Here is a 134,905-nt window from a genome sequence, read left to right as displayed (position 1 = left end):
AAAATGTAAACAATGATTATCTGCTGCTGTGGAATGCAACAGGTGCATCTGTGATTGGTCTCATGTGGTTGTTTCTACTTAGTGGCCAATCACAGTCAGCTGGCTCGGACTCTCTGTTGGAGACACAAGCTTTTGTTATCTTTCTTTCTTTTTCTATTCCTTGCTAGCCTTCTGATGAAATCCTTTCTTCTATTCTTTTAGTATAGTTTTAATGTAATATAGTTCATAAAATAATAAATCAAGCCTTCTGAAACATGGGGTCAGATCCTCATCTCTTCCTTCGTCCTGGGACCCCTGTGAACATGGTCACAGCCATGGGGGTGCCAGGGTTGAATTCTGCTTGCACCAAGGCAGGATTTACCCTCACTTTCCCCCAGGACAAAGGGGAACACACCATCAGTAAAGCCACAGTGCCAGGGCAGATGTGGGAGGTGAGGGGGACCCTCCTGGCACCGCCAGCAGGAAAGGCTGAGCCTGGAGAAGCAGGATTGCATCCCTGGAAAAGCTGAGCCTGCTGATAGGGCTGGAGAAGCAGGATTGCATCCCTGGAAAAGCTGAGCCTGCTGATAAGGCCAGAGCCCTCCTGCTGGCCATCAGGTGGGGCAGCAGCACGGCCTGGGGGTGATGCCGAGGTCGGGCTGACAGGAAATCCTTCTCCTCCCTCCTTTTGATGCTCCTCTGGCCTGAATTATCCCCCACAACATCCAGTTTCCACACAGAGCCAGCACCTGCTGGCATGGCTGGATGTGCTGTCCCATGGATGTTTCCTATCCCGTGCTTATGTCAGCCCAGGGCCTCCCAGTTTCCACCAGCAGCTGGAAGATTTTGGGAGGAGGGAGGAGGTTGTCCTCAGCTTTACCCTCTGCTGCCCCTGTGCTGCTGCCCCAGGGCCATGTCAAGCCCCTCTGAGCACAGGGATGCTCTGGGACAGGTTCCCAGGGGTGTTGCTGGGATGAACGAGGCTGTCAGGGCCAAACTTGGCCAGGGCAGCCCAGGCTGGGGGCAGCCAGGGGACAGGGAGGGCAGGAATGTCCCCAGCAGACATTCATCCCTGTAAATCAGCCCTGGTTTCACAGCAAACACTTGGGACAGAACTGGGGCAGAGTTCAGAGAGAGACAGAGCAGGGGAGTGGAGAGGGAGCACCAAAAACCTCTCAGAGGATGAGCAGCTGATGAAATCCCTGAAAACTCAGCAAGATTGAGGGAGAATGGAAAAAAATAAGCCTGGGATGGCTGGTCCATTCTCTGCCAAAGGCAGGAGTGGGATGGCTGGGAGACAGGGAGTCCTTGGGAGTGGTACAGCACTGAGGGCAGGGGGAACTGGGGCTGAGGGTGGGAGAAATCCTGACTGTGTGTACTGGAAGCACTGGGAAAGCAGAGCCTCCCCCAGCACTGCCATGTCAGGGCACAATCAGACCAAGTCCAGCCTGGAAGTTTGTACTAAACGTTTAAAAGGGTTCAAAAAAAAGGGGTACAGAAAGGTCAAAGCCACATTTCTCCTCCTGGGGAGGCTGGTAAAGCACTGCCCCCCCAGAATCCCCCCTTTATCTCAGCTGCCTGAAATGCTTGACACAGTTGAGGCCCAGTCCTCAGGAATCCACACTGACACTGCTCAGCTCTGTGAGCTGGAGGAGCCCATCCAAAAGGAAAAAACCTCCCTGGAGGCAACAGCAGCTGGAGGCCAACAATACAAAATGGATCAGGGCTCTGGCTCTGGGCTGCTCACAATCGGTCCATGGAATCTCCTACAGCCATGAGGAGCAGCTCCCTGCCTGCCCTGAGCCTCCAGGAGCCAGGGCTGGGCAAGCAGGGATGGGGAGGGACCAGCAGGTGCCAGCCAGGGCTCGGGTCAGCCCCCATGCCAGGGCAGCAGGGTTACATGGGGTAGTTGAGAACGACGTCCTGCTTGGCCAGTTCCAGCAACATGGGGTCATCAAAGAACTTGCTGATGCTCACGTCCTCACTGAGGCCCTGCAGGTAACACAAAGCCAGGGTTATTCCCCACACAGCCCATTGAAGACATCTTGTGTCCCACAGTAAGATAAATTTTCAGGCTCCAAAAAAGGCATGAGGTGCTTCTATGCAGCTTGAAGGCATCTAACACTCCTCAGGAACCTGCAAACGTGGTTTCTGCTGCTGAGCACATCTGCCAGCTCACTGCTCCTCACAGGAGAGCCTGGATTCCCTCTGCAGCTCCTCAGTCCAGCTAAACCAGCACAGAAACCAGTCCTGCTGTTTCTGCTGGACAAGGGGGCTACACCAGGCCACTGAGGGCTCCTCAGTGAGGCCCTGCAGGTAACACAAAGCCAGGGTTATTCCCCACACAGAGAGCCCACAGAAGAGACCTTGTAAAATAAATTTTCAGGCTCCAAAAAGGCATGAGGTCTTTCTATGCAGCTTGAAGGCATCTAACACTCCCAGGAGCCTGCAAACGTGGTTTGTGCTGCTGAGCACATCTGCCAGCTCACTGCTTCCCACATGAGAGCCCGATTCCCTCTGCAGCCCCTCAGTCCAGCTAAACCAGCACAGAAACCAGTTCTGCTGCTTCTGCTGGACAAGGAGGCTACAGCAGGGAAGGCTCAGAGGGGCTGGGGAGGGAGCAGGGCTCAGCAGAGGCCACAGGATCCTGTTTTGGACTGGAGTCACTGGTGGGACTGGCAGGCTCTGATGGGCAGCACAGGGGAGGTTCTGGGACACCAAGGGAACACAGAGGGGATGTGGCACAGCCAAGGGACCACACAGCAACAGCACAGCACAGGGGTTTGTCCCAGACACACCTTCCTACGCCTGGTCTTGATCATGAACTCCCTGGCCAGGTGTGGGGCTGGCTGCGGCTCCAGCGGCCGGATGACGATGCTCTTGTCCAAGGGGTCCCCAGGCACGATCTGAAACACAGGGCCAGGGTGTGAGACTGATGCTGGGGCTGCTTCAACTCCTGGACACACACCCCTGGGTCCCACAGACACCCCAACACCCCAGCTGGCACACAAACCCATGTCACTGCTGGTGATCATGACTGTGAGAAGTCAATAATACAGTGCTGAGAACTCAAGCCAAGGACATGTCCCTTCCCCAGGGAGTACTGCAAGACCCCATAACATCTAACAGAACAATCCATGCAAGTCCTGGTCAGCACAACCCCCTCCACAAAGCAGGCATGCTTATTGTTTCAGAGCTGAGCCTTGGGCTTTGACACACCAACCTTTAGGCCAGGGCTCAGCCTGCAGCTGCTGCTCTCATGGAGCTGCACCCCAAAGCAATGTGTACCTCACAGGACCTGATCTGCCCCAGACACAGAAGTGGCCAGAGAACAGTATTTTGTCCCAACTTTGTTTCCTACAGGTTTAAAACACCATCTCTGAGAGGCACAAAGTGTGGCACAAATCAAACTTCCTATGGCAGATCAGTGAGTCTGAGCCTCAGTCCAAGACTTCTGCTGCATGAAGTGGACCCAAACAGGTTCCCTCCTCCCAAGGGGGATGTCCTCTCCCCAGGCACTGCAGGACCCTGACACTCAGCCAGCAGCAGCTTCCAGGGCTCCCTCACGAGGACTGGGAGTGATGGCACTTGGAACAAAGCCCTGGCAGACATGGAACAGCTGGTGCACAAAGCCTCCCCAAGATCCTCCCAGGATGCTCTCCAGAGCTTTCCTGCTCTGTTGGTGCCTGATCCTACCTGTCCCTCTTCCCCACCTCCCCAGGGCATGGACTCACCTGCCAGTGGTGGAAGACAGAGAGAGAGAAGGCTTGTCCCTGCGTGTGGGTCCTCAAGTCTGTCTCAAAGCCAAAGGAATCAATGGCTGGGATGAAGGCTTTGATGGTGTAGAGGGGAGAACCTGGGATCGGAGCATCCTGGGTCACGTGGCCTCTGCAAATGTGTCAAAGGATCAGCATTCCTATGTGTCACAGTCATGGAAGGGACCTCAAACCCCACACAGTTCCACCCCCTCTATCACAGGCAGGGACTCCTTCCACTATCCCAGGTGGAATCCAACCCGGCCTTGGACAGTTCCAGGGATCCAGGGGCAGCCACAGCTGCTCTGAGCAACCTGTGCCAGGGCCTGCCCACCCTCACAGCCAAGAACTTCTTCCCAGTATCCCATCTAATTCTGTTCTTTGGCACTGGGAAGCCATTCCTCCTTGTCCTGGTGTGGCAGCAGAGAAAAACAGACAAGTTCCCCAGGCATCATTCTGGGAAAAGCTTGAGAAGATCAGAGAAAAGAATCAGAAACAATTCTTAACTTGCTGCACCTGGTATTGTGAACATGTGGAATGTGTTATGGAGATTTGTTAACCAAAGGGGGGGTTTCTTAATTAGCCAATGGTGATGGTGTTTTAAGTAAAGGACCAATTAATATTTCTAAACCTGGCTATAAGAAACCCATTGCATTTTTATACCCAGGTTCATCTGTAGTGAACTAGGGTATAAAAAAGCAATTAGTTTCTTAATAAAAAAAATTATCACCCTTCTGTAATACACAGAGTCTGTGTCAATCATTACCCAGCTGGGGACTCACTGTGCTGACACCCTGGCACTCCAGGCCCTTTTCCAGCTCTCTTGGAGCCCCTTTGGGCATTAAAAGGGGCTCTAAGGTTTCCCTGCAGCCTTTTCTTCTCCAGGTTGAACCACCCCAGATCTCCCAACCTGTTTTTAGTTGCTCCAGCCCCCTGAGCATCTTGTTTGGAGCCACTGAAGGAGGTCCAATGCTTCCTGAACTGGGGCCCCAGGGCTGAGCACAGTGCTGTGCACATTCTGCTCTCTGACACTCAGCAAGAACCAGGCACAACCCAAAGGCTGCGTGTGATCCTCAACATCCCTCCCCACACTGCTCAGGGCCAGGATCAGTCAGGAAGCTTCCAACTGTCACTTCACAGAGATTTCACCCTCTGCACCAGTGGCAGGAATTCTCCAACAGCCCAGATCCCAACAGCTTCACGCTCTGCAGACTTCACCCTCTGCACCAGTGGCAGGAATTCTCCAACAGCCCAGATCCCAGCTCTGCTGCTCTGCAAGCCCACAGTGCTGGCAGCAGGAGCAGCTCACCTGCGCCGGGCCAGCACCGTGTACACAGCAGACACACAGTCAGCAGGGGCCTGCACCTCCACAAAGTAGTAGGGCTCCATCAGACGAGGGGTGGCCTGTGAGGGGACAAGCACACGAGCCACTGAGTCTCTCACAGCTCAACAGCACAGTCAAACCCAGTGCCTGAAGAGGTTACAGGGTTCCTGCTGCCCCATGGCTGCCCAAACCAAGAGCACAAACACTGCAAGGACCTTTTCTCCCTCTGGGCATGAGTCACATGCCTCCCTCTCCCCCATGCCCACCCATTCCCAGCAAGCCCAGCAGGAGCAGGAAGGGGAGAGCGAGCAGATGCACACCAGGCCTGCAGGACTCGTGTGCCAGCCCACAAGGGCTCTGCAGACATTGATGGGTGAATGAGTCAGAGTGCACCCAGAGCCCCAGGCAGGGCTGTGGGGATCAGCCCAGCTCAGGCAGGCCCTCACCATGAGGAAGGCAGAGTACACCACCCTGCGGGCCGTGGGGATGATCTGCCCTCCACCCCTGTGCAAGGGCTCCTGAGCAATCACTGCGTCCAGGATCTTGAACTTCACGTTGCGGATCACTGCAGAGGGAGAAATGACAGCCAGTGACCTCAGGGGACATCCTCTGCCAGCACCAACCACATCCCCAGATGCCCAAACACCCAGCAATTCTCCTAAATTTAATTCCAGCATCACCACATCATAACCCTGCATATCACAGAGTCATGCAGAGATTCGGGTTGGAAGGAGCCTTAAAGCTGATCCAGCCCAACTCCTTGCCATGGGCAGGGACACCTTCCACCAAAGCCTGCTCAGCCTGGAACACCTGAATGCTTAGAGATGGAAGAATTTAACCAATCTCTCATTGTCTCAATTTCCACACAGGTCCCACTTACATTCATCACAGAGGGGCCCTTCCCTGGTCCCCCACTGGAAGCCCTGCACGATGCTGTCCTTCACTGAACCCAGCAGAGACTTGTCCACCTAGAGACAGACAGACAGACAGACAGACAGACAGCTTCAGAGACCACACCTCATCCCAGCCAGTAACACAGCCAGTTTCCAAACCAGCAGCAGTGTTCCCCTGTGCCCCCATGTCCACCCCTCCCTCTCACCGCCCAAGAGCATCAGCACTATGTAATTTCTGGAGCACTAGGAATTAAGAGCCCAAATTTTGGGGATTCTGAAAGGCAAGGCAAAAAAAAAAAAAAAAGGTTTTTTTTTGCCTTTTAGCTCAAACAGCAACACCTGAAAAATAACAAGTGACCTGGTAGGATCACTGTGGGGAAAGTGCAGCAGATCTGAGCTGTGGCAAGCAATGAGCAGCCCAAAAGCACCAGGGCCTTGCTGAGAGTTCTGGGAGCAGTGAGCACCTCCTGGCACCACATGACAAAGGTCTCACTGAAGAATGGCCCCCACTCCTCACCTCTGAGGGCAGTGTGTCATCCACCAGGATGTTTGGGCCAGTGGCATCAGGCCCAAAGGCCCAGATGGAACGGGCAGCCAGCAAATCCCAGTCGTATTTGGTCTGGAAGAATTCACCCAGCTTCTTTCTGATAGAGAGAAAGGGAAGAAGCTCTAGGAAAACAAGAATCTGACCTGAACTCATCATGTATTTACAACCCTGTTCCCTTCAGGCACAAAACAGTCTCAGCCAGAGATGCTCACAGACTGGCTGGCAGGAAAACCAAAGCAGGATCCCTGCCTAGAGGCTGCTGCCTGATCCTGTGCACCCTGCAGGTTCCAGCATTCCCCTTTTCCCCAGTTATTTACTTCCAGCTGCATTCCTGCCCTCCCACATCGCTCATACCTGTTCCATGTTATCTGCACCACTTCATTCTCAATGTCCTCTGCCAGTCCCTTCTCCAGGGGCTCAGCAATCATTGTGATCTTGTTCCTGAGGAGAGACAGTCACCATCAGCCACAGTGATGGAAATGGGGATAACTGGGAAGACTGCAGGGACTGGCAGCCCTGGAGGGGCCGGGATGTGTCCAGAGAAGGGAACAGAGCACCAGGAGCAGCTGAGGAGCTGGGGGAATCAGCCTGGATGGAGAAAAGGAGGCTCAGGGGGCACCTTCTGGCTCCCCACAACTCCCTGTGACAGGAGGGGGCAGCCAGGGGTGGGGGTCAGACTCTGCTCCCAGGGAACAAAGGACAGGGTGAGAGGAAGAAGCCTCAAGCTGAGCCAGAGGAGGTTTAGGGGAGATAGTAGGGAAAATTTCTACACAGAAAAGGTTGTAAAGGCCTGGCACAGCTGCTCACGGCAGTGATGGGGTCATCATCCCTGGAACTGCAAAAAACACATGGATGTGGCACTTGTAGATATGGTTTAGTGGTGAACATGATGGTGATGCTGGGTTGACAGCTGGACCTCATTTAGGGTCTTTTCCAACCTCAATAACTCCACAATTCTGTGATTCTCTGACTGCACCCAGCTTGGATGCAGCTGGGTTGATGAAGCCACCTGCACCCTCTGTGTCCCTGTGAACACAGCCCAAGTGCTCCCCAAAGGCTGCCCAGCCCCAGCAGGGGACAGCTGAGGGACAGAGTGGCTCCAGCCCTCCTGTCCCACATCCAGGGCTGCAGGAGGGAGCCCATGGGCTGGGGAAGTGCCTCTGGGAGCTGCATCTGACACACCAAATGCTACCTCAGAGAACCTCCCAATGCCTGAAACCTGCCCCCAGCACAGCTGCCCAGAAGGTCAAAGCCTGACCTAAGATTGGGAACAACCTGGTCTGGTGGAAGCTGTCCCTGTCCACAGGAGGGCTTGGAACTGGATGGTTTCTAAGGTTGCTTCCAAGCCAAACCATCCTGTGATTCTGTGAAGATTGGAACCTCCCTGTTCCCCGAAATAAGGCTGCCAAACATGGTGAAATTGTCTCAGAATAAAGGAAGGCAAGAAGAACCAGAAACCACAGGGGAACACAGAAGACTCCACTTCAGCAGATCATGATTTCTCTGAAAATTCAGGTATGAACATCCTGTGCACTCAGATCTCCCCCAGGTTCCCTCCCAGGGCTCCCTCTTCCAATCTCATGCACTGTGAGGGACTGGAGGAGGGAGATGAGAGCAGCTGCAAGGCTCCAGGGCATCACCAGGAGAACAAATCCAAGATTACACATGGATAAGAGAACACACAGCTCTTGCTCATGAAACTCTTGGGGGAATTACTGAAAGCAGCACTTTGGCACCTGCTCCAGGATCTCAGAACTGCTGAGAAGGTGTGACACTTAGGGAGAAAGGAGGATGTGGATTTGGCTTCGTTCCCTCCATTCTCAGAGCTCCTACACAGCACAGAACATCCCTGGGACTCTGGTGTGTCCCTGAGGAGCTCAGTGGGACACTGCTCACTCAGGAATGTGTCACTTGGGGGACAACAGCCAGTGGGAACAGCCCCCTGGAGGGATGGACCCTCCCTCTGCCCCCTCCCATCCCAGCTCACCCACAGCCCTTACTTCTTGTTGGGTGTCTCAGCAAAGCACTTCAGGGAGGATGTTTCCACCACTGTCTCACAGAATGTCACCACTGGATCAGCCACCTAAAAGAATCAAAAGGTTTGTAAGGTTTCCAGCACTTTTTTTGTTTGTAAAAAGACTGCTTGAAACCTCTGAACACCTATAAGGAAAAACCAGTTCAACTGACAGTGTTTTAATCAGGGTCGTGTATGAAGCACTGAGGCTTTCAAATGAGACAGGAAAATTTAAATCCAATTCCAGGTATGAAAAATCCTGCTCAATTTATTTATTTGATGCTAGCCAGGCAATGGCTAGCATCAAATAAACAGATTGAGCTGGCAATGCTCTAAGCACAGGGAAGTCTGGAATAAATAAATTGCTAACCAGGCAATGCTCTAAGCACAGGGAAGTCTGGAATATGGAAAACTTTTCTCCAAGCCAGTGTGCCAGTCTCAGTCCCACTGAGTGTGTGTGACAGTCAGGCTGGAAGAGGCCCTTTTACCCCCTTTTTATTACTTTTACAGGAACAAAATCCATGCTGTATGTTCAGGCAGGTTCTTTTTCTCATACTTCTGAGAGAGGGACCAAAACCCTGTCCTGAGTTTCCAGTGGGAAAATCCCTCTCTGATTCCCTCACCTTGATGTCAATCTCAGAGTACATCTTCCTCAGGTCGTGCATCACACAGTCCAGGTACAGCTCTCCTGTTCCCAGGATCACATGTTCCCCAGATTCCTCCACCTGGAAGAGAAAAGAGGGATTCAGCTGGCAGCCCCCCTGCTCACAGTTCCTTCCCACTCAAGCCTGAGGAAGAATCAGCCTTAAATAGACTTTGTTAGAGTCAGAACACCCCAAGGAAAGCTCCCAGAGCCTTGTCCAGGAGGAAGCGCTGCTGGGCTCTTCCCTGGCACAGCAGGGTGTGAGTTTTTCTGCTGGATTTACACTTTTCTGCTATTTCTACATAATTTATGAGATCAATTGCAACAGCATGAAAAGAGCCACAACAAACATAACAACCTGTGGTAAAAAACTTGATTATTTTGAAGATCAGCCCAGAGGCTGCCCCCAGCACTGGCTGGAAACAGCCACACACACAGAGAAATCACAGAACAGTTAAGGCTGGAAGGGATCTCTGGAAATCATCTGATCCAGGTGCCCCCAGCAGTACCTTGGTTGTAAGTGAGGGGTAGCTCTTGTTGACTTTGCGGAGACCATCCAACATTTTGGGCAGCTCTGAGGGGTTCACTGGCTCCACAGCTATTTTGATAACAGATGTGGTGTTGAACTTCAAGGGACGAAAGATCTGAGCCTGGAACCAGAAAGGACAAAGAGCTGTAACTGCATCCCTGCATGTCCTCAGGGTAATGCACAGCACGTGAAGCTCTTCTCTTTCCCTCAGTGTGTCACAGACATATTTTATGAAAAATCCTTTTGCTAGGATTTTTTCTCCTGAGAAGCTGAGAGGCTTCAAGAACAAAATGTAAACAATGGTTATCTGCTGCTGTGGAATGCAACAAGTAGATCTTTGATTAGTCTATGTTAGTTGTTTCTAATTAATAACCAATCACAGCCCAGCTGATTCAGACAGAGAGTCTGAGACGAAGCTTTTGTTATCATTCTTTCTTTCTTATTCTATTCTTAGCTAGCTTTCTGAAGAAATCTTTTCTTCTATTCTTTTAGTATAGTTTTAATATAATATATATCATAAAATAATAAATCAAGCCTTCTGAAACATGGAGTCAGATCCTCATCTCTTCCCTCATCCAAAAACCCCTGTGAACACGGTCACAGACCAGAGTTTGCAACTTTATCAGATGATTAAGTAAAATTCTCTATTTTATTTAGCAAATTTCTGTAAAATGGCGTTGACTGGCATCAGTTTTGTTCATATAATTTCCCAGTGAATTTATCCTTTGGAAGTTCAGTGGTTATTTTGCCTGAGATTAGTAATGGCATAGAGCTCTATAATTACTGAGATCATACTGCTCACCATCCTTAACCATTAGCAGAAAATGCTAGCATTCTTACTGAATTTCTCTGGTGCTCCAAAATGTATTGAAAATTAGCATCATTGAAATGATCCTCTCACAAACACTCTGAAGAAGGCTTCAGAAACAAAATGTAAGCAATAATTATCTGCTGCTGTGGAATGCAACAGGTGCATCTGTGATTGGTCTCATGTGGTTGTTTCTAATTAATGGCCAATCACAGTCCAGCTGTCTCAGACTCTGTGGTCAGTCACAAGATTTTATTATCATTCCTTTCAAGCCTTCTGATGAAATCCTTTCTTCTATTCTTTTAGTATAGTTTTAATATAATATATATCATAAAATAATAAATCAGCCTTCTGAAACATGGAGTCAAGATTCTCATCTCTTCCCTCGTCCTGGGACCCCTGTGAACACCAGCACACTCAGTGGCTCTTGTGCCCTGGCACCACACCAGACAGGGATTCTTTAACCCCACTAGAGGAGCTTTTGGGCTGTACCCCCATCACCCTGCCTCCCTGGAAGGCTGAGCAGTGCCAGCCATGCCTGGTACCTCCTCATTGCCCCGAGGCTCTGTCACAGTTGCTGTCTTCACTATGGGCTGGTCCACGCCCTCAATCAGCACCCAGTTGCCAGCAGGAACTCTGTTCACCTCAATGTGATACCTGAAAGGCAGGAGAACACCACTGCAGCCTCAGATCTTCCAGCACCTTCCTCCTCCCTCTCTCTGGCAGCTCTCCCTCCCTCCAGTCCCTCACCAGGTGACTCCTCTCCCAGTAAACACATTTCTGTACCTTGCAACTGAGATCCAGAGGCGTCCAACGGTGCAGATCTGGGAATCCTCCTCATCTTCCAGGGTGTAGTTCTCCCCAAGGACCTTCACGGGCTGCCCAGCGTGGATGGTGCCACTGAGCACCCTGCCAAAGGCGTGGAACTGGACACCATCATCAGTGCTGTACATTTTGGTTGTGTGACACATCAAGGGACCCTTCCCATGACAAAGAGAGACAGAAATGAACTTCTTTCAAAACAGAGTAAAGAAACAAACACAGACCTGTCAGGACTGGACTTTGATGTTCCTTGTGGATCTCTTCCAACTCAGAATATTCTATGATTTGTGGATAAAAGGGATGAATGGGCTGGAATTTAGATTGCTAAGTCCTTCAGTTCCTGCCACTGGAAGCCCTACATCTCCTTGCCCTGTATGGAAAGCCCTGGAATGACCATGGTGGACTGTTCTGGAGCTCCTGTAGAGCAGCAAATGGCAGCTGGGACAAAGCCATGAGGAAAAATAACACCTGCTGGCCTGCAAACCTGCTCAGGGCAGAGCACCTGAGCTCCCCAGGATCACAGCTCCCAGTGCCACAAGGTCACTCCACACTGGTGATGTGGTGACAGTCACCACTGTGGAGTTTTATGTGGATAATCACAACTCATTAAAATAAATTCCTCTGCAGACATCAGAGCAAAAGTCACAGGCAAATTTCTCACTCAGCTGCCAGCGTTGGTGGCTCCAGACAACTCCAAATGACAGCTCAGTGCAAGCTGTTGGAGGAGGAAGGGTGTGCAGGGCTGGGAGAGGAAAGGTGCTGACTAACTAACACAGGGTTATTTTTATCAGCACCATGCAGTTTTTTAGAGTTTGGAGAGAGAATTAAACTTCAAAATAAAGGGACAAAAAGACTGCAAAAGGACACAAAACTACCCTGCAGCTCCCACATGCTCTGGAGTCCTGACCTAGTCCTGTTCTTCTCTGAACACAGTGAAACAATTCCCTCTCTCCAGGGCTGCCCTGGCAGGCAGCTGAAGCTCCTTGGAGTGAAGAGATTTGTTCCAGTGTTGGATGAGAGGCTTCAGAGTGCTGCAAGTCAAATCTGTGCAGGGAGGCAGCTGCCCTGGCAGGGCAGGGGGAGCAGAGCCTGCTGGAATTGGTTCTGCACCCTCAGAGCAAGCACAAGAGTTTCCTTACGTCAGGGTCACACTCGCTCATGGCCTCGCCCAGGTCGGAGTCGACGCCGCCGGTGTAGGTGTGCTCAATTTTTGTCTTGGCCCCCACTTTTGGGGAGGGAATGTGCTGCACACACATGTCCACAAAGCCTGAAACAGGAACAGGGTTAAGCAGTGTGGAGGAAAGAAATGGACTCCACAAACACAAGGCAAAGCCACGCTGACTGCAGCACCCACAGCAGCAGGGAGAGGTGAGCAGTGTCTCAGGCTGTCCTGTGAGCAACTGGTGCCACAGATTTGGGAAACTGAGCAGGATCTGTGCAAGTTAGCACTCCTGGGCCAAAATATAACCCTCAGCTCCTGGTGTGAGGTACTGGGGATCTAAGGAGGATTGTGGAGGGGAAGACAAAGAGCTTGTACCTGTGAACTCCCCAAAGAACTTCTTGCAGACGAGCCGCAGGAGGGGCCGGATGTTCAGCTTCAACTCCTCTTTGGTCAGGTGGATGCCAAGTTCATCCAGAGTCCTGGGCAGGGTTGTGTCCACATCCCCCACCACCTGCAAGACCACAAGTCCCACTCTCAGGTTCACTGTGGGGGTCCCAGTCAGCATCACACACCAGCCACCACCTGCAGGGCTCTGGACCTGCACTGGGTTATGGCTCACACAAGAGCCAGATGGGCCAAATGATAGACTTGTGGAATCATTAAGGCTGGAAAAGCTCTCTAAGACCATTTCCCCAGCACTGTCAAGGCCACCACTAAATCATGTCAGTCCCCAAGTGCCACATTTACATGGCTTTTAAATCCATCCAGGCATGGTGACTCCACCACTGCCCTGGGCAGCTGTGCCAGGACTGGACAACCCCTTTGGGGAAGAAATTTTTCCTAATCTCCAATCTAAACCTCTCCCTGCACAACCTGAAGCCATTTTCTCTCCTCCTGTCCCTGCTCCCTCAGAGCAGAGCCCAACCTCCCCCAGCTACCCCATTCTGTCAGGGAGTTGTAGAAAGCAAGAAGGTTCCCCCTGAGCCTCCTTTTCTCCAGGCTGAGCCCCCTCAACTCCTCATCCAAGTCGTGCTCCAAGTCTTTGCTCCAAGTCCAAGCACTGCCACTTGGCTGCTATCAGAGCACACAAGGAAGAGCAAGGACTGTTCTATACACTGCAAATACAGCACTGCACTTGCAAGAAATAATGATTACTGTGCACTCCTCTGTGCAGATCCCACTGCAGAACAGGACAGGACCAGACCCAGTGCCCAGCCCCAGCTGCTCCTGCCTGGAGCTGTGGGAGGGAGAATGACCCACGACAGACCTGAGCCAAGATCTTGTACAGGGGCTCCAGAATGAACTCCACAAAGCTGCGCTGGGAGCTGCTCGTCGGGGCCTTCTTGGTGAACTTGCGCCTGTTGGGAGACCAGAGAGGTGAGGAGCAAGAACTGCAGCCTGCCAGCACCCCTGCACAGCCTCTGCTCCTCCCTGCCATCCCCTGGGAAGCTGTCAGGGACACATGGGCCAGGTTTACTCCAAATGAAGGCCAGAGGAGCCTCTCTGCTCCTGCTTGTGGGATTCAGATGTGAATCCACATGGATTCACATAAGCCAGGAGGGCTGACTCAACCCTTCCCAGATACTACTCCACTGTCATAGACACATTTTATGAAAAATCCTTTCCTTGGGAATTTTTTCTCCTGAGAAGCTGAGAAGCTTCAAGAACAAAATGTAAACAATGGTTATCTGCTGCTGTGGAATGCAACAGGTGCATCTGTGATTGGTCTCCTGTGGTTGTTTCTAATTAATGGCCAATCACAATCAGCTGGCTTGGACTCTCTGTCCGAGACACAACCCTTTGTTATCATTCTTTCCTTTTCTATTCTTAGCTAGCCTTCTGATGAAATCCTTTCTTCTATTCTTTTAGTATAGTTTTAATATAATATATATCATAAAATAATAAATCAAGCCTTCTGAACCATGGAGTCAGATCCTCATCTCTTCCCTCATCCTTGGACCCCTGTGAACATTGTCACACTCCACCACAGGATCATAGGATCAGGAGTGACCTTGGGTCCACATTTTACAGGGAAAGGAGGGAAAAACCCAGGAATAAAGCAACATTAAAACATTTAAACAGGGTTCTTACGTCTTTGGGTTGAAGTAGATGTCGCCCCAAAGCCGCTTTGCAAACTCCTGGTAATTGATGTCTCCTAAAGGAAAAAGCAAATGAAAAAGCCTCTCAGATGTCACTGCTTTTTTCTTAGCTTAGAAATCTTTATATTTTGGCTTTTAAAACAAGCCCGAGGATTCAATTTAATGAACTGATGCTGATGAGTGAATGCCTCGTCCCAATTCTGAGTGAAAGATTAAGAACTGTCCTGGGGAGGGCAGGCAGAGATGAACAGAGAGAGTCCAGTGGGGGTGTCCCCAGCAGCCCAGGGAGACTGCAGCTCACAGACTGACTGCCCAGCTCTCTGCTACCCACAGGGTCAGAGATGAGAGTGCTGCAGGAGCCCAGCCTCATCTGCTGCACTTCCAAACAGGAATGCTGTGACTGCTGCTGCAGTGCCAAGGTGCTGGGATGGCCTCCACCCCTCACCCTGCAGGCTCAGCACCAGCATTTTCTGCCCTGCTGAACATCTCCAGGTTTCTTCCTCTTTCTCAGGGAGCACACAGCCAAACACCCAGCACTGAAGGTCCTGTCATGGAGAATTTACAAATCCCAGGATAGAATGAGAACCTGCAGCAGGTTCCAAACAAGCTTTTGCTGTGGGCAGATGTGTGAACACAAGGAATTGCCTGGTGGCTGCAGTCTGGACACTGATGCTGCTCTAACTCCTGTCAGTGACATGTGATGGCTGCACACACAATTCCTGGGGACCAGAAGTCACTATTCCCAATTCCAAGCTCCTGCCTTCCCCACCTGGTTGGCATCTCCTGCCAGCTGTGCTGTCCTCAGCTCCCCAAGGATGGGTCTCACCCCAGCAGGCTCTGAGTTAATGCTGTGACACTCAGGGAGCTCATTTATGCTCCAGACTCTCAGGGCACGTGACAGTCCTGGCACCATCACTCCCTGACCTCAACAACTTCATCCTCCCTCAGGCCAAGTTCCCTGCAAGAGCTGCCCCAGCTGCTTTACAAGCTCCTTCTTCCCCTGCTCTCAGCTCCTCCAGATCCCCAAATTCCCCAGTGAGGGACTTCAAAAACCTGGGCTGTGCAGCTGCTAATGCCAGCACAGAGCCCACTGCTACATGCAGCAGATTGCCTTGAGTGGGCACCTGGGGAGCAGAAAATTAAATCCAGGCCAGAAAAAGACAATTTCTTAAAAAAGAAAGAGGGCAAGAGTGCAAAACCTTGTGGGCAAAGCTTGTGCCCAGCTGCAGCTGAGCCTTGGACTTTTGGGAAAAGGCAGGAAGAGCTTAACTGCTTCACTCCTGAGCTGCTGACAGGGAGGCAAAGCACAAAACACACACACCTGCCTTCAACTGCTTGTTATTTCTGCTCAGGGTATGAAAAGAATCTTGGCTTCTGACTCAAGAAACATTTATCAGGAGAAAATATCTTTGCTAAAACTGTGTTTCTGCTTTTTAACCCCCGAGGTTCAGCTCTGCAGCACCACTCAACTCTCAGCAATTCCAGAACACAAACACTGGCCATGTGCAGGGGAAGCTGAATGGCTCAGAAAACCCCCACAAGAAAGGTTGGGAAATGTGATGTTGAAGTGCACCAGGTTTCTGGCTAATCCTCACCATATGTGTCTGCATAAATCTTTGCAAAAGACCCCAGTGTGAAGCAGATGCTGTACTGAGAGCTGGAGAAGCACACGTTCCCCAGAAGGGGAGACAGCACGAGGTTCTCATCGGTGGAATACATGCTGAGAGGAGAAAAATAAAATCAAATCAATGTTATGAACCAAAGAAGACACTTCAGCCCACTTCCCACACCCTACAGCAGTGACAGGCAAGGAGCCTGCATTGCCAAAAAGCATCTTTAAACAGGCTGCAGCTTGCTTGCCATCAGAATCTCAGGGTCAGGAACATTTTCTGCCTATAAATTTCAAGCATTAATGCAAAGATTTAAAGATCCTAGAACTAAAAAGTCACCAACACAAATGCTTCAGATTTTTTTATCTGGGATAACTTTTCTTCCTCTAAAAAAGCAGCTAAGTTGGTCAACCAAGTAAGGGAAAAGAAAATACAGGGATATAATTCAATCCCAACAGGTTTAATGAGCTCACAGCCATGCTAGGCAGGGTGAATTACTCTGCTCCCAGCACACACTGAGCAGAGACATACCAGGGAGCTTGTGTGCAAACACACACACACTTGAAGGGTAGAATGCTGTTAAAAAAATCCCTGGGTGCAGAAGAACCCACAGAAATGTCTAATATGTCCCTCCCTCTCCTGGGCAGGGCTGGCAAGGAATTGGACTGTGTCAGTATCATCATCCTTGTCCAGGAGTTGAGACAGCAAATCCTCTTTTAGTTTTTAGCAAGTATTTACGAGCTTTGAGACATCTCAACCTCAAGTTTGGGATACAACCTGGATCATTTCAGTGTATTTGAGACATTTGGGAGCATAAATTCTTTGCTCTGGTCATATGTTCACTTCCTCTACTTTTTAATGGAAGAAAAATGAAATGGGGCAGGGAAAATGAAATCCCTGGAGTTTGCCAGGAACAGCCAATCCTGCTTAATTAATGTATCAGCTGAGATGAACTCCCAGTGGTTCTTCCTGGCCCATTTTCTATGACTCAACACACCAAGAGACAAACTGATGAGTTTTCAGGCACGTGCAGGGCTCACAGAGACCCACAGGACAGGGACAGCAGCACTAACAATGCAGCCTCACCTGATCAGACCATTAACTTCATCCACAATGTGTCTGAGCTTGTAGTAAGCATCTGTGGGGGGCAGTTTCAGCTCCAGGATGAGTCTGTCGATCTTGTTGATGCACACAGTCACTGCCAGCCTCTCCTGCACCGCGTGCTTGATCAGCCTCTCCGTGTTCAGCATCACCTGCAGGGAGCAGAGAGCTCAGAGCCCCAGGAAAGCCCCCCCAAAATGTTATCTGGGGCGTGAGGGACAACCAGTGACCCTTACTCTGCTGCCAGGCTGCAGAAAAGCCCAAGCTCAGCAAGCAGCTAATCCTGAAATTCAGAAATAGGTGCTAACCCAACCAAATTCCTTGAATCCAAGCCTGTGGACATCTCTGATATAAATAACCTGCTCAGTTTTAGGTATCATGGGGATGGAGATGCACACAAGTCACACAATCAGCCTGCAGGCCACAGCATCACATCAATCTGGACACAGCAGCCACAGGCCTGGCTGCCTGTTCAGCTGGAAAACACCCTCCAACTGCCCTCCAAAAACCCTTCACCCCAGAAAGCTGAACCCAGCCCAGGCCTTCATGCTGAGGCAGGAGCACAGAGTGCAGAGGGAGGGATGGAAGGCCCAGGAGGAGGAGGTGGCACTCACCCCCTCGGCCGCGTCGATGAAGAGCACGACGCCGTCCGAGATGCGAAGGCCGGCGGTCACCTCGTCAGAGAAATTCACATGACCTTCAAAACCACACAAAGGGGAGCAGTGAGAGGCACAGAGAGCCCTGGTGCAGCAGCAGCAGCACACAGGGTGGGAAGCCATGGGGCTCTGCAGATTCCTCTGGTTGCTGGTACCCAGAGAGGCAGAACGGAGATGGTTCCCCCTCAGACGGGGACCTGCGAGCAGCTGCCAGAGCTCTCCATGGAGATTTAGCCTCAGCTATTTTTTGAGAATGCACACAAGTTGTTTAACAGGCACTTTTCCTCACATTTGTGACTGTTTTTCTCACAGCTCTGTGCAAGGACTTTGGGGAAAGGAGGAAGATTTCTTCTCAAAGACAACAGATGTCCCTCCCCCCAGCCTCCTCCTGCGCTCTAACCTCCCTCATCCTGAGCTGTGGCTCAGCAGATGTGTCCCAAGACCCTCTTCCCTAAAGTTTCTTACAAATTCATCTGTGATCATGTTCCCTCCACAGAAACCTGAGGAACTTGCTGAGTCTCACTGTGGGGCAACAGCATTTGAGCAAAGCAGGGTCCCCCTGCACATGGCAATACCTAGGAAAGAAAATTCTCCCTGTGCTGTTTGAGAAACACCTCTGCAGCCTCAGCAGCTCTCAATCAGGCCAGCTAATCACAGACATGAGCCTGATTTGTCCCTGCAGGGGGTTGGAATTAGATGGACTTTAAGGTCCCTTCACCCCAAACCACCCTGGGTGATTATGGGTCAGTACTGCTGGAAGTGACTTCACAGGAATGAACTCAGCTGAAGGCTCAGGACTAGGCTGGAGTCAGCCATAAAAAGTACAAAACACAGCTAGGCGCTTCCCAGAGCAGGATTTTCAGGATTGCACAATCACCTGGAGTATCAATGATGTTGAAGAGGAAAGATTTTCCTTTGGTGTCTGGCAGAACAATTGTCACTGGGGTGCTCTTGATCCCCACCCCCCTCTGAAACACAGGAAATCAGGATTACAGGTAAAAAAATAAACAGAAGGATCACCCTGTACAGAAACACAAGGATCACCATCTAAAAGAAGATCAAGGAAAGATGAGAAAGATGGAAAGAAGTAAACATTCATCCTGGAAGAGAGTAATAACCTCAGATCACCAAAGTAATAACCTCAGATCACCCAGCCCAGCTCTCCCATCTGTACTGGTCAGACTGGTGAGCCACCACTGCACCCTCCACACCTGATTTCAGCTGAGGAGATACTACAGGCAACACCTGAGGCAGAATGTGGGTGTTTGTTTGTGCTTTCACCCTCTGCTGCCACCAAGTTACACCTCAAAGCACAAGATTTGATCACATAGAGTATAAAATATAAACATTGAGAGGAGGAAAAAAAAATGCTTCAAAGGGCTGTTCTGGTCATGACACAAAACAACATTCCCACTCATGCCCAACCACATGGAGAAAGTAAGAATTAGCCCCAGACTGGAGTGACTCTGCTGCAGATTTAACATTACATAGATTATAAAATCATACATGGAGATGAGGGAAAGAAGTTGGATCAGGAATCTTCCTGAAGCAAACAAGAGGAGCAGATTTTTTTATTGATAAAGAAAATAACCAAAATGTGGAAAGCACAGAAAGGCATTAAAATGGACAAGGAAACTGCCTACAACGACTGTGAGTAAAGCATGAGACAACTGGATAAAATCACTACAAGACCACTCACCTCCTGCTCTGTGAACAATATATCAGTGTAGCAGAGCTGCAAAGGCAAAACAAAAATCAGAAACTCTCACATTTTGGTACCAGATACTCAGTTTGAAGCAGGACAGAATAACTCTGACACATCACTAAGCGGACAAATAAGGGACAGAAGCAGGAACATTTTCATGTAATTCATATATTCATTTTCATATAATTCATATATTCACTCATATAATGCATAATGTGTATATTATATACATTTCACATATTTATATACATTTTCATATAATTTATATATTCATTTTCATATAATTCATATATTCATTTTCATATAATGCATTATGTGTATATGATATACTCCCTTAGGGTGTATATATTATATAATGCAGAGCTAGGACTGAGCTCTGGCTACCCAATCCTACATTCCAGTCACAGAACCACCCTGTCCCCATGCAGTGTCCCCTCCCTGAGGGTGTAGAAGCCACCCCAGGGTGTCCCCAGGGTGGGAATTCCCCAGGAGCTCACTCACATCCTGATCATCGCGCTTCCGGATTTCGGGGTGCGTCTGCTCTATCAGGCAGTCAACAAAACACGTCTGGAAAAGAGCACAGAAAGGAGCTGCCTCTCTCCAGACAAACACAAACACAGCCCCATCCCTCCAGCAGCAGCACAGAGCACGCTGAAAACATACTAAATCAACCTACAAAAATATCTGTACATTTCACAGGGAAACCTAGTGCCAGGACAAGGGGGAATGGCCTTAAGCTGGAGGAGGGCAGGGTTAGGTGGGATATTGGAAGAAATTTCTCCCTGGGAGGGTGGGCAGGCCCTGGCACAGGGTGCCCAGAGCAGCTGTGGGTGTCCCTAGACCCCTGGAAGTGTCCAAGGCCAGGCTGGATGGGCCTTGGAGCACCCTGGGACAGTGGAAGGTGTCCCCTGCCCAGCACTGGATGAGCTTTAAGGTCCCTTCCAACCCAATCCATCCCTGGATTCTGTAAAAAGGTGCATGAGCAGAGGAGCAGAAGGTGCTGCTGCAGAGAACCAGGGGCCAGAAGGGCTTGCAAAGCAGCAGGTCACCCTCACTACCCCTGATTTTGGATTATTTTGGCCACTGACAGCACCTTGCCATGGTGCAGGTGCCCACACAGAGTCACATTCCGGATCAGCTCCGAGTTGTCCATCAGATCTGCCAGGAAACTGCAGGAACAAAAACACAAAAGGCTGTTGGAGGGCTTCTGCTGTGTCTAAGAAAAGTAGGTGCTGCTTTTCAGCTCCACTTTCTATCCAAGGTGCCCCCTGAATCTTTGCCAAACTTTTATCCTGGCAGTGCCCTGCGGAGGATGAATCCCACTTTCCAGATGGGGAGGACAAGAGAGTTGGAGTCCCAGACAGATGGCAGTGGGTGGGAGGATACAGAGCTGGTAAAGCTGCCAGCAACTGAATATTATTGAATATTTTTCTTCTCTTCTAGTCAGTACTGGAGGAAAAATCACATCCACGTACTCAGATGATGAAGCACTTCCACTCAAACCAAGGCAGGCAGGCAGGTAAATGGTGGTGCTGGATAACAAGCACCCCATGGAGCTCTGAAAGCAGCCAGGGGCTTCCCCAGACCATTAATTCTGATTTTCAAGCCTTAAAACAGTGACATTCCAGGGACTTAAGGAATTAAGTCTTTTTCAAATCAGCAGCTGAGCTGGGTAATGATGAGCTGGTCACTTCTGGATGGATGCTGGCCAAAAGATAATTGAGATCCTAAATTACCACCCCTAAAAAATAATGGGAAGCTATAAAACATGCCATCACTGCCAGAGGCCTGCAGAGAATAAGTGCTGTCAAATAATTTCCTTTTTAAACAGATGAAATTTTCACTGATGCAATAGACTTCTTAATGTAAAACATTTTGATTAAGAGCTAAAAAATACAGCAATCAATACTAACCCCGATTAGAACCTTCCTAATTGGTCTGAAAATAAGCCTAAATGGGAAATCAATACCCAGCTTGCAGGTTTCTGGCTACATCCCACAAGGAATTTCTCGTGGCCCATCCTAACCATTTCTATCAACAAATAGGAGAGAAATGAATTAATTACAAATGGAATGAGCAGAGCACACAGGGATCAGGGAAGTGGTGGGTAATGCAGAGCCCAGGTCAGGGCTGAGAAAAACCAGCCCCAGCAGCTCCTGGGCTCTGCTCCAGCTCTGCTGAACCCCCCAGGCACTGAGCACATCCCCAGGGACCCCTGAGGGAACACCAGCTCCAGGAACACCTCCAAATTTTAATGTAATTTTTTAAATGCATTTGGAATTTTTTCCAGGTTTTCTCCCAGCCCTGGTGCCCAAGAAGCTGCTTTGGGACACAAGGAATGGACCCACCCAGCACAGCTGCAGTGTCCTGCTGACTGCACAGCACCCTGCACTCACCCAGCAGCACAAAAATTCCCAGTGAAAACTGGAATGGATGGGATCTAATCTGGGATCAACCCAAAATGTGCCAATGTGATGTGTGCTACACACTGACCATGTGGATATTTAACAGGGTGCCCAGAGCAGCTGTGGCTGCTCCACCCCTGGAGGTGTCCAAGGCCAGGTTGGACAGGGCTTGGAGCAGCCTGGGATAGTGGAAGGTGTCCCTGCCACGGCAGGGGTGGCACTGGATGGGTTTTAAGGTCCCTTGCAACCCAAACAATTCCAAAAACATTTCCTGAGCCACAAGCTGTTGCTACAGAGCTCGATCTCAGCCCCTGAGGTGAGATTCCTTTTGTGTCCATCCCTACCCTGTGCCCATTTTCCATGGGGAGGAAAAGTGAAATAGTTTTTCCTGCACCTCCTCTTGTTTTGGGTTCAGAACCTGGGAATTGGCTGCTCTCAGGTCAGTGAGACCCCCAGATCTGTCCCCCCCAGCCCCACACTCACTCCATCTCATAGACAGTGACTGGCAGTGTCTGCTCCATCAGGGAGAACTTCTTGGTTTTCACAGGTTTGATAATGGGCTCTGAAATGAGAGACAGAACAACGAACTGTTCCCAGAGCCCCTGAACCAGCAGGGTCAGGAATGGCCCCCAGGAATGGGGAATTCAGCTGACAACCCCTCAGTTTTCTGGCTGAAGGATTCTCTCAGCTGTTTGTCAAAGCTGCAGGAGAAGGGCACAGCAGGGCCCTTCCAGCATGCAGGAATCAAAGGAGATCATTTAAATGTATTTACTTCTCCTTTAAATCACTTTCCCATCTCTGCTGATTCCTGTTTTTCCAAAGACACCTTTGCTTGGATTTGCAAAAACCACAAGTGCCCAAATCTGCACACGCCAGGCAGAGCTCCTGAGGCTATGAGCGGGCTCCAAAGGGGCAGGACAGAAAGAAATTATATTATATGACATTATATTACATTATATTATATTATATGACATTATATTACATTATATTATATTATATTATATGACATTATATTACATTAATATATTATAATATATCACAATAATATGTTTTATTATTATATATAAATATAATATATAAAATTATGTATTATACTATAATTTATTATATTATACTATTATATATTATACTATATTTTAATATTTTTATATATTATATATATTTTTATAATTATATATTACTATTAGATAATATTCTATATTATTTCCCCTTTCCAAGGATCCCTTGAGAGCCTTCCCCTCCCTCCCCACTCACCAGTGAGTGGCTGTGTGTCCTCCTCCTGCACGATGGTCTCCACCTCAGGCCCATAGACCTCCTCTGCTGTGGGGTAGTACTTCTTGTCCTCATGCAGCACCACCTCCATCCCAGGGTGCTCCTCGTCGTGCTCCCCCATGTCATCATCATCATCATCATCCTCCAGCTGCAACCAAGGCTCGCCCTGAGCTGCTGTGGAGCCCCCCAGGGGGACAGGCCTGGGCTCACCCCCGAGCCAGGGACCCCCAGAGCAGCCCCAACACCCACAGGGGTGCCCTGGGAGCAGCTCCTGGGTCAGGAACAGCCCCTGGGCTTGCAGGGACCCCACACAGCACAAGAACCACACCTGGTAACACAACACAAACCCCACCCACAGAGCAGCAGGACACCAATCCCAAAAATCAGCCCCAAATCCAAGGCACCAATCCCAAAAATCAGCCCCAGTCTAGGGCACCAATCCCAAAAATCAGCGCCAATCCAGGGCACAAATCCCAAAAATCAGCCCCAAATGGGAAGGGGCTCCCTCAATCCCCCCATGGGGCAGCCCCTCTGCTCCCCCCGTGTCTGTGGGGTCTTGCTCTGCCTCCCCCATGAAAATCAGGCTCCCTGCAGCAGCCTCAGCTCCTTCCCAAGGAGTTCCCAACAGGACATGAACCCACCAGGGGCCTGACACCAGACCCAGCCCAGCCAGACCCAGCCCAGCCAGACCCAGCCCAGCCCCAGCAGCTCCCGTTCACCATTCCAGCAAGATCTGAGTGTTTCTCTTGCCCACAGGGACAGATTTTGTGAATTCTGTAAACACCAGCCCCACTCGGACCCAGCTTCGAGCAGCCCCCTCAGACCCGCACGGGGCGGGAGCAGCCGCGGGCCCGGCCCCGGGGCTCGCTGTCCCCCTCCGGGGGTCGCTGTCCCTCCTCACCTCGTCCAGGTCTTTGGCCTCCCGGCCCAGCTCGTCGTCGTCATCGTCCGAGTCCAGCTCGGGCCCGATGTAATTCCCAAACTCGTCGTACAGGTCGGTGTCCATGCTGGGGGGCGGGAAAAGAGTCTGTGGGGGTGTAGAGACCGGGCCCGTGACAGAACCGCCTCAGGGCCCGTGGCACCGGGGGCCCGGCCCTGCCCCAGCCCCAATTCCCGGCCCTGCCCGAAGCCCCGGTCCCGCTCTCCCTCTCCAGCCCCGGTCCCGCTCTCCCTCCCCGGCCCCAAGCTCCGGTCCCGCTCCCGCCCTCCCTCCCCGTTCACGGTCCCGCTCTCTCTCACCCTCCCCGGTTCCGCTCTCCCTCATCTGTCCCTGTCCCGGTCCCGGTCCCGCTCTCTCTCCCCGGTCCCAGCCCCGGTCCCGATCTCCCTCCCCAGCCCCCGTCCCGCTCTCTCTCTCTCTCACCCTCCCCGGCCCCGCTCTCCCTCCCCGGCCCCGCTCTCTCTCACCCTCCCCGTCCCTGCTCTCCCCGGCCCCGGTCCCGGCCCCGCTCTCCCTCCCCGGCCCCGCTCTCTCTCACCCTCCCCGTCCCTGCTCTCCCCGGCCCCGGTCCCGGCCCCGCTCTCCCTCCCCGGCCCCGCTCTCCCTCCCCGGCCCCGGTCCCGGCCCCGCTCTCCCTCCCCCGGCCCCGCTCTCTCTCACCCTCCCCGGCCCCGCTCTCTCTCACCCTCCCCGGCCCTGCTCTCCCCGGTCCCGGTCCCAGTCCCGCTCTCCCTCACCTGCCCCGGCTCCGCTCCCGCCGCTGCTCTCGCCGGCGCCGCCGCTGCCGAAGGCCCCCGGGCTGCCCTCGCCGCCTGCCGCGACAGAGCGTCCCGCGCCCGCCGCCAGCGCCGCGCCCGCGGAGAAGCGCCGGGTGCGTCCGGGGCCCGGTCGGGAACGGCTCCAGAGCGTCCCGGGGGCCGCGGGGCGAGCGGGGCAGCGCGGGGCGGCGGGGCCGGTTCTGCCGGCGCGGCCGGGGCAGCCCCGGGGGCCTTGCGTGGTGCCGGCGCTCCGGCGGCGGGAGCGGCGCTGTCGCGATAGAGCGCGGCCCCGGGGCCCAGGTGTTCAACACCGGGCGGGGCTATCGCGATAGAGAGAGCGGCCGCGGGGCCAGCAGTGTGTCAGGGGGGTTCGGACAGGGGAGAGGTTCCCAGCTGCCACCCACGTGCGCGGCCTTGCGCTGTCACAGTGCGGGTCGCAAGGCGGGACTGTCACGATAAGATCGGGCCCGTCCTGGCAGCGCTGTTGCGACAGAAGTCTGTCCTCGAAGCTATCGCAGGCAGGGCTGTCCCTGTGCCCCCAGGCCGGCCCCTGTGCCCCCGCGGCCCGGGCACGGGACCGGGCATGGATCCGGCCGGGGCGTTCCCGGTGCTGGAGCGGGAGCTGCGGGCGGCGCTGGCGGAGGACGAGCGGCGGCAGCGGGAGGGCGAGGCCAAGCTGCGGGCGCTGCGCCAGGGCGTCCCCGACTACGGCCAGTTCAGGTCCGGGGCTCGGGGAGCGGCCCGAGGGGGCCCCGGCACCCCTGATGGGCCCAGCACTGCTCGGGGGACCCGAGGGGCCCGGAACAGCCCCGAGGGCAGAGCCCGCTGAGATTTGTCCCAGAACTCCTCAGGTGGCCCCGTGTGCGCTGAGATCTGTCCCTGCTCCTGTGGCAGCCTGGCTGAAGCCAGCAGTGGAGTGGCGCTGTCCCCTCCCCAGGACACTGTCACCTCCCCAGGACACTGTCACCTCCCCAGGGCCCTGTCCCTCCCCAGGGCGCTGTCACCTCCTCCCATTCCCACCCCCGCCCCCGTTTCTCCCCCAGGCCATGCTGGGAGTGCAGAGCCGAGGGTGGCTGTCCCCTGTGTCCCCTGTGCCCTTCCCAGCCTGTCCCTGCTGTGCCCAGGGGGTGTGAGCAGGCTGGGGTGGCACGGCTGCCCCACAATTGGGCACTGCCAGTGCCCTCCGAACTCCAGGGATCCCTCTGGGGGCTCCCTGTCCGTGGACATCCAGGTAGATCCAGGACTTTGCCCACACTTGGGACATGGTCCCACATTCTGGGACCAGCTCAAATTCCATTCATGGGGTCACATCTGTCTTGTTCCTTCTTGTCACTGATCCCTGAGGGGCAGGAAAACACCTTCAAGGGGCTTCTCCCCCCAAAATCTTGATGGGATTCCTGAGGGATTTCAGGTCAGGCTCTGCTCCTCCAGCCTGTCCAGCCCCTCTGGGTGCTCCACACAGCCCAAAATCAGAAATTGGCTCAGAGCAGCAGCCTGGAGCCTCAAAGTGTCCCTCCTGTCCCTGTTCCCATCAGGGAGATTGTGCTGGCTTCTCACCTGAAGCCTCTGGAGAAGAAGGACAGGCTGGGACAGAGGAGGAATGTGCTGTGGAATCCCTGTGCAGCCCCAGCTGGGACAGCACCTGCCTGTGCTGTGGACATCCCACAGGTGAGGGAGAGGCTGCTGGGGCCTCACCCACAGCTGGAAATTCCTCAGGGATCACCTGGGTGTTAATTGGGATGAGGGAGTTACTCAGGATTCACTCTGGGTGTGAGCCAGCCCTGCTGGCCCCTGGAATGTCAGGGTTTGGATCAGGCTGGATTCTCTGGCTGCAGAGGTTCCCTGAGCACAGGGAATTAATTTAATGGTTTAATGAGCTGGGTTGGGTTAATCCTGCCCGAGCCTGATGAGCTCATGGGTCCCTCAGCAGCAGGAGACAGGGACAGGACATTTTCTGTCCCTCCATTTGTGGCTGGGGTCACCTCAGTCCTGCCCCTGCCATGCTGGGATGTCCTGGTCACTGGGTGATTCCCATGATGAGGAAATGTCATGGATTGCCTTATAAACAATCTCAGGGGTTGTTTATGATGCTGGGGTTCACTGAATTCTGTTTATTGTAGCATCTTTTGCAACTCTCCTGGTTGGGGCTGGGGTCACTCCACAGCCATCTGTGTTCACACTGGGTGTCACAGCTCATCCACACTTCCCTTTTCCCCTGGAATTCCCTGGTTTGCCAGGCTTAAAGGCACCTGGAATTCCCCTTTCACCCTGAATTTCCCCCCTCCTTTCTCAGTGTTAAAGGCACCTGGCATTTCCTTGTCTTCCCCTTTCCCCCTGGAGTTCCCAGGTTTCTCAGGGTTAAAGTGACCTGGCATTTCCTTTCCCCCCTGGATTTTCATGGTTAAAGGCACCTGGCATTCCCTTGTGTTCCCCTTTCCCCTCTTGATTTCCCAGGGGTAAAGGCACATGGCATTTCCTTGTCTCCCCTTTTCCCCCTGGAATTCCCTGGTTTCTCAAGGTCAAAGGCACTGGCCTTTCCTTGTGTTCCCCTTTTCCCCCTGAATTTTTCCCCCTGGTGTCTCAGGGTTAAAGGCACCTGGCATTCCCTTTTCCCCTTGGATTTTCCTGGTTTCTCAGGGTTAAAGGCACCTGGCATTTCCTTGTCTTCTCCTTTTCCCCCTGGATTTTCCCCCTGGTTTCTCAGGATTAAATGCACCTGGCTTTTCCTTGTCTTCCCTTTCCCCCTGGTTTCTCAGGGTTAAAGGCACCTGGCATTCCCTTTTCCCCCTGGATTTTCCTGGTTTCTCAGGGTTAAAGGCACCTGGCATTTCCTTTCCCCCTGGATTTTCATGGTTAAAGGCACCTGGCATTTTCTTGTCTTCCCCTTTTCTCCCTGGATTTTGCCAAAGCCCCTGGTCAAAACATCTCAGCCATCCATGGGCTGATTGGGGTGAGGGGATCAAAGTCTTCAAACAAAACAAAAGGAGCTGAGTGTCCCTTTCTCCTCCAGGAGCTGGACCAGCTGCCCGGCACCGCTGCGGAATTTCACCGAGATTGGCGCCGATGCCTGAAAAGTGGGACAGAGAAATACCAGTTTTTACTGGAGCTTGGAGGGGAGGCTTTGGGCAGGATTTTCCAGGCTGATGTGGGCTTTGGCCTCCTGGGGGAATTCCTGACAGTGCTGGCAGAGAACATCCATCCTGGGGACAGAGCTGCCATCCTTCAGATCCTGCAGAGCCTGGCGGGCACCGAGCGCTTCGGGCTGAATGTGGCTCTGCTGAGCCAGGCAGAGAAGGAGAGCAGCCAGGATTTGTTCAGGAAGCTGCAGAGCAGGGGTGGGCAGGCTGCTGGCCAGGGGGAAGCCCATCCCATGGAAAACCACCTGGAGAAGGAAACTGAGGAGGAGGGGACAGTGGTGGAGCTGATGAAGTGTTACCAGGTCAGCTGAGGGAGCAGGAGCACCAGGATTGAGCAGAAACCTCAAAGTTGAATTTGGCATCACCTGGGGAAGTTGTGCACAATAAAAGTTTAGCTCCCAGGCTGTGGTGCTGTGGTCTCTGAGCAGGGTGTCCTCACAGGTGGGTATGGAGAAAACCAAGGGAAAGAAAACAGGGTGGTAGTTTTGAAGGAGAAACCCAAACCCAGATAGTCCCTTTCCTCTTCCACCCCTGCCCACGATTACTGAGGGGTTTTTGGAGATGTAATCAATGACAATGACAACTCAGGTCCATTTTTTCCCAATCGCAGTGCAGCAAATGGCAGAGTCACCCCAGCAGACTGGAAGCACCTGCTCCCACCTGCCCTGGAGACACCACCAGGCACCTGATGGCAGGTCCAGGTTCATCCCTGAGGCCTGGCATGGCAATATTGGCCTTTGTGGCACCACTTGAGGGGACATGTGTGTCCCTGCACTCTGCCGTGGTGCCATTCCTCCTCCCTTTGCACACCTGATGGCAGCTGAGCACTGGAGACTTCAGCAGAAAAAGATCCTGGAGTTACCCAAGATTGGCATTGTCTTGGTTTAGAAAGACAGGAGTCTGCTAAGGAAGGCAGGAGCCTCCCCTGAAATGGAGAATGTAAACCCTCCCCACCCCTCTGAATTGCTATAAATTTTAAATTAAGGGGCTCTCAGGCAAAAATATGGGAGCAGGAAATAACAGTTCTTTAATGGGGAAAGGAAAAAAAAAAGGATAAAATAAACAATGCAGTCCACTAGAACAACACTGACAGAGTCAGAACCCAACCTGACACCCTGTGGGTCAGGGTGCTGGCAGCAGTCCCATTGGAATTGTGGCTGCAGCCCTCCTGCAGTGTCAGGGGTGGTTCTGTTGGAGCAAGGGGGATCTGTAGAGAAGGATGTATTCTTCCTCTGAAGATCCAGTGGAAGGAGAGGCAGCTGCTGTTCCTCTGGGGAATCCAATGGAGAAGCCGTGCTGGTGTCTCAAAAACCTCTGGATTATATCTGGGTAGCAATGCTTGGCTCCTCCCTCTGGGCTCACATCTCCCAATGGGATGTTACAGTTCTTATCAGTCATGCACTGACATTCAATGGCTGTTATCAGCAGATGTCCCCTCCCAAGGGAGGTGTGAATGTGGTCACTCAAAGAGAGAGATAAGGCAAACTGCCCACTTGACAAAGATAATCTGCCATACAGAAACAGGGCTGGAAACAAAACCTGCACACCTGGGCCAGGACCGACACCCCAGGGCTGTCCCCCTCAGCCCTGAACTGGGGTTGTGTGGATGCCATGGGACAGAGAGAGAGGAATGGCGAGCGTTTCTCACAGCGGCTTGTGAGAAGTTTTAGGGAGCTGGAATGATGTGATAACTTGTTGACTGTAAACAATTTGCAGGTGGTGTTTTTCTACTTTCTTTTTTCTACTTTTTTTTCTACTTTATTTCTGTTCTATTTTTTCTACTTTATTTTCTGTTCCTCTCAAGAACAGTGCGTGAGAAAGATGTTTCTGTTTAGTTAGCCAATAGAATAGTGTTGGGGAAGATGAAACAGGAAAGCCTTATAAATATGATTGTCTGGCAAAAGATTTTGAGAATATAGAAACTATAAGCAAGATTGAAATGGAAGCAAGCTTTGAGATCCCTCAGTTACTGAACAAATGGAAAACAATGGCATGGCCAGCTGAAGGTGATCCCCTTTTGATGGAACAACACCCTCTGCTTGCAGACAGGCCCAAGGGTCAGAGCAGCCCCTACAGCTTGGCAGAAGGGGCCCAAAGAGGAGTTTTTAGGGTTTGAAATGTAACACAGGATGGTAATGTAATGATTCTTATAGGCTGTATGTAAATGCTATAGGATTTGTATCTTGTACCAGATTGGTTAGTGAGAATTAGAATATTCAGCACAGAAGAAGATTTATTGTATTGGAATGGGAACTTTGCTCTCTTACGATTTTGCTCTATTACCCCTTTTACTCTCTTATGCTTCTGCTCTCTTGTCCTTTTACTCTCTCACCCTCTCATCCTCTCTCCCCCTCTCTTCTCTCAGGCCTGCTCTGAGCTGTGGCTGGCAGCTCCCAGCAGGGCCCTGCACCCAGGCCCTTTGCAGAAAACCCCAAGTTCCATAACCTGGCTGCAGAGATCTCTCATCTCCGTCCATCCCCACCGTGCTACCCCCGACGCTCCTACAGACAGAATCTATCATCCCACTCTATAAAAACCGCGCGGTTCTTTTGAATAAAACCTTCTTTGCCTTTTCTACCATCCTCCTGTTCCTGCCTCAATCTTGGCACAAGAATGACAGGGATGTTGCTCCCAGGGGCTCTGTTCATGTGCTCTCTGCTGCCTGGCTGCGAAGCTGGCCCTGGATTGCAGTTCCAGCCAGGTCCTTTCCCAATTCCAGGGCTGTCACTCCAGCCTGGGCAGACGGAGGCTCTGGCTGTCACTTCAGCCCGTGCTGCTGCCAGGGGAGCAGCCCAGGTGGCTGCATGCTTTTCCAGCCAGCTCCCAGCTGGGCTCCTTGGTGGCTCCTGGATTCCTGCCTGCACAAATCCCTGAGCTGTGCTGGAATTCTGCCCTTCCTGCTGCCAGCTCTGCCTCCCAACAAGCAAACCGTGGCTGCTGAGGATACAGGAGCAGCCCTCAGCTTCCAGGACCTCTGGCTTTGCAGGGGTTAATCGTGGGGGGTGAGGGGATTACAGGGCAGTGGGGGAAGCACTTTGTGTTCTACTGGGAGATTTTTAGGGATTCAGAAGGGAAGGCACAGGGCAGTGCTCCGGGTGAGTCTTGGTGGCTGTGTTCCCCCTGGCCTGCACACACAGCCCTTCTGGTGCCACCCTGGGGACACTGTCACCATGGGGACACTCTCAGGCTCTGTCTGGGGGCTGAGTTTGGGGGCAAAATCTCCAGGTCTGGAGCTGCCTCTGTGTGTGAGCCCCTCCCAGCTCATGCTGGGGCTTTGTTGCCCTTCAAGGACCCAACCAGCCGTACCCTGCTCCATCCCTGAGTGTGGGAGATGCAGATTGTTTTCCATAGCTCTGTCCCTCCCTGACTTTGCTTCTCATGTCATCACCAGGTGTTTGCCTCACCATCATCGACACCGTTCAAGTGCCAGAGCATCACTGGCACCCACAGTGCCCTCCCAGACAGAAGGATTTCCCTTGGGAATACTGAAATCCTCAAGTCACATCCTCAAACAAAGGAGATGAGCCTGGAGGGCACATCCTGCTCCCTGCTGAAACCCTGCAGAGATGCCACCACCTTTGGGGGATGTGTAAGATAACTCTGTCAGGCACAAACATTGACTCCTAGTTCCATGCTGAGTTGGGTGAGTTACAAACACCTCAAAAGCAGAGACAGTTCTGAAGAAAATTGCCAGATTATTTGAAAAAAACCCAACAACTTTCCCTTCAAAAAGTCAAAATCAAACATTGAAAAAATGATGAAACTAAAATAGGCTAAAATGGTCCTCACATTGGAAACTTCCTGTGTGAGGATGATCCAAGGTGTCCCTGTGGGGGAGCTGCTACAACTTGGCCACTTTCCTGAACACCTCAGACCTGCAGTGGGACAGGTGGACGAGGAAGAAGATGCCAACAATGACGGCGAAGCTGATGCCCACAGCCCTCATGACGAAGATGGACTCGGGGTCGCTGGGGCTGCGCTGGCGCCGGGGCTCGAAGGTGACGGTGAGCTCGAAGCCAGCCACCAGCTCACCCTCCCTCCAGCAGAAGTAGGTGGCTTTGTCCCTCCTGCGCAGCCGCTGCAGATGCAGGTGGTTCCCATGGTCGATGAAGAGCCTCATGTTCTTCCTGACCCCCACCAGGTAGTGGGCGCGGTAGAGCCGCACAGAGCCCTTGTCCCAGGCCACGGCGTGCTCCGGCCGTGCCCCCGGGCATGAAATCACCAGGTCGGTCTTGGGGGGCTGGTTGTGGTACTGGATGGGGACACGCGGCAGCTCGGCTTCTCGCCCAGCTTGTAAACGATGTTGGAGATGGACTGCACGCCCTCCCCGGGGGCTTCCTTCTTGGGGCAAGGGGCCAGGCAGCTCCTGACGGCCACCTCGGGGCTGCGGAGGCGGATGAGGTGGCCGAAGGGTTTGGGCACGGCCCTGGAGCCGCAGGAGCTGACATTGGGCAGCGCCGTGCGGTACCGGGGTTTCAGCTGGGCGCTCTGCACGTAGCAGAGCCCGATGCGCCGCTGCTCGCCCCGCACCCCGCAGCGGTCACAGCGCGTCCAGTCCCAGAAGGTGGTGAACAGCGTGAATTCCTTCTCTTTGTGGTCCTCTTGGACGTGCTGGTCTTTATCCAGAAAAGCCACGGTGATCTTCCTGGTGGGCTGCACATCCACGTCGTAGCCGTAGAAGAAGAGCCCTTCCTTGGTGCCGCACAGGTAATGGCCAGAGTCCCTCACCTGGGCTCGGAACACGATCAGGCTGAACAGGCGGATGCTGAAGCGCTTCAGGAGGTCGCTGCCTGCGCGCACCTGCTTGGAATCCACGATCACGGTGCCGTTGAAGTCGGTCAGCACCGTGGTTTCGTGGCTGTGCAGGTTCTTCTGGAAGTACCAGACCACAGAGGAGGCCTCCTCGGGCTTGCACTTGCAGGGCAGCTCGAAGGTCATGTCCGCCAGGTAGGCGACGTTCTCGAACACCAGAAAGGCAGGACACGCCGTCTTCTTGAACACATCCCCTTTCTTCTCAATGGCAAAGGCCTGGAGAACATCCAGCAGGGAGAGGAGAATGGTGGCTCCCAGCAGCCTCATCCCCATCACTGCAGGTGCTCTCTGGCCCAGCAGAACTCACAGAGCCCAGGCAGGGATCTGCTGGGAGCATCCTGTCCTGGAGCAGCCCAGCCTCTGTCACCCTCTCTGAAAGCAGCTCTGGAGCGTTGTCACCCACGTGCCCGGCAACAATGGAGCTGTGCTGGGACCAGCGGAACCCCCAACATCTCATCATGGTTTGAGTTGGATGGGAACTTAGAGGGGATCTCTAGTGCAGATCAACATCTTCATGGCTGTGCCATTGGGAAGATATTGGCTTTTGGGGCAGAGAATTTTTGGGTTGTGCTTTAATGATTAGGTCAAAGAGAACCTTCAACCATGGGCTGGCCAGTCTGATGAGAGGGGAGGCTTGGGGGGTGGGTTCCAAAGGGGCAATGTTTGTGCCATTGCTTCCTCCTGGGGAGGAGACCAGGCCAGCCTGATGTTCCTTGGCCCGAGATGAGAATCACAGGGTAAACCCCATCAGTGCTGTGTGTGGCTGTGGTGGAACCTCTCACACCCCACACAGCTTCTTGATCCCCTCTCTGGAGTGCCTGGACACAAAGAGTCACAGCATGGGAACAAACTATGTGAGTGTGCAGTGGCAGGGCCGTGACCCCACTGCAATGACAGTGACACAGTGGGACAGCTCACCTGGCAGGGATGTTGTCATGGATGGCCATGGCCATGTGCCCCCCACAGCCCTCACCTGCACTCTGGGACACTCAGCAGAGGCACCCACAAGCCCTGGGATGATGGAGAAGGAGGATGGAGCCCAACCCCAGAGCCAGAACCTTTTCCAGGCTCCCCACACGAGGAGGAGGCAGGAGAGAACAGCCGCGTGTTGGCCCTTTGATTTGGGACAGAACAATTTATTAAAAACACAGTAACCTATTTCCTAAACCCACCCATAACCTGCAAACACACATACAGCACTGAGCCAACAGAGGGGGCACAGACGTGGCCACGCTGCTGGAACCACGGCCAGAAGGGCGGCGCGGGGCAGGAGGGGATGCTCGGGGAGCTGCAGGAGGAGCTGGAAGCCTTTGGGGTTTGGGCGCTGGGAGAGGCGCTGGGGGGTGGGCTCGGGGGGGCTTCCCGGAGCTCTGGGCTGCTGCTGCTGCTGCTCAGCGCTCGGGGGAAGCAGCTCTGGAGCCGGCCCGGGCAGGGGGCTGGGGGTCCGGGCTGGTGCCGGGGTGCCAGGCGGAGGGGAGGGCTGGCGGCTGGCACTGCGGGGCTCCGGGGACACGGGGGAGCTCTGCTCTGCCCGAGGAGTCTTTGCTGCCTTCCTACAACCCCGCTGGCGCTTCCTCCGTGTTCGGGAGCCGCAGGAGTTTTCTGTTTGGGAATCGCTGCTCGACTCGAGCATCCTCTTCACCGGCCAGACAGAGATCGGCTTGGGACTGGAGCACGGAGAGAGCTCCTGGCAGCTTTGCGGGGCCGTGCTGGGCACAGGGGGATCTGGCGTGGTGACAGGAGCCTCGGCTGAGAGAGCAGAGAAGAAACAGAATCACCTCCGTGTCTGCAGCTCGGGAGCACCCCCAAGCCCCGGGGCACCCCGTGTGCCCCCAGCTCCGTGCAGACCCCAGCTCCGTGCAGACCCCAGCTCCGTGCAGACCCCAGCTCCGCGCAGACCCCAGCTCCATGCAGACCCCAGCTCCGCGCAGACCCGCCCTCCCCTGCGCTGTCCCCGGGTTCTGGAAGGTCCAGGAGGGTCCTGGAAGGTTCAGGGGAGTCCCGAGTGGGTTTGGGAGGTCCCGGAGAATTCCGGAGGGTCCGGGAGGGTCCAGGGGAGCTCCCAGGGACTCCCCAGGGCTCTGCAGAGCCACAGCTCCCTGCCAGGACCGCGCCGTGGCACGGAGGATGAGGAGGGGGAGCTCAGCCCTGCTCAGAGCCGCCTGAGGCTCCATCCCGGCTGGCTCGGGCAGGGGAACCAGGGAGGAGTAAAGAGACGGGAGAAACGCGCTCAGAGCTGCTGCTTTGGGCTCCTGGGGCTGGGACATCCCCCTCTCATGCGAGCTGAGCTGAGCTCCCCCCGGAGCCCAGGGCTGCTCCCGGCTCCTGCCCGAGGTGCTGCCGAGCTCGGATCGCTCTGCACAGCGAGGCCGGAGCCACGCCGGGCACCACCCGCTCGGTGACACTGGGGACACGCCCGTTCCCTGTCCCCTGCCCACCGCGGGCTCCTCCAGCCCCCATCGAGACACAGGAGAGGGGCCAACCCCCACTGTCCCCATCCCAAATCCTCACCTGCACAGCTCAGCTGCATTCCCGGGGCTGGGGCAGCCTCGCTGGGCTCCTCGAGGCAACAGGGGAGTGCAGCTTCCTCCAGCCCTGGGGACTCCTCCAGCCCTGGGGACTCCTCCAGCCCTGGGGATTCCTCTGTCCCTGGGGATTCCTCCGTCTCTGGGGATTCCTCCAGCCCTGGGGATTCCTCCGTCCCTGGGGACTCCAGATCTTTGAGCTCCTCCAGCCTTATGGACTCCTCCATCCCTGTGAGCTCCTTCAGCTCTGTGGGTTCCTTCATCCCTGTGGTCTCCTCCAGCCTTATGGACTCTTCCAGCCCTGGGAGCTCCTGCAGCCCTGTGGGCTCCTCCACTTCCTTTGTCTTCGCAGTAATTTCATCAGAGCAGAGGCTGTGAGTAGAGTTTTGGGGGAAGAGTGTCAAACTTGGAACGTGGGACGTTCCCAAGCTGTAAATCCCCTCCTGGAGAGCCTGAGCTGTGAGGTGTGTGTGCACCTGTGGGTGACAAGGGACCCAGGGACAGGCCAGCATCTCCCAGCTCAGCCCTGGTCTCACATCCATCCAACCATGGACAGCCCAGTCTGCCCAGGCTGAGAGGAGGCAGCAGGACACGGGGAGGACACAAGGACACTCACTTCTGCTCCTGGTCCTGCTGAAGGGGACTTGGTGTCCTGGTCTGGAGCTGCAGATCGGTCGGGGACGCTGTTCTGGAGCTGCAGGGAGACGCCCCGGGGTCCTGCAGGGGCTGGGGTCAGGCAGTGGTTAAAACACAACGGTGCAGCACGGACCCATCTCCGGGGCTGGAGCAGGGCTGCTCCTCAGCCTCCGGGTGGCCACAGGGGACACGAGCTGTGCCCAGGGACCTGGCAAAAGCCCCGCGGGGCCTGGGCTGAGCAGCTTTAGCAGCAGAGCGGGCACACTCTGCTGCAGCTCCATCGGCATCTCCTGCCCTCAGCGCACCCCCGGGCTGGGAGATTCCCAGGGGATACGGAAAGCACCCACCAATGCACCCCACCAGGGACCCTCCTGCCCGCCGGCAGCCGCTCCCGAGCCGCCGGGGCCCTCCCGGTGCTCACCGGCAGCAGGATGTGCCGGGCGCGGCTGGCGAAGCGCAGCGTGCTGTAGGTGTCGGGGCCGGCGGGCGCCGCGGGGCTCACGGCAGCGATCACGGTGCTGCGGAAGCTGCCCACCAGCGAATCCTTCAGCAGCAGCGTCAGTTTGCTGTCCCGGAACGGCACATGGCACTGCCCGCCCTGTCCCGAGACAGCGCTCAGCTCCGGGCCATGGGGACACCTCTTGGGGCCGCCCTGGGGAGCCACACTCACCTTGGCTCCGGCCAGAGCACGGACCACGCTTTTGAAGGCCAGCAGGGAGCGGTTGATGCTGGTGCCCTCCCACATCCCCTCTCCCCGGCCCGGCGTGTCCCAGGCTCGCTCCGAGCCCGCCAGGTCGATGAAGCTCAGCTTGGCCACATGCGGGTCCCCGCCGGTGAGGTCCCAGTGCTTCACCTGGATCTGGGGACAGACGGGGCTGAGATGGCTCCACACAGGTGCTCTGGGCTCTGTGCTTTCAGGGCAAGAGCCAGGGAATCCCGCGGGGAGATGAGGCAGGAGGAGGAGGAGAGGAACCTGGCATGTTGGAAGGATGAGCCAAACACCCGGTGATGACACAAGGAGCAGAGGCAGGGAAGGGATGTGGCAGGGGGAGACAGCTATGGGAACAATCAGCATCTCCCACACTCGATGACAGAGAGGGGTATGGCTGGGCAGGTCCTCAGAGGGGCTGCAAAGGCATGCAGCCACCTGGGCTGCTCCCCTGCCAGCAGCAAGGGGCGAGGCAGCAGGCTCAGGCTGAAGTGACAGCCCTGGAAATGGGCAAGGGCCTGGCTGGAACTGCAATCCAGGGGCAGCTTTGCAGCCAGAGCACATGAACAGAGCCCCTGGGGAGCAACATCCCCAGCTCAGGGCTGAAGGGGACAGCCCTGGGGTGTTGGTCCTGGCCCAGGTGTGCAGGTTTTGTTTCCAGCCCCGTTTGCAGCAGCACTGGGGCCATCCCAGGGGCAGCAGCCCTCACCTGGAAGATGGCGTGGGAGCGGGAGGAGGCGGCGTTGGCCTTGGTGGAACGCTGGGCCCGGTTTTTATTGCCTTTGGCCAACAAGCCCAGGAGCTGCTCTGGTGTCGTGGGCTGGGGGAGAAGGGGCAGGGGCTGGATCAGCACCTGGGCACCCCGGGCACCCCAAGGCCGAGCAGCCCCGGGCAGTGGCAGCTCTGTGGGGCCCTGGCAGCTCAGGGCCACCTCTGCTGCCAACCAGGAGCCAGGAGCACCTGGGACCTCCCCAGCCCATGTCCCCAGGGCTCCCAGCACCAGTGCAGATGAGTCTGTCCCAGCCCTTGTGCCCAGACCTGGTGCAAGGAGAGGCCCTGTGCCACGACTCCTTTCCCGGGCTGCTCCCAGATGTTCAAAGGGCCCTGGGGCTTCAGCAGGTCATAGACACGCTCCTTGTACACCTGGAGCAGGACATCGAGGTCAGGCTGAGGTGTAATTCTCTGGGAGGAAGCTGGGTACCCCTGCAGGATCTGGCACAGCCAGGGGTTCCCCTAACCCCACCTCTGGCACCTCATTCCACCACAGCAGCTGATGGGGCTCAGAAGGCAGGGCCAGCTCCCAGAGCTTTGCTGGGCACTTCCCCCAGCCCTGCTCCTCTCCAGCCCTTCCAGCCAGGAGGCCCTCACTGCTCTGTGGAGCACAGCAAGGAGAGAAAAGCCCCAGCTCCAGCTGAGAGGGAGGAACAGCAGCAGTTCTCTCCTCCAGGTGGGTGATCCTGCTCCCAGCCAGGCTGCCCTGCCAACCCCGGGCACGGCAGGGGACGCTGCAGGTACCCCGAGTGTGGCTCTGGATCAACCCCAAATCTCTTCCCTGGGGGCCCTGAGGCAGGAGGGGACACACCGAGCCACAGCAAACCTGCTGGTAGGAGACAAGGACCTCACAGCTCCTGTCCTTCATGGCCTCGAGCCTCTTGTAGAGCTCCACCGTGGCCAGGTGCACAATGCCAGGGGTGCTCTTGGAGCCCATCATGGTGTGGGTCTTCCCAACCCCTGAAGCTCCGTAGGCAAACACTGCAGGGAGAAGGGATGGGAGGTGAAATGATCTAACAGCAGGAGAGGAGAAGGAGAAGGAGAAGGAGAAGGAGAAGGAGAAGGAGAAGGAGAAGGAGAAGGAGAAGGAGAAGGAGAAGGAGAAGGAGAAGGAGAAGGAGAAGGAGAAGGAGAAGGAGAAGGAGAAGGAGAAGGAGAAGGAGAAGGAGAAGGAGAAGGAGAAGGAGAAGGAGAAGGAGAAGGAGAAGGAGAAGGAGAAGGAGAAGGGAGCTTATCTGCTTCCCACAGAGATAAGACACAAGGTAAAACTCATAACCTTCCCCACTGCTCCTCAGGGCAGTTTTTCTCCCTGGTTTCAGCCTCTCTAGTGCAGCAGGGACAGCAGGAGTCTCCTGGTGAGTGCTGCTCCCATGCTCGGGTCACCTCTGACCCTCTCCCCACGAGGCATTTCTGTTTCCTCTCTTTCAGCCCCATCTTCCAGCACCTCCTCTGAAGCCTCCCCATCAGGGTGGGACGCACTGATCTGGAGCCTCAGCCCTCTCCCGAGGGCAGCACTCAGTGCTGGGGCCTGGGGACAGGGGCAGCCCTTCAGCGGCTCTCAGGAACCACCAGGAGCTGGAACAGCATCCCCTGGTGTGAGCTCCTGGTGCAGGGAGAGCCCGGGGAGTGCTGGGCTCCTCCTGGGAATGCTCCTGTGACATGCAGTGCTGGGAACAGCTGTGGGAGCTGTCCAGGACCTGTCAGACCCGGCTCTATGAAGCCATTCCAGCCTGGAAAGGGATGGCAAAGCCAAGGGGCTCTTTCTTCATGCATCCACCACATTTCTACCCATCCTTCCTGACCCAGGACAGACAAGACCAAGTAATCCTGTTCCTCCAAATGCCTGGCCAGCTCTGCACAGGAGGAGGGCAGGCTATGGGAAGGGGCTGTGTCTCAAAGGGATTTAGGGTCTTTAGGGAGTCTCAGGGGTCCAGGGGAGCTGTAGGAGCATGAAGGGGTTTGTAGGGTCGTTTGGGATCCAAAGAGACCCAAAGAGGGGCCAGGGTTTTGGGGGAGGCTGTGGGAGCCTGGAGGGGGTTCAGGCTCATGGGGAGCTCCAAAGGGGCACGGGATTGGCACAGGGAGGGGTGGGCACAGACCCCGGGGAGGGATCTCTCTACCCCAATGCCCATACCCATCCTCTGCACCCCATTCCCAGAGTGCTGAAGCACTGCTGGAACCAACTCTCTTCAGGCTGTGTGATTTTGGGTTGCTGCTGTGTCACCCCATTCCCAAAGACCCATGGGGGCTTCCAGATCAAATCCTGAGCCCACCCAGCCTGGGAGGGGATGGGGCAGGAGCTGCTGCGAGGATCAGGACTCACCGGAGCAGTTGTAGCCAGCGAGGAGCGTGTCCAGCAGAGGGAGCGTGGTGTGCTGGAACACCTCCTCCTGCGTGGCCCTCTCGCCAAAAACGTGGTCGAACTCGAACTCGAGGTTCCTGCGGCGGCGGCCGGGGCCGGTGCCGGTGCCGCCGGGCTCCTCGGAGGCGAAGAGCACGGCGCGCTGGTTCAGGACGTGCAGGACGGAGGGCGCAGCTCGCTCCCGGGGGTTGGGGGGCCTCACACGCAGCACCACGGCCATGGAACCCTCCTGGGGCGGGGGCTCTGCCCCCCAACAGGCACCTGGGGCTGGGGCATCGGGCTGCTCGGGGCTCCCCATCCACTGATCCGGGTCCTCGTGTGACCTGGGGGGGATAGGTTCAGCTGGAGGGTGCAGTGGGGGAGAGAGATCCCCAGGCTGGGCGAGGTCTCAGAGCCTTCCCCCCTTCCCAGAGTCTGTGCCCACTCCCTCCCTGTGCCAATCCCGGTGCCCCTTTGGAGCTCCCCACGACCCTGAACCCCCTTCAGGCTCCCACAGCTTCTCCCAAAACCCTGGCCCCTCTCGGGTCTCCTTGGATCCCAAACGATCCTACAACCCCTTCATGCTCCTACAGCTCCCCTGGACCCCACAGACTCTCCAAAGACCCGAAATCCCTTTGAGACACAGCCCCCTCCCACAGCTTCCCCAAGGATCCCAACATTCCCCTTCCAGCCCACTCAGCCTCCCCAGAGTTTGGCCCCCACAGCCCCTCTCACGACAGAATCCCAGAATCCTGGAATCCCAGAATAATGAGGTTGGAAGAGACCTCTAAGATCATCGAGTCCAACCTAAGCCCTCACACCTCACCTATACAATAGCACCATGTCCAGTCTTTTTTTAAACACACCCAGAGATGGCGATTGCACCACCTCCCTGGGAAGAGCATTCCAGTATTTATTACCCTTTCCACCCCCCATCACTCCTTAGAGCCCCCTCCCACAGCCCTGCAGACCCCCGTGTCGCTGTCCCGCCGCCCAGAACTGACCCAGCCACCGCGTCCCCCGCGGGGACGGCAGCACCCACGCCTGGGGTCGGCATGGCCGGGCAAGGGACGAGGCACAGCCCCGGTCACCGGGAACGCCGAGAGCGGAGCGGCCACCGGAGCGCGGCTGAGCGGGGACAGCCCGGCCGTTGTCACCCGGGATCCGCCGGTGCCTGGCAGCCCTGGAACGTTGTCGCTTGTGCCGCTGGTGGCCATGGAGCCGTGCCGGGAACAACGGAGCCCCCGAGGATGCACTGCCGTGGAAGCACAGCGTCACTGAGGGGTCCCTGAGCGGTGATCTCGGCACCTCCTGCCTCGCCCTCCTCTGGCCGCTCCTCTCCTGCTGCAGCCCGGCATGTGTTCGGTGTTTGTTTGGCTCGGGTGCAGCTTTTCCTCCACCAGAACCCCCCAGTCCTTCTCTGCAGGACTCTCAGCTCTTCTCCCACTCTGGTGCAGCCCCTTCCCTTGGCTCTGCTGAACTTCACTGTGTCCTCTTGGTCCCACTTCTCGAGCTTGTCCAGGTCCCCCTGGATGCCACCAGCACTGCAGCTTTGTGTCACCTTTGTGAGCGCGCTGAGGCTGGCCTTGAGCCGCTGTGTCAGTGAGGAAGGGACTGCAGAGCCCCAGTGCCACCCAGAGCCCTCAGGGACATCCTTGTCACCAGCCTCCCCCAGGACAGGGGGCCACTGCATCCAGCCAGTCCCTGACCCCCCTCTCACAGCCGTGTCCCCCAGCTCGGGGATGAGGATGGATTTTTGAAGGGGATGAAGGCAGCTCCAGGCAGTGGGTGCAGCTGTGGATTGGGGTGTCTGGGGATGGGGATTGGGGTGTCTGTGGATTGGGGTGTCTGGGGATGGGGATTGGGGTGCCTGAGGATGCTGTTCTGTCACAGTTTGGGGTGTGCAATGAGGGTCCCTCATGCTGAGGAGCACATTTAGGGCACAACGCTGGTGGGGCAGCTGCCCTGGGAGCTGCAGGGAAAATGGCCAGAGCCCCCAGCAAGTGGCCAGGAGCTGGCACTGACCCAAAGGGCCCTGCAGTGCCAGGCAGGGCGCTGGGACACAGCAGGAGAGGATGGCTCAGCAGGAACACCCCACTGCCAGGAGGGGATGGAGGTTCGTTGTTGGGGTCCCTCCCCAGAGGCTCCATCTCGAGCTGTTACTGAGCTGCTGCAGCACAATAAAATCCCTTAAAGGAGCCAGAGCCTGGTGCTGCTCTCTGGGAGCCCTGGGGCTGAGCTGGAGAGGGAACCAGGAGCAAATGTGGGATGGGGTGTGGGGGAGCCAACAGGGCCCCAGGGGCAGTCTGGGGTGGGAGTGCAGCTGCCAGAGCAGCTCCAGGACGGGTGACAGGGAAGTTTCCTGAACAGTTTCTGACCCAGATGGGACCCCAGGTCACTTCTCCAAACATCCAACTGCCAGCACCAGGTGACTGACCCAGTATGTCAATAGGCAGGGAACAATCATGTCGAAAGGTAGGGAACCTTTTTTTGGTGATTTTGGTGGATTATCAATAATAATCCCTTCTGGCCTATGGCAACCCTTAATTGTGTTGTTTGGTACCTGCAATAATAATGTGTGTAGGGCAGTGTTAAATCCCTTGAAACTTTTCCCTTTGAGTATATTAGCAGGAATGCCCTGTTAAAATCAAGGGAGGAATTCCTGTTGAGGAATCTCTGAAGCTGCTGCTCTGGAGGGGCTTCAGTGCCAGTCTGGAGGGGCAGGAATGTGACTGCCAGAGGGGCTCTGGGATGGAGGGATGGAGGGATGGATGGATGGATGGATGGATGGATGGATGGATGGATGGATGGATGGATGGATGGATGGATGGATGGCCAGAAAGTTTCCTGAACAATTGCTGGCCCATGTAGGACCTCAGCCCACCTTCCTTCCCCAAACACCCAACTGCTGCTGCTGGATGAGTTCACCTGGCACCCTTGTATCAGGGAGGGAACAAAGGGAGAATGTTAAAATTCCTGAGCAGCTTCCACACCAATTCTAAGAGTGGTCTGAGTCTCTGTGTTGTGCAGCATTTTGCTGCAGTTCCTGCAGTGGATGGAGCACGGGGCCGGGCTCTGGGTTGGAAGGAGCAGGCTCTGAGCCAGGCTGGGCGGGCACAGAGTGAGACCAGAGTTCTTTAACCACTTTAAAGGCTGCAGTGTGAAATGTTTACAATCCTGGGCTGTACCGTGTGCTGGACACTGTATTTGGTGCACGGTGATTCCTTCCCGAGGCACTTCCATGGCAGAGCTCCCGGGCTGCCCGTGCCGTGCGGCCGGGCGGGCCGGGCCGGGCCGGGCAGGAACCCCGGGGAAGGAGCCGTTCCCTCGGGAATGCTGCCGGTGCTCAGCGAGCCTCCTGGGGAAGGGGATCCAGGACAGAGAGGCGACTCGGCTCCAAGCCGCTCCTGTAGCTATTTAGGCCGTAGTGGTGACACCGTCCCCTCAGGGCCCGCTCAGCCCCTCACGACCTGAGGCCCCCTTCAGCCACGGCCTCCTCACTGTGCCTGCGCCTCCTCTGGGGCCGCAAAACCCCTCGTAGAGGGCACTGTACCCACTTAGTGCACTGACCCTGACACGGGTCCCCGTCCCGGTCCCCGTCCCGGCCCCGGCCCCGGCCCCGGCCCCGGCCCCGGCCCCGGCCCCGGCCCCGGCCCCTCCGTTCTAGGCGGGTTCTCGCTCCCGCGCCGTTTTTAAATTGCCCACAAGGCCCCGCCCTACTTCCTGATTGGCCCCGCTCCGCCTTTCCCACTCCCATTGGCTGCGCTTCGCGTGGTGCCTCATGGGGGTTGTAGTCCCGAGCCCCGCGCCATGCGCTATGGGAGCTGAGGTCTCGGCGCCGCCTGCGCCCCCTGCTGGCGGACAGCGGCTACTGCAGCTCCGAGCCCCGCGGGCGGCGGAGCGGGGAAGGTCCCGGGGGTACCGGGGGTCCTGGAAGGTCCCGGGGGATCTCAGAAGGTCCCTGGGGGTCCTCAGGGAACGTTGGAAGGTTCAGGGGGGCCCAGAGGGGGTTTGGGAGGTTCTGGAGGGTTCCGGAGGGTCTGTGAGGGTCCCCTGGTTGCGCTTCGGCTGCACCGTTCTCGGGGAGCTTCTGCTCGAAGCTGCGATCCAGCCCGGCCCCGCCGCCGCCTCCAGCTGGGGTCGGTGCTGGGGAAGAGCGCCGGGAACCGCCGGGGCTTGGGACACACACAGAAGGCAGGGGGAGGGAGCACAGCTGGAACACACACACATCTGGAACACACACGCACCTGGAACAAACACACGCACCTGGAACAAACACACACACATCTGGAACGAACACACACATCTGGAACAAACACACACACATCTGGAACAAACATACACACATCTGGAACACACACACCCCTGTGGCACAGACAGACACACACTCACCTGAGGGACACACAGGCCCGGGACACACGCACACACCTGGTACATGAACAGTCATTCTTTCGGACACACGGACACACACATACGGCCAGGAGGACACCCAGCCCCGTCCTGTCCCCAAGGCCACTCCGTGTCCCCAGGGCTCCCATCCTCTGTCCCCAGCACAGCCGCTGGCCCCGGGCTCCCGCTGTCACCTCGAATCACGCCACGTCCCGCCCATGCCGAGGCAGCGGTGACGGGCGCGACTGCCCGAGGGTCCCGGTGGCTCCGTGCGTCCCTCCCCGAGCAGTGACAATGCTGTGTTTCGCAGGGGACACCCCCTCATGGGGACAGGGCCGGGGTAAGGGTGGCACCCAAGTGTCCCCATGACGGCGGTGCAGGGACAGGGAGCCTCTCGTGGTTTGATAAAGGAAGCGGCCTCGGGGTGGGAGGTGGTGGCACAAAGACCCCGTCCCGGTGCTGGGGACAATGGGGACACTGGGACACACACAGCAGACCGGGACAGATCACAGCTCTGCTTTACCATGTTGTCACCCCGGCGGGGGGGGGCAGGAGGGCGGCTCCCCCGGCCCAGCACAGCCCCCCCGGCCCAGGGACCCCCCCAGAGCCCCGGCAGCGCCCCGGGGCGGGCAGAGAGCAGCGGCGGGACAGGGGGGGCACAGCCGGGCATGGCGGGCAGCGCGGGGGGCACCCCCAGCCTCTGCCACCCCCAAACCTCTGCAGCCCCCAGCCCTGACGGGAACAGGGGGGCTCGGGGCAGCCGGGAGAGAGGGGAGGGGGATCCGGGGGCGGGCAGGGGGTGCCGGGGAGAGCTGAGGGGGCAGCAGGGAACAGAACCACGGCCCAGGGACGCCGTGGGGCTGGGGGGGCACTGCGGGGAGGCCGGGGGGGTGCGGGGGGCGCCGGGCTCAGTCCGAGTAGATGATGAAGCCGGAGAAGGTGCTGTACTTGTTGTTGTTGCCGCCGTGGGCTTTGCCCCCGTCCAGCTTGATGAAGACCTCGTCGCCCGCGTCCAGGTGCAGGATGACGCTGTTGCTGGCGTAGTCGTAGTTCTGGTCGGCGTCCTGAGCGATGGCGCTGGCCCGGACCTGCCCAGGGAACACGGCGGGAGCGGCTCAGGGCACGGCTCGGTCCCGCCTCACGCGCATCGATCAGATCCACCCGCCGCGGGGCAGCGAGGGGTGTCCCGGATCCCCCCCGTGCGTGAGCGGGTCCCGGGGGGAGGCGGCTCCGCCAGCACCGTCCGGAGCGCCCCCGGACCCCGCGGGCACCGACAGGGACAGCGGCGCTGGGTGTGACGGGGACAGGGGCACAGCGTGGGACTGCGGCTCTGGGGTCGGGTGTGGGATTACAGCCCGGACACAGGACCCCACTGTGGTACAGAACCGCAGCTCTGACACTGAACCCCAAATCCAGGTTTGGACACAGGACCGTGGGTCAGATGTGGGACCATGGTCTAACACAGAACCCCAAATCCAGGTTTGGATCCAGGTTTGGATCCAGGACCGTGGGTCAGACATGAGACCACAGCTCGGACACAGAACCCCAAATCCAGGTTTGGATCCAGGACCATGGGTCAGATGTGGGACCATGGTCTAACACAGAACCCCAAATCCAGGTTTGGATCCAGATTTGGATCCAGGACCGTGGGTCAGACGTGGCACCACAGCTCCACATGGGACCACGGCTCTCCCACAGGACCCTGACTCCGGATTTGGATGCACAGCTCAGACACAGCACCCCATCTCTGGGTTTGGATCCAGAGCCATGCCTGGGACACAGCACCCCATCTCCCAGCCCAGTCCCAAACCCTGCATCCCGCAGCGCTTCCCGGGAGCTGCACGGGGACCGTGAGCGTGTGCCGAGGGCTGAATCCCCATCCCCCGTGACACGGCCCCGCATCCACCCCCAGAAAGGTTCCCTGGGTGCCGGCAGAGCCGGAGGAGCCGGCACCGCCCGCAGGAGCGGTTCCGTGGCTGGAGCCGCTGCAGAATTCTTTGGGTAATCAAATCTCCGCCGGAGCCTCGCGGGGAGATCGCGGCGCTGGGTGACAGTGACAAGGCGGCTGCTGAAATCCCAAGTGAAATGCAGAAGCGATGCGCCGGGAGAAGGTGCCGCTAATTACAAGCGACGAGAATCGGCTCTTAATTGGCTCGCACGGGCGAGCGGCTGCAGTGTCCCGGAGCGGCGGGACAAGGACGGGTGTCCCCTGCAGTCCTGTCCTTTGTCCCCAGGACAGGATTACCAGGCGATCACTCCTCACCCAGCTGCACCTCACCGGCAGCCTGCGGTGCTGGGGTGGGACGCTGTAAACTCTGGAACCTACAGACGGCCAGGCTGGCGATCCCACAGGACTCACTTTTAACATTCACCCTGTTAAAAATCACCCTGTGCCTACCCTGCCACCGCGAGGGTCCCCATTGCCAGTGGGGGACCCCGGTCAGCCACAGCGCCCCAATCTCCTGGGCGGTCCTGCTGCGGAACGGGAGTGAGGGGAGAAGGCAGGAAAGGAGCAAGGAGAGCCAGGAAAAGCCATTTGGCGGCGTCCCCCCCGCCACAGCCGGAGCTGCCCGGTGCCATCCGTCTTCCCTCGTTAAGGAGCCGCCTCATCACGGCGCGCCCGCCAGCCCTCGCTAACCAGGGAAGATAAATGGCAGCGCTGGGCCCGGGCTGAGCCGCTCCCGGCACCGCAGTGGCACAGGAGGGCCCCCCCGCCATGGCTTCACCCCTTTGTGCAGTTCTGTGCCTCAGTTTCCCCATGGCGCAGCTGGGACTCACAGGGGTGGCACGGCCCCAGCCTGGGCTGTGACCCCAGTGACAATGCTGGGGGTGTCCCCGGTGCTGGGGGGACACTCTGGAGGGGTCCCCAAGGCGGCTGCACCCAGGAGCTTTCAGCAGCCAGGGGACAGCGGGGCGCTGCCATGTGCGGTGACACCTGGGGCCTTGGGGACACCACGTGCCCCGCGTGCCACCACGGCCCAGCACCCTGAGGTGTCTTCTGAGCCCCCAAACTCAGTGGCAGATGCTGCTCAGGATCCTCCGGCACAGCTCTGGGTGCCCCCAGGGCCCTTGGGTGCAGCAGATGCCCCCCCGGAGCCCCAGACAGGGCAGTGGGAGCCCCCAGGACCCCCCAGCACGTCCTTGTGCACCCTTGGGGACTGTCCCCAAGAGTCCCCTGGGGCTGTGACCCTCCCTGAGCTGGGGATGGCCTTCTACAGCATGGGGACCCCAAAACCACCCGGGACCAGCCCTGTCCATCAATCAATCAATCAATCAATCAATCTGTCCCTCTGTCCGTCCACCTCTCACTGCCCTTGCCTCAGCTACGGGCTAATACAAATAATAATTAATGCTAATTAACCACCAGCAGCAACTCCCTTGGCTCTCATTAACTCCAACCCGACCCAACGGTGATGGGCAGCCCCCAAACCAGCAGCACCGAGGGGATTTTGGGGGGCCAGAGGGGGCCCCCAAGTTCTGACTGGCTCTGAATATGCCAGGATCGACCTTTGTCTGCTGGGAACCCCACACCATGCCAGGCACGGGGGATTTTTGGCAGCACCCCCCTAAATAACCCCATTTTTTAATTATTTGGGCCATTGAGGGGGATCTTCTTTCTAGATATCGATGCGGCGGTGCCTTGTTAGTAATTAACAAGCCGTTAATTAAGTTGCATCGCCCGCCCGAGCGCAGCTCCTCTTGACAAGGGGCTCCATAGCTCCTGGAAATTCATCTAGAAATGTTGATCTGGGGGGTAGGAAGGTTTGGGGCGGTTCCCAAAAAGATTTTGGGGGAGGCCAAAGGGTTGAGGGGAGTTTTTGGGGTGCTCAGTCCGGAGTGCTTGGGAGAAAGAGCCAGAAGTACCAAGCAGCGCTGGAACCCCCCAACATTTAAGGCTGGAGAGCGGGGGAAGATCACAATAATCTCAATAAAAGGAAATTGGAAGTGTTTGGACGGAGAAAAGCTGCCGAGCGAGCGGCTCCCGCTGTGATCCCGCTCGGAAGGGCTCGGGGGGGTGACAGAGCTCCCGCTCCTCCTCACACCCCGGCTCTTTTTGGGGTGAAAACTCAGTTTTGGGTTAATTCGGGGTCCTGGATCCTCAGGGCAAGGATGGATCGCGGGCTGTGGTGCCGGAGGAAACGCCGGGAAGTGGGAGCAGAGTGGATGGAGCCGCGGGAATGCGGCTGCGGTGACATCCAGGGGAACTGAGCTCGGGGACATCCCCGGGGGGCACAGCCACATCTTGTCCCTCGAGTCGCGGCCAGGAGGGGGACACGGCGTGGGAAAGGGGCACCCCAAAAGCGTGCGGGTGGCGAGGCTGAGCCCTGGCATTGGGGGTTCCAGCGGGATGGGGTCGTGGGGATGCGGGAGAGGGGAGGGGGAAGGATGGAGCCACCCTCGGGGTGTCCCCCGCGGGGTCCCCACGCAGCCCCAGAGGTGCAGCCCCCCAAAAGCGGGGCAGGCGCTGCCCCCCTCGAGGCCACCGAGGACATTGTCCCTGCCGAGGAGCCCTGTCCCCGCAGGGACCTCCATGGGGACAATGGCATGGCCGGGGGGGGACACCCCGGGGACCCCAAGGCGCCCCAAGGAACATCACCGTGGCCAAGGAAAGAGCTGAGGGAACCCCTGGGGACACGTCAGGGTGGATGGATGGTGACTGTCCCCAGCACTGGGAGAGGGACAGGGCACACAGGGCAGCGCCTGGGAATGGGAGGAGGAGGAGGATGGGACATGCCAGGGGTGCACCCAGAGCCCTGCACTGTCCCTGTGGGAAGGACAGGGAACCCCAGGGGTGCACCCAGAGCCCTGCACTGTCCCTGTGGGAAGCACAGGACAGGGGAACCCCAGGGCTGCTCCTTCGGGGCAGGGAGTACCCTGGGGACACAACCAGAGCCTGTCATTGTCACTGGAAAAAGGATGGAGAATCCTGGGGGAGCATCTCCATCACTGGGAGAAGGAAGGAGCATCCTGGGGCTGCAGCTCCAGAGATGGGAGCAGGACAGAGCCCCTCGGGGGGCACCCTGAGTCCATCACGTCGCTGTGAGGAGAACAGGGCACCCTGGGGCTACACCTCTGTGCCCAAGAGAAGGATGTGGCACCCTGGAAACGCACCCAAATCCCATCATTGTCACCGAGAGAGGGACAGAACATCCTGGGGATACATCCCTGGGGGTAGGAAAAGGACAGGGCATTCTGGGGGTGCACACAGAGCCCATCTGCAGCACTGGGAGAAGGATGAAGCACCCCAGGGGTGCATGGCAGTGTCTGGGAGAAGGATGTGGATGGACCCAGAGCCCATCAGTGCCGCTGGGAGAAGGATGTGACACCCCGGGGATGCATCTCTGGGGCTGGGAATAGGATGGGGCCCCTGGGGAAGCACCCAGAGCCCGTAATCAGCACTGGGAGAAGGATGTGGCACCCTAGGGGTGCATCCAGGGGCCAGGAGGAGGATGGAGCAGCCAGGAGTGCATCCAGGGGCCGGGAAAAGGACGGGGAAGCACCCGCGGTCCATCATCAGCACAAAGAAGATGTGGCACCCTGGGGGTGCATTCCTGGGGCCGGGAGAAGGATGGAACACCCATTCTGAGGCCAGGAAAAGGACGGGGGAGCACCCACAGCCCTTCTCCCGAGCTGCGGGACGGCAGAGCTCCCTGTCCCGCGGAGGGAGCCGGGATGGGCAGCCCTTACCTGCCCGTTCTTGCAGAGGTCGGCCCACATGCTGGTGCCGTCGCCGCCGCGCATGAGGACGTGGTAGGTGAAGAAGTAGGTGCCGGGGATGGCGCAGGTGAACTTGCCCGAGGCGGCGTCGTAGCTGTTGCCCAGGTTGGTGACCACGTCGTCGAACTTGAGCACCTCGTAGCCCTCGTGGGGGTTCTTGAGGCCGGCGTAGAAGGCGACCCGCGGCACCGTGCTGTAGGTGGCCGCGCTCACCGCGCCCGTAGCGCCCGGTCCCGGTAATCCCGGGGGTCCCGGTCTTCCTGCTTCACCCCGCGCCCCCACCGGCCCCGGCGGTCCCGGTTCTCCGGGCGGTCCCGGCGGTCCCGGTTTGCCCGGTCTGCCCGGTTTGCCTTGGGGACCCTGCACCAGGGTGGAGGGCGGCGGGAGGGGGCCGCGTTCGGCCGGTTGCTGGGGGGGGGCGGCGGGGCCGTAGGGCTCGCAGACCATCCGGCAGGTGCCCAGCATCTCGTACCGACCGTCGGTACCGGCGGAGCTCACCAGCACCGGGATGAGCACCACCAGCACCAGAACCATCACCACCCCCGCCGCGGCCGCCAGCAAAGTTTTCCGGCCCAGGCTGAGCCGCCGCCCGGCCGGGGCGCGCTGGCGCCCGGGGGAGGGAATGGTGCCGGCGGGGGGGAGCAGGGCGGCGGCGGCGGCGGCGGCGGGGGGGGGCTCGGGCTGGCGGCGGCGGCGGCGGCTCCGCTGCGCTCCGCTGCCTCCGGTGCGCCCCGCGCCGCACGGGCCACGCCCACCCCGCCGGGCCACGCCCCCTCGATCCCGCCCATCCAACCAGGACACGCCTCCGTCGGTGTTGACCACGCCCATGATAACGCTCCCCGGGAGGGAAACTGAGGCACGGAGGTGGGATCGGGTCCGGCTGCCCCGCTGAGCCCCCTCATCCAAGGGGGGGTCCCTCGGTGCCCGGCCCCGCGTGTCCCCACGCCGAGCACTCCGAGCGTCCCCGTGGAGCTGGGGACACCCCTGGAACCCGTCACCCGTGTCCCCACAGAAGAACACCCACGGGGGATGGACCCCAGAGCCCGCCCCTACTCCCTGCCTCAGTTTCCCCTCCCACACTTTGGGACAGCCCAAGTGACACCCATCCATCGCGGTCAGCCGTGGCTCCGTGGATGTCACCGCTGGTGGCACAGTGACAACGGGGCACCCGCAGGTGCCACCGCCGGGCTGCCCGAAAGAGCCGTGCCCGGGGCCGAGCACCGGAGGGCTCTTGGCGTGGGGACACGCGGCTGCGCCCGCCCCGTCGCCTGCCATCTCCATCAGCCTCGGCGGGGACAGCAGGACGCGATGGCAAGTGACAGGCGCCGCCAGCGCCGGGGGTGAGCGAAGGACGCGGGGATGGGGGAGGGCGACACGGACACACGGGCAGAGAGCGGCCCGGGGCCACTCCCAGTGCCATCCGCCACAGCGCTTCGGTGACAACGCCGAGGTGGCATCAATCTCAGTGGCACCTGGGAGCTCCATAGGGTCATCAACCCCCTGCCCCCAAAAAAGACCCTGGGGGTGCATCCCCTCATCCCCCTCACTGCCAAAGCCCAGGGGACACACGGGGGACAAGCCCCAGCCCCGCCCCAAAAGAGGGGGAACCAAGGGGACTTTTGACAGGCATCGATCGCCCCCGCATGTCCCCCGGCTCCCGCAGAGGCTTTAATCAGCGAGCAGAAATCAATTAGCTACCTTTAAGGAGGCAATTATTGCTGGGGTCTTTACAAGGCTGGGGAGGGGGAGAGTATTTTGGGGTGGGGGTGCTGCCAGCACCGTGTCCCCCCCTCAAAGTTTGTTACCATGATGTCACCAGCTGTTTCCCTGATGCTCTTCTCCATCATTTTTGTCGCCCCCCCCCCTGCACACCCCCCCCATTCCTCGTTATCTTTCTGTTTTAACAAGTGCCTAAAAATACGCCTGGCGAGGTCACGGGCTGCGTGAGTCACCAGCAGCACGGGGACAGGGTGGCCCGGGTGGGCAGGGGGCTCTGCGTGGGGACAGGGTGGCCATGGTGGGGACACAGAGGGAGGACAGGCCCACGCTGGCTGCATCAGGGCACTCGTCTCACCTGGAGGGGGAGGGGACATCCCTGGTCCTGGCTGCTGCATCCTCGTGGTGGGGACACAGCCCCAGGTCACCTTGTTGCCACAGGACATTGTGTCCCCTTGGCACAGCCACCGCCCCGGCCCACAGCATCACTCTGGGCCGCCCTGTCCCCATGGCAAGGCCACCACCCTCGGCCACCATGTCCCCAAGCTGTGGCCCTGCAGCCACAGAGCCAGAACAGCCTGTGGGACAGCAGCGACACCCCAGGTGACACTGGCTGGAGCCCCTGAGGTGCTCCCTGTCCCCAAGCCCTGCGTGGGGAGGGGGTGCAGCGCAGCCCCTCAAACCAGCTCCATCCACCTGGGCACAGGGAATGGATGGCAAAGCTCCAAATGGCCACGGCCGGGAGGGCAGGAGGTGGCAAAGGGACAAAGGCAGGAGGTGGCAGCAGCAGCGGCTGCCGTGGTTGTGGTGGCAGTGATGGCAGCAGTGATTGCAGTGACAGCAGGGACTCCAGTGGTAGTGGTGGTGGCCACAGTGGCTGTGGTGGCAGAGGTGGCAGCAGTGGCGACAACAGTGGCTGTCACAGCCGCGGTGGCTGCGGTGATGGCTGCAGTGATGATGGTGGCAGTAGTGGCTGCGGTTGCTGCAGCTGTTGTGTGGCTGTGGTGGCAGCGGTGGCTGCATCTGTTGTGGCAGTGGCTGCAGGGGTTATGGTGACAGCAGGGGCAGCAGTGGCTGCAGTGGTGACTGCAGGGGTTGTGGTGGCAGCAGTGGCAGTGGTGGCTACAGAGCTGTGGTGGCAGGGGTGGCAGCAGTGGCTGCAGCTATTGCAGCGGTGGCCGTGGCAGTGGCAGTGGTGGCTGCAGCTGTTGAAGCAGTGGGTACAGAGGATGTGGTGGCAGCGGTGGCAGCAGTGGCTGCAGAGCTGTGGTGGCAGTGGTGGCTGCAGGGGTTGTGGTGGCAGCGGTGGCAGCGGTGGCTGCAGCTGCTGCGGCAGTGGCAGTGGCTGCGGTGGCTGCGGCTCCGCTCGACGCCCGCCGCTCCTCTGCAAAGGTTAAGCAAACAGCAGCTCCCGCAGAATCGATGCCGGCCCAGCCCTCGGCTGTTTGCTTTGGCAACGCGGGCGGGGGCGGCTGGGCCATGCTGGGGCTGCCGGCAGCGGGGACGGGGACAATCGATGCTCCAGGGGCGCAGCTTTGGCCGGGGGTGGCTGTGCCCAGCACCTCCTGCTCGCTGTGGAACTCATGGAGGAGGACTTGGGGAAGGGCAGGGGTGGCCGGGCCAGGGCAGGGGGCTCGTGGGGCTGGCACTGTGCCGTGCCTCAGTTTCCCCTTCTGGAATTGTGGCAGACGCTACCTGTAGGACCATGCTTGGCCAGGGGGACAGGGACATTGTGCCACCGTGGCTCAGCTGGAATTAAGACAGAGCTGGACGCAACCAACGAGCCCAATGTTGTCTCATGGTGATGAGCAGCCATTTGCAGGCCCCAAGGAGTTTGGATGCTGCCCCCCAAATTCCACCTGTGTCCTCAGGATGGGCTCTGGAAGGACATGGGACATGGGAGGGGGACATTCAGCTGTGGGCAGGGAGGCCCAGCTGTCTGCTGGCCTTGAAGGCCAAGTGGATGGCTGGGGGGTGAGCTGGTTCTTGGTGGCCAAGTGGCTCAGTGACAGTGAAGGGGCTCTGGGACACCCAGGCGGGGTGGGCTGGCTGCTGGCTTGGTTGCCTGGCTGCCCAGTTGGCTAGATGGCTGATTGGCTGGCTGGCCAGTAGACCACCAGTCTGTCCAGCTGTCTGTCTGCCTGTCTGGCTAGCTGAGCACTTGGCTGGTGGCCAGCCAGCACCATCCCAGCACCATCCCAGCATGTCCCAGTCCAGCACCAGGCACTGTCCCCATCCCAGCACCAGGCACTGTCCCCAGCCCAACACCAGGTACTGTCCCCAGCCCAGCACCAGGCACTGTCCCTTGCCCAGCGGGAGGAGCCCGGCCGCAGGCAGGGGGAGGGCACAAGGTGTGGGTAGCACATCCCCGTCCCTGTCCCCGTCACGCTGCCTCTCATTACGGACACCGCGGGGCTGTCACCCTCCCACCGCGCGGCAATTAAGGGCTGCCAACACCGGCAGTTAATTAGCGCTGGCGGTGAGCGCTGCAAGGCGACGGCCACACGGCTGGCGGAGGGGACAGGCTCGGGGACTTGTCCCCAGGGGGAGCAGCCGGGATTTGGGGCGCTGGGACAGCTGTGCTGTCACGGGGGCGGGGTGTGACACGGAGGGGGTGCGCGGTGACACGGGGGCGCCAGCGGCGGGGTGTGCAGGGAGCACCGGGAGTGTCCTGCACGGTGACGGTGTGTGGCACCCCGGGCTGTGCAGTGATGGTGACACTGGGTGACACGCTGTGGGCCGTGCAGTGACAGTGACACTGGGTGATCCACTGTGGGCCGGCAGTGACGGTGACAGTGGGTGACACCCCGTGGGCCACGCAGTGACATAGCATTGTGTGACAGCGCCAGCACCAGGCGCTGACGGTGACTCTGTGTGACAATCCACGGGAGCTGCAGTGACACTGCGTGGCACCCGGCGGCCCCGCAGTGACAGTGACACCCTGTGCACTGCGCGGTGACAGTGACACCATGTGACACTCCGGGGAGCAACAGTGAAGCTGTGCAACACCGCAGGGCTGCACAGCAGCTCCGTGTGACACGAGTGGGGCTGTGCAGCCACGGTGACACTATGTGCCACCCCAGGGAGGTGTGCAGTGACACTGACACTGTGCCACACCCCGGGGGCCGTGCAGTGACAGCGACACCTGTGACAACAGACGCCATGCAGTGACACTGGTGACACCACACTCACCCCAGCCCGACCTGTTTCCCCTTGTGGGTATTGAGGCACCCACCCAGTTCACACCTGGGGACAAATGTCCCATGGGGGGACATCACCCTGTACCTGCAGCTTCGTGAGGGGACATCTGACCCCACCCTCTGCCCCAGCGGGTGTCACATGGAGGGTGTGCCAAGGAAGGGGGCTCCAGGAATGGGGTACAGCAGGGAAGGGGGGCTCTGAGGAAGGGGTTACCCCAGGGAGGGGGTGCTCTGTGAAGGGGGTGCTCCAGGGCTGGAGCTCCAAGAAAAGGAGGTTTCAGGAATAGGGAAGGGGATGCTCCAAGGAAGGGGTGCAGAGGAGAGGGGGGACCCCAGGAAGGGGGTACATTGGGGAAGGAAGTGCTCAGTGGGGGCTGCTCCGGTTCGGAGGGGGGTGCAGGAGCAGGGGTGCGGCAGGAGGAGGGTCCGTCTGTCACGAGCCCCCGCCAGCCGCAGCAGAATCGATCCGGCCGCCAATTTGCACAGTCAAATATTTGGCTTCGCGGCGCGGGGCCGGCTCTGCTCGAGCCGCCCCGGTGGGCGCGGGCCCGCGGTGACGGTGGCGGCCGCTCCGCGATCGATGATGGGACGTGCGGGGAGCTGGGGCGGCCTCAACGCGCGGGGCCGGGGCTGTGGTCGTGGAGCAGCACCCGCGATCCTCCATCAGCACCCACAACCCTCTATCAGCACCGGGGATCCTCCATCAGCACCCACAACCCTCTATCAGCACCGGGGATCCTCCATCAGCACCCACAATCCTCTATCAGCACCCGCGATCCTCCATCAGTACCCACAATCCTCTATCAGCACCGGGGATCCTCCATCAGCACCCAGGGGCTTTGGGAGCCCACGTGGAGCCCGCTCAGGGGCCAGAACCTGTGCCAGGAGCTCAGGGGCTCAGCCAGGGTGTCCTCCAGGCCCCCTCCATGGCCACTGATCGCCGATATTGCTGAGCCATCTGTCCTCGACAGGGGATGGCTGAGGCTTGGCCACATGGAGCTCCATCCCTGGAGCACTCCCTTTACAGAGCACCCCCTCCCTGGGGTAACCCCTTCCTCAGAGCCCCCCTTCCCTGCTGTACCCCATTCCTGGAGCCCCCCTTTCCTGCTGTACCCCATTTCTGGAGCCCCCTTCCCTGCTGTACCCCATTCCTGGAACCCCCCCTTCCCTGCTGTACCCCATTCCTGGAGACCCCTTCCCTGCTGTACCCCATTCCTGGAGCCCCCCTTCCTTGGGCTTGTCCCCGAGGGGGTGTGGGATGTGCAGGAGTGGGACTGGTGGTGCTGAGGCCGCTCCCACGGACGGGCACCGCACAGCTCCCATGGACACAGCTCCAGAGCCCTTCTCCCGTGGGTGCAGCCCACGCAGGGGCTCAGCCCAGGCTCCCCCGGCCGTGGGCAGCCCTGTGCCTCAGCGTGCCCCTGGATCCGCCCGCTTTCCCGGCCCCGCTAAACTCGTTAGCGGCGGGTGAACGAACGTCAGCCGGGCGGGAGCGAAGCGCCAAATGCGATTATTCCCCGCCTCGCTCCATCCTTCCACCCCGGGCTCCATTTATCCGAGGGAGGCGGAACTGGCTCTTATCTCGGCCGAGAAATCGCGCTCCGGCCCTGATTGATGGCTGGCTGCGAGGGACTGCAGCGGCACGGCACAATTATGGAGCGTTTAGAGCAGGAGGGGTCAGCGCTCGGGTACAGCTCAGGGAGGCTCCCTGGGGCTGCACACGGACCACCGGGTCTCTCCAGGTGGGTGAGACATGAGAGCTGCGGGGCTCAGGGGAGGATGGAGGTGGAAGAGTGTCTGGCCGCAAAAAGGGGCACGTGCTGGGTGGGAAGGTCCCCGTGCCTAAAGGATGGGACAGGCAGGACATTGCCTCACAGGCCCAAGGCCAGGCAGGAGGGTGGGAACACCCTGGAGGATCCCAGGGATCACCATGGTCAGGGGCTGGCAGCACCCACCTTCCTCAAAGTGTGGGCACAAGCAGTGGCACTGGGGACAGGGGTACCCCAGAGGGAACAGAGAACCACAGCAGATGCAGGATCACGTCCCAGCAAGCCAAATCCACCCTGTGGGGATCCCACAGCCAACACTGAGCCCCCCCAAGGAAAGTCATGGCAGGGCTGGTGCTCCAAGCAGCTCCTGGAGCAGCTCAGGGATGTTTACTGGGAAAAGTAGGAGCAGCCAGCAGCTCTTCCTGCGTGTGCTGAACTTTACAGAGTGCAGCCGTGCCCCGGCATAGAGACAGCCTGGGAGCAGGCTGGGAAGAGCCACGGGATGTGGAGCAGCTGCTTTCAGTGTTTTATTAAAACAAAAGTGAAGAGGCAGCACCCGCCTCGCCCAGGCTCAGCTCTCCCACCGGAGAACTGCTGCCAAAGGAAGCTCAAACAGCAGGAAATGAGATTGAATGAGGCAGAGCCCAGGTCTCAGCCTGCTCCAGGGTGGATCACCCCCCTGGATCCAAAGCCAAGGGTGACCCATGAGTGATGGCCACAGAGGCAGAGGGGAGGAGCAGCAAGCTGGACACCCCATCCATGTGAATGAGGTGCTGTCCTCCCCCTCGCTGATTTAACAAGTTTCCATTAAATCAACATGAAAGAGGGGAAATCCCAAGTCTAAATTTGGATGAGGAGGGCTGAGCTACAGGGAATCACTCCAGGGGACATTGCAGGCAATAACAGGGCCTGAGAAGTCACCCAGCCCTAGGGAGGAGATTGTCCTGGAAGACATTAAAGTGAGATTGTACCTGATTAAAGTGAGATTGTCCCAGATTAAAGTGCCTCAGCTCACTGAAATCCCACAATGGACCCACATGGGAACAAGGGCATCATCCCACAGGCACAGCTCAAACCTGAGCAGGGAGAAAGTGCCTGAAAAAACCTCTGGCTGTGTTCACCTTGGGAAGTGTGCAAGGAGACACCTCTGTCTGCATTCAGCTGGCAAAGCTCATTAACAGAGGTGGCCTTTCACTGCCCTTTTCAAACGGGGAAATTCAAGCCCCTTCCCTGCCTAAGAGAAAAGGTGAATTAAGAGATGAAATGCCGGATGAGGAGGAACACCAGCCCACCGAGCCCGGCAACAGCCGTGCCCACCACGAGCCGTGCCCAGAGGAAATCCAGGGAATCCTCGAGGCGGGTGTGCAGCTGCAGGACCTGGCGGCGAGTGCTCTCCCAGTCCCCGGAGTTGTCGATGACGTGCGTGGCCCACCTGCGCTTCTCCTCCAGGGGCAGCTGGGAGCTGATCCGAGCTTCGGCCTCGGCCACGCCCAGCCCGCTCCTCTTCATCAGCCGCGCCAGCTGCGTCGGGGGGTCACTGCCGGGCGGAGCACTGGGCTGAGCTGGGGATGGGAGGGAAAGGGGGATCTGCCCTCCTCGGGCACCGGGGGGAAACGCTGGGATAAAGTGGGAATGAGAGAGGCGCCCCCTTGTCATTTCTGACACAGCCAGCCTGCACTTGGAGCAGCAGAGCCACTGCTGCCTGGGCTGTTCTCAGCATTCACGCAGCTTGTAACAGTGCCCCAGATGCTGCCCTGGTAGAGCATGGGCTGTGGAAGGCCCAAAGGCAGTGAATTCCCCTCTAGGATGGTGCCAGGGAAAGCTCAGGAAGGCCCTCATGCACTACAAAGGGAGGTATTGCTTCTCTCAATTGCACCAGGGCTGAGGCTGAACCTCCAGAGTGGAGGCACATGATGGTCCCATCTGAGAGAGGTGGCTTTGTCCCTGTCCCCGTGGCTCCTGGAGCACTTACCAATAAACCAGCACTGTGTATTTCATCAGCCTGGTCAACCCACGGGTCTCAAAGAGCAGAGGGATGTCGAGGATCACATAGCGGTAACCTGTGGAAATAGAAACATTCCCCAAAAAAGGGAACAGAGTTAACCCCCATTCCCAAATCCCTCATGCTGCACACACACCATGGCCACGAGAAGCAAAGCAAGCAGGAGCTCTTCAGCTCCATGATCACAGCCAAGCAGAGCAGAGCCTGCAGACCCTCCTCCCTCTCACAGGGAGGAAATGGTTTCATTCCAAGTTTCCAGAGGGAAAAAAAAAAAATCAACCCTAACCTGGTTGCTCCAGACCAAAGGTGAAACTGCAGAAATATAATGAGGAGCTGAAATGAGAGCAGCAGTGCCTGGCTGGCAGGAGCAGCAGCTGTGTGCTGTGCTGGCCTCTCCCGGGAAGCAGCGCCCACAGCAGGATCTGCTCTCCACTCCTTCTCTTGTCCAAGACTTCACCAGGCTGCAGCCATCTGAGCCAACACTTCCCAGCTCAGCTTTCCTCCCTTTACGAAAAGCTTTGGCTAAACAGCTCCATTTTTCCAAGGGGAGCAAGAAAATCTCCACAGACTTCCTGCAGCTGTGACACTGAAATGTGAGGGGAGCCTCCAGGCACAGCCCAAGGGCTGAACTCTCACCAAAACTGGCTGAGTTTGGTTTAAAACCTCTGACAGCACAGGGAGCAGAGCTCCTCAGTCAATCACTGTCCCCCTGGTCTTCTCCATGCCCCTGCCCTTGGCCAGTGTTTGGGGAGGTGGGAGATGCCCCGTTGAGTCTGGGGGAGAGGGTGAGGGGAGGACAAAGCTCTAAGTCAGGACTTCACTTCCCTGTGTGTCCCCCAGTTATGGGGACATCTCAGGCTGGTGTCCCCTCTTTATAACCCCCCTAAAACTGAGCTGCCCACAGCAAGTAAAGTCTTGACAAAGACATCATCATCCAAGGAGCCACCATTCCACCAGCACCTCCGCCCTGAGAGGCTTCTCACTGCCCTCTGATTGGATCGATCAGAGCTTTCCTTACACAGCCATCCTCAGAGACAACATCCAGCTATCCCAAATCATTAAATCCTGACTAATGAGGACAAAGAAGCCTGCTGAAGCCACACAGAGCCCTAGCCAAGGGCCAGGACAGCATCCGCCTCCTCAGCCCGCAGCCCCGAGTTCAAGACTCCATCTCTGGCTCCTGGCATTCCTGCCTGTTGCTTCCTTTGTGCTTCCTCCTCCTCCTCACCCCGCAGCAGTGCTCGGCCCCGTGGTGCCCCAGCCTGTTCAGCTCTCCCAGGGCTCAGCTCTGATAAGCACCACCAATCCAGACTGACTCTATTAAGGCATCCTTCTGTCTACACGGAGACCTCTGGAACAGCTGGTGATCTTATCTGGCATTTCCCCAGCCCAGCCTGACAGCTGCATTTGTTCCTTTTATCAGGGGGAATGTGGCACTTTGGAAGCCACAGCTGTCAGCCCATTCCTCACCTTATCGACACTCAGAGGGCTCCAGAGCTTGCAGTGAAGCTGGAGCAGGCTGGGGGCAGGGAGGGATATGTGGCCATTTCAGGATTGTGGCATTATCCTGTGGGCAATCTCAGCAGAGCTGCTCTCAGGCCCTACAGATACACTTGAAACCGCAGAGGAAAGCGGTGAAGGGCAGCACTGAAAGGCAGGAGTGAATCAGGAATGAATCCTCCAAACACTGACACCAAAGGCCACCGCAGGCAGAGCACAAAGGCTGTCACTCAACATCCCTTCCTCTCCTCTGTCATCCCTGTCTCTCTCCCCACATTCAAACCAAAGGCAGAAGGAGCAGGGAGGCTCCTGCTTAGGCAGGAGTCCTGGCAGGTTGGACAAAGCTGACACCAAAGGCCACTGCAGGCAGAGCACAAAGGCTGTCACTCAATGTCCTTTCCCTTCCTCTGTCATCCCTGTCCCTCTCCTCACATTCAAGGGAGCAGGGATGGCTCTTGCTTGGGCAGGAGCCTGGACAAGGCCTCTTACCAAGTACAAAGTACTTCAGGATCTGCTTCAGCATCTCCTTCAGGATCTCAGGGTGGGTGATGGAGTTCAGCAGCCGCCGTTTCTCTGGCTGGGAGAAGATGATGCTTCCGAGAGCCTCACGATTTATCTCGCCATTCTCCAGGAGGATCTCAGTGCCAAAGTGCTGCAGGATCTGCTGATGGGCCTTGGAGTGGGGCTGCACCACTGAGAACAGCAAACAGCTGGGGGTGAGAGCCAGTTTTACAGCACAGTTGATGTTTGCATCAGCAATCACCCTCAGATGGGGTTTGCTCATTCACTACAGAGCTGATGCTCGCCCTGGCAGCACATCTGCCTCCAGCACATCTGTCCTGGCACCACATCTGCAGCTGCTGCCAGCCCAAGCTCCCTTTGAGGGCTGCCACCTGGAAGATGGAAGCCCTGCAGACATTAATTCAGCACCACAACCCTCGTGGCACGTGCTGCTGCTCAGGGTGACCAGTCAGCAGGGAGAACACGGCGATGGCCACACGCCAAGGCTGGGGGAGAGCTGGGCTGAGCCAATTCCCACCAGGGATGGAGCAGGGAGATCCTAAAGGAACCAGGACCAGCTGGAAACTTCAGCTCTGTGTGGATACTCACTGCTGTAACTTGGCTCTGGATGCTGCTGAGGTGGTTTTGTTTTATTGTCTTTCACATCAGTCACTAAATTCTTCAGGAAAATGAACAGAAAAAGCTTCTAAAAGCTCAATCCCCAATCAGCCCTTGCAGGGGTTCTGACGTTACAGGAGTGTATAACTTTAAAGCCACCAAAAAAAAATCCCCAACAAAAGGGATGAAGCAATAAAACCATAATTAAGCTCCAGCTGAGGGTAACCACAGCGAGGACAGACCACAGATAATCATCTCTCCCAAATCCAGGAACATTGCCACAGGTTGTAACCTCAGGCCAACCTCATAAAAGTCTTTAAGACCAATTTTTTTTTCTCCTGTGGAATATCACATGGAGGCAGTTTCAGGATGGGTGAAATCCATATAGTAAACAAACACATATAAAAAAGGAATTGGTGTAAAATAAAGTGATTGGCAGAAAACTTTCACAGAGTATCTGTAGTGTTTTCCTACTGTCTCTGAGGGCTTTTAGCACCTCCAGCAAATTTCCTGCACCTCCAGGGGAATTACAGTGCAATAAAATGTTAAAGCATCACAGCTTTGAGTGGCTACACAGTAAGTTCTTCACCAAACAGAAAAGCTCAGGCATTTCCAAATGACACCATCGCACCATGGCTCAGCAGCAGACCCCAAACCTGCTGCATGCAGGGTCCACAGCCCTCAGAAACCCAGACTGGTTTGGGGGGACACCTCACCCAGTCCCACCCCCTGCCATGGCAGGGACACCTTCCACTATCCCAGGCTGCTCCAAGCCCCATCCAGCCTGACCTGAGACACTTTCAGGGACCCAGGGGCAGCCACAGCTGCTCTGGGCACCCTCTGCTCTCCTGATTATCCTGGTGGGGTGCAGGGATTAACATCTCACAGGTAACCTGGGAAAACAAGGTCTGCTCTGGTCCTACTGAGTCAACAGATGTGGGATTTTGGGGTTTTTCTCCAGCCCAAGCAGCACAAGCCATTTTTGTTGTCATTGTTTGGGTTTCTGTTTGTTTTGTTGTTGTTATTGTTGTTTTGAGTTTTGTTGTTTGGGTTTTTTTGAGCACATTAATTTTGTGCTCTGATCTCTCAGTATCACCAGAAAAACAACATCCAGCACAGAGGGACATTCTCTTTCAGCCACCAACGTAACTGAGTGACAGGATGGGTGTCCTGGGGCTCAGGGGATGTGTTGGACTCACCAAGGGATCCCACTTGACAGGCAACAATATTTCCTTTTGCCCAGAGTTGGCTTTCAAACTTGGGAAATATCACACTCCAAGGGATGGAAACTCAGAGTACTCAGAGCAAACATCCCCACGGTGTTTATTAGGTCATGATCTTCTTTTTTTCCTTTATTAAAAATATATCCCCATTCCAATCCCCCCTCCCGGGGCAGCTGGGACTGGGAAGCAGGAGGGAAAACCTTTTTGAGATGTACCCAGAGCACCCTCTGCTGTCAGCGATCCCGGTTGTCAGGGGAACCTCAGGCAGCGGGAGGAGCGCTGGAAAACTCACCCAGCCTGGCGATAACATCGGCATCGATCACGGCACAGCCCAGCTCCCGCAGCACGGCCACCACCGTGCTCTTCCCCGACGCGATGCCACCCGAGAGTCCCACCAGGAACATGGTGAAGAGCTGCAAAACATGCCAGGATATGGTCTGAATTCTGTTCGTGCTGAGCACATCAAATATTTAGTCCCAAACTGGCAACTTCACTCAAAGCTCATTTCCCAATTTTTTCAGGGTGTCACTGAGATATCAGCAGGATTTTGGCACTCTCTGAGCTGGGTGTTCCACAGGCTGGAGGACGGTGTTGGATTAAAAAATGCTGCTCTGGATGTGCCACTTGAGCCAGCCCTAAGTTCCTCCAGCTGGTTTATCTGCAGCTCAGCAACTCCTTCCCCTTTAGCATCTCCACTCATCAAACCACAGCCCCATCTACAGCACCTGCCACAGACATCTTTTCATGAAAAATCCTTTCCTTAGGATTTTTTCTCCTGAGAAGCTGAGAGGCCTCAGGAACAAAATGTAAACAATGGTTATCTGCTACTGTGGAATGCAACAGGTGCATCTGTGATTGGTCTCATGTGGTTGTTTCTAATTAATGGCCAATCACAGTCCAGCTGGCTCTGACTCTGTCCCAGCCACAAGCCTTTTGTTATCATTCTTTCTTTTTCTATTCTTAGCCAGCCTTCTGATGAAATCCTTTCTTCTATTCTTTTAGTATAGTTTTAATATAATATATATCATAAAATAATAAATCAGCCTTCTGAAACATGGAGTCAGATCCTCATCTCTTCCCTCATCCTGGGACCCCCGTGAACACCATCACAAGCACCCTGACCATGGAATTATGGAATTGTTTGGATTGGAAGAGATCTTAAAGCCCATCCAACTCCACCTCTTGGTATGGACAGGGACTTCCACCATCCCAGGCTGCTCCAAGCCCTGTCCAACCTGGCCTGGAACACTTTTAGGGATCCAGGGGCAGCCACAGCTGCTCTGGGCACCCTGTGCCAGGGCCTCTCCACCCTCACAGGGAATTCCTTCCCAATTTTCCCCTTGTCCTGTCCCTCCATCTCTTGTCCAAAGTCTCTCCTGGAGCCCCTTTAGGCCCTGGAAGGGGCTTTGAGCTCTCCCTGGATCCTTCTTTTCTCCAGGTGAACATCCCCAACTCTCCCAGCCTGGATCCAGAGTGGAGGAGCTCCAGCCCCTTGATGGATCTCTGTGGCCTCCTCTAGATCTGCTCAGAGAAATCACGAAACTTTTGGCAGGTTTGTTGAGGGTGACCCAGGAGCAGTGAAAAAGGAGAATTCAGACAATATCTGAGCCAGGAGTGAGATCCAGGAGCAGAGGAAAAGGGCAGAATTCACATCTGAGCCAGGGACACAGGAGAAGTGAAAAAGGGGGAAGAATTCAGACAATATCTGAGCCAGGAGTGGGACACAGGACCAGGGAAAAAATTGTCTGAATTCTGCCCTTTTCCCCTCCTGCTGTGTCCCAGTCCTGGCTCAGATATTGTCTGAATTCTGCCCTATCTGAACCAGAACTGGGACACAGGAGCAGTAAAAAAAGGGCAAAATTCAGACAATATCTGAGCCAGGGACACACAAGGCCTGAGAGGGACAGCCCTGCTCAGTCCCTGCAGCCAGGTATCAAATCTCAGCCACCTGACACCCCCCCCAGAACCCACAAGGCACTCAGGAAATCCCATTCCCACACCAGTGGCAGCCCTAAGGACAGGGAACTCACAGCTCTGAGCAGCAAACGGGTGTCTGTGAGCTGCCCTGAGCACAGAGCTGTGATTTTGGGGTTTATTTTGGTTGGTGACACAAAAAACACTCTGCCCATAAAGGAACCAGATACAAACTGCCCAGGGTGCTCCCCAGGACAGCAGGTGGGCACAGAGGATGGCTGGGAACACAACAAAACAGAAAACAACAACAACAAAAAAAGACATTTCAGTCACAATTCAGTCCTCAAACAGGAGCTCAAACCCACAGTTTTGGGGGAGGAAGGGGTGGGCAGGTCCTGTGGCAGAGCTGGAGCAGACACCAGGACAACAGATGGGAACATCTTCCCTTTTCCTTCCCTTTTCCAGACACCAGGAGAGCAGATGGGAACATCTGTTCCCCCGTAGCAACAAGGGAAAAGAGAGGGCCAAAATATGAACAGCAAACAGCAGTGACTGTGGAGGCTGATCTACATCCCAAACAGGACCTGGCCCCCATGAAGAGCCTCTCTGGTGTCCCAGGGGGCGTGGAGTGACAGAGAGGCTGGTTATTTATTATTTATTTGCCATCCCACCAGGGTTTTATCCTCCCACTGCTGCAGCCTGTAGGAGGAGGCACCAGGAGGAGCTGGATCATGGCAGTGCAGGCTCCTGCTTTGTAAAAATACCCTGAAATAAATAATACACTTTGTAAAAATACACTGAAAACTCTGCTGCCCTTGTAAACAGAGCTTTAACTGCATTAAGCTCAGTGTTTTGGCCTCCAGCCTCAGCTGGGACTTGCTCCCAAAACCCTGCTATTTCTGTCCCTCCTCCACAAGAATCACTGCAGGGGAAAGCAGCCCTTGGAAGGGTTATCCTGGAAAGCAGGGCCAGGCAGGGAGCTGAGCACTTGTGCTGTCCAAGGGCCTGCACAGATCTCACACATCAATATTTAACAAGCTCTGGTTTGAACTGCACACGAGGGGAGAGGGCAGCTTGCTCCTGCAGATGTTACAGGCAGGAGCCTGAATTAGTTTTCCCCAAAATACAGCATTTTTGGGGGATATATTTGGCCTGTTCCAACTAAATCATACATGGGGGAAAACCAGAACACGACCCACAGAGGCTGGTCAGGAAATCTCGGCGAGCTGTTATGGGCAGATGCACCCAGAGCACTGAGGAAATGTTTTTCAAAGAATTAAGTGCCAAAAAATTCCCGTGTCCCAGTTCCTGGGGGGTTCTGACCACAGCACAAGCTGCCAGCCTTAACCCATCCACCAGGCAAACACAGGGAGTGGGGATGAAGCTGGAGCGTGTCCTCCAGCACCATCCTCACCCAGCCCTCCTCATCTCTGCTGGGGCTGACAGAGCTGGTGTTTGCCTGGAGGAAGCTGCAGCCAAAGGGAAGAATCATCGTTAACTGGCGGGGGAAGAGCCGCCGCCACAAACACCGTGACCGACCCCGCGGGCACCGCCATGGCCGCCACGCTCACACTCACCCTCCGCCCGGCTTCACCCACGCCGCAGTGTCCCTCGCTTCCATTGGCTGTCGGGAAGCGGGGGCGTCTCTGCCAGCCAATCAGCGCCGCCCTCATTAGACTCGACCCATCCCTCAAGCATCCCTCTCATCCCTCGCGGGTGGAGACGCGACCACCGCGGCTTCAGCGGGGAACGGGCCGCGGCTCTCCGTCCGCCGGGGCATCCACGAGGCTGCCCGGTGTGAAGGAGCCGTCCCGCCACCGGCGGCCCGCCCCTGGACACCACCGGAGACCTGACGGGAATTGTAGTCCCGGCCCCGGCGCAGCCCGGCCCCCGCAAGCCCACGCGGACTACCACTCCCGGCATGCCTCACGGCCCGCCGGCCAATCGCGGCGCGCTTTGTTGCGGGGGCGCGGCACGCGCGGAGGCCCCGTTCAAGATGGCGGACGACAGTGAGACAGCAGTGAGGCGGCCACCGGCGAGGCCTTCGCGGCCGGCGGCGGAGGAGAACGACCACGAGCATTGCAGCGACTGCGAGAACGAGGCGGAGCATGGCTCCAACCGGGGGTGAGCGGCGGCCGGGACCGCGTGCCACGGCGGCGGCCGGGCCCATTGAGGCGAGGAACGGCCGGGAAGTGAGAGGCGCCCCGCCCCTCACGTGCGCTGATTGGTCGCTGGGCAGCGTCCCGGGCAGCGATTGGTCGAGGCGCCGGTCAGTCTGAAGGGGGGGCGGTGCCGCTGGCGCCCATTCACGCCCGCTGCGGGAGCGTGTCCGAAGCTCAGCAGGGTCGGGCGCGGCCGCGGCGTGGATGGGTGACGGCTGCGGTGCTGCGGGGCGGCCGGGACGGGATGCGAGCGCATTTTTCGGGCAAAAATGAGCCCATTTAGCAGCTCTTCCTGGCTGTGCATTAGGGTGTGTCTCCCCGCATTCCGTCTGCCCTCCCGCAGGAGCCTCAGCCCACTCGTGGCATCTCCATCCCCGCGGTGCCACCCAGGGTGGTGGCACGCGTGATGCTGCTTTCCGGAGCATGTGGCATCCCTGGAATAATCCCGACTTTCTGCACACTCATCCCGTCGTTATCCTAAACACAGCCCAGGGTTTTGCAAAGCTCTGCCTACATTGTCTCGTGGTTGGAGGAGCGCAGCCTGCAGGGGAATGGAATGGTGGAATAACAACAACAAGGCAGGGAGCGAGCACAGGCAGCCAGGCAGGTCCTTATCTCAGTCGGGAAGAGAGCTGGAATGCTTAACGTAGCACCCTCATTACTCACTGCCTTAATTAATACTGTGCAGAGCTGCCTCACCATGCTTGGGATTTGGGGGAGAGGCTCTGTCCCCATTCCTGCTGGGAATGGCAACACCAACGTGTGGCTTTCCAGAGGTTCCCGGTGCTTTTCACTTTGGTTTTCCTGCACCTGAGCTTCCCTGGGCTCCTCCTGCCCTCCTGGTGCTGCTTCCCCACCATGGGCTTGGAGAGCCATCCTCCCTCCAATCCTGCCTGCCCAGGAACCAAAGTGAGTAAAAGGTCACACAAGAAATATCACAGAGGCTTTTTTTTTATGACAGCACAGCTGCCCATTTATATTTCATTTGCCTCCCGGGTGTGGCACTGTGTCTCACTTTAATCAGTTTAGCTGTGCTTGGGGGAGATTTTTATTTTCTTTCCCTCTGACATGATTAGGTTTGTGGAAGCCAGAGCTGAGCACAGGAGACACGGTGCTCAATCACTGCTGCTCCCCAGCCCAGCAGTTCCTCCTGCCCTTTGCCAGGAAAAGGTGTGTCCTGGAGCCCTCCTTGGGATCCTGGGCATCACTCTGGCCACCACAAGCAGCCTGGGGAATATCCAGTAGGAAATAGTTTGGATAACTTGGGAAATGACACCAAAAGTGTGGCTGGTGGGCACATTAGGAGCAGGAGGCAGGGAGGCTTTGGAGCTCTCTGGCAAACCCCCAGAAGCCACCAGGGAGAGGCCAAGTGGTGGGAAGGAGGATGGATTCTTACAGGTATTAATTCTGTTGATTCCATACCATCCATCCCATTAGAGCAGGGTGTGGGAGTGTTTCCTGTCACGCCAGTGACACTGTCCCCAAAACCAGGGCAAGGGAAGGGCTTTGAGGTGCCAGGCTTTGCAGGGCCCCACTCAGAGCCCTTCCTGTGCCAGTTTGGGCTGGGACTCACTGGATTTTGGCCCTGAGGTTTAAAACATAAAAGTATTCCTCAGTGAAAGCAATACTTCCTTTCCTTTTAAGGACAGGAAAGAAGAATTGAGTTTGCTCAGCCTCAGTCCTGTGTCAGCACGGGGAAGTGGCTGCTCTGCTCTCTGCTGTGCCTATCCAAGCTGATTTTCCAAAGAAAATAATCCCACTTGGTTGTTTTTCATATTTCCTTTTGTGTGGAGGCAGCTTCTGCTGTGGAGGATTTATTCCCTGGATCTGGAGAGGCAGGAACATTGCATGGGCTCAGCCTGGCGGGGTTTGTCACCTCCCAGGCACTGGTGACACCAAGGATGGGAGTGTCCCAATCCCCTGAAGCAGTTCAGAGCCACCTGGGGAAGCTGCTCCAGGCTGGAAGAGTTTGGGGGTACCCAGGGGTGTGAGGGGGCACAGGGGCTTTTCCAGAGGGGTTTAGCAATCCCTGCCTGCTCTGGGCCACAAGAAAAGGTTCCTGGGACAGGCACTGGTGGCATGCTGAGCTCTGGGAGCTGAGCTCTGCCATCTGGAGATCCTCCCTCCCTCCCTGCCACAGCCCCTAACGAGATTAGAGAGATTACAGCCTGATTAGCCCCTGGCATGGCTGAAGGATTTTCCAGCACCTAAATACAGAGCAGGGATCTTCTCCTTCTCATCTGACACTTCCAGCCTCCCCCCAGGCTCAGGGAGCTGCCCACAGCTGGGGTTGTTCCCCTTGTGCTCCCTCGCTCAGCTTTGGGAGCGCCCAGGGATGGATGAGTGGGTGCTGAGCACCAGTTTGTTACTGGGTGAGTCTGGTGTTTTCCAGCCTCTAGAGGGGCTGAGCCAGTCTGAGCAGGTCTCTCACCCTGAACAAGCCTGGTTGCTGTCTTTAAGTGCTCCCAAAAATTAATTTTCAAGATCACTCAGGTCACAGGGGTTGTGTTCTGGGCAGTGCTTGGGGCTGGAGCCTTTGCAGACACCTGGAGACAGAAAAGGAGGGATTGGAGCAATGGCCATGGTGGTGGGGATGCCTTTCCCAGGAGAAAAGAGTTTTCCTCAGCCAAAAAGAGACCATGGTGATCCCACAGGGAGCTGGGAGATGTCTGCAGCCAAGGTGCCTTTGTCCAGCTGCTTCATCTCTCAGTGCACCTTGCAAAGGGATATGGGAGGGGAAAAAGGCCTTAAATGGAGCTGGGGAGGCTGTGGGATGTGGGATGTGGGCTGGGCTGGCAGCTCACCCCTCCTGGGGATGAAACTCCCCCAGCCCTCTCAGCTTTGGCAGGCCACCTGCAGGTTTTGGGTGGTGGTGGTTTGTCCCACACATTGTCATTAATTTGGGGAGTATCTGGGTGGTGCAGCTACCCTGGAAAAAGAAAATATTTGCTTTCCTAAATAGATTTAAAATAAAAAATACCTGTAATTGTTGCTTCTCTGGGTGTAGTGAGTGGGGTCTTTGGGTTTTCCTGCATTTTCCTACATGCTGGTGCCTCCTCTGCCAGGCTGGTTTTCATCTCCTGGCTGGAGCAGGGCCCTTCCCCAGGCCATGCCACCTGGAATGCCAAACCTCATCCCACCTTCTGCCACCCTGATTTCCTCCAGGTCACCACAGCTTTGCTCATAAATCAGGGAGGAATTTTCTCCGAGCTTTCACCTGCCTGCTTGGGCTGAGCTCATTAGCACCAAGCTGGGAGTTGGCAGCTCTGATTTATGAAGCAAAGCAATGCTGACAGAGTATGAGAGGAGCATTTTGTCTGTCACAGCTGACACCTGCAGCATCCCAAGGTGCTGGTGAGCTGGGAACTCGTGTCCCTCCCCTTTGGAAGGGACAACTTCAGTGTCAGCCCTTGAGGTGTGCTCAGGAATTCTCCTGGTGCTGTCAGTTTGTGGTGTTAAAATTGATAGGAAATTGTTTGGATGTGTTTATTTGCAGCTCCAAGGTGGCTTTGCTCATCCCAGGACTTCAGTGTGGCCAGGATTTGCCTGTGCTCCTCCCCAGAGAGTTAAAACAGCCATCAGGCATTTGTCACTAAAATCAATAGTGGTGTCACAGCGCTGTGCTGCCACTGCTGCTGCTGTCATGTCCAAGCTGCATCTCCCAGGTGGAGGCAAAGCCCTTTCCTGGCAGTGGGAGGGAGGGTGAGGTTCCCCCCAGGGATGCTGGTCCTTGGAGCTTTGCTGCTGCTCCTCTCCTTCATGTTCTTCTGGAGAAGATGGGGGGCTTCTCTTCACCCCCTTTTGTGGAGCAGCTTGCCCTGAACCACTGCTTGTTCCACACCAGGAATGCTCCATGTCCAAGTGTCCCTTCCATCTCCGGGTGTCCCTTCCATCTCCAGGTGTCTCTTTCCATCTCCAGGTGTCTCTTTCCATGTCCAGGTGTCCCTTCCATCTCCGGGTGTCCCTTTCCATCTCCTGGTGTCCCTTCCATCTCCTGGTGTCCCTTCCATCTCCAGGTGTCCCTTTCCATCTCCAGGTGTCCCTTCCATCTCCAGGTGTCTCTTTCCATGTCCAGGTGTCCCTTTCCATCTCCTGGTGTCCCTTCCATCTCCTGGTGTCCCTTCCATGTCCAGGTGTCCCTTTCCATCTCCAGGTGTCCCTTCTCTCAGGTGTCCTTTCCATGTCCAGGTGTCCTTTCCATCTCCTGGTGTCCCTTCCATCTCCTGGTGTCCTCTTCCATCTCCTGGTGTCCCTTCCATCTCCTGGTGTCCCTTCCATCTCCGGGTGTCCCTTTCCATCTCCTGGTGTCCCTTCCATCTCCTGGTGTCCCTTCCATCTCCAGGTGTCCCTTCCATCTCCAGGTGTCCCTTCCCTCTCCAGGTGTCCTCCTTCCAGGTGTCCTTTCAGGTGTCCATCGGTCCTTCCATCTCCTGGTGTCCCTTCCAGGTTCCTTTCCATCTCGGTGTCCCTTCCATCTCCGGGTGTCCCTTTCCATTCCGGTGTCTTCATCTCCTGGTGTCCCTTCCATCTCCTGGTGTCTTCCATCTCCTGGTGTCCCTTCCATCTCCAGGTGTCCCTTCCATCTCCTGGTGTCCCTTCCATCTCCTGGTGTCCCTTCCATCTCCAGGTGTCCCTTTCCATCTCCTGGTGTCCCTTCCATCTCCTGGTGTCCCTTCCATCTCCAGGTGTCCCTTTCCCTGGTGTCCCTTCCATCTCCAGGTGTCCCTTCCATCTCCTGGTGTCCCTTCCCTCTCCAGGTGTCCCTTCCATCTCCAGGTGTCCCTTCCCTCTCCAGGTGTCCCACACAGTCTCTGCTGATGAATGAGGATCCTTACCCCCAGCATGTCTGCAGAGGCTCTGCTGCTGTTCAGGTTTTATCCAGAGGAAAACCCTCCCCAGCCCAGCAGCTCCGTGTCCTGCAAACCCTTCTCTGCTCCCCATCATGTTGGCTTTCCATTCTACATCCCAAAACATTTCTCCATCCTCTTTTCCCCAGTTTCAGAACCTTGCTGCTCAGCCCAGGGATTGCACAGAGTGGTTGGGTTGGAAGGGACCTTGAAGATCATCCAGGCAGGGACACCTTCCACCTTCCAGGCTCTGTTTTCCTCCCTGGCCTTGCTGAAATAAATAATTGGATGCTGCTCCAGCATATTTTCCAACACATTTCTTCTTTTCTTCCTGCTCCACCCTTTTCACCACTATCTTGTGTTTGTAAAGACATTGAACTGTGCTTTTGTGGGGGATTCCAGGCTTTGCCTCTGGGCAGGTCAGATCTGTGGGGTTTCCCTGTTTTGGGGTGCAAGGAGGGGGACACCTGTGCTGTACCCTGACCCTGCTGGGCAGCTCTGAGGGACCTTGAAGATCATCCAGTTCCACCCTCTGCCTTGGGCAGGGACACCTTCCACCTTCCAAGCTCTGTTTTCCTCCCTGGCCTTGCTGAAATTAATAATTGGATGCTGCTCCAACAGATTTTCCAACACATTTCTTATTTTTTTTTTTTCCTGCTCCACCCTTTTCACCGCTATCTTTACAAACACATTAAACTGTGGGTTTTTTGGGGGGATTCCAGGCTTTGCCTCTGGGCAGGTCAGATCTGTGGGGTTTCCCTGTTTTGGGGTGCAAGGAGGGGCACAGCTGTGCTGTACCCTGACCCTGCTGGGCAGCTCTGAGGGGCAGGACAGAGCTGAGCCATGTGCTGGCAGCTGGCAGAGCTCTCCTGGCCCTGCTCCTTCCCTCAGACCTGCTCCAGCCTCTCCAGGGCTGCATTTCCCCCTGAACCTGAGTGTTTCAGAGGCTCCCAGCTCCCCCCCCATGTTGAATGTCCTGTGTCAGGTCATTCCATGCAGGATCACAAGATCACCATCATCATGAGCTGCCCTCTGCCGTGCTGGGAGCAGGAACCTCTCCTGGGTTTTGGCACCAGGATGCCAAACAAAGGCCAGGCTCAGTGAGGGGACAAAGATGGAGCAAAAGCCAGGCTCAGTGAGGGGAAAAACTGGAGCAAAAGCCAGGCTCAGTGAGGGGAAAAACTGGAGCAAAAACCAGGCTCAGTGAGGGGAAAAACTGGAGCAAAAGCCAGGCTCAGTGAGGGGTTTCACACCAGCAGCTCTTTGGGGATGATGATGATGATGATGATGATGATGATGATGATCTGGATGTCCAGGGCTGCCCTGCAGCTCTGGAAGGAGGAGCTGTGCCCTGCTGTGGCCACTTCCCACCCTGCACTCCCAGAGATTTGCTCCTCACTCTCAATTTTCCAGCTCCAGCATAACAATGTGGTAATTTCTCAATAAACGGCTTCATCTCCCTACGGCATCACCTCTGCAGGTGAGGTGACACTTGGCACAGTGTCACCAGCTCTCTGTGGTGTCTGAACCTGCTCTGAGGCCTCATCCCTGAGGCTGCACCTGTGTTTTGTGCTTCCACATCCATCCTTGGGTTTGGAAAAAGAGGAAAAAGCCAAAGCTGAGCATCTCACCACTCCACAGGGTGGCTTTGGGCACGGGTGGCAGAGCAGGGATGTGGTCACCTGCAGCACAGGGCACAGTCCCCAGTGCCCAGCACACCTGTGGGGTGGGAGCTGTTGGTGCTGGTCCCTTTTTGGGGGCTCCCAGGGAGTTCTGTGCCATGGGGTGTGCACAGAATATTCCCTTTCCTGCAGACTTGGACTGAGCAGGAGCCTGCATTTTCTTTAGAGTGCCTCAGAAACCAACCAAATGTTGTCCCAAAAGAAAAACCCCAAGGCTCCAATGACGTTTCTTTTGTTCCTCAGGGGCCTGAGTCCAGCAAATGACAGTGGAGCCAAAAAGAAGAAAAAGAAACCCAAAAGGAAGAAAGAGAAGGGAGGAGGAGACCAGGCTGACCAGGCTCAGGACCAGCCAGTGAAGGTGAGCACCCCCTTCCAAAATCCTGGCCCATCCCAAACCCCTCCACTGTTACTTAGGCCAAGGAAAGAGTTCCCAGCCCTGCGTTTTGGGCACTTGGTTGCTCAAAAGAACTTCAGATTTCGAGTGATTTCTCCATGTGTGGGAACTCCTGTTGGTGCAGAAGGTGTTTGCAGAGCCCTCCAGGGACAGTGCAGTCCTTGGCTGGATATCTCAGCCAGTTCCAGGGTCAGACTGGCACCTCCAAGTTATTCTTCCCTGTCACAGGCAGGAGCTGCCTCTGCCAGGTGAGCCCTGCCCTCAGCAGCACAGAGGGGACATCTGGTGGTGTTGATTTTTTCCTTGGTGATCCCAAGAGCAGCAGCTGGGGAGAGCAGGGTCTGTTTTATCCCCCTGGGCTTTGCCTGATCCTGTCCAGCACCCAGGGATTCAGGAGGGGACACACAGGGTTTGACCCTCCTGGCTCTCTATTGTCCCCTCTGGCCCTGTGGCAGAGGGGACACATCAGCAGAGGCTGTTTCCTCTCCAAATATTTTGAATATTTTGTCCATCTGGCACTGCAGAGCTTTAAATTGGAGCTTTGTGTTTTTCAAACTGAATTCCTCAGGGATCAGAGAGGAGCTGGGGTTGGGAATTCAGTGCAGAGCCATCCACCCTGAGGAAGAGGAGCATGAAGGTGTCTTTCATCTTGGCTCAGCCTCTCTGCCTTGTCCCAGTCCCTGGTGTCCAGGGACTCCTCTGGAAGCTGCACTTTGTGGATACAGATCCAGTTTAGAGGGAGGAGGCTGAACAGTGAGAGAAAAGCCATGGAAAGCATCTCAAGTGCTGGGTGTGGGCTGATCCATCTGTCTGTGCAGGATGGCAGGTGGGGAGGTTTGCTCCTGGGGCTCACAGCACCCACTTAAAGCATTTTTCAGAGAATTCTGCCATCCCCTTTGTCCTGGGGGTGCCTGGAACCAGATGTAGGTGAGGGGCAGGTGGCCTGTCAAGGACTGAGGATGGGAAGGGAGGTTCCTGCCTGCTCTCCATGACAGGATCAGCTCCACATTCCCCTGAGGAGGAGCCCTGCTGGCTCAGCTTACTCATTTTGTCTTTCCACCGTCCTTCTGTGCCCTCAGGTGAACTCTTTACCTGCTGAGAGGATCCAGGAGATTCAAAAAGCCATCGAGCTCTTCTCTGTAGGTCAGGGACCTGCCAAAACCATGGAGGAAGCCAGCAAGAGGAGCTACCAGTTCTGGGACACACAGCCAGTGCCCAAGTTAGGTATGTGCAGCCCCTCCATGTCCTGTGGGCCCTGGGGGAGGCCCTGTGGTCCCCAGGAAGCCCTCAGAGAAGCCTGGAGATGCTGATCTGTGGCCACCAGGTGAGTCCCTGCCTGGCCTGGGCTTCAGAGGCACCAAAACCTCTTCCCCACCATTCAGCAACGTGGGCTAGGTGGGTGGGGAGGGTCTGAAGAGCTGTGCAAGCACTTCAGGGGGTACAGAGGGACAAGGAACCCCTTCAGACATCTCACCTGATGCTTCCTGCACTTGTGCATCCCTTAATCCCAGGCCTGGTCTGGATCCCAACAGGTCTCCTCCAGCCAGGTCTCAGAAGCTCTTGGAGATCTATTTCACACCCAAGACAGCTCAGCTACCTTAGAAAGCATCAAATCAGCAGGATGGCTTCTGTGGTGGTGTTGGAAACAAAAAGGTTTTAACAAAAGGCAAAATAACAAACTCTTGACAGAGAAAAACAGTCAGGTTCAAGAGGTTCTTGCTCCTGGTAAAACACCTCACAAAAGTGATTAGTTTTTTAGTTCCTTTGTTCTCTTCTTTTTCTAGTGAATTGCTCAGGCAGGACTTTTTGGCTCCTGTCCAATTGGCTGTCCTTAAGTTTGAGGTGAAGTCCCCCAGGTCTTTATTGCTAACTGAGGAATGAAACTTCTGAGCTCTTTTCCTTTTTAAGGAGACAAAAGACAGTTTTGTCACTCTGTCAACAAGGGCCACACTCCTACAGAACTTCTCTGCTGGGTGAGGCCTCCACAACACCTCCATGTCACGTCTCCCAGCCCTGCAGTGGCACACAGGGATTGTCACTTCACCCACCCAGTCTGGGATGTGACAATGGGCACGGAATCAAAACTTCCAGGGCAAGGCTGGAGCCCCCTGGGTGACCAAACACAGCCACAGCTGCATCCTCCAGCTCCTCATGTGGTGCCTGATCCTTCCCCATCCCCACAATCCCAGCACTGCCCTGGGAGCCCCTCCAGGGCACAGGGATCTCCTGCCAGCCCTGGAGTTTGGTCTCCCCAGCCCTCTGTACCCAAGTTTTGTGTGTGGTGTTGCCCCATCCTGAGATGGGCTCAGAGCTGTCCAGCTCTCCCCTTCCTGGGGGTTGGAGCTTCCCAGACAGAGATCCTTGGTGGGGAAGGTGAGTTGGGGCTGGGAGCAGCTCTGGGAAGCAAATGCAGTGCTGAGCTGCCACATCCTTGTTGTGCTGGGCTCACCTCCCTCTGTGGCACAGGCAGGAGAGGGGAAGAACAGACATAAAGCAGCTCCACCCCAAGGTGCCATGAGCACCTAAGGGTGGGGAGCCCCATCTCTTGTCCCCTGTGAACATCCCAGTGGTGCTTCCAGCTCTGGGCCTTGCTCCAGCCCTTCCTCTTGCTCGTGACAGCCTGGAGGAGCTCTCAGAGCAGACATTCCAGGAGAGCTGCCTGTCTGGAAGGTTCATTCCCAGGCTGATTGGGGTGCCTGGGATAACTTTGCTTCAGTCTCTCCTCATCTGCATCCCCCAGAGCTCAGGGGAATTAGAGACTGAGTCCAAGCCTACAATTTTCTAGATTTATCCAAAACTTCTCATGGTTTCAGACTTGCTGCTCTTCAGGATTTCCCTTCATGAGTTGTGACCGTGCTCACAGGGGTCTGAGGATGAGGGAAGAGATGAGGATCTGACTCCATGTTTCAGAAGGCTGATTTATTATTTTATGATATATATTATATTAAAATTATACTAAAAGAATAGAAGAAAGGATTTCATCAGAAGGCTGGCTAAGAATAGAATAATAAGGAATGATAACAAAGGGTTTGTGGCTTGGGCTCTCTGTCCGAGCCAGCTGACTGTGATTGGCCATTAATTAGAAACAACCACATGAGACCAATCACAGATGCACCTGTTGCATTCCACAGCAGCAGATAACCATTGTTTACATTTTGTTCCTGAGGCCTCTCAGCTTCTCAGGAGGAAAAATCCCAAGGGAAAGGATTTTCCATAAAAGATGTCTGTGACAATGAGTTTGTATCCCTTTTGCTGCAGGTGCAGTACTTGATTCCCATTCCATGTTGTCCACACCACTGTGAGGCTTTTTTGGGTCTCAGAAACTTTCCTGGGAGCACCAATCTCAGCTTGAAGTTGGGAAAATCCCAGTGAGATGGCACATGGGCATGTGAGACAGCAGAGTCTTGCATTTGCTCTTTTTTCCAAGGATACTGGGCATGGGAAATATCATTTCTGCTTGGGAGAACCCTGGGGAAAGGGTGGAAAGTGTCTCCTGGGATGTGGGAGGCACGAAGCAGCTGATTCCTCCCAACACCAGGCTGGTGGCTGTGCCCTGGCTGCCAACCACTCACCATGTCCCAGTGCTCCTGGAGTGCTCTGGCACCCATCATGGGCATGGGGCTATTTAGGGCTGGGATTTTTGGGGCCAGATCTCCAAACAGTTCAGCACCTGCTCAGAACAGAGAGGGCAGCCAGGGGTGAGCGTTTCTGGAAGCTGCCTGGGGTGGCTGTGATGGGGGAAGTTCTTGCTCCAGGTTTTCATCACCTCCCCATTGCTTGGAAACCTTTTCAATGCCTTTTTAAGGGAATTCCTAATTAGCACAACTCGCTTTTCTTGGCAGCACTGAAGTGATGCTGCTGGACTGACATCCCTGAGGCAGTCAGAGCTCGAGCTGACACCTCCTGGCTGAATCAGGGCCTTTAGGAGTCAGTGGTTTTACAACAAAAGTTGTGTTGTTCACTTCTTCAGGCACAGTGGGCAGGAAACCCTGACACTTGCCAAGTGGCAGGAGATCCCTGTGCCCTGGAGGGGCTCCCAGGGCAGTGCTGGGATTGTGGGGATGGGGAAGGATCAGGCACCACATGAGGAGCTGGAGGATGCAGCTGTGGCTGTGTTTGGTCACCCAGGGGGCTCCAGCCTTGCCCTGGAAGTTTTGATTCCGTGCCCATTGTCACATCCCAGAGTGGGTGGGTGAAGTGACAATCCCTGTGTGCCACTGCAGGGCTGGGAGACGTGACATGGAGGTGTTGTGGAGGCCTCACCCAGCAGAGAAGTTCTGTAGGAGTGTGGCCCTTGTTGACAGAGTGACAAAACTGTCTTTTGTCTCCTTAAAAAGGAAAAGAGCTCAGAAGTTTCTTTCCTCAGTTAGCAAAAAAGACACCTCATAGGACTTGGGGGACTTCACCTCAAACTTAAGGACAGCAAATTGGACAGGAGCCAAAAAGTCCTGCCTGAGCAATTTACTAGAAAAAGAAGAGAACAAAGGAACTAAAAAACTAATCACTTTTGTGAGGTGTTTTACCAGGAGCAAGAACCTCTTGAACCTGGCTCTGTTTTTCTCTGTCAAGAGTTTGTTATTTTGCCTTTTATTAAAACCTTTTTGTTTCCAACACTACCACAGAAGCCATCCTGCTGATTTGATGCTTTCTAAGGTAGCTGAGCTGTCTTGGGTGTGAAATAGATCTCCAAGAGCTTCTGAGACCTGGCTGGAGGAGACCTGTTGGGACCCAGGACATTGCTCTGGCTGCCCTGGGTGATTTGAGACCCTGGCAGGGGCTCAGAGACCTTGGCACAGAGTCACAGACACCTGTGCCTTCGATTTTAACCCTTGGAAACAATTACCAACTTTGTGTGAAGATTTACAAGCCACAAGAGTTTGAGTAGAATGATTGTGAATTTATCACAGGGTGAAAAAGTAGAATTTTGGGGATTTAGAAGACAAGATGGAGGAATCTGGGTGTGTCCTGTCCTTCTTCTCCTTCTTCTTGTCCTCCATCTTCTGCTGTGATGGTGGCACTTTTGGATTGGTTTAGAGTAGAGACAGACTGTCTAACAGAGGTGATAGGTATTGGAAAATTATTGCAAATAAAGTACATGTAGTTTTTTGTATAAAAAGTTAACACCACCCCAAGGGCAGGAACTGTGCCACAACCCAACCTGCTGGACAGATCTCAGCAGGTCAGAGAAAGAATGGAATAGATAAAAGAAAATAAACCTTGAAAAGCAGAACTGATGAATCTCAACTTCGGTCACAGGGCTGAGAAAAAGAGACTTTCTAACACCTCAGGGGTCATCTCAACCACAGAAACTCAAGAGAGACCCCTATTTCAAACATCTTCATGTCTCCCTGCTCTGTCTGACAGGAGAAGTGGTGAACACCCACGGCCCAGTGGAGCCAGACAAGGACAACATCCGCCAGGAGCCCTACACCCTGCCCCAGGGCTTCACCTGGGACGCCCTGGACCTGGGGGATAGAGGTGTGGTGAGTACAGGCAGCTCAGCACATTCATTTTGGAGTGTCTTGGGTGGCAGCTCAGTGCTTGGGCTGTTGGAGGTGGTTTTGGGGATGGAAAGGTGTCCTTCAGCACAGCAGGTGATTCTCTGGCTCTGTCACACCTTGGGCTTGCATGGGTCTGACTCCCCCCACTGCAGTTCCATCCTACACTGGGCAGCTTGGCCTGGTTTTTCCAAGGGGATGTAAGGATGCCTGAAGCTTGGAGTTCTCCTGTGAGAACCCCCTTTAGAGCATGTCCCACCTCCCTGGGAGGTGACACAGGGCTTACCTCACCACCGGCCTCCTCCTATCCACTGTTATAAAACTCCCTCCAATCACACTACTCTACATAACCTCACCCTCATTAAACCCTATACTCCTCACTATCCTGGCTATCCTCTCAGCAGCCCTTGGGAGGATGAATAGGACTCAGCCAAACACAAATCTGAAAAATCCTGCTCTTTTCTTCCATCTCCCACCTAGGCTGAATAGCAATCAATATCATCTACAACCCTAAACTCACCCTCCTCAACTTCTTCCTATACACTATAATAACTGCAGCTGTTTTCCTCACCCTAAACACAATCAAAGTCCTAAAGCCATCCACCCTAATAACTGCATGGACCAAAATTCTGTGTCCTGCTGCTCCCCTGCTCTGTGTGACACCGCTGCAGCGCCCCGCAGCAGGGGCATGGCTGCACATGGTGCCTCGGTGCTGTGGCCACACATTCAGTGCTCAGGGTCCTGTCTGGGGGCAGCTGGTGGCTGAGTAAACTCCTTAACCTGAGTGTTCTGTGCTGCAGCTGAAGGAGCTGTACACTCTGCTCAACGAGAACTACGTGGAGGATGATGACAACATGTTCCGCTTCGATTACTCGCCCGAGTTCCTGCTGTGGTGAGTGGCACCAGCACTGCAGAGCAGGGGTGTGGGATGCTGACAAGGCTGATCCCCGTGACAGAGCTGCCTTTGCTTATGCCAGCTCCCTTCTTCCTGAAATGTCCCTTCCCCATCTGTCACTGTGTACGGTGTCCCAGGGACACGGTGAGAGGGCCTGTCACCCAGCCCTGCCTGCCTCTGGCTCCTTTGAGATGTGGGAGCTGGAAAGTGGAGTTTTCTCCTCTCTGGTTTGTTCCCTCAAGTGTTTGTGGAAATCCCAGTAGCTCCTCAGTGCCCTGGAGCTGTGGGATGAAGGCAGCTGCCAGCAGTTACCCTTGGAGTCCTGTTGCAGCAGAGCTGCTGTTTCCTCAGGGTGTTCCTAAATCCAGGAACAGATTCCCTCCTGTGCCCCTAGTGAGGACTGGCCGTGGGGTGCAGGAATTGCCCTGGATGATCCCTACAGTCCTTGTCACGTCCCTGTCACTCTGTCATCCTCTTGCTGACCAGCAGGACTCAGGGTGTCCCAGGGCAGGGTGGGAGGCAGGAGCAGGTACACCAGGGACCATGGGTGTGTCCTGAGGTGTGTCCCCTCCCCAGGGCACTGCGTCCTCCAGGCTGGCTGCCCCAGTGGCACTGTGGGGTCCGAGTGGTCTCCAGCAAGAAGCTGGTGGGATTTATCAGCGCCATTCCAGCCACCATCCACATCTATGACACGTGAGTGCTGCTGCATTTCTCATCCTGCCCCTTGCTGGGGCTCCAGGAGTGCTCAGGGGCTCTGGCTCCATTGTCTTCCCCAGCACACAGCTGCACCCTTCAGCTTTGGAGGTGTTTTGCTGCTTGGAGGGGAAGGTGGGGGATATTTAAGGGTTATAAGGGATATTTAAGGGTTGGCAAGGAGGTTCTGGGCAGGAATATCTTGTAGTTAATTGTGAAGGCTGTTTTCCTCGATGAGGTGGGTTAACTTAGGGCTCTGGCTTACAGAAATCATCCGGGGTTAGATGGAGATGTAGAATCATAGAGTATCCTGAGCTGGAAGGAATCTTTAGGGATCATCCAGTCCAGCTCCTTGCCCTGCACAGGGCAGCCCAGCAATCCACCCTGTCCCTGAGAGCGTTGTCCAAACTCTCTTGCAGCTCTGACAGCCTTGGGGCTGTGACCATTCCCTGGGCAGGAGATTCCCTGGGCAGTGCCCAGCCACTCTCTGGGACAAGAACCTTTCTCTAATATGCAACCTGAGCCTCCCCTGACACAGATTCAGGCCATTTTCCCTGGGAATCCCTGGGTTACAGCTTAAGGGAGGGTTCTCCAAAACCAGCCCCTGCCCCTTCCCTGAGCTGTTGATTCCTCATTCCCTTGAAGGGGTTTGGAGGTAGATTGCCCAGGGCGTTGGTCTGACCCTCCCAGGTCAGGACAGTCAAGCCTCATGCTCTGCATTGTTTCTTCCCCAAGAGAGAAGAAGATGGTGGAGATAAACTTCCTGTGTGTGCACAAAAAGCTGCGCTCCAAACGGGTGGCTCCAGTTCTGATCCGTGAGATCACCAGGAGGGTGCATCTAGAGGGAATCTTCCAGGCTGTTTACACTGCAGGAGTGGTGCTGCCAAAGCCTGTGGGGACTTGCAGGTGAGTGTCTGTGGCTCTCCCAAGATTTCTGTCTGCAGATCTTCCCTTCCTGTGCTCCCCTCTTCTCGGGTTGCTGTTGTTCATTGCTGCCCCGAGATGTGCAGGATGTCTCTGCTTCGGCCCATGCAGCTGAAGAACGAGTCTGGACTCTTCACTTTTCAGACTTGAGGTTGTTTATTAATTCTTATCTATAAAATTTTCTTTCTGCCCAGCCGAGATCTGCTCAGCAGGGCAGCCACAGGCACTCTGACCACCCCCGAGGTGGTGTTGTCCTTTTATACTACAAACTACATATAACATATTTACACTTAATTCCCAATACCTATCACCTGTGTTAGACAATGAACTTCTATTCTAAACCCATCCCAAAGTGCCAACATCACTGCAGAAAATGGAGAACAACAAGAAGGAGAAAGGCTGGACACACCCAAGTTCCTCCATCTTGTCCCCATAACCCCCATACCAAAAATCCTAAAATCTACATTTTCACCCTGTGATTATTTTGTTATTACACTATTCAAACCTGTGTGTCTTTCAGGTCCTCATACAAAGCTGGTAACTTGCTCCAGGGGTTAAAATCAAATCCCCAGGTGCTCTGGGCTGTGTGCCAGGGTCTCTGAGCCCCCCGGTGGGGTCCTCAGCAACTCTGGACACCCAGAGGGATGCGCTGAGTTCTGACACCCTCTGTGCCAGTGTGGGATTCCCCAGGATAGGGGAGAGTGATCCCAGCCCAGGTTTCTCCTCCCACGCTGTCCTTCCAGGATTAAGTGCAGGGGCTTTGCTAAAGCTGCTCATGTAACAGAGGAGAGGAGGCTTTGGCAGCAGAATCACTTCAGAATCGTTGGCGAAGATGAAACAGGAAAGCCTTTTCAATATGATTGCCTGGCAAAAGATTTTGAGAATATAGAAACTATCAGTGAGATTGAAATGAAAGCAGCTTTGAGATTCCTCAGTTACTGAACAACTGGAAGACAATGGTGTGGCCAGCTGAAGGTGATCCCCTTTTGATGGAACAGCACCCTCTGCTTGCAGACAGGCCCAAGGGTCAGAGCAGACCCTACAGCTTGGCAGGAGGGGCCCAAAGAGGAGTTTTTAGGGTTTAAAATGTAACACAGGATGGTAATGTAATGATTCTTACAGGCTGTATGGAAATGCTATAGGATTTGTATGTTGTACTAGATTGGTTAGTGAGAATTAGAATATTCAACACAGAAGAAGATTTATTGTATTATAACAGGAACCTCACTCTCTTACTCCCTTACGGTCTTACCCTTTTACTCTCTCACCCTCTCATCCTCTCTCCCCCTCTCTTCTCTCAGGCCTGCTCTGAGCTGTGGCTGGCAGCTCCCAGCAGGGCCCTGCACCCAGGCCCTTTGCAATAAACCCCAAGTTCCTGACCTGGCTGCAGAGATCTCTCATCTTCATCCGTCCTGACCGTGCTACCTCCCGATGCTCCTACAAGAACCGTGTTGCTCTCTGTGGGGAGCTGCTGGCCTGATGTTCTCTCTTGCCCCTGCAGCCACCCCACTGCCCCAGAACGAGTGTCTCACTGCCTGTGTGTTTCTGCAGGTATTGGCACCGCTCCCTGAACCCTCGGAAACTCATCGAGGTCAAGTTTTCCCACCTGAGCAGGAACATGACTATGCAACGAACCACGAAGCTGTACCGCCTGCCTGAGGTGGGTAACAGCCAGACAGAGCTCAGGGCTTGCTCCTCCCTGGGCAAAACACACAAAGGAGGTCAAGGTCAAGTCCTCTGCCTGGAGACCCAGGCTTTGTTCCATGTAGTAAATGGCTCTGTCAAGCTGTTGTGCTTTATTTAATCTTTATGTATTTTTGCCTGAGTACCTGCATTTTAAGGGCAAATTCTTGCAGTTAGAGGAGCCTGTGAGGTTTTGTTTGCTGGTGAGTCACAGCCTGTCGTTCTGGTAAAACGAGCAGGCAGATGTGACAGCCTTCATCTGTCCAAACACAGCCTCAGTGTGACCTTGGATCGAGTTAGTCCCTCATTCTTCAGTCACACTGATCACTTCTGGCACTGCAGTTGTCCTGCTGGGGAAGTTCCCCAGCTGGAGATGGAAGAGAAAGAAGCAAACTGCATTAAAATTGCTACCACCTTCCCTGACCTTGTTGGCTTCTTTCTGTCACCCCTTTGGGGTGGAAAGTGCTGCTTTCATGCTGGGCAGCTCCCAGCTCCTGCCTCCCACAGCCACACAGACAGCAGTTGCTGGGCTGGAGCTACTGGTTTTTGCACAGAAACTCAGCCCCAGAGCAGATCTGGGCTTGCTGAGCCATCCCAACCCTAAATTAGTAATTGAGGCCAACTGGGAATAACATTTTGTGGAGCCTGGGACACATCTCCCAGCCCGTGCCTGCTGTGAGTGGGAACAGGAACCTGAGGGAAGCAGAGTTTGTGTTGTTAGTGAGTAGGAGCACTTCCAGTGGGACCTGACCTGGAACCTGGGGGTTTGGGGCATGCTGTGCTCTCTGTGATCTTTGCCACCAGTGTCACAGCAGATCACATCCATCCTTTGCTGGGCACACAGGGCTGGGGGGCTGAAAATGGGCTGATCTCAGCAGAGATTGTCTCTGTGCTGCTCGTTGGAGAGCCCTTGGGTGGTGAAAACCACTGTGCAAGCAACCAAACAACTTGTCCCACTTCCTGCAGACTCCCAAGACTCCTGGCCTGCGGCCCATGGAGCACAAGGACATCCCTGCTGTGCACAAGCTCTTGACTGAGTACCTGAAGCAGTTCCACCTGACACCTGTGATGAGCAGAGAGGAGGTGGAGCACTGGTTTGTACCTCAGGAGAACATCATCGACACCTTCGTGGTAGAGGTGAGGGCAGCAGCAGCATGGGAGGGGTGTTCTCCTGGGCTTTGGCCTCTACTGGAGCTGTGGGAGCCAGCAGGGAGCAGCTCCATGGCTCTCCAGGGTAGGAATTTGCTGGAGATGGTGCCTCCATCCTGAGCCATGAGTCTCCCTGCAGCCACCACTCCCAGCTGGGAGAGCCCCCTGAGGCTCTGGCCAGGCTTTGTCCCAGCCTGACATGTCATGGGTGGTGTTTTCAGGGTCCTCTGTGGCAGGAAGGAAATGATGAATCTGACTCCATGTTCTTAGAAGGCTAATTTATTAATACATTACATTACATTATATTATATTACATTATATTACATTATATCGTATCTTATCATATCATCTCATACTATACTATATAATATCATATATCACATATAAATTAAATTATATTATATCATATTATGCTATATAATATATCATATTATATTATGTATATTATATTATTATTATATTATATTATATTATATTATATTATATTATATTATATTATATTATATTATATTATATTATATTATATTATATTATATTATATTATATTATATTATATTATATTATATTATGCTATACTAAAACTTACTCAAGAATACAGAGAAAAGGATACTTACAGAAGGCTTAACAAGATAATAATGAAAAATCTGTGACTCCTTCCAGAGTCCTGACACAGCTGGACCGTGATTGGTCATTAAGTCAAAACAATTCACATGAAACTGATCAAACAACCACCTGTTGGATAAACAATCTCCAAACCACATTCCAAAGCAGCAAAACACAAGAGAAGCAAATGAGATAATATTGTTTTCCTTTTTCTCTGACGCTTCTCAGCTTCCCAGGGGAAGAATCCTGGGCAAAGAGGATTTTTCAGAAAATATGACAGTGACAGTCATGATGTCACTTCTGCCTTCCAGAGTGCCCCAGGAGAGGTGACAGACTTCCTGAGCTTTTACACCCTGCCCTCCACCATCATGAACCACCCGACTCACAAGAGCCTGAAAGCTGCTTATTCCTTCTACAACGTCCACACCAAGACGCCTCTCATCGACCTCATGAGCGACGCGCTCATCCTCGCCAAGTCGGTGAGTGCTGCCCTGCGCCCTTCCCTGAGCCACAGATGGGGCAGCTGAGAGCTGTTTTAAAAAGCTTTTGCTCCATTTTCAGTCTTATGTGAAGGGTGAGACAATACAGATGTTAGAATTCACGCTATCACAATCAGAAGCCAACTACTTCCTAATTACATTATAAGTGTATTTTGGCCTATTAGCTTTTTACCATGCTGTAAATGCCTTAAAGCAAATCATCTCAAATTACCCTCAAAGCTTTCTGTCAGGCTTTGAGAGTTCTCTACAAATCCATTTTTCCCACAGGTGAGGGATGCAGGGATGGGCTGGCACTATGGGACATTGGGCAGCTCACAGGAACTCATCAGGAAACTCACTGCAGGCTGGCCACCTTTGGGTTTGTCAGAAGGGCTTGATCCCTGCACTATAAAAATCTAAATCCAAAAGGATCTGCCACCCAGGAGAGGGATGCTGGGGTACCTTGAACCTTCCAGCTCGTGGTGGTTACTGATGTCCTGCAGCAAACTCTGTAGTAGTTGGATTGAGGGTGAGAACACCAAGGCTGAGCTCTTCCATTTTTCTGGGATTCAAAGCCAGGCAGGGAAGGGGGCCAGGCTGCTCACAGGTGGGAGGAACTCCCCAGCACAAAAGCAGGAGCTGATGGCCTCATGTCTCTCTGTGCAGAAAGGATTTGACGTCTTCAATGCACTGGATCTCATGGAAAACAAAACCTTCCTGGAGAAGCTGAAGTTTGGGATCGGGGATGGGAACCTGCAGTATTACCTGTACAATTGGAAATGTCCCAGCATGGCACCAGAGAAGGTCAGTGCTGTGAGGAGGGGTCTTGTCCCCACAGCCCTGGGGACAGGGGTTTGCTGTCACCTCAGCATTCCAGCCCAGCTGGTGTCCCTGCAGTGTCACACGCAGTGAGGGTGGATCCCTCTGTCATCTCTGCCTGCAGAGTGTGTCCCTGGGGAAAACCCCTCCACACTCATCTTCCAAATGTAATTTTATTCCTGGACTAGTGCAGGTTCAGTCCTTCACGCCACCTCCTTCCCTCTAAGGAAGGAGGCCAAGCACAGAGGAGACAGCAGAGGGTTGCAGGGTGACAGATGTGACACCGGGGGTTGTGACAGTCACCTGTGATCCCTCATGGGTGTCACTGTGTCCTGGTGGGCTGGGAGGAGCAGCCACCTGTGACCGTGTTCACAGGGGTTCTTGGATGAGGGAAGAGACAAAGGTCTGACTCCATGTTTCAGAAGGCTTGATTTATTATTTTATGATATATATTACATAAAAACTATACTAAAAGAATAGAAGAAAGGATTTCATCAGAAGGCTGGCTAAGCTAAGAATAGAAAGAATGATAACAAAGGTTTGTGGCTCGGCTCTCTGTCCGAGCCAGCTGACTGTGATTGGCCATTAATTACAAACATCCAACATGGGCCAATCACAGATGCACCTGTTGCATTCCACAGCAGCAGATAACCATTGTTTACATTTTGTTCCTGAGGCCTCTCAGCTTCTCAGGAGGAAAAATCCTAAGGAAAGGATTTTTCATGAAAGATGTCTGTGACAGAAACCAACACAGACAGCACTGAGCTGGGTACAGAGCAGAGGGCACCTCCTGAGCCCAATTTCTGTCCTGATCCCTATTTCCAGGTTGGATTGGTGCTGCAGTAAGGGAGCCCTTGCCAGGAGAGCGTGGAGGAGCCGGGCCTGAGGAGGTGCTGCCCTCATCCTTTCTGCCAAAGCCGGAGCCACGCCGGGAGAGGGGGCACCAGAGCCCCCCTGCTGCTGCCAGCCACCTCCTTGTTTGATTTAACTGCATCCTCCTAAAGACACGATCAGGGGAATGTAACTGCTGAAACTAGATCATGATTGGCATAGAATGGATTTAACGGGTGAATAATAAAAGTATATATTATATATATTTTAAATCTTTCCTGTTCCCAAACTGCCATGAGTTACATTCGGCTGCTGAAGGTCACCACTGGGCTGCTGGACTGGGACTTTTCTCCGTGGGGACAGCTGAGGTTGATGCTGATGGTGGCTGCTGGTCAAAACCCTCCTGCCTGCCCCGAGGGTGCTTCAGGCTCTTTGCCCCAGGTCTGCTCCTGACTCTGTTTAACAGGGGGAGATTCCTTTCCAAGGGCTATTTGTGCAAGAGATGCCTTGTCCCACCTCCTGCCCAGCCACAGAGACTCCAACCCTTCCTGCTGGACAGCAGTGCCCGAAGATCCAGGGGGGTTCAGCTCCAGGCACACCCTGCTCTGCTCCTGGGGCTCCTTCCCCTCAGCCTCCCCACTGGGGATGCTCCACTGCCACAGCCTCTCTGCTCAGCTGCTTTTCTCTGGAAGCATGGAAATCTGCATTCTCCATTGGCATCATCCTCCCTGGTGCCTCCAGCACCAGCTCCCGGTGTCACCTCGTGCCGTGGGATCCTCTGAGAGAAAGGAAACGTTGTCATGGCAACCCTGCATCCCATCCAGGTGTGCCAGCACTGCCTCCTGCCATGTGCTGACCCCAGAGCTCCGAGATGCTCCTGCCTGCCCAGCCAAAGGTTTCCAAAGCTGCACACCAAGGCCAAGACCCCGTCTATGCACTGTCACACCTCCCTGTGCTGGCGTGTCCCTGTCACACCCTGTGGCACCACGGACCCTGTGCCCACCCCAGCCTGGACCTGTGGGGCCTCAGAGGGGACCAGGAGCCCATCACATCCCCCCTGGCAGTGCCATCACATCCCCCTGCTTGGGGTCCTGTGTCACCTATGCAAGTACCTCTGTGTCCCCCCCTGTGTCCCTGGCTGTGGGTGGGGGACCCTCCCCTTGTCCCCATGGCTGCTCCAATGAATCCCCCCAGCTCCCCAGGGCACTGCTGGTTTGGGGGTGGGCTCAGCCCTGATCCACCCACGATGGGCCCCGGAGGGTGACAGGAACACTGGGACAGGCTCTGTTAAAATAAAACCTTTATTCCACTGGCTTGATCCCAGGGCTGTAAATCTGTGCCTGTCACTGGTGCCAGAGCTTGGCAATGTGTCCCCACCCGGGCACAGTGGAGTGTGTGGTGGCAGGGTCCCCTCAGGGACTCCAGGGTGATGGTGGCACCATCCTTGCACCCCAAGTGAGGGGCTGGGCTGGCCCATCCTTGCACCCCAAGTGTGGCCAAGACTGGTGAGATTTGCTGGTTATTGTCACCCATGTCACCCCTGTGGGGCTGTGCTGGGCTGTCGCTGGCCCAATCCTGGTTGTCACAGCATCTCTGTCCCCTCAAGGACAGGAGTGGGACACCAGTGGGTGGCACTGGGTAGGGGAGCCCCCACCCTTTGGGTCCTCCACAGACAGCTGAGCAGTGTCCTGGGGCTGTCCCCACACAGCCACAGTGTCCCCATGGGCACCTCGGGGACACCAGGCTGCCCCTGTGTGCACCCTCACAGGCTCTTGGCTCGAACGTGCACGAAGAGCGTGGCTGGGGCCAGGGAGGCGCCGTCCTTGGAGAGCAGGTGGATGTGGCGGTACCCTGGGGACACACAGGGGGCTCAGCCCGTGCCAGGGGCTGTCCCCATGCCCGGGGGGCCGCGGGGTGGCACCTGCCCCCACCTTGGCGCATGCTGGGCAGGGGCAGCGTGAACTGCCCCACGAAGTCGTTGCACGAGGTGCTGTCGTAATCCTCCACCACGAACCGCACCAGGGCCAGCTCGGGCACCCGCACCTGGAACCGCAGCGTCTCCTCCCAGCGCGGGTTGAAACCTGAGGCACCGGCAGGGGGCTGGGTGGGGCCACCGGGGCCACCGGGGACCGGCAGGAGCCCCGGGCACTGCCCCTGCCCCGCTGAGCTGCAGTGCTGCACTGGGGGATGTGGGGATGGGGGTGGTGCTGGGGGAACGGGGTGTACTGGGGAATGGGGGTCATACTGGGGTGTACTGGGGAATGGGGGTCATACTGGGGCAGTACTGGGGGAATGGGGGTCATACTGGGGTGTACTGGGGAAAGGGGGTCATACTGGGGCAGTACTGGGGAAAGGGGGTCATACTGGGGCAGTGGGGGGGTGTACTGGAGGTCAGGTTCCATGGGGTATCTGCAGGGATCAGGGTGCTCCAAGAGACCCTGGCTTGTCCTTGGGCAGTAATGGGGCTGTGACTGGATGTCCCTGGGGGCTGGGGTGCCCAGGGGTGTCCCCAGGGTGCCCAGGTGGCAGCACTCACCGTTGTTGAGCTTGTGGTGGGTTTGTTGCTTGGCACAGTCGGCCGGGACGCCGTGGATCTCCACGCGCACGAAGGGATCCACGATGGAGCTGCCCTTGTCCCTGTTGAGCTTGGGCAGCTGCTGGGCTGTGATCACCTGGGCACAGGGACCAGGGCACAGGGGACATGTGGGTGTCCCCAGAAGGGACCTGGGTGGCACTTGGCTGGGGCTGGGGACACGGTGAAAGGAGGGAGGCAGCTGATGCCACCCAGTGGCTGGCAGCAGCTGGATTTGGGGACAGGGGTGGTATCACCCAAAGTGTCATGGGTGGCACAGTCAGGATGGGATGAGGAGGAGGGAGGTGGCTGGTGCCATCCAGGAGAAGGTGGCACATGGCTGGGGACAAGGTGCTGTCCCCAGAAGGGAGCAGATGGCACGCAGCCAGGAGTGAGGATGGGATGAAAAGGAGGGACATTGTTGGTACCACACAGGAGAAGGAATATGAGTGACATGTGGCTGGGTCCTCAGGATGAGGGATGTGGGTGGCATTTGGCTGGGATTGGGGACATGGTGCCTGATGCCATCTCAGAGAAGGGACGTAGCTGATACCAGCTGGATTTGGGGATAGGGTGGTGTCACCCAGAAGTGTCATGGGTGGCACAGTCAGGAGTGTGGATGGGGTAAGGAGGAGGGAGGTGGCTGGTGCCATCCAGGAGAAGGTGACACATGGCTGGGGACAAGGTGGTGTCCCCAGAAGGGAGCAGATGGCACGCAGCCAGGAGTGTGGATGGGATGAGGAGGAGGAAGGTGGCTGGTGCCATCCATGAGAAGGGTCATAGCTGATACCAGCTGGATTTGGGGACAGGGTTGGTGTCACCTGCGGGAAGATGCAGGTGGACCCAGCCAGGCACTGGAATGTCATGGGTGTGACCCCGCAGGGAGGTGGGTGGCACTCAGCTGGCCCTGGGGACAGTCTGGTGGGGTGTCCTCACCCTGATGTGCAGGGCCAGGCGCCGGGAGCCCTCCCCGCGGGGGCTGTGCAGGCAGGGGGGTTTCAGGACGTAGCCACAGCGCCCGTTGGGCAGGAAGCGCCCGGCGTTCAGGTCCATCTCATAGCCCGGTGTCTGGAAGTTCAGGGCCACTGTGGGGACAGCAGGACGGGCTGTCAGGGGTGGGTGACACCTCCAGGGGTGGGTGCCAGCTCAGGGGGACTGGGGTCTCACCCAGCTGGCAGCCAGCGTTCCACATCTCCTGGGGGTTGTAGTTGGCAGAGTTCATCTTGAGCCCCAGCGGGTACACGCGGCTGAGCTGGCGGGCGTTGTACCGGACCAGGGCTGGGCCTGGGGGGGACACGGCTCAGGGGGGCTGCTGGGGGCCCCTACAGAGGCTGAGGGGCCCAAGGACACCGACAGAGCCTGGCATGTGACCCTGAAACCAGACCCCAAACCTGACCCTGACCTTGGACACCTGACCCCAAACCTCTGAGCCTTGATCCTGATCTTGACCCCACACGTTGACTTTAGACCCCTGACCTTGGACCTTGACCACGGAACCCAGACCCTGACCCTGATCCCTGGACCTCAGACTCCAAACCAAGACCCTCAAGCCTATGCCCTGACCCAGATCCTAATCCTTGACTCCAGACACTGACCCTGGCCCCCAGACCCTGAACACCCAAAATCTGACTCAGATCTTAATCTCAGGCCCTGCCTGACCTCAGATTCTGACCCTGACCCCAAACCTTGACCTCAGTGCCTGGACTCTGACCCAGACCTTATTCCCGAGCCCCAGGCCCTGGACCCAGATGCCACATCCCAAATCCCAATCCCAGACCTTGATCCTGGTTGTGTGACCCCAGCCCTGGCCTCTGTCCCCAGGCAGGCCCTGTCAGCAGACCCCAGTCCCACCATCCAGGGCAGCCTGGGTGAGCCCAGTGTGACCCTGACCACTCATGGAGCCACCCTAGATACCGAGCCCATCCTTCCCAGCCCATCCTGCATCCCAGTGGCTCAGGAGTAGGGACCCACCCTGTCCCCATCTGGTGGCCCTCACCTGCCTCCTTGATGAGCTTCCGAGCCTTCCTCTCGCTGAAGGAGGACACGTGGCAGGGCTGGGGGTGGCGCAGGGCCTGGGCCAGCCCAGGGAAGGGGACAGCCTGGCAGTAGATCACCAGCGCCGACAGCTCTGGGGACACCTGCGACGCGTCCTTGGCCTGCAGGAGCCACCGTGGCAGCAGGGACAAGCTGGCCCTGGTGGCAACCTGCCAGTCTGAGGGTCTACAGACCCCCTGCCCTGCTAGTGCTGAGTGCTGAGACCCCCAGGGCTGTGGAGGCCCCAAGGTGGTGGAGAACCCCAGGCAATGGAGTGATGGACCTGGGGCTGATGGGGAAACCAAGCAGGTTGAGGACCTGAAGTCATGGAGAACCCAAGGGTTCTCCAGCCTGAGATGTTACAGACCCCAAGATGAGGGAGACCCCAAAGTGCTGGAGACCCTGAGGTGATGGGCACTCCAAGAGAGGATGGAATACTTGAGGTGACAGAGACCCCAAGGTGGTGCAGAACCTGAGACAATGGAACGATGGACCAGGGGCTGATGGGGAACCCAAGCAGGTTGAGAACCTGAAGCCATGGAACCCAAGGGGATGGACAGCCCAAGACGTTCCAGACCCCAAGATGAGGGAGACCCCAAAGTGCTGGAGACCCTGAGGTGATGGGCACCCCAAGAGAGGATGGAATACTTGAGGTGACAGAGGCCCCAAAGTGATGCCGACCCCAACAGGTCACCCTGGATGTGATGAAGGCCCAACACAATGGAGAACTTGAGGTGACAGAGAAATCAAAGGGTTGGAAACCCCAGAAACAGGATGAGGGAGGCACAGCTGGGGGGTCCCCAAGCTCTGTCCCCTCTGACAGCCACTCACCACCCCCTCAGCACCCACCCTGCCAGACCCCCAGCTCCAGCATCACCCACCTGCAGAGGTTTGATCTCCTGCAGCGACTGCAGCGACTGAAAGAGGAGAGAGCAGGGCTGCAGAGGGCATGGCAGAGCTGGCAGCGCTCAGCTGGGACAGCCCCAGCATGCCCTGGCACCACCAGGATGCTCTGATCCACCAGGACCACCAGGTCCCCCAAAACCACATCCCTGGGGAAGTCTCTCACCCGCCGGGGGCTTCTCTCCTGCACCTTCTCCTCCTCTTCTTCCTCCTCTTCCTCTTCCTCCTCCTCGGGGTCCAGAAGGGAGGTGACACCCCGTGGCTCCTGCCACAGCTCTGGCAGCTTCTTGCCCTTCACCAGGATCTTTCCCTTCAGCTGCTGCAGAGGGCAGGTGCGAGCTCAGGGCTCGGAGGGGACATGGGGACACCGTGGTGGCACGCGGGTGGCCTTACCTCTGGTGAGGGGAGGTCGTGGGGGTTCTGTCCCTGCAGGGGCTGTGTCAGCAGCCTGTCCCCAAGGATGGCCTTCATGTGCCGGGCCATGGTGGCCTGCTGCTCCAGCCCGCAGTGGTTCTCCAGGGACAGGATGACGGGGTAGGGTGATTTCTGGGCATGGGGAGGGGCAGCCCTCAGCGCCGGGCACCGGGCACCCCACACTCCACACCGGGCACCGGGCACTCCACACTCCATACTCAGCACTGGGCACGGGCACCCCGCAACCCACACTTCACACCGGGCACCCCCGGGGCTCCCACCCGTTCTCACCTCAAAGGCGGAGTCGCGGATGCTCTCGATGACGTCACGGAAGAGGATTTTGGAGGTGAGGGTGTGCCCGTGGTACACGACAGGTTCCCCGTCCGGGCCCTCCCAGCAGTCCAGCTCCACACAGCGGCACCCGGCCCGCAGCGCCCTGCCCGACACCGGCACCGGGTCAGGCCTGTCCCCCGGGGCCACGGGAGCTTCTGTGTGTCCCTGTGGCTGTGTGGCTGTGTGTCCTTGTGTCTGTGTGTCCCTGTGGCTGTGTGTCCCTGTGTCCATGTGTCCTTGTGGCTGTGTGTTGTGGCTGTGTGTCCCCGTGTCCATGTGTCCTTGTGGCTGTATGTCCCTGTGTCCGTGTGTCCCTGTGTCCGTGTGTCCCTGTGGCTGTGTTGTCCCTGTGTCCGTGTGTCCCTGTGTCCATGTGTCCCTGTGTCCATGTGTCCTTGTGTCCGTGTGTCCCTGTGGCTGTGTTGTCCCTGTGGCTGTGTGTCCTCCCACCCATCTGTCCCTGTGCCTCTATATCCACACATCCATGTGTCCATCTGTCCCTCCATATCCACACATCCACCTGTCCATCTGTCCCTGCACCCCTATACCCACACACTCACGTGTCCGTCTGTCCCTGCACCCCTATACCCACACACCCACGTGTCTGTCTGTCCCTGCACCTCTATACCCACACACCCACGTGTCCGTCTGTCCGTCTGGCCCCAGGGGACACTCACCTGACGTAGGCCTCGGTGCTGCTGCTGCCCCCGACCTGGTTGCGGGTCAGGTAGGTGTTGTGGGATGAGGAGATGAAGTAGTGGCTCAGGGGCTGGCTCATGTCCTGGTGCACCTTGGTGTGCTCCTGGTTGAGGATGTCCCCAGCAGGTGACAGCAGGTACATCATGAACCCATCCAGCATCATCAGGTCCTGCTGCTTGGCTGTGGGACACGGTGGCAGGTGTCACTTGGAGGTGCCATGTTCATCCCTGACCTGGCACTGTGGCACCCAGGGGACGTGTAAATGTGTCCCATCTCCATCCTGATGTCACCCATCCTGCTGGTGCCACATTCACTCTGGATGTGGCATGGTGACACCCGTGAGCTGTGGAGGTTCCCTGTCCCCACCATGATGCCCTCTGTCCTCCCAGTGCCATGTCACCCCAGATGTGGCACTGTGGCACTCAGGGGAGGTCCCCTTTGTGTCCCATCTCCCATCTGATGTCCTCCATCCTCCTAGTGCCACATCTACCTTAAGGGTACTATTGTGACATGGAGCTCCTTCATGCCCACTAGTGCTGTGTTCACCCTGGACCTGCCATGGTGGGACCTGAGGAGGACAGAAGTCCCTCAGCGGTGTCACATTCATAGCAGAGCTGGCATCACACCACCCATGAGATGTGGAAGTCCACCACCTGCCCAAACCACCATCCCCAGGGGACATGCCCTGTCCCCATGGTGTCACATCCAGCAGGTGCCAGCCAGGCAATGTGTTGGATAGCAGACACTGGGAATGGGCACCAGGACAATAAGAGAAGCCTTGGAGAACCCCATACCCATTTGGGGTGGTGATGTCCCCAGTCAGAGCCCCATCCCTACATCCACGAGTGCCCACCCCACGATCCCCCACCTCACCCTTGTCGTTGAGCTCGTGGGTGCGGATGATGGCGCGGGCCTGGCGCAGGCTGCTCTCCTCTCCCTGGTCCCTCAGGAAATCCTGCAGCTCCTCAGCCGACAGCACCCGGTCCTCGCCCGAGTAGCGCCCGAAGAGCTCCTCGAGCTCGGGGCGCCGCAGCAGCCGCCGGCAGAACTCCTCCAGCTCCCGGCCCTCCAGCCGCTCGTTGCCCGAGTGGTCGCACTCCTGGTGGCACAGCCCAGCCTCAGGGACTGTCCCCTGCCTGTGGGGATGGGCTACAGCCACCCCCTGCCTTGTTCTGCCTGTCCCTGGAGCGGGCAGGGTGAGTGGGGTGAGTCCTGTCCCCTCTGATCCCCCTGCCAGAGCCCCCTGAGCCCCACTCTGGGATGGAGCAGAGCAGAGCTCCGTGCCTCAGTTTCTGTCCTTGTACCTCTATATCCACACATCCACGTGTCCATCTGTCCCTGCACCCCTATATCCACACATCCACGTGTCCATCTGTCCCTGCACCTTTATGCTCACACATCCACGTGTCCATCTGTCCTTGTACCTCTATATCCACACATCCATGTGTCCATCTGTCCTTGTTCCTCTATATCCACACACTCATGTGTCCATCTGTCCCTGCACCTCTATATCCACATATATGTGTCCGTCTGTCCTTGTTCCTCTATATCCACACATCCACGTGTCCATCTGTCCCTGCACCCCTATATCCATGCATCCACATGTCCATCTGTCCCTGCACCCCTATATCCACATACCCACGTGTCCATCTGTCCCTGCACCTCTATATCCATACATCCACGTGTCCATCTGTCCTTGTTCCCCTATACCCACACACCCACGTGTCCATCTGTGGGAGATGCCCAGAGGAGCAGCTCTCCATGGAGTAGAAATGTCCCACCTCGGGGACACACGGAACAGCAGCTGGGACAGCTCAGCCCACGTCACCCCTCTCCACCACGTGCCCCTGGTGGGACCCAACCCTTGGTGGCTTTGGTGTGTCAGCTCTCTGTGCTGGGCAAGGCAGAGAAGGAGCCACTGGGTGGTGCAGCTCAGGTACCTTGAAGAGCTTGGAGGCGTAGACATCATCCATGTCGATGTTGAGCATCCTCAGCATGCTCTTCACCTCCCGGAAGGACATCTTGTTGTCCTTGTTCCTGTCTGCTCGCTGCAGGACCCCATGGATCCAACTGCACTGGGCTAAGGAAACCTCCGGGTGTCACCCACAGCCGTGCCCACCTGTTGCAGTGTGATGTAAAACCCTGTTTCAGTTATCCTGGTTCCTTCCCCAGGTGTGCCAACAACCTCTCCCTTCCCCTCCCTTGCCCCCTGCTGAGTGCTGTCAGTCAATCTTGGCATTCCAGCAAGGGCATCGTGTGATTGGTGAAGTTCAAAAGATGCCTCTCAGCCCTGGGGACATTGGGCTATTCAGGTGTCATTTGTCCCTTGAGACTTCCCCCCCTTACCTGGTTGGTGGGATCCCTACCCCTTCCCTGCCCCTCTCCCTGGGGTTAAAAGACACAGCAATGACGGGGTTTCTTGGTTCTGTTGGAGCTGTTGCTGCATTCAGAGGCCTGTGGGCCAGGAATAAAGCTCTGGATACAAGCCCTCTGTCAGAACCGACTCCTTTTCCATCACCATCACCTAAAGCCTTTCCTCCAGAGGTAAACCTGAGCTCCTGCAAGCCTGGACTTGTCCCAAGTGCCAGCTGCAGCATCCAGCCAGCCAAAGGTGTCTCTGAGGTGAAACCACCACAGCTGCCGCCCTTGGTCAAGCAGCAAGGGCCAGACGAGCCCAGGCACATTCCATCTGGCTATATTGGGATTATATTCCAATACCCACCCTGTCCCCAAGCCCCCCTCGAAGGATACTGGTCGAGCTTCTCCATCTGGCTCATGGCCTGCAGCCTCCCCATCAGCTTGCCGAGCCCCTGCACCCAGTGCCGGGCGTCCTCCTCGCCTCGGGCGGCCAGGTCCAGGTTCTTGCGGCGGCCCTTGAAGGCCAGGCTGAAGCAGTGGCGCTCGGGGAAGGCGGCGCCGTGCTTGCGCAGCCCCTCGGAGCGGCGACCCTTGCGTACGGCCTCGACCAGCGCCACCGAGACTGCGGGGACAGGGGGGGGCCGTGGGCGGGTCACCCACCCGCCAGCATCCCTGCAGGACACCCCCCGGGACAGACAGACACCCCCCGGGACGGACAGACATCCCCCGGGATGGACAGACACCCCCCGGGACGGACAGACACCCCCTGGGATGGACAGACACCCCCGGGACAGACAGACACCCCCGGGACGGACAGACATCCCGGCTGCTGATGGACAGACACCCCCGGGACGGACAGACACCCCCAGGATGGACAGACACCCCGGGGAGATAAACACCCCCTGGGATGGACAGACACCCCCCGGGATGGACAGACACCCCCGGGACAGACAGACACCCCCGGGATGGACAGACACCCCCCGGGATGGACAGACACCCCCGGGACGGACAGACACCCCCCGGGATGGACAGACACCCCCGGGACGGACAGACACCCCCGGGACGGACAGCACCGCGCGGATGGACAGACACCCCGGGGACAGACATCCCCCGGGATGGACAGACACCCCGGGATGGACAGACACCCCCCGGGACAGACAGACACCCCCGGGACGGACAGACACCCCCGGGACGGGGCTGGGCCCCGCTCGGTGCCGCTGCCGGGCTTATCCCGCTAATCCCAGGCGCGACAGGAGCCGCTGTCCCCGCGGGGATGGGGACGGGGACGCTGCCAGGGAGGGGACGGAGCCGCCGCGCTCGGGCACCCATCCCGGATGGGGGTGGGAAGGGACGGGTGACACCAGGGAGGGGGACAGAGTCTGGCCGGGATGGAGATGGGGAAGGGTGGGGGCTCTCCCAGCTCCATGTACTGGGAGGCACTGGGAGGGCTTGGAAGGCTCTGGGAGCCACTGAGTGAAGGGTGCTGCAGGTCAGGTATTGGGTGGGGGTCCTCGTTCTGGGCTGGATTCAGCTCAGGTGAGGCTCTGGAGCCCAGGACTGGGGTGCAGGGTTGGGGTCTGGGTCCTCAGCTGGGGTCTGAGGGAGGGGGGATGTCAGAGTTCAGGGTCCAGGTCACAGGTGGGGACCAAGATCTGGGGCACAGGGGGCACCTGGGGCACAGGTGGGGTCTGGATTGTGGAGTTCCATGTGCTAGGACTGGGAATCCTCTGGCTCTCACTGGGGGATTTGGGTCCTGGGCTGGGATCTGGGTCCTGGAACTCAGGGGGGGTCTGGGTTCTGAGTGGGGGATCCAGGGCTTGGGTGGGGGTCTGGGAACTGGGCTGTGCTCAGGATCCAGGTGGGGTTCTGGATGCTGGGAATGGATCTGGGTCCTGGTGGGGGCTCAGGTCAGGGTCTGGATTCCAGGTGGGGGTCCTGGGTTGGCATCTGGATCTCACATGGTGTCTGGATTCCGTGTGGGAGTCCAGACCCAAGGCTGTGGACGAGGTCCTGGATTGGGATCGGGGTCCCAGGTGAGGTCTGGGTAAGGGTCAGGTCCTTGGTGGGTGTAGGGGTGGGTCTGGGGCAGTGCCCAGCTCCTGTTCCCTGCAGCTGGTGGCAGCCCCGGCTGTGTCTGGTGTCCCCGAGCCCCGGGGGACAGGGGCAGCACTCACAGCTCCGGGGTGGGACAGGGACAGGGGCAGCACTCACAGCTCCGGGGTGGGACAGGGACAGGGGCAGCACTCACAGCTCCGGGGGGCGCGGGCGTGCCGGAACCGTCCCTCGAAGCACACGGTGACCCCGTCCTCCTGCAGGCGGAACAGCCGCGCCCTGGAGCCCCCCCGGGCCTTCACCTTCCACAGCAGGGAGCCCTGGAGCATCCGCTGCACATCCTCATCCTCCGTCAGCCCTGCGGGGACAGCCCTGGGCTACTGGGGCAAGGGGGGCATGGGGGCACGGGGGGATCTGGGGGCTCTGGGGACATGGGGGGCACTGGAGGCAATGGGGGCACGGGGGGCACTGGGGGGATCGGGGGTACTGGGGGCACTGGGGGCAGGGGCTGGGGGGGGATTGGTGCACATCTGGGTGCACATCTGTATCCTGTGGGATGGTGTGGGACAAATGGGACAGGAGGGATGGGATGGGATGGGATGGGATGGGATGGGATGGGATGGGATGGGATGGGATGGGATGGGGGGTGGGATGGGATGGTGGGATGGATGGGATGGGATGGGTGGGTGGGGTGGGATGGGATCCATGGGATGGGATGGGATCCATGGGATCCATGGGATGGGATCGATGGGATGGGATGGGATGGGATGGGATGGGATGGGATGGGATGGGATGGGATGGGATGGGATGGGATGGGATGGGATGGGATGGGATGGGGTGGGGTGGGATGGGGTGGGATGGGATCCATGGGATGGGATGGGATGGGATGGGATGGGATGGGATGGGATGGGATGGGATGGGATGGGACAGGACAGGGTGAGATGGACAGGAGAGGCTGATGGGGTGGGACATGAATGACACAATGTGACAATGCAGATGGGACAAGATGGGACAAATAGGACTGGACAGGAGAGAGTGGGGCAGACTGGACAGGATGGGACAGGGTGGGCAGGGACAAGATGAGGCAGATGGCATGGGACAGAGCAGATGGGATGGGGTGAAACAAACAGGTTGGGATGGGAATGGGAATGGGAATGGGAATGGGAATGGGAATGGGAATGGGAATGGGAATGGGAAGGGACAGGCAGGAGAGGACAGACAGAACATGTCACTGGCCTGGGCCCCTTTGGAGCCCAGTGAGTTCAGGGGGGACAGGGCACAGCAGTGACACAGCCCAGCTGCCAAATCCCAGCAAAGCGGCCCAGATCCTGCATGCAGAGTGCCAGGACGGTGCCAGCAGCAGAGCTCAGGCTGGGAACAATGACAGGGTGGCCTCGGGGGACTGGCAGGCCCACGCCTCAGCCAGGATTTTTCCATCTGTTCACAGAATGGTGATTTCCTCCCTTTATTGTCTCGGCAGCCAAGATCTCCAGTGGCCACATCCTGCTCTGGATGGAGATTGCACTCCTGGGCGGGAAAAGGGTGGTTTGGGGGCTCTGGGGACATCCTGAGCCACCGTGGCCTCGGGGATGCAGCCACAGCTGCCAGCACCCCCTGCACGGTCACATCCTGCCCAAGGTGCAGGACAGAGGGCAGCTGTGGGGACATGGGGACACAAACATGGGGCTGCAGGGATCTAGGGACACATGGAATGTCAGATCCGTGGGCACAGGGATCTAGGGACACATGGATACAGGGATGGACATGTGGATACAAGGATGGACATGTGGATACAGGGATGGACACATGGGCACAGGGATGGACACATGGACACAGGTCCATGGGCACATGGAATGTCAGGTCCATGGGCACAGGTTTATGGGTGCACAGACACCAGGACACATGGATGATGGATACAGAGATGCAGGGATGTGTGGATCCGTGGATCTGGTGATGGAAGGACAGACAGACACACGGACATTCAGGAGGGTGGGTGCATGCACAGGTGCATGGATGCAGGGACACAGGCACACGTGGGTGCATGGACAAAGCTGCTCAGTCACAGAGTCACAGCGGACACAGGGATGCACTGAAGGATGCAGGGATGGATGCACTGCTGCAGGACACACGGACGTGTGGGCACGTGGGTGCACGAGCATTGGGATGGACAGACAGACACACAGACCTGCATGGACATAGGGGTGGGTGCTCCCAGACACAGCCCAGGGGAGGCATGGACACACAGGTGCTGAGAGACAGGGACAGACGGACACGTGGGTGTGTGGGTATAGAGGAACAAGGACAGACGGACACGTGGGTGTGTGGGTATAGAGGTGCAGGAACAGATGGACAGGTGGATGTGTGGATACAGGTGCAGGGACAGATGGATACAAGGACACACAGCCACAGGGACACACAGCCACACGGAGCTGCAGCAGCTCCAGCCACACAGCCCCGTGTCCAGGGCTGGGGCACAGAGCCGGACCTGCCCCTGCCCTGCTGAGCCCCCTGTGCCCCCTGCGCCAGGGCAGCGCCCCTGGGGAGGGGGAAACTGAGGCACGGTGTTGGGGACAACAAATGCCCTGAGACAGGGGGCTCCTGTCACCTGAGATGTGGCCAAACCCCGACCCCACTGTCCCCCAAAGGCCGGGACCAGGCACAGATATTTTGGGGTGGCCTTGGGGACCCCTCACCTCCAGGGGGACCCTTCTGTCCCTGGGGACCTGTTCCCATCACAGGGTCCCCCCGCTTCGGGACCCTCCCGGAGCCCCCTGGCCCAGCCCTGCCGCGGTTCCTGCCCGGTTCCCCCGCACTCACCCATTTTCTTCAGGGCTCTCCCGGGCCGGCGGGAGCCGCCGGCGCCTTCGGACGGGGCTCGGAGCTGCTCGGGGGCCGGACGCGCCCTCCTGCCGCAGATCATGGCCAGGGACCCCCGGGAGCCCCGGGACCGCCGCTGCTCCCGGTGTTTCGGGAGTGTTTCGGGACTCCGGTGCCCCCGGTGTCCCGGCCGTTGTGTCGCTCCCGGTGTCCCCGGCCGGTGTAACCGGGCTGGGCGGTGGCGGAGGTCGGGGCTGGGGCTGGGCGGCGGGGCCGTGACCGGGGCCGGCCCGCGGGGAGGGACCGGGAGGAGCCACGGGGCAGCCGGGCTCTGTTAACCGTTTGTGCCGGGGTGACCGGGACTGACCGGGGTGACCGGGACTGATCGGGGCTGACCGGGGTGACCGGGACTGACCGGGGCTAAAGAGCAGAGGGACACCCGGGGATCTGTCCCCAGCAAGGGGAGGACACCATGGGACCTCCAGGTGACTGTCCCCAGTGAGGGGACACCTGGGGATCTCCATGGGACTGTCCCCAGCACAGGGACACCCAGGGAGCTCTGGGCGACTGTCCCCAGCAGTGGGACACCCGGGGACCCCCAGGGCTCTGTCCCCAGTGCCAGGGCCTCAGGGGCGCTGCCAGCCCCTGGGTGGGCATCCAGGGGTGAGAGCAGGGCAGGCTGGAGCAACATCTGGGCAACATCTGGAGTGACGCCTGAGCATCCTGGAGTGACATCTGGGCACTTAGGGCATCATCTGGGTTCCCTGGGGGTGTTGGAGGATACTGAGGGAACATCTGGGCATCCTGCATGATGTCTGTGTGTCCTGAGCAACATCTGGGCACCCAGAGCAACCACTGGGGGCTCCTGGGACAATCTCTGCTTATCCCAGAGCAATATCTGGACATGCAGGGAGACATCTGGGCAGCACCTGGGCAGCCTGGGACAGAATTGTAGTGCTGTAGTTCCAGACCTGGGCAGCTCCTGCCACATCTGGACAGCTGGGGACATATCTGGGCTGTGTTTGGGGGGGATAAAGCTCTTCCCGAAGATTTTGGGGACAGGGTGTTGAAGATTGCAATGCAAGATGTTTTCCATTACCATCTGTATGACAGATTATCTTTTGTCAAGTGGGCAGTTTGCCTTATCTCTCTCTTTGGTGACCACATTCACACCTCCCTTGAGGGGACATCAGCTGATAACAGCTATGGAATGTCAGTGCATGACTGATAAGAACTATAACATCCCATTGGGAGATGTGAGCCCAGAGGGAGGAGCCAAGCATTGCTACCCCGATATAATCCAGAGGTTTTGAGACACCAGCACGGCTTTCTCTACTGGATTCCCCAGAGGAACAGCAGCTGCCTCTCCTTCCACTGGATCTTCAGAGCAAGAATACATCCTTCTCTGCAGGATCCCTGCTCCAACAGAACCACCCCTGACACTGCAGGAGGGCTGCAGCCACAATTCCAATGGGACTGCTGCCAACACCCTGACCCACAGGGTGTCAGGTTGGGTTCTGACTCTGTCAGTGTTGTTCCAGTGCACTGCATTGTTTATTTTATTCTTTTTTTTTCCTTTCTCTATTAAAGAACTGTTATTTCCTGCTCCCATATTTTTGCCTGAGAGCCCCTTAATTTAAAATTTATAGCAATTGAGAGGGGTGGGGAGGGTTTATATTCTCCATTTCAGAAAAGGCTCCTGCCTTCCTTAGTGTGAAAAATGCATGTGTTTTATGATTGGCTTTTCGCAAATATTCAAATGAATATTATATGTGTTGTGTTAGAAAGTGACACTGTATTCATTCTCTTAAGTAGTGTGTTCAATATAGTTTTAGGTTTTAAAAAATGTTAAAATAGAAACTGTGCTATGTAAGATACTTTTTTAAAGAAAGGACTTGCAGTAAGATAGCAGCCACAGGACACCTAAATCTTCAGAGAAAGAGAATTTATTGCTCCATTATCAGAAGAAACGAACTTCTTCCTGCCTCAAAGGGAGGAAGAAGTTGAGGATGCCCAGACAGAATCCTGTGTTTGAATGGAATTTATGCATCATGTATGAGGTGTATGAATATGCAACAGGCTGTTGCTTTTAAGGGTTAATCCTCTGTTAATGTGGGTCCTTTTTTGGGCTCGTGCTGCCCAGAAAAAGGTACCTGGACTGTGCCTCTTTATCTCTATTGTCTCATATTGTCCTAATTCAAATTGTCCAAATTATTATTACTCTAATTGTATTACTATTTTTATAACCATTTTATTACTATTAAACTTTTAAAATATTAAAAACAAGTGATTAGCGTTTCTCACACTTAGCAGACTCCTGTCTTTCCAAACCAAGACACAAGAGGACACCGGAGCCACCCCAAAAAATGCAATTTCAACCCACATAAGTGGGCTCTGCTCCAAGCTCTGTTCCTTGCAGGAGTTCACCAGCGGATGCCTGGTCCGGGTGGGATGAGCAGGATAAACACCTCTGGCTGCAAAACCCTGCGGTGTAGGAGCATCAGGGGTAGCACGGTCTGGACGGATGGAGATGAGAGATCTCTGCAGCCAGGTCAGGAACTTGGGGTTCATTGCAAAGGGCCTGGGTGCAGGGCCCTGCTGGGAGCTGCCAGCCACAGCTCAGAGCAGGCCTGAGAGAAGAGAGAGGGAGAGAGGATGAGAGGGTGAGAGAGTAAAAGACAAGAGGTAAGAGCTAAGAGCATAGAAAGTAAGCGCTAAATTTCCGTTCCAATACAATAAATCTTCTTCTGTGCTGAATATTCTAATTCTCACTAACCAATCTAGTACAAGATACAAATCCTATAGCATTTCCATACAGCCTATAAGAGTCATTACATTCCCACACTGGGTTACATTTTAAACCCTAAAACTCCTCTTTGGGCCCCTTCTGCCAAGCTGTAGGGTCTGCTCTGACCCTTGGGCCTGTCTGCAAGCAGAGGGTGTTGTTCCATCAAAAGGGGATCACCTTCAGCTGGCCATGCCATTGTTTTCCAGTTGTTCAGTAACTGAGGGATCTCAAAGCTTGCTTTCATTTCAATCTCACTTACAGTTTCTATATTCTCAAAATCTTTTGCCAGACAATCATATTTATAAAGCTTTCCTGTCTCATCTTCCCCAACACCGCGGCACAACAAATCCCAAATCCCGGCGCGGTTCCTCCCCTCCCTGGCGCTGCTGTTTTCTGCCGGCTTGGAAGGGATCCCGTGGGAATCGGGATCGCATTCCCGGCCGATTATAGCACAGCACGAGTGCCATGAATCAGCGCAGGAATCCTGAGTCAGAGCTTGGAAATGGCCGGGGAGTTAAAAGATTTTACTGCTTTTATTTCGTTTTTTATTGTTATGATTTCTTTTGTTTTATTTATTTGTCTTTAATTGGCAAAAGAAATGTTTCCCCAGGCGATGTGGGTGGGATTTAGAAGGGTTTGGGGGGTATTGACCCACCTGGATTTGAAAGCTGCTCTGCATCCCAATCCCAGCATCCTGGGCCAGGCTGGATCCAGGTGGTCCCCACAGCACCCCAGAACCTCTCAATGCACCCCAGAACTTCCCATGGCACCCCAGAACCTCTCAATGCACCCCAGAACCTCCCACGGCCCCCCAGAACCTCCCAATGCACCCCAGAACCTCCCACCCCCCCAGGGCACCCTGTTCTGCCAGGTCACACGTGTCCCCATGTCCCCACAGCCCTTGGAGCAGGGGGGGCTTCACCCTTCATGGACCCCAAATTCTGCCCCTTCCTCATTACCATAATTAATGAAGTTGGATAATAATTAACAGCAGTTAAAAGTATCCAGTGAATAAAAGAACAGTGGATCAGATTGGGTAATAATTAACAATTGCTCTGCCTGACCCAGCTGTCCCCTCTCCTGCCCGGTGGCCTGGTGGCACTGTCCCAGTGCCATGTCCCAGATCCCAGTGCAGTGTCCCAGTCCCTGGACCCTTCCCCTGGCACCTTTGGCTCCATTGTCCCTGTCTCCACTGCACTGTCCTGGTGTCACAGTGCATGGTCCCGGTGTCCCCATGTGTGTCCCCAGTGTCCTGGATGATTATCACAGAATTCCAGGATGGTTTGGGTGGGAAGGGACCTTAAAGCCACCCAGTGCCACCCCTGCCATGGCAGGGACACCTCCCACTGTCCCAGGCTGCTCCAAGCCCCAGTGTCCAGCCTGGCCTTGGGCACTGCCAGGGATGCAGGGGCTTTGGGCACCCAGTGTCCCAGAGCATCCCAGCAGCACTTCCAGCACAGCCCAGGTGGCACCCCCAGCACTGTCCCCGTGCCTGCTGCAGTGTCACAGCTCTGTCACTGCCCCATGGCACTGTCCTCCTGCACACGGTCCCTGTGCCAGGGCTGGTCACACCTGGGCACAGCCTGGGTGCTCCGGGGTGCTGGGCACTGTCCCTAGACACTGTCTCACTGTCCCCTGTCCCTGGGCAGTGTCCCCATGCCCTGTCTGGCTGCACCAATGCTGTGCACAGTTTCTCTGTCCCTGTGTCCTGTTTCACTGTCCTGGGCACTGTCCCTGTCCTGTCCCACTGTCCCTGTGCATTCTCATTCTCTGGCTCACTATCCCTGTGCACTCTCCCACTGTCCTTGTCCTGCTAAGCCCCTGTCCCAGTCCCTGTCCCAGTCCCTCTGTCCCTGTCCCTATCCCTATCCCTCTGTCCCTCTCTCTGTCCCTGTCCTCCTGTCCCTGTCCCCATCCCCCGTCCCTGTCCCTCTGTCCCTATCCCAGTTCCTGTCCCTCTGTCCCCCTGTCCCTGCCCCTGTCCCTCTGTCCCCATCCCTGTCCCTTTGTCCCCCTGTCCCTGCCCCAGTCCCCCTGTCCCCCTGTCCCCCTGTCCCCATCCCTGTCCCCATCCCTGTCCCTCTGTCCCTCTGTCCCTCGGTCCCGAGCCCTGCAGTCCCTCCCGTCCCCGCCAGGCGGCGCCTCCCGTCCCCGCTCTCCGCGCGCTGCCCGCTCCGGCCGGCAGGGGGTGCCGAGGGCGCAGGGGAGGGCGGGGCCCGTTCCGGGAGCCGCGCGCTGATTGGGCGTGGCGCGGAGGGGGTCGATGTAAAGCGGGCGCTGATTGGGCGCGGTGCTGGGAAGCCGATGTAAGACAGGCGCTGATTGGCCCCGCGCTGTCCCCGCACGGAGAGGGACCGGGCCCGGGAGCGGAGCCGGGGCCGGTCCCGCCATGGAGGAGCCGGGCTGCGGGGCGCAGTTCCGCGCCGCCGTGCAGGTGATCCAGGGGCTGCCGCGGAGCGGTGAGTAGCGGCCGGGAGCGGGGCCGGGCGGCCGCGGCGTGGGCGGCCCCGCTGACCGTGCCCCGCAGGTGCGTACCGGCCCTCGTACGAGGAGATGCTGCGCTTCTACAGCTACTACAAACAGGCAACGGCGGGGCGCTGCCAGGGCCCGCGGCCCGGCTTCTGGGACCCCATCGGCCGCTACAAGTGGTAAGTGGGGGGTCCCGGTCCTGGTCACGCTCCCGGTCCGGTCCGGTCCCGGTCCCGCTCCGCTCCCGCTCCCGCTCCGGTTCCGATCCGGGTCCGGTCCCCCTCCCGGTCCCAGTACCGGTCCTGCTCCCGCTCCGGTTCCAGTTCCAGTCCAGGTCCCAGTCCCGCTCCGGTTCCGGTTCCAGTCCGGGTCCCGGTCCCGCTCCGGTTCTGGTCCAGTCCCGGTCCCGCTCCGGGTCCGGTTCCGGTCCGGGTCCAGTCCGCTCCGGTTCCTCTCTGGTCCCACTCCCGCTCTGGGTCTGGTCTGGGTCCAGTCCCGCTCCCGGTCCCTGTCCCGGTCCCCCACTCCCGGTCCCAGTCCCGCTCGGGTTCCAGTCCCGCTCCAGTCCCACTCCGGTTCTGGTGCAGTCCTGCTCCCTGTCCCAGTCCCGGTCCCCTCCTGGTCCCGCTCCGGTCCCTGTCCTGGTCCCCCCCTCCCGGTCCCTGTCCCAGTCCCGGTCCCCTCTCGGTCCCGCTCCGGTCCCTGTCCTGGTCCCCCCCTCCCGGTCCCTGTCCCAGTCCCGCTCGGTCCCTGTCCTGGTCCCCCCCTCCCGGTCCCTGTCCCAGTCCCGGTCCCCTCTCGGTCCCGCTCCGGTCCCGGCCCCGGCCCCGCTGACAGCCCGGGCCCCGCAGGGACGCGTGGCACAGCCTGGGCGCGATGTCCAAGCAGGAGGCCATGGCCGCGTACGTGGCGGAGATGAAGAAGGTGGCGCAGAAGGTACCGGGGAGGGCGGCGGGGCCGGGCCGGGCGCTGCCGGTGCCCGGTGCTGCCCGGTGCCCGTGCCCAGCCGCGGCCTCCGCAGGTCATTGACACCGTGCCCATGGACGAGAGCACGCAGGAGATGTTCCGCTACTTCGAGCCGCTCTACGAGGTGATCCACGACATGCCCCGGCCCCCCGAGGCCTTCTTCAGGAGCACAGGGGGTGAGTGGGGCCGTGCCCGGTGTCCCTGGTGCTGCCGTGTCCCCCTGTGTGACACAGGTGTCCCCTTGTGTATGACACTGGAGTCCCTGTGTGTGACACTGGTATGCCTGTGCATGACATTGCTGTCCCCTGTGTGTGACTCAGGTGTCCCTGTGTGTGTGACAGAGGTGTGCCCTTGTGTGACACTGCTGTCCCTGTGTGTGACAGAGCTGTCCCTGTGTGTGACACTGAAGTCCCTGTGTGCGACACAGGTGTCCCTCTATGTGACAGAGGTGTCCCCTTGTGTGACAGAGCTGTCCCTGTGTGTGACACCGGTGTCCCTCTGTGTCCCAGGTGCTCTGTTCTCCATTTTGCTGCTGAATCCCTTTAAAAGGCAGATTTGGTTTTTCTCTGAAATTTAAAAGCTGTGTCTAAACTGGTCATTATGCACTTGGGAGTGTCCCTTACAGGTGACATTGTCACTTGGGAGTGTCCCTTACAGGTGACATTGTCATTTAAATCTAAACCTGGTGGAATAACGAGCCCGAGGTGGCTGGAACTGAGGTGCAAAGCACTGAGCTCCTCAAGGTGTGGAGTCATTTGTGTTAAAGGTTCCCAAATCACCTTCAGACCCTGCAGTCACGGCTTTGGTGGAGCAGAAAGGGAATTTCAGAGTGTGGAGCCTGGCAGGTGCCTCCAGCAGCTTCTGTGTGTGACCCTGATGTCCCCGTTGTGACTCTGATGTCCCCGTGTGTGACTCTGGTGTCCCTGTGTGTGACAGAGCTCACAGAGCTGGGGGTCTGGGCAGCTTTGGGTTTGTTGATTTATATATAAAGTTATAAAGCAGCACTTGGAACCCAAAGCGTGGATGGATGCAGGTGCCACCAGGTCTCCGGGGATGGGGGCTTTCAGCAGAGCCTTGTGAACGTGGTGGCTGCAGCCAGGTCTGGCCTGGTGCTCTGGGAGGTGACAGCAGCCACACTCTGTGGGTCACAGCTCACCCTGAGCAGGATTTGGGGATGGGGAGGAGGATTTTGGGAATTTGAGGAGGATTTGGGAGCAGTGGCACCACCCCTGTGTGGGGTGCAGCTGCCTTGTCCCCCTCAGTGTCCCCTGTGATGGCGAGGGCAGGCTGGGGACAGCGGGGACAGCAGAGGGTGAGGGAAGGAGCAGCAGGGCAGCGTTGCCACACACCTGCCCAGGAGCAGGGAGCAAAGTCCTGGGGGCTGCTGGAAACCTGGCTGGGATTAACCCCTTGGGCTCCACGGGGTGCTGGGGAGGGCTGGGGCCTGTCCGGACCTCTCAGGGTGCTGCTGGCCCAGATCCCTGGGGTGCTGCTGGGCCAGATCCCTGGGGTGCTGCTGGCCACACAAGGCTCCTCCAGCCAATGCCTCTTGCCCTGGGCTCTGTTACTGTGGCTGTGCCCTGGGCTGTGGGCCCTGCCAGGGGACAGCACTGTCACTGTCACCCACCCTCTGCCTGCTGCCCCAGGGGTTTGGGGACAGGGACACCCCAGGCCCCCCTGGGTGAGCAGGGTGTTGTGCACAGGTGAGCCCAGGCGGGTTCCTGGGCTCTCAGCAAACAAACCTGGCTCCTCCCCTGCCAGCTGCTGGCACCTCCCTGGCATTTCCATGGCCAGCCCAGCCAGGACACATTTGGTGCCACTGAGGCCACCAAATGACCCAGCTGTGCCTTTCCTCTGTGCAGAGAGCCAGGGGCAGCAGGATGGCCCCAGCCAGGATGTGCCAGCGAGCAGCCCAGCTCCAGAGAGCCCCAGGGACGCCGTGCCTGGGCAGCAGCATGTGCCAGGTTGGTGTCCCTGCCTTGGCAGAGCCCTGTGCAGCAGAACCAGGGCTGGGGCTCCATCCATCCATGGAGCTGTTGGCACCTCTGCTCCAGCCCTGGGTGCTCTGGGCACTGCCCAGCTCACAGGTCCAGCTCTCACTGGACTTGTGGGGTTGGCTCTGCTTCACTCCTGCCATGCACAGGGGCCAGGATCTGCTAAACTGCAGGGACAAGGGGAGGCTGGTGCCCCATGGGCTGGGAAATACCACCCTGGAAGGTCCCTGATCCACAAGGGGATGTTCTCCTGTGGCTCAAGCCACGTTTGCTGCTTCCTTGGCACTGGGATTCACAGCACCAAGCCCTGTTGGCACCTCAGCCCTGGCTCTTCTCTCACCCCCTGCCTCTCTGTTCCCCCCCTCGAGGGCCCCTGGCTGTGCCCTGGGGTGGGCAGGGTGCTGCAGGGAGGTTCCTCCTCCTGCTGCTGCTCCAGCCTTCCCCCAGGAGCAAATATGGTCACAGAGCGAGTGCCAGTGTGCCAGCCTTGGGTGCTGCCCAGGGAGCTGGGCAGTGTCCCTGCCTGTGCCACTGCTGCCCAGGGGCCCTGGGAGTTGTGCCAGTGGGACACCGTGGGCAGCAGAAGGGGAAATTCAGTCCTTGGCTTCATGGCCACGTGAACAGAGCTGCTCCCACCCCTGCAGTGCCTCGGTTTTCCCCTCCAGCCTCGCCCTGGGCATGCTCATCCCCTGTTCCAGCTGTGCCCTCTACACAGCTGGGCACCCCTGCCCTGCCCGGGGCTCAGCCCTGTGCTTCCCTTCCAGGACCTGGGCTGGCTCTGCCTGGGGCTCAGCCCTGTGCTTCCCTTCCAGGACCTGGGCTGGCTCGGCCTGGGGCTCAGCCCTGTGCTTCCCTTCCAGGACCTGGGCTGGCTCCTGCCCCCGAGGCGCTCGAGGGGACCCAGGTGACGAGTGACTCTGATGGGGACACGTTCAGTGACACCCTGGAGCAGATGGAGCCTGAGAAGGTAATGGAGGAAGCGCTGGAGGCTTTGCCACCCCTGCCCTGCCCGCTCTGCATGGCACCACCAGCCTGGGAGCCTGATAAAACCAGCAGGGACACCCTCCTGCACCTCTCCGTGCTTTGTGTCATTCATGGAGCGTGTCCCTGTCACTGGGGGATGCTGAGGAGCCTCCCCAGCCCCCCCATTGCAGTGGTGAGGCTCCACCACATGGGTGCCACCACCTGGATCATTCCCCTGCCATGTTTGGATGCCATGCTGAGGCCTGTGGGTCTGGTGGAAGGAGGAAGGAACCCCCCCCTCTTTTTCCACCTCAAATCTGGGCACTCACTCCCCTCAGACGTCACCTCCCAAACCACAAATGCCACCAAAAATGCCTCCCCAAAAATGCCACCCCAAGAGAAGCACTGCACTGCTGCCCTGGCATTGCCCCCCCTGCCCTGGGAGGGGAGTGGGGGTCTCAGGGCCCTTCTCTCCCATCTCACAGGCCGGGCAGGTGCGGGGGCTCACCCCAAAGAGCCCCCAGGCTGGGGCTGAGCCCCCAGAGCCCCTCAGTGCTGGGCAGGGCGAGCGGGGCGAAGGCAGAAGAGCTGAGGGGAGCAGCAGCACAGACCTGCCAGCCCTGGGCTCCAACACAGGTGGGTGCAGAGCTTGTCCCTGCGCCCCTTCCTGCTGCTGCCCACCTCCATGGGCTGGGCTGGGGGGTGGGACAGGACTGAGCTTGGCTCCAGCACCCATAGTTGGGTGCTCGGTAGCTGAAGGAAGCCACAAGCGTCCTGTGTGTGCATCCCCAGGCAGCTCAGCCCCTCCTTTGCCCATTCCCTGCAGTGGTACTGAATTGTCTGAGTTTGGAGGATGCAGGGCCCTGGTTCCCCGTGCCCAGCTCCTGCCCCTTGTCCTTCGGGTGTGGGTGGTGCCAAGGGTGAGCTGTGCCCAGCAGGGCAGGGGTGAAGCTGGGCCCTGTGCCCTGGAGGCCTTGGGGACAGCAGTGCCACTCACCTGGGCACCACCAGGCCTTGAGCTGTGCCACTGCACCCTCTGTGCTGTGCCCAGGCACTCTAGGCTGCCCTAGGGTGGCATTGCCACCCTCACCCATGGGACTGGTGCCATTGCCTCACCCTTTCCCCTGTTGCTGTTCCCTTCCGGGCTGCCTGACCTTGGCAGTGAACTTGTCCCCGGGCCGGGCTGGGCTGTCCCCAGGGCTGGCAGTGAGTCCTTGCCTGTGTCCTGCTCCCTGCCTGGATTATCCAGGGGTTTGCCAGCCTGATTTGGAGCCTTTGCTGAGCCCAGGGGGTGGCCAGGGAGGAGCTGCCCTGGCCCTGGGTGTCCTGCCCCATGGTGGCACCTTCACCAGGTGACCCACAGCACCCACCCCGCTGGTGGGCTGGCCACCCACTGCCACCACCACGGCAGTGTCACGGTGGTGCACGGCCCTGGGGACATCCTGTGGGTGGGCAGCCCACGGCAGGTGCCCTGTGGGAGTCTCTGCCCAGCGGTGGGTGCCAGCCCGGGGCGGGCAGTGCCAGCCTGGCGTGGCAGCCGTGTGCCCGTGGCTGTGCCCGCAGATGTGCGGCTGCCCGGGGGCAGCAGCCCCGAGCCAGCGGCGGAGCTGGAGGCGCACGTGGCCGGCGCGGTGCGGGCGCTGCAGGAGGAGCTGCGGCGGGTGCGGGAGCGGCTCAGCCGCCTGGAGGCGCTCGGGGCTGCCCAGGTACGGCCGGGGACAGCGCAGGGCTCAGCTCCGGGCCCTGCCACACGGCTGGCCCCGCTGTGGGGACATCCCGGTGCTTGGTGATGACAAATCCTGGCGGGGTGAGGCTGGTGGTGCCCTGATCCTGCCCACGGTGCGGGCAGGGAGCTGCTGCCCCTCGCTGCTACTGCCCCCCTCATTCCCACTGCCCCCCATTCCCACTGCCCCCTCTCATTCCCACTGCCCTTTCATTCCTGTTTCCCCGTCATTCCCGTTGCCCTGCCCCTCATTCCCACTGCTCTCCTCGTTCCCATTGCCCCCTCATTCCTGCCTACCTCATTCCTGTTTCCCCCTCATTCCCACTTCTCCCTTTGTTCCCACTGCCCCCCCCATTCCCACTGCCCCTTCATTCCTGTTTCCCCCTCATTCCCATTGCCCTGCCCCTCATTCCCACTGCTCCCCCCATTCCTGCTGCCCCCCTCATGCCTGTTTTCCCCTCATTCCCATTTCCCCCCCTCATTCCCATTTCCCCCCAGGCTCCTGGCCCAGCTGCACCCTCTGACCCCTGCCCGGCCTCTCCAGCCGCTCCCTCGCTCTCCCAGGGGCTGGCAGGGGGTGCCAGCCCCAGCTGCACCCCAAACCCTCTCCTGTCTTGCAGGGGGAGACAGACCCCGGCCTGGCACTCGCTCCACAGGTGAGTTGGAGCTGAAGGACGTGCTGTGGGTGCCCCTGCTGCCCCCTGCCCACCCAACAGCCCACAGGGGTGTGGGGACACAGCTGGGGAGCAGGTGACATCCATGGGGACACTGCCAGGGACAGCGGTGTGATGCACAGAGGAGGGGGATGTGACTGGGACACCGAGCAGTGCCGGGGCTCCCTTTCAGCAGAGGGCTGAGGGGGTGTTCGCTGCCATCAGTGCCACCTTTGTCCCGTTTCCCTGGCCAGGCCGTGTCCCGGTGGCGCCTGCCCGTGTCCCCACGCACGCTGCTCTTCCTGGCCACCTGGCCCTTCGTCACCCAGTGGCTGCTGCGCCACTGGCAGGGCAGGAAGAGGTGACCCCCGAGCACCGGCACCGCCAGCCCTCCTCGCCATCCCGCTTCGCACGGAGCCATGCGGGAACCGCCTCAGCAGCCACCGGGACACCGGCACCGGCCGACACTCAGGGCCAGCCCCGACCCCGCGCCGCCGCCGCCACGCACAGCCGGAGCAGGAGCAGCCCCGGGCCCGGCCCGGCCTCACCGGGGACATCACCGAGCCTGCCTCAATTAAAGTCGCATTTTCGGTTCAGCCCCGCTGCCTGTGCCATGCTGCCAGGGGAGGGGAAGGCCCCAGCCTGTCCCCCCGGCCGGGTGCCATGCCCACCCTGAGGGTGCCACCGGGCCCTGTTCGGGAGGCGGCGGTGGGGAAGCCTCAGGGCTCCCCGGGACCTCCATGAGGGGGTGCCGGGTGCGGGGCTGGGCAGGGCGGATTCCCCCGCGGGTTCCTTCCCCCGTGAGGCCGCAGCTGCCCCGGGGCCCTCCTGTGCTGCTCCCCCTCAGGCACGGAGCTCCCCCGGGCCGGCCATGGCTCCCCCCGCCGTGTGTCCCTCAGCGGGGCCTTCAAACCCCGCCAGCCCCCCCGCACGTGGGGCCCGAGGGGGACATCGCCACCGTGGCTGAGAGTGACAGGGCTGGGAACGGAACCGGGACCGGCACAAGGCCCGGGGGCTCCCCATCCCCCTCCTTCGCCGTGCCCCTCCCCCCGCACCCCCCGGGCTTCGGGAGCGCGGCTCTGCACCGCCCCTGCGAAAAGGGACGCGGCGCCTTTAAGAGAGGACTTCTTTCCGCTTCGGTTTGTTTACATCTCCCTCCGCCAACTGCAGCACTGCCGCACTCCACACAGCGCCGGGATCCTTCCGCTCGCCTCCTTCCCGCCCGGGGCCCGCGCACCCCCGGCGCCCCTCCCGGCCCCCCCTACACCCCAGCCTGGCTCGGCCCGGCCCGGCCCGGCTCTGTACAACCCCCCCAGTCCCGGGGCCGCAGCACGGCCGGCGGAACCTCCGCCGCGCGGGGACTCTTTTTGGACCGTGCCACAGCCCTGCCGTGGGGGGGGCGCGCGCGCTGCCCTCGGCGCGGGCCTGAAGGTCGCGGGGCGCGCGCGGCCCCGTGCACGGGGACTCCCCCGCCTCGTGGTACGGCCCGGTCCCGCCTTCTCCCCCTGGCGATTGGTGGGGCCGCGCAGGAGTGACGGCCCTTTCGGCCAATGGCGTCCAGTTCCCGCAACGGCCAGGGGCGTGTCCCGGCGGGCCGGCCCGCCCCCCGCGCCCGCCGATTGGCCGCGAGGCGGCACCGCCCGCGCGCTCGGGGCCGTGGCGGCGGCGCGGGGCGCGCGGCGGGGGCGGGTCCCGACGCGCGGCGGGGCGGGGCGCGCAGGGCGCCTGCGCGGGGCGGGGCGGGGCGCGCGCAGCTATAAAGGGAGCGGCCGCGGCCGACGAGAGGCAGTCGGGAGCGGGCGGCGGCGGGCGCGGGTTGGGCCGTGGGGTGGGATTGCGGCGGGAGCGGCGGCGGCGGCGCGTGCAGTGCGCGCGGGGAGGCGGGCCCGGCGGCGTTAAACCTCCTCCGGGCCATGTCCCGGGCGGCCTGAGCGGGGCCAGCCCCCCATGCGGCGCCGGTAGCGCCCGTCAGCGAGCGTAGCCGAGCGCAGCGCTATGGCCGACACGGCGCCCGCTGAACCGGGGCCGGAGCCCCAGTGCGAAGCGGAGCCTCGCTCCGAGCCCGAGGCGCGGCCGGAGCCGCAGTCCGAGCCCGAGCCGCAGCCCGAGCGCGGAGAGGCGCCGACGGAGGACGGCGATGCCGGGCGGCTGCCGCCCCCGGGGCGGAGGCGGCGGCGGGCGGCGCCGAGGGGCGGCCGCCGGCGGGCGGAGCGGGGCGTCCCGGCCTGGGCCCGCGGTACCGGGCCGTGGGACGCACCGAGGAGTGGCCGGTGAAGAAGAAGCACCGTCGGCGGCCGTCGAAGAAGAAGCGGCGCTGGAAGCCGTACTCGAAGCTGAGCTGGGAGGAGAAGCAGCAGTTCGACGAGCGGCAGAGCCTCCGCGCCTCCCGGCTGCGAGCGGAGATGTTCGCCAAGGGGCAGCCGGTGGCTCCCTACAACACCACGCAGTTCCTCATGGAGGACCATGACCAGGAGGAGCCCGACCTGAAAACCGGGCTGTACCCGCGGCGAGCGGCCGCCAAGTCGGACGACACGAGCGAGGAGGATTTCCTGGACGACGCGGCGGACGAGGACGGGGGCAGCGACGGGATGGGGGGGGACGGCAGCGAGTTTCTGCAGAGGGACTTCTCGGAGACCTACGAGCGGTACCATGTGGAGAGCCTGCAGAACATGAGCAAGCAGGAGCTGGTGAAGGAGTACCTGGAGCTGGAGAAGTGCCTGTCGCGCATGGAGGAGGAGAACAACCGGCTGAGGATGGAGAGCAAAAAAGCCGGCGGGGAAGCGGCGGACCCGGCGCGGGTGCAGGCGCTGGAGCGGGAGGTGGACAGGCTGCGAGCCGAGAACCTGCGGCTGCTGCGGGAGCAGGAGCTGCCCCGGCAGGAAAAGGGCCCCTGCAAGCCGGGGGAGTGACACTGGGCTAGGGGGGCGCGGGGGGGTTTTTACAGTGCTGGGTGAAACATTCGGTCCTTGTACAGAGTCGCCGCGGACCCTTTTTACGGGCTAAACTGCAGCTGGGTGGGCCGAGGGCTCCCCCTTTTTTAGGTGGCTGTGATGGGGTGAGGGGGGGGTTGATGTATTGGTGATATCTGGTTTATGTTTGGTTTTTTTTGGTTTTTTTTTTTTTGTGTCTAAACCAAAAAAAAAAAATCCCCAGGAAAGCTGTAAATTGGCCAAAACTGACTATAAAAAAATACAGAGGTCTAATAAATTTAATTACTTGTAACTGTAATAGTTTTGGTGTGATTTCTCGAAAATAATCAGAATGGCATTCCACCAGGGAATACATCCTGGATTATTTTCATCCTGTTATAACTGTTGTTTGATTAAACTTAGTTGGAATTCCCCGCTTAACCCTTTTTGTTATTATTTCCCCCCATTTGTTTTCAATTTTAATTCTGCTTAATGAGCTGAAATAGTTAAAAGTACCTGGAAGGGGGGTGAAATGGTGTGTGATGGACACAGAGGAATAGGAGTAGCCTGAAGTCTGTCTGTTTGCCTAAGGCTCACTTAAACTTGACTCTGTTTCCCCGCAGCTCTGCAGGAATGCAGGTCATTAACTGAAATCTGGGCAAAAACTGCCCCAAAATAAATTAAAAAAATAAAAAATTACTTCAAGCTACAAGTGAGAAGAAAAACCTTAAAGTTTTGGAGCAGCCCAAGGAAAAGTTTTGGTAGTCAGCACTTGGCCTCTGAAATGGCTGACGAGGGAAAGGCGATGGCTCAACCTCCCTCCTGCTGCACCTGAGAGGGGAGGAGGAGGAGGGAGAAGCTCCGAGCCTGGAGCTTTTTCTGGGGGGTGAACAAGTCCATGAAGGGGTGAAGCAGGGGAGGGGCTGAGGTGCAGCCAGAAGTGGGGATCGGGCTGGGAGGTGATGAAAGCTGGACCTGGTGAGGCAGGAGCCGGGATGGGCCTGGGACTGGGGGAATTGGGCATTTCCATAAAACCCGAGGGGAGGGGACGGGGCTGTCCCAGCGCTCCGGGAACAGCAGGAGCGGGATGGGGTTGGGAATGGGGGAATTTGGCATTTACACAAAACCGGAGGGGAGGGGGACAGGGCTGTTCCAGCGCTCCGGGGACAGCAGGAGCGGGATGGGCCTGGGAATGGGGGAATTGGGCATTTCCATAAAACCCGAGGGGAAAGGAGGGGACGGGGCTGTCCCAGCGTTCTGGGGACAGCAGAAGCCGGGATGGGCCTGGAAATGGGGGAATTGGGCATTTCCACAGAACCCGAGGGGAGAGGAAGGGGACGGGGCTGTCCCAGCGCTCCGGGGACAGCAGGAGCGGGCTGGGCCCGGGCAGCTGCCCAGCAATGGGGGAATTGGGCATTTCCACAGAACCCGAGGGGGCTGGGGCTGTCCCAGCGCTGCCGGGCAGGTGCGGTGTGACCGGCTCGGGGCTGGAATGGTCCCACCAGGTTTAACCCCAGCCTGGCCAAAACCCCGCGGCTCCACGGGGGAAAACCAGCCTTGTTCAGGGGGAGAGCACAGTGACGTCCCCACCGCAGATAGGGCGGTGTAAAGTCGGGGGGGGAGGGGGAATTACACCGATTTTATGTCCCCCCAGCCCCCCTCCAGCTCTGGGGCACGGCGGGGGGAAGGAAATGAGCCAGGGCCACTTGCTCAAGAGCCCGGGAGCCAGCGGCTCCTTGCCGGTGCCATGACATCACCGCAGCGCCGGGAGGGCGGGCGATGATCGGCGGGATCCTGCGGGCTGCGGTGGGGCCGAGCCCCCCGTGCTCCTCCGGCCCGGGCCCCGGCGATGCCTCCCCGCTGTTTATTTCCCTGCAGAGCGATTTTCTGTCCGCGATTCCCACATGAGGCGTTTTCTCCCCGGGCTGGTGGCACCGATGGGGGTCCCTGATGGTCCCAGCTCTGTGAAATGCAGCTCCTGGCACCTGTTTTGTGGAAAAACCTCGATCCAAGGGGATATTCTCAGGTTTTGCCCTCATCCTCTCACCTCACACCCAGCCAGGTTCAAGTCTCTGGAATAAATGTTTTCTCTGCAAATGCTTTAAAAAAATACGACTTAGAAAAACCCAAAGCAAACAAACCAACTATAAGGACCACAATGATCAACTCTCCAACCTCCTCTGCCCCCACCAATTTCTCCTGCTTTATTCCATCTGTTTTAACCAGGTTATCCCGATCCCAAGGGCTCAGAGCAGCTCCTGCAGACACAGACCACGGACATTTGGGGACCTTTGAAACCTCTGAGTGGATCAGTAACGGACAGGCAGCTCCTCCCTGGCTGGGGGGAGAACTCCCCATGCCAAGGCTTCCCACAAACTCCTGACTGGAGCTCACCTGTGTGAGCACAGAGCCACAGCAGCAGGGATCAGCCTGGCACAGCTCAGCTTGCAACCAGAGGCTGCAATCATGGAATGGTTTGGGTTGGATGTGACCTTCAAGACCATCCAGTGCCAACCTTGCCATGGTGGGCAGGCCCTGGCAGAGGTTCCCAGAGCAGCTGTGGGTGTCCCTGGATCCCTGGAAGTGTCCAAGGCCAGGCTTGGAGCAGCTGCCATGGCAGGGGGTGGAATGAGATGGGCTTTAGGGTCTCTTCCCACCCAAACCATTCCATGATTCTCTGGACAGGCAGGAATCACTTCCCCAGGGCTCCACGGCTGTGGGAAGGCAGCACCAACACTGGATTTGGGCTACCTGGGGACACAGAGCATCTGGCAAAGGGTCCCCCAGCTCCTCCCCTCCCAAGGGTTTTGTTTTCAGAAGAAAGGGCTGAAATTCTGTCAGCACCAACACAAAAATGGAGACTGCTCCATCCCATGTGCGGGAATGGCCTTTCCCTTGGACAGGAGCAATACAGGGACACAGCAGCTCCCTGGAAACACCACAAATCCAAGAAAGAAGTGTCTGTTGGGGTGAGGTGAGCCCCAAATCCTGCCCTGGGACACAGCAGCCCCTTGGTGCTCCTTTTGTGGCAGTGGCTCCCTGATCCCTGCCCAGGTTACAGCTCTGGCACCCCACCATGCCCTGCCACCACCTCACCTGCCCCACCTTCCCAGGACACACTGGTGACTGGGTGACACAAGTGGCATTTTGGTGCAACAAGAGGACAATCTGCAGCTGGTGGGGCCATCACAAAAAACCTGGCAGCTCCAGTGCCCCGGGACTGCTCCCCTTCTGCTCCCCACAACCCCTGTGACACCTGGGCAGGTGCAAAGCTCTCAGCTCAAACCAAGTGTGACCCTCATGAGTTTGACAAAATCAGCTTGAAATGGCATTTTCAGCTGTCACAAGCTTTTGAAGACACACACAATAAAGCTCCCAGCCCTGGAAATGCAGCTGGGGATATAAAATATCATGGAATCACAGAATGGATGGGGTTGGAGGAACCTTAAAGATCAGTTCCAGCCCACTGCCATGGGCAGGGACACCTTCCACTGTCCCAGGTTGCTCCAAGCCCTGCCCAATGTGGCCTTGGACACTGCCAGGCCTGGGGCAGCCATCACCTTTCCATATGATGCTTTGGAATTCAGGACCTGCTAAATCAACATCTGCAGAGTCACAACAAAAAATACAATTTAAAAAAAAACACCACCACCCCACCCACCAAGTGCCTAAATGTAAAATAATCTGGTTTTAACTGGCTGACCCACGTCTGACAGCACAATCCGCACTTACAGAGCAGAAGGCTCCCAAATCTCCCTGTTTTAAACCTAAACCCAGCCCCACAAATACCAGGGGATGAGCTGGTGTTATCGAGGCAACGACGGGGCTGGCAACTGGAGCTCCACTGAGGAGCCGTGGGGAGGCTGCGCCAGCTCAATCCCTCCCCCCAAAAAAAGCCATTTTTAGTTTTTAAAGCGCTGGGTTTTGACTTTGCACGGGGTAAACAACGCAGCAGGTGCCTCGCCAGCCCCGGAGGGGCATCGCTCCCTGCGAGCCCGGGGTCGCTCGCGTTTGTTACCGCCCGAGAAGTTCCCCCGGGCCCTGGCAACAGCCGAACGCTTTTGTTTTTGAGTCTCGGAGCTCCCCGCCGGGGAGGCCATGTTAGCTGAGATCCACTGGATCCGGCCGGGATCGCTCCGGGAACCCCGCGGGTTTGGGCTGAAACGTGTGAAACAAAGGATTAAATAAATACCAGGGACTGTCTCCCCCCACTCAAGCCGCGGGGTGTGAGGGACGGGACCCCGGCACACCCAGCCCCGATTTCCCTCAGAACTGCGCTGTTCCTCCCCTCGCTGCTCCTCACGGGGCTCAGGCAGGGCCAGCCCCGCACGAGATCGGGCTGCGGCCGTGAGAAACGTTCAGATACCGTTTAACGCTAATTTTGATCGAAAAACAGCCCCAGCCCCCGCCCAGTAACGCAGGTACAGCCGGAGAGCTCCAGGCCGGGTTCCTCCACCCCACCGGCTCAGCTCCGTGAGGCGCCGCCAGCGCTGAGCTCCGCTCCCGGAGCGCTGACGGGGACACGGCCGGTGGCGCCGCGGTACCGCCCCCCATTAGGGCCGGTGAGGGGCCCCACGCTCCGCTGGCGGGACAGAGCCCCGGCTCGGCCGCCCCTGCTGCCGCCTCGGGGCCGCGGACGGGAGTGGGCCCGGCCCGGCCCCTCACACACAAAATGGCGGCGGCGGCACCGCTCCCGCTGCCGCTCCGCCCGGCCGCCATAGTCGCCGTCCCGGCTCCGCTGCTCTCCTGCCAATCAGAACCCGCCGTGCCGCTGCGTGACGGCCCGGCGGAGCCAATGGAAACGCGACTAGCAGAGGAAGAGGCGGTGCCTGCCTCCACCGCGAGGCATTGTGGAGGTTGTAGTCCACCTACGCGTTGCATTAGTCGGGCCGGGCCGGTTGCGGACTCGCCGCCCCAGGACGCCCCGCGGTCGCACGTGGCGGGCGCTGTGTCACGGCGGGAGGCGGAGGAACCGGGCTCGGTTCCGCCGCGGGGCGGAGCAGCGAACACCGAACACCGAGGCCTCCGCAGGCCCCGATGTGCCCAGGGGGCGTTGCAGGGCCCGAAGCCTCTCAGCGGGGCGGCTCCGGGAGGAGGTTTTGTCCGGGATGGCGACACCGAAAGCTCTGAGGGCTGCTCGGCCGAGGCGGCCCAGGGGCCGAGGCCTTGCTCAGGCGGGGGCGGGGAGGATCTGGGACGGGCCTGGATCGAGGGGGGGACCCCAGCGCCTCAGGGGGGTGTTCGGCCCCAAATGAAGGTGCCTTCAGCCGTCTGAATTTAACTCCTTCATGCTCTGTCCCTCTCCAGAACCGTTCCAGCAGCTGCAGCCACAGAGCAGGATCAAAATTGGCACCCAGAGATCGCAATGAGATGGATCACAATTAGCAGTCACAGACCACAATTAGCAGCCAGTGTCCCCTCAGCACGGTGGGAGCTCGGTGTGCTCAGGAGGTGACAGTTCTCCCTCAAAATCACCGGTCTTGGGACAGTTCTCCCCTTAAATCACCCGTCTGCCCAATTCCAGCTCTGTCAAGGGCTCCTCCCAGGCTTATCTGGCCTCTGTCTCACATCTCAAGGAGAGAAGTGACCCACAAGGCAAAGTCCATGAGCTTTCCTCAGGGTTTCAAGGGGATTTTTTCCCCCACTGGTTGTGCCCCTTGCCGGCTGAGCCCTGTGGGGTGTGGATGGGGGGGGTTCAGTCAGCAGGAATTTTAAGGGAATGTGTCCGTGGGGATCAGGACATGTAAAAGGCAAAAATAAGCAATACAGTTTGTAAATAAAAGGAAAAATACTCAAAAAACCCTCACTACCAACCTAAAATGTCTCTCCCTTCAAAGCTGATCATCTTGAACTCCCATTTTTTGGGGCAGGCTGGGCCCAGGCCCTGTCCTTGTGTGATTTTTGGGAAGGAACAGTTCAGGGAATGAGCCTGAGCAGCCACTTGAAGCATTTGGAATTAAGTTCTGATGTTACAAAAAGACAGAGGGGGGTTTGCTGTGAGGGTTTTTATTTTTATTTTGGGGGTTTTTTTTTGTTTGTTTGGTTTGTGGTGGGTTTTGTTTTGTTTGTTTGTTTGTTTGGGTTTTTTGTTTTGGTTTGGTTTTTTGGCTTTTTGTTTTGTTTTATTTTGTTTTGTTTTGTTTTGTTTTGTTTTTTCTGGGCTGATAAATCCCCAATCATAAATTCTCCTCCCCATGATGTGATTTTAGTGAGTGGGGGTTAATTTTCCGGCCAGAGGGTTGGTGTTGGGTATGGCCTGGCTGTTCCTGAGTGGGAAAGGGGAAGGGGAGGTGTAAACAGAGGGTTTGTCCCTGTCCCCCCCCGGTCTGTTGGGATCTCCCTGGGAGGCAGAGCCCGGAGCTCTGGGGTGCTCCTGGGACAGGGGTGCTGCTCCTGGCACCCCCTGAGCTCTCAGATGTTCTCCCTGTGCTGGCCCATCCCTCCAGGCCAGAAAATACCCATTTTTGGGGATTTCTGTATCAGAACTGTGACATCAGTCCCCAGCTAGTGCAGGTGGGCTGTGACTCCCGGTGTGTCCCATCTCCTGGGATTTTGTGCTCTCAGAGCCTGATGACAGCCTCAGCCATGGGATCCTCTGCTTGTTCCTGCCCTTCCCTGCTTGTTCTGGTTTTCCCTGCCTGCTCCTTCCCTTCTCTGCCTGCTCTTTCCCAGCCTGCTCTGTCCTTCCCTGCTTGCTCCTCCTTTTCCCTGCCTGTTCCTTCCCTTCCCTGCCTGCTCCTGCCCTTCCTTGCCTGCTCCTGCTCTTCCCTGTGTGCCTGTTCTGCCCTTCCCTGCCTGTTCTGCCTTTCCCTGCCTGCTCCTGCCCTTCCCTTGCTGCTGTCCTTCCCTTCCCTTCCCTTCCCTTCCCCTTCCCTTCCCTTCCCTTCCCTTCCCTTCCCTTCCCTTCCCTTCCCTTCCCTTCCCTTCCCTTCCCTTCCCTTCCCTTCCCTTCCCTTCCCTTCCCTTCCCTTCCCTTCCCTTCCCTCCCCTCCCCTTCCCTCCCCTCCCCTCCCCTCAGCACCAGGGGAGCCCGCAGGGCTCTGGAGGAGGCAGGAACACCCTGGGCTGCTGATAGAGCTGATAACCCCTCGGGGCGTTGTGCTTATCTCTGAGCCCAGCTCCGGCACCCCCGCCGTGCCTTTAGCCACCGTGTGCTCTCTGAGGTGCCACGGGCCATTATTTGTCACCTTGTGGGGCTGTTCTGAGGGTGCAGAGGCAATTCCCCCTTCCCAGGGCACTCCCCAGTCCATCCCTGACTCCCTGCACCCTCCTGGGGCTGCAGGAGCAGGTCCGAGGCCCCGAGGCTGCCTGGAGGAGCTGGATCAGCCAAGCCCACACAGGGACAGGCTGATTCCCAAGCTGGTGCCAGAGATACTGTGGTTTATAGATCCAGATTGATTTATTTTTATTTGCCACGCGTTTGGGTCTTTTCCAGCCATATTTTAGCTCCTCCACACCCTGGCGTGTCTGGCTGAGCGCTGCCACCCCTGGGTCCTCCCACCCCTCGTGGCATCCCAAAGCCAGGGTGCCACAACCCTTTCCACGCTGGCAGGAATAAATCTGGGGCAATGGATGTTTGCACAACCCTGATCCTGCAGAATGGGCTTTGACCCCAGCACTGAGCAACCAGGACCCAGCTCCCAGCAGGCACCACAACCCCCAGTGCCCTACAGCCAGCACTGAGCTGCCAGCACCCACATCTCCAGCTCCTGGCATCCATCCCCAGCATTCCATGTCCCCGCATCCATCTCCCAGCATTCCCTGTCCCAACAGCCCGCATCCATCCCCCAGAATTTCATGTCCCAGCATCCCAGCACACCCAGCATTCCCTGTCCCCGCATCCATCCCCAACATTCCATGCCCCTCATCCCGCATCCAACCCCCAGAATTCCCTGTCCCCGCATCCATCCCCCAGCATCCCAGCACCCCCAACTCCCAGATCCCAGTGTTCCCAGTGCTCCCAGCACGCAGCAGCCACAGCTCCCCAGCTCTCTCCACCCCCAGCGCTCCCACCATCCATCAGCCATGACTTCCAGCACCCAGCACTCGTCTCCCAGAGCTCCCATTTCCACCCGCAGCCTGCACCCAGCTCCAGTGCTTCCAGTGCTCCCAGCGCCTGCACCCAGTTCCCAGTAATTCCAGCATTCCCAGCACTCATCTCCCAGTGTTTCCAGCGCTCCCAGCTCTCCACACCCAGCTCCCAGTGCTTCCAGTGCCCATCTTCCAGTGCTTGCAGCATCCAGCTCCCAGCGCTCGCAGCACCCATTTCCCAGTGCTCCCAGTGCTCCCATCATCCAGCTCCCGGTGCTCCCAGTGCTCCCATCATCCAGCCCCGGCTCCCAGTGCTCCCAGTGTTCCCAGCGCTCCCAGCACCCCCAGTGCTCCCACTGCTCCCAGTGTTCCCAGTGTTCCCAGCGCTCCCAGTGCTTCCATTTCCCAGCATACAGTATCCATCTCCCAGCGCTCCCATTGCTCCCATTGCTCCCATTGCTCCCAGTGCTCCCAGTTCCCGGCCGCTCCCCCTCCCGCGAGCGCTGCGGGGCGCCAGAGCCGCGCACGTGCGCCCCACCTGGCCCCGCCCACATTTCCCAATAGGGGCACGGCCACGCCCACCTCGTTGCGCAACGCGCCGGCCCCGCCCAACCCGGAAGCCGCGCTCCGGGCGTCCCCGCCCCCTGCCGTAGCCCCGCCCCCAGCGCGTGCGCGGTGGCCCCGCCCACCAGCGGCACCCTCCCCCGCTGTTGGCCCCGCCCCCCGTGTCCCCCCGTGTCCCCCCGTATCCCCGCCCCGTGTCCCCCAGGTGTCCCCAGCCCTTGCCATGTCCCTCCATCCGGGCTGTCCCTGCTGCCCCCACGATGGTGTCCCCCTGGAGTCCCCCTGTGTGCCCCCTTGTCCTCTGTGTCCCCGTGTCCCTCCAATGTCCCCTGTGTTCCTCTGATGTCCCCTGTCCCCCGCATGTCTTCTGCATTCCTCCATCTGCTCCATGGCCTCTGTGTGCCCTGTGGGCCCTTATGGCTGCCATGTCCCCCTGTCCCCAGTGTCCGCTGCCTTCCCAAGCTCCCCTGGTCCCCCCAAGCCCCCTGAGTATCCCCATGTCCCCATGCCATGGTGTCCCCCGTGCTCATGTCCTTCGTGTGCCCCACGTTCTCTGTGTCCCCCAAGTCCCCCGTGCCCTCCATGTCCCCATGTCACCCATGTCCCCACGCACGTCTGGCACATGTGCTGAGTCCTCCTTCCTGGGGAAATGGGGAACAGGGACCGTGTTTCCCCCCCGCGGGTGATGGGAACAGGGACCGTGTCCCCCCCGGGTGATGGGAACAGGGATGACGTGTCCCATTTGGGATAACAGGGAGCAGGGACCGTGTCCCCCTGAGGCCATCGAGCCCTTCCCTCAGGCACAAGGGGCTCAAGGACAGACGGACAGCCAGCACCCACTGATGTGACCCTGTCCCCCCCTGCTGTCACTCAGCACCAAGGTGACACTGTTTATGGTGGGACCTACAGAAAACAGAGGAGCTGAACCTGCCCAGAGGGTTCCTGACTGAGCCCAAAGGGGAAGGAGGGGATGCCCGGGGGGTGGGGGTGAACTGGGGGGTCTGGTGGGCACCCCATGGGCAGCACCAGTGGGTTTGGGGTTGGGGGAATCACCTGGGAATCCCATCCCAGGGAATCACCTGGAAACTCCATCCTGGCCGTGCCAGAGGATCCCTGGGCAGATGGGGACACCTTGGTCCCCAAAGCACAACACGTGGCTGCCTGGTGTGACTACTAATGATTAATTAATCCGATTGATTCATTCATTTTATAAACCACAAGGAGAGGGTGTCAACGGCACCAGGGAGGGGGCAAACCCGAAGGCAGAGGCGCGGGACAGGGCCGGTAAATGGAGCTGGCGGGAACGAGACAGGATTGATCTGCTGTCGATCCCTGCAGCCGCTTTCCCTGCTGCTGCTGCTGTCTCATGGCTGCGATGCTCCATCCCCCGGGAACGCGGCTCCCAGGGATTCCCCTCCAGCCAGGAGCTCCATCCCGCAGGACCTGGGTGCTGCCAGCCCTCCCCAGATCCCCCAGACCCCAAATCTTTCTTTTTCTGCTCCTTTTTCCGCTGCCAGCGTCAGGCCGACACTGACATCCAGCGGCTGCCGGGATCGCTCTCGTTCCGGGGCTGTCTCCGGTGCCCGGTGCACCGGGAGCTGCCCAGCCCGGCCTCGTCGTGCCCCGGGGCTCCGGGATGCACCCAGCCGTGCTCCAGCCGCCTGTCCCCAGCGCGGCCACCCCCGTGTCCTGTCGTGTCCCCGCAGTCGATATCGCAGCGGGGTCCGGCCGAGCGCCGAGCCCGGAGCATCCGCGCATCCCTGGCGGGACTCGGGGACACCCCCGGGCTCCGAGGTCGAGGTGACAAAAGCACGGCGAGGTCGTGGTGACCCCGCCATTGCCCTGGGGACATTTGTCACCTACTCCCTGCCGCAGCCCGTGGACTTTGAGCCGAGCCTGGGAGCGGCGCTGGGACGCGTCTGGAGGCGCTGGCATCGCCCCAAAGGTCCCCGAGAGGGGCTGCGGACAGCAGGTAACCCCGGGTGACCCCCTCTGCGTCCCCACTGCTGTGCCACCGCCATCCCCAGGGATTTTATGTCCCTTTGAGGTGCCACTGCCTGATCCTCGCGTTTGGAGTCAGCTCCGGGAGGAAATCACGGCGTTCTTCCCGTTTCAAATCTGGGCGAACTGGGAAAACCAAACGGCAGCACTGGGCACAGAGCGGCTGCACGCTCCTGCTTTTGGGGGATAAAAGCTGGGAAACACATTTTTCCTACAAATCACCTCCTTTGGAGGCCCGGAGGAGTTTTGTAACTCCCCATTGACCTGGAGCATTCCCGGGGCCGGGCTGTCCCGGGAAGCCGAAGCCCTGGGATGGGATATGGGCTGCAGGTGGAGCCGGGCCAGGGGGCAGCTGTGGGTGCTCAACCCCTCTGCAGGAACCCACCCATGGGTGGGACGGGGCGGGGGCTGGGTGGGCTGTGGATTTAACCTGTGAGAGCCCCCAGATCCTGCACAGGGGTTGGGGGGGCTCTGCTGTGTGCTGAGGTGTGTCAGCTCTCTGCAGCCCCCCTGCCCTGGGGTTCCACAGCTCTGGTTTGCAGACCTGGGACTCAAAGGGGGCGCTGGGGACGTGGGCTGGGGACAGCTCGTGGGTTGTTTATCCCCCAGGGTGGGCTGTGGATTTAACCTGTGAGAGCCCCCAGATCCTGCACAGGGGCTGCAAGGGCAGAGCTGGGGGCTCTGCTGTGTGCTGAGGTGTGTCAGTCCCTGCAGCCCCCCTGCCCTGGGGTTCCACAGCTCTGGTTTGCAGGCCTGTGGCCCTGCACGGTGCCAAAGGGGGCGTTGGGGACAGCATGTGGGGACAGGTCATGGGTGGTGGGGTTGTTTATCCCCCACGCCCGCCCGGAACCGCTGTGCTGGGAAGGAAAGGGAGGGGACAGCCAGGGCTGCTCCCAGCGCCAGAGTGGGAGGGATGCTCCCAGCTGTACCCCGAGATATCCCCATTTGTGTGGTTCCAGTTGGGGTTCCTCGACCTCCAGCATCGCCCCTCCCTCCATCCCCTCCCTCCCTCCCCAGCTTTTGTGGCTCTGCAGTGACTGGAAAGGGCAGCGAGCTGCAGGAGGGGCTGGACAGTGCCAGGTCAGTGCTGGGGCTCCCAGGCTGGGGTTTGGGTGTCACTGCCTGACACCCTTGGGTGTCACTGTCTGTCCCCCAAACCCTTCTGGGGACGGACGTGTAAGGAAGCAGCTCCTTTGCCCTACAAGTGAGGCTTTCCTGGGGATTTCCTGCCTGATGTAAGACAGCGCATGGGAAAAACAGCGGCTTGGAGCCTGCGAAGGGCTGTCCCCATCCAAAAAGGGGCTTTGCTTTAAAATCTGGCTTGGTCCTGTTGGGTCCATCCGGGGGGTGGGGAGTGTGGGTGCTGGTGGGGTGATGCTGGTGCTCTCCTGTGGCAGGGAGAAGGTGCAGAGCCCCAGGGAGCAGCTGGAGCAGAGACACGGCCATCACCTGTCCCAGGACCCCTGTCCCAGCCTGGGGGACACATCCAGTGTGTCCTGACTGTGCCAGCACCCTGTGAGGAGCCAGTGGCAGCACCATGTCCCAGGCAGGAGGTACAGCAGAGCCCCAGGGAACCCCAGCAATGGTGTGACCCCTGTCCATCCCCCCCATCAGCACCAATCCCCGTCCCATCCTGGCCCCATTTCTCTTGGATTTTTGATCCTAAAAGCACTTTTCACCCCAAACCTGACTTGCAGGGTGCTGGACTGCCCCAGGAGCTCCTGTCCCCATGTCCTCCCCAGGTGCCATCCACCCTGGGTGGGAAGGGTGGTTGGTCCCAGATGGAGCAGGGGGGACACAGAAATTATCACTGGAGGGGAAGACAGGCCCCAGCTCCCCAAATCAGGGGGAATCCCTGCATGGCCCACCTTAATCCATCCCCCAGGAGCTGAGGAGGCCTTTGAACACCGTGATGTGGTCATCAACAGCCAGGACAAGGTTTCAGATGTGTACACACAGCTGGAGAAGCTCGGGGAGTGAGTGAGGCTCCCGTGTCCCACCCCTGGGCATTGCCCTGGCTGTCCATGCACAGACCTGGTGCTGGTGGTGGCTCCTCCATCCCTCCTCCTCTATCCTAGGGGGAAATTTGGGACTGTGTACAGGCTGCAGGAGAAGGCCACGGGCAGGATCCGGGCTGGGAAATATTTCCGGGCACGCACGGCCAAGGAGAGGCAGGCGGCGCGTGCCGAGGTGGAGCTGATGAACCTCCTGCACCACCCATGCCTCGTGCAGTGCCTTGAGGCCTTCCAGGAGCCCACCCAGCTGGTGATGGTCATGGAGTAGTGAGTGAGGGGCTGGGGGCTGCCAGGGGGGGCACTGAAGGTGGGGAGGGGTCCCTGCACTGTGGGATGGATGGATGGATGGATGGAGAACCTGGAAACTCTGGAGTGGTGAGGTCCTCCCAGAGCACTGGGTTCTCTGCTGGGCTTCCTCTCCTTGGAGCTGGTAGATCCCAAAAGGGTTCCCAGTAGATCATTGTCCCTACAGTGGCAGGTGGGGATGGATGGATGGATGGATGGATGGATGGATGGATGGATGGATGGATGGATGGATGGATGGATGGATGGATGGAGAACCTGGAAACTCTGGAGTTAGGAGTGGTGAGGTCCTCCCAGGGCACTGGTTTCTCTGCTGAGCTTCCTCTCCTTGGAGCTGGTAGATCCCAAAGGGGTCCCCAGCACTCCATTGTCCCCAGTGCCAATTGTCCCCACAGTGGCAGGTGGGGAGGGGTCCCTGTGCCATGGGGTGCTGGTGGGATGGATGGGGAACCCTCAGCTCCTGGAGATAAGGGTGGAGAGATGCTCCTAGAGCACTGAGTCTGGGTTTTCTGCTGGGGCTTCCCCTCCTTGGGGCTGGTAGATCCCAAAGGGTCCCCAGCACTGTCTGTCCCCAGCGTGGCAGGTGGGGAGCTCTTTGAGCGCATTGTGGACGATGACTTTGAGCACACAGAGCCCAGCAGTGCCCGGTACATGCAGCAGATCCTGGAGGGGCTGCAGTTCATGCACGGCCAGGCCATCGTCCACCTGGACCTCAAACCCGAGAACATCGTCTGTGTCAGCCCCGGCAGCCACCGCGTCAAGATCATCGACTTCGGCCTGGCATGGAGGCTGAGTGAGCGTGGGAATCACAAAATCAGAGAGTTTTGGGGGTAGGACGGTCTGGATGGAGGGAGATGAGAGATCTCTGCAGCCAGGCCGTGGAACTTGGGGTTTATTGCAAAGGGCCTGGGTGCAGGGCCCTGCTGGGAGCTGCCAGGCACAGCTCAGAGCAGGCTGAGAGAAGAGAGGGGGAGAGAGGATGAGAGGGTGAGAGAGTAAAAGGCAAGAGGGTGACGTTTCCATTACAATACAATAAATTTTCCTCTGTGCTGAATATTCTAATTCTCACTAACCAATCTAGTACAAGATACAAATCCTATAGCATTTCCATACAGCCTATAAGAATCATTACCTTACCCTCCTGTGTTACATTTCAAACCCTAAAAACTCCTCTTTGGGCCCCTTCTGCCAAGCTGTAGGGTCTGCTCTGACCCTTGGGCCTGTCTGCAAGCAGAGGGTGTTGTTCCATCAAAAGGGGATCACCTTCAGCTGGCCACACCATTGTTTTCCAGTTGTTCAGTAACTGAGGGATCTCAAAGCTTGCTTTCATTTCAATCTCACTTATAGTTTCTACATTCTCAAAATCTTTTGCCAGACAATCATATTGATAAGGCTTTCCTGTTTCATCTTCCCCAACATTTGGGAAAGCTGCAAGAGGCAGGCCTCAGAGGCAGCAGAGTTATTCTAGCCAAGTGTTCATACACAGGGCATTGTTCTATTTGTCCTTACTTTTCTACATTTTACATCATTTTTCTGCTGACCTATCTCATGGCTACTGCTTAACTCTAATCACATTCTGCTGTCTCTGAGGCCTGCCTCTTGCAGCTTTCCCAAACCCCTCTGATTTTATGGATTCCCACAGGTGAGCACCAAGGGGCTCCTGGGGGTCCAGGGCAGGGACTGGCACTGCCACAGGGACACCCCTGGCCTGGCACAGCAGTGAGGAGCTCGGTGTCCTCCTGCTTGGGCCCTTCCTGACATCCACCAATGCTGTGTGTGTCCCCAGCCCTGCTGCAGAGGTGGAGACCCCCTGTGCCCATGGGTGGTGGCACAGAGAGGCTCTAGGAGAGCACCAAGAGCTGCAATAGCCCTGGAGGGTGGCAACTCCACTGTAGGAATGTGTCCCCTGTTGATGGGGTGACAAAACTGTCCTTTGTCTCCTTACAAAGGATAAAAGCTCAGAAGTTTCTTTTCTCAATTAGTGGAAAAGACACCTCATAGGACCTGGGGGACTTCACCTCAAACTTAAGGATGGCCAATTGGACAGGAGCCAAAAGGTCCCACTTGAACAATTTACTAGAAAAAGAAGAGAACAAAGGAACTAAATTGCTTTTGTGAGGTGTTTTACGAGGAGCAAGAACCTCTTGCACCTGGCTCAGTTTTTCTCTGTAAAGAATTTTGTTATTTTGCCTTTTTTAAAAACTTTTTTGTTTCCAACACTACCACAGAAGCCATCCTGCTGGATTTTATGCCTTCTAAGGTAGCTGAGCTATCTCAGGTGTGATAGAAATCTCCAAAAGCTTCTGAGACCTGGCTTGAGGAGACCATACATCACCCTACCTGGGCACAGGGGCTCCTCCACCTGGGCTGTGTTGGTGTGTCCTGTACCCCATGGAAGCCGCCTCGCATGCCAACTCCCGGCCACCTCGCCTGGCCCAACCCCATGACCCACGGCCTGGCCCTGGGGACCCAACTCCCCATGGAGATGCCAGCTGGGCCTCCTGGCCCCATGGAGATCCCAACTGGCCCTCTGTCTCCTCTCTGCAGCTCCAGACAGCCCTGTGAAGGTTCTCCACGGCACCCCTGAGTTCATGGCTCCAGAAGTGGTCGCCTTCGAGCCCGTGAGCTTCTCCACGGACATGTGGAGCGTTGGTGTCATCTGCTACATCCTGTGAGTGCCCTTGTGGGCAGGGCAGGCTGGGCTGCAGGGGGCTGAGCCCTCGCTGATGCCCTGGGCTCCCCTCTCCAGGCTGAGTGGGGAGTCACCCTTCCAGGGGGACACGGACATGGAGACCCTGAGCAACGTCACAGCTGCCCAGTGGGACTTTGAGGAGGAGACCTTCTCAGAGATCTCCCAGCAAGCCAAGGACTTCATCAGCCAGCTGCTGCAGAAAGAGCCCAGGTAGGGCCTGGGGGCTGCTCAGCTGGAGCTGGGCTGGGTTTTGGGGTGCTGAGGGGGTGGGTGAGGGAAAGTTCTGCCTGTTTGGTGGAGGAGCCCCCATGACCCCCCCTGTGTGTGCTGCAGCCGGCGGCTCCCCAGCGCAGGGGCTCTGCTGCACCCCTGGCTGCAGCAGCCCCAGCCCAGCAGCCCCAAGGTGCTGAACAAGGAGAGGATCAGGCAGTTCCTGGCACGGAGGAAGTGGCAGGTACCTGCTGGGGTCATGGGGACATTGGGGTGCCCCTGGTGGGGTCATGGGGACATGGGGGTGGCTCTGCCCAAGGGCTCAGTGCCCCTGGTGGGGACATGGGGACATGGAGGTGACTCTGCTGGAGGGCTCCCTGCCCCTGATGAGGTGATGGGGACAGGGGGTGGTGCTGCTGAAGGGCTCAGAGCCCTTGGTGAGGTGTGGGGACATGGGGGTGGCTCTGCTGGAGGGCTCCCTGCCCCTGGTGGGGACATAGGGACAGGGGGATGGCTCTACCCAAGGGCTCAGTGCCCTTTCTCCTCCCTCCAGAAAACAGGGAAAGCCCTGCTGGCTCTCAAGAGGCTGACCCTGCTGTCCCAGAGCCTGGAGGGGAAGGCATCAGAGGCTCAGGATGAGGAAGGTGATGGCCCCTGAGGCACCCCCAGCCCATTCTCTCTGCTTTGCCATCTCCACCTTGTGCTCCTGGGCAGCCTCCTCCTCTTTTTGCTCCACCCTGGGCGTCCCTAAACACCCAGGCATGGCCCCACTGTGCCATTTCTGCTCCAGGGCCTGAGGTTCTCTGCATCCCCATCCCTAGGGGGGTTTCTGATGCAGCCCTGGACGGGCTCATCCTGCTCTGTGTAACCCAGAGCTGATCCCCATGGGTGTCTCCTGCTCCTCACCATTCCCTCTGCCCATCTCCTGCAGGCCTGGAGAAGGAGCAGCCCTGCAGAGCTCTGCCCCAACGAGGTGCCAGCCCCTCAGATCTGCTGCCAGACCCGGAGGAAGAGGAGGAGGAGGATGGTGGGAGCGCTGCAGCCTCAGGGCAGTGACAGTGTGGCCCTGTCACCCCATCCTGGAGCACCTGGAGATGGGGATGGAGCCCCCCCACAGCTCCCAGGGTGGCCTGGCCAGCCTGGGGCACAGCCAGACCCTCCTGGGGTGAGCTCTGGTGTCCCTTGGTGCTGTCCCTGTCACCAATAAAGCACTGACAGTCTGCACTCCCTGTGCTGTTCCCATTTCCCCCAAACTCGCTGGCACAGGGAGGAAAGAGCTGCTCAAGCTGTGCCCACCCTTTGGGAGCTGGCATCAGCCTCTTGGCCACCTGGGCCACCAGCCTGGGCATCTCCAGCAGCCTGGGGTATTCCTTGCTCAGAAGAGAATTCCTTCCTTATCAGAGGGGTTGTTATCATTCCTGAGCTCACATGAGGCAGGATCAGCCTTGAGGCCTCTGCCCTGTCCATTTCTGGGCCAGCTCTGGGGCTGCTGGGGCTGGAAATGGCTGTGGGAGCTCCGGCCTTGGCCTGAGGAGGCAGAACTTGGTGTTTGGGAGCCCTGGGGAGGAGCCCAGGCGCACGCTGAGGGACACCCAGCTGGGACAGGGACTGGGCTGGGCTCCTGCTGGGCACTGGGGCAGCCACTGAGCCTCAGGGAGCCCTTGGGAAGGGTGGGGATGGAGCCTGGGCTGCAGGGGAAGGGGGGATAATTCCCAAAGTCAGGGGGGGATCGCCCTCAAAGTCAATGAGGGACTCCCAAATTCAGTGAGGGATCATTCTCAAATTCAATTAGGGATAATTCCCAAATTCAGTAAGGGATAATTCCCAAAGTCAAGGAGGGATTCCTAAATTCAGGGAGGGGTCACTCCCAAATTCAATGAGTGATCACTCCCAAATTCAGCAAGGGATCATTCCCAAGTTCAGTGAGGGATCATCCCCAAATTCAGTGAGGGATCATCCCCAAATTCAGTGAGCCCACCCTGCAGGGCTGTGCTGTGTTCTGGGCCCCACTGCAGCATGGACACACAGGGGAGAGTTTGATAAAAAATGAGAGGAAAACTGGAGTTCCTCACCCACGAGGAATGTCTGGGGAAGAGAAGGCTCAGAGGAACCTCCTCACCTCACCTGGAGGGAGGGTGGAACCAGGCTGTCCTCAGCAGTGCCCAAAGCCCACGGGCACCACCTGGAGCACCATCTGAACCTCAGGAAAACACTTTTGTTTAACTGCTGATGGAAATTAGGGAACATTTCTTCCCCCAAAGGGTTCTCCAGGCCTGACACAGCTGCCCAGGGCAGGGGTGAGGTTTAAAAGTGGATGTGGCACCTGGGGACAGGGGTCAGTGGTGGCCCTGGCAGCGCTGGGTGATCTCAGGGGGCTTTTCCAACCTCGATGTTTTTCACTGGCACAGCTTGCCCAGGGAGGTTGTGTGCTCTCCATCCTCGCAGACATTAAAACTCTGCCCAGGCACAGTCCTGGAGCAGAGATGGGCACCAGGTGCCCTCCAGAGGCTCCTTCCAGCATTAACCTCGCTGTGATTCCATGGAAACCTTTCTCCTCCTGCTGGATCAGGGCTGGGAGCTGCTCTCCTCCAGCCCCTGCTCGTGCCAGAGAGGCCTCCTGGAGGTGCCCTGGGTGGGGCAGAGCTGTGCCCAGCGCCAGGCTCCAGCTGTGCCCAGCGCCAGGCTCCAGCTGTGCCCAATAATGCACGGCTCCCACCCTTCCTCCTCCTCTGCCTGGGGCGGGGGCCAGGAGAAACTGCTCTTTTTATTAAACGGAACCAAATCCAAAACAAATGAATTCATTAAATTTATTAAACAGAAACTAATTATTAAACAGAACCAAATCCAAACCAGAATTAAATAAATTAATTAAAACAAACAGAATTAAATTAATTATTAAACAGAACCAAATCCAAACCAGAATTAAATTAATTAATTAAATTAATTAAACAGAATTAAATTAATTATTAAACAGACTCAAATCCAAAACAATTAAATTAATAAATTAAATAAACGAAACAGAATTAAATTAATTATTAAACAGAACCAAATCTGAAACAGTTTAGTTAATTAAATTAATTAAACAGAAATTAATTATTAAACAGAACCAAATCCAAACCAGAATTAAATTAATTAATTAAATTAAAGAGAATTAAATTAATTATTAAAGAGAACCAAATCCAAACCAGAATAAATTAATTAAAATAATTAATTAAACAGAATTAAATTAATTATTAAACAGAATCAAATCCAAAACAATTAAATTAATAAATTAAATTAA

General features: G+C 57.6%; 11 protein-coding genes across 17 annotated transcripts; 5 read left to right on the top strand and 6 right to left on the bottom strand.

Annotated features, from left to right (window-relative positions):
- Positions 1-1,441: 1,441 nt before the first annotated feature.
- EFTUD2 (elongation factor Tu GTP binding domain containing 2) lies at positions 1,442-25,058 on the bottom strand. Of its 3 annotated transcripts, none has more exons than XM_030966409.1 (28): positions 25,002-25,058; positions 24,226-24,331; positions 23,307-23,472; positions 22,536-22,614; positions 20,741-20,816; positions 20,149-20,214; positions 19,642-19,677; positions 18,820-18,910; positions 17,901-17,983; positions 17,272-17,438; positions 16,171-16,295; positions 14,568-14,631; positions 13,744-13,834; positions 12,852-12,987; positions 12,454-12,581; positions 11,279-11,472; positions 11,038-11,149; positions 9,665-9,805; positions 9,136-9,237; positions 8,499-8,581; positions 6,853-6,939; positions 6,469-6,595; positions 5,939-6,026; positions 5,505-5,623; positions 5,044-5,138; positions 3,714-3,867; positions 2,778-2,885; positions 1,442-1,971 (listed from the first exon to the last, which is right to left on the bottom strand). In XM_030966409.1, the coding sequence occupies exons 2-28, from the start codon at positions 24,328-24,330 to the stop codon at positions 1,876-1,878; spliced, it is 2,919 nt and encodes a 972-aa protein (XP_030822269.1). In that variant the 5' UTR covers position 24,331; positions 25,002-25,058; the 3' UTR covers positions 1,442-1,875. The 3 variants fall into 3 exon arrangements, with proteins under 3 accessions (XP_030822269.1, XP_030822270.1, XP_030822271.1); XM_030966410.1 differs by having other exon boundaries at positions 24,226-24,351; positions 25,002-25,045; XM_030966411.1 differs by lacking the exon at positions 25,002-25,058 and adding an exon at positions 24,950-24,971.
- On the top strand, positions 24,329-28,528 carry CCDC103 (coiled-coil domain containing 103). Its single transcript, XM_030966006.1, has 5 exons — positions 24,329-24,349; positions 24,986-25,135; positions 25,303-25,742; positions 26,558-26,690; positions 28,033-28,528. The coding sequence occupies exons 1-5, from the start codon at positions 24,329-24,331 to the stop codon at positions 28,468-28,470; spliced, it is 1,182 nt and encodes a 393-aa protein (XP_030821866.1). The 3' UTR covers positions 28,471-28,528.
- A 3,472-nt stretch (positions 28,529-32,000) lies between these two features.
- On the bottom strand, positions 32,001-33,244 carry FAM187A (family with sequence similarity 187 member A). The gene is given in 2 exon segments (XM_030966005.1): positions 32,001-32,434; positions 32,437-33,244. Coding segments are annotated over 2 exon segments (1,242 nt in total).
- Positions 33,245-34,133: 889 nt separating this feature from the next.
- Positions 34,134-41,170, bottom strand: KIF18B (kinesin family member 18B). The gene is made up of 9 exons (XM_030966004.1): positions 40,992-41,170; positions 39,936-40,297; positions 38,439-38,593; positions 37,880-37,984; positions 37,551-37,661; positions 36,803-36,991; positions 36,493-36,730; positions 34,529-34,720; positions 34,134-34,150 (listed from the first exon to the last, which is right to left on the bottom strand). Exons 1-9 carry the CDS (start codon positions 41,168-41,170, stop codon positions 34,134-34,136), a joined length of 1,548 nt encoding a protein of 515 aa, XP_030821864.1.
- Positions 41,171-44,877: 3,707 nt separating this feature from the next.
- C1QL1 (complement C1q like 1) lies at positions 44,878-50,665 on the bottom strand. The gene is made up of 2 exons (XM_030966424.1): positions 50,031-50,665; positions 44,878-45,430 (listed from the first exon to the last, which is right to left on the bottom strand). The coding sequence occupies exons 1-2, from the start codon at positions 50,592-50,594 to the stop codon at positions 45,251-45,253; spliced, it is 744 nt and encodes a 247-aa protein (XP_030822284.1). The 5' UTR covers positions 50,595-50,665; the 3' UTR covers positions 44,878-45,250.
- A 6,608-nt stretch (positions 50,666-57,273) lies between these two features.
- DCAKD (dephospho-CoA kinase domain containing) lies at positions 57,274-66,449 on the bottom strand. The gene is made up of 5 exons (XM_030966418.1): positions 66,081-66,449; positions 62,882-63,002; positions 60,737-60,940; positions 58,718-58,805; positions 57,274-58,282 (listed from the first exon to the last, which is right to left on the bottom strand). Exons 1-5 carry the CDS (start codon positions 66,174-66,176, stop codon positions 57,997-57,999), a joined length of 795 nt encoding a protein of 264 aa, XP_030822278.1. The 5' UTR covers positions 66,177-66,449; the 3' UTR covers positions 57,274-57,996.
- Positions 66,184-87,434, top strand: NMT1 (N-myristoyltransferase 1). Its single transcript, XM_030966417.1, has 12 exons — positions 66,184-66,627; positions 73,438-73,552; positions 74,668-74,812; positions 78,953-79,071; positions 79,887-79,978; positions 80,558-80,674; positions 81,410-81,580; positions 83,150-83,258; positions 84,248-84,418; positions 85,345-85,512; positions 86,179-86,316; positions 87,157-87,434. Exons 1-12 carry the CDS (start codon positions 66,425-66,427, stop codon positions 87,175-87,177), a joined length of 1,569 nt encoding a protein of 522 aa, XP_030822277.1. The 5' UTR covers positions 66,184-66,424; the 3' UTR covers positions 87,178-87,434.
- A 1,072-nt stretch (positions 87,435-88,506) lies between these two features.
- On the bottom strand, positions 88,507-101,608 carry PLCD3 (phospholipase C delta 3). Its single transcript, XM_030966416.1, has 16 exons — positions 101,345-101,608; positions 98,724-98,885; positions 96,869-97,097; positions 96,058-96,187; positions 94,991-95,216; positions 94,096-94,297; positions 93,377-93,521; positions 93,065-93,217; positions 92,838-92,990; positions 92,650-92,685; positions 91,731-91,890; positions 90,902-91,018; positions 90,671-90,819; positions 89,699-89,834; positions 89,094-89,243; positions 88,507-89,013 (listed from the first exon to the last, which is right to left on the bottom strand). Exons 1-16 carry the CDS (start codon positions 101,445-101,447, stop codon positions 88,925-88,927), a joined length of 2,340 nt encoding a protein of 779 aa, XP_030822276.1. The 5' UTR covers positions 101,448-101,608; the 3' UTR covers positions 88,507-88,924.
- Positions 101,609-106,477: 4,869 nt separating this feature from the next.
- ACBD4 (acyl-CoA binding domain containing 4) lies at positions 106,478-113,715 on the top strand. 5 transcript variants are annotated; one of them, XM_030966404.1, is made up of 10 exons: positions 106,478-106,591; positions 106,660-106,780; positions 107,453-107,537; positions 107,623-107,743; positions 109,430-109,531; positions 110,422-110,528; positions 111,010-111,160; positions 112,088-112,230; positions 112,868-112,903; positions 113,155-113,396. In XM_030966404.1, exons 1-10 carry the CDS (start codon positions 106,522-106,524, stop codon positions 113,263-113,265), a joined length of 1,047 nt encoding a protein of 348 aa, XP_030822264.1. In that variant the 5' UTR covers positions 106,478-106,521; the 3' UTR covers positions 113,266-113,396. The 5 variants fall into 5 exon arrangements, with proteins under 5 accessions (XP_030822264.1, XP_030822259.1, XP_030822260.1 ...); XM_030966399.1 differs by lacking the exon at positions 111,010-111,160 and having other exon boundaries at positions 113,155-113,715; XM_030966400.1 differs by lacking the exon at positions 112,088-112,230 and having other exon boundaries at positions 113,155-113,681.
- A 995-nt stretch (positions 113,716-114,710) lies between these two features.
- On the top strand, positions 114,711-116,122 carry HEXIM1 (HEXIM P-TEFb complex subunit 1). The gene is given in 2 exon segments (XM_030966464.1): positions 114,711-115,058; positions 115,061-116,122. Coding segments are annotated over 2 exon segments (912 nt in total). The 5' UTR covers positions 114,711-114,895; the 3' UTR covers positions 115,810-116,122.
- An 11,282-nt stretch (positions 116,123-127,404) lies between these two features.
- On the top strand, positions 127,405-132,681 carry LOC115913776 (myosin light chain kinase, smooth muscle-like). Its single transcript, XM_030966003.1, has 10 exons — positions 127,405-127,485; positions 127,803-127,958; positions 128,291-128,381; positions 128,484-128,687; positions 129,299-129,522; positions 131,277-131,394; positions 131,473-131,625; positions 131,749-131,869; positions 132,179-132,269; positions 132,557-132,681. The coding sequence occupies exons 2-10, from the start codon at positions 127,943-127,945 to the stop codon at positions 132,679-132,681; spliced, it is 1,143 nt and encodes a 380-aa protein (XP_030821863.1). The 5' UTR covers positions 127,405-127,485; positions 127,803-127,942.
- The last annotated feature ends 2,224 nt before the right edge of the window (positions 132,682-134,905 follow it).

This window comes from Camarhynchus parvulus, chromosome 27, assembly GCF_901933205.1.
Source record: "Camarhynchus parvulus chromosome 27, STF_HiC, whole genome shotgun sequence".
Classification (NCBI taxonomy): domain Eukaryota; kingdom Metazoa; phylum Chordata; class Aves; order Passeriformes; family Thraupidae; genus Camarhynchus; species Camarhynchus parvulus.
The sequence above is the reverse complement of the archived record's forward strand: the minus strand, read 5'-3'. Positions and strand labels throughout refer to the sequence as shown.

Excerpts from the sequence above, each read along its gene's own strand:
- NMT1 (XM_030966417.1), top strand. The coding sequence starts at position 66,425 with ATGCCTCACGGCCCGCCGGCCAATCGCGGCGCGCTTTGTTGCGGGGGC. Across the intron at positions 66,628-73,437 it reads GAGCATGGCTCCAACCGGGG|GGGCCTGAGTCCAGCAAATG; the intron begins GTGAGCGGCGGC and ends TTTGTTCCTCAG. Across the intron at positions 79,072-79,886 it reads ACCTGGGGGATAGAGGTGTG|CTGAAGGAGCTGTACACTCT; the intron begins GTGAGTACAGGC and ends TCTGTGCTGCAG.
- C1QL1 (XM_030966424.1), bottom strand. The coding sequence starts at position 50,594 with ATGGTTCTGGTGCTGGTGGTGCTCATCCCGGTGCTGGTGAGCTCCGCC. Across the intron at positions 45,431-50,030 it reads ACCTCTGCAAGAACGGGCAG|GTCCGGGCCAGCGCCATCGC; the intron begins GTAAGGGCTGCC and ends TTCCCTGGGCAG.
- KIF18B (XM_030966004.1), bottom strand. The coding sequence starts at position 41,170 with ATGGCCACCAGCGGCACAAGCGACAACGTTCCAGGGCTGCCAGGCACC. Across the intron at positions 40,298-40,991 it reads CATGCCGACCCCAGGCGTGG|GTCACACGAGGACCCGGATC; the intron begins GTGCTGCCGTCC and ends TATCCCCCCCAG. Across the intron at positions 34,721-36,492 it reads GGCGGGCAGGAGGGTCCCTG|CCGAGGCTCCTGTCACCACG; the intron begins GTGGGGTGCATT and ends CTGCTCTCTCAG.
- PLCD3 (XM_030966416.1), bottom strand. The coding sequence starts at position 101,447 with ATGATCTGCGGCAGGAGGGCGCGTCCGGCCCCCGAGCAGCTCCGAGCC. Across the intron at positions 98,886-101,344 it reads GAGAGCCCTGAAGAAAATGG|GGCTGACGGAGGATGAGGAT; the intron begins GTGAGTGCGGGG and ends CTGTCCCCGCAG. Across the intron at positions 89,244-89,698 it reads CCACCACAAGCTCAACAACG|GTTTCAACCCGCGCTGGGAG; the intron begins GTGAGTGCTGCC and ends CCGGTGCCTCAG.
- EFTUD2 (XM_030966409.1), bottom strand. The coding sequence starts at position 24,330 with ATGGACACCGACCTGTACGACGAGTTTGGGAATTACATCGGGCCCGAG. Across the intron at positions 9,806-11,037 it reads AGCCTCGGGGCAATGAGGAG|GCTCAGATCTTTCGTCCCTT; the intron begins GTACCAGGCATG and ends TTCTGGTTCCAG. Across the intron at positions 8,582-9,135 it reads ACTCTGAGATTGACATCAAG|GTGGCTGATCCAGTGGTGAC; the intron begins GTGAGGGAATCA and ends TGATTCTTTTAG.
- LOC115913776 (XM_030966003.1), top strand. Across the intron at positions 128,382-128,483 it reads CAGCTGGAGAAGCTCGGGGA|GGGGAAATTTGGGACTGTGT; the intron begins GTGAGTGAGGCT and ends CCTCTATCCTAG. Across the intron at positions 132,270-132,556 it reads AGAGGCTCAGGATGAGGAAG|GCCTGGAGAAGGAGCAGCCC; the intron begins GTGATGGCCCCT and ends CATCTCCTGCAG.
- ACBD4 (XM_030966399.1), top strand. The coding sequence starts at position 106,522 with ATGGAGGAGCCGGGCTGCGGGGCGCAGTTCCGCGCCGCCGTGCAGGTG. Across the intron at positions 109,532-110,421 it reads TGGGCAGCAGCATGTGCCAG|GACCTGGGCTGGCTCCTGCC; the intron begins GTTGGTGTCCCT and ends CTTCCCTTCCAG. Across the intron at positions 110,529-112,087 it reads AGCAGATGGAGCCTGAGAAG|ATGTGCGGCTGCCCGGGGGC; the intron begins GTAATGGAGGAA and ends CTGTGCCCGCAG.
- DCAKD (XM_030966418.1), bottom strand. The coding sequence starts at position 66,176 with ATGAGGGCGGCGCTGATTGGCTGGCAGAGACGCCCCCGCTTCCCGACA. Across the intron at positions 63,003-66,080 it reads TGGGTGAAGCCGGGCGGAGG|CTCTTCACCATGTTCCTGGT; the intron begins GTGAGTGTGAGC and ends CATGTTTTGCAG. Across the intron at positions 60,941-62,881 it reads CGATGTTATCGCCAGGCTGG|TGGTGCAGCCCCACTCCAAG; the intron begins GTGAGTTTTCCA and ends TGCTGTTCTCAG.
- CCDC103 (XM_030966006.1), top strand. The coding sequence starts at position 24,329 with ATGCTGGGGGGCGGGAAAAGA. Across the intron at positions 24,350-24,985 it reads TGCTGGGGGGCGGGAAAAGA|TCCCGCTCTCCCTCACCTGC; the intron begins GTCTGTGGGGGT and ends TCCCGGTCCCAG. Across the intron at positions 26,691-28,032 it reads GTGCTGTGGACATCCCACAG|GAGCTGGACCAGCTGCCCGG; the intron begins GTGAGGGAGAGG and ends TTTCTCCTCCAG.